The sequence below is a fragment of the Loxodonta africana genome, chromosome 3 (genome assembly GCF_030014295.1).
Source record: "Loxodonta africana isolate mLoxAfr1 chromosome 3, mLoxAfr1.hap2, whole genome shotgun sequence".
In the NCBI taxonomy this organism is placed as follows: Eukaryota; Metazoa; Chordata; class Mammalia; order Proboscidea; family Elephantidae; genus Loxodonta; species Loxodonta africana.
In genome coordinates this window covers 178,822,898-178,967,076 of record NC_087344.1, presented here as the reverse complement: position 1 = coordinate 178,967,076, position 144,179 = coordinate 178,822,898, and the positions used below count along the sequence as shown (strand labels likewise).

The 144,179-nt window shown below is 39.1% G+C and overlaps 2 protein-coding genes across 3 annotated transcripts; one reads left to right on the top strand and one right to left on the bottom strand.

Annotated features, from left to right (window-relative positions):
• Positions 1-37,222: 37,222 nt before the first annotated feature.
• Positions 37,223-66,124, top strand: PALMD (palmdelphin). The gene is made up of 6 exons (XM_064282499.1): positions 37,223-37,551; positions 57,112-57,168; positions 57,305-57,338; positions 57,459-57,572; positions 60,383-61,480; positions 65,563-66,124. The coding sequence occupies exons 1-6, from the start codon at positions 37,483-37,485 to the stop codon at positions 65,604-65,606; spliced, it is 1,416 nt and encodes a 471-aa protein (XP_064138569.1). The 5' UTR covers positions 37,223-37,482; the 3' UTR covers positions 65,607-66,124.
• An 8,535-nt stretch (positions 66,125-74,659) lies between these two features.
• Positions 74,660-136,540, bottom strand: FRRS1 (ferric chelate reductase 1). Of its 2 annotated transcripts, XM_023547410.2 has the most exons (16): positions 136,471-136,540; positions 120,956-121,151; positions 116,661-116,797; positions 115,322-115,416; positions 113,478-113,625; positions 110,933-111,115; positions 102,149-102,247; positions 100,510-100,657; positions 89,443-89,556; positions 87,745-87,860; positions 85,997-86,083; positions 81,611-81,708; positions 81,307-81,365; positions 80,340-80,483; positions 79,200-79,261; positions 74,660-79,122 (listed from the first exon to the last, which is right to left on the bottom strand). In XM_023547410.2, exons 2-16 carry the CDS (start codon positions 121,149-121,151, stop codon positions 79,030-79,032), a joined length of 1,779 nt encoding a protein of 592 aa, XP_023403178.1. In that variant the 5' UTR covers positions 136,471-136,540; the 3' UTR covers positions 74,660-79,029. The 2 variants fall into 2 exon arrangements, with proteins under 2 accessions (XP_023403178.1, XP_064138568.1); XM_064282498.1 differs by lacking the exons at positions 74,660-79,122; positions 79,200-79,261; positions 80,340-80,483 and having other exon boundaries at positions 81,307-81,393.
• Between the last annotated feature and the right edge of the window lie 7,639 nt (positions 136,541-144,179).

Genomic DNA, 144,179 nt, shown 5'->3' with positions numbered 1-144,179 from the left:
AACCTGTACATGGACCAAGAGGCAATCGTTTGAACAGAACAAGGGGATACTGCATGGTTTAAAGTCAGGAAAGGTGTGTATCAGAATTGTATCCTTTTACTATACTTATTCAATCTCTGTGCTGAGCAAATAATCTGAGAAGCTAGTCTGTACGAAGAACAGCGCACGAGGATTGGAAGAAGGCTCATTAACAACCTGAGATATGAGGTTGACAGAAGTGAAGAGGACTTGAACACTTTCTGATAAAAATCAAAGACTACAGCCTTCAGTATGGGTTCACCTCAACATCAAGAAAACAAAAATCCTCACAACTGGACCAATAAGCAACATCATGATAAATGGAAAAAATTTTGAAGTTGTCAAAAATTTCATTTTATTTTGATCCACAATCAATGCCCATGGAAGCAGCAGTCAAGAAATCAAATGACACATTGCATTGGACAAATCTGCTGTAAAAGATCTCTTTCAAGTGTTAAAAAGCAAAGATTTCACTTTGACACTAAGGTGGGCCTGACTCAAGCAATGGTGTTTTCAGTCACCTCGTGTGCCTGCGAAAGCTGAACGATGTATAAGGAAGATCAAAGAACAACTGATACCTTTGAATTATGATGTTGGCAAAGAATGTTGAATATACTATGAACTTCCAGAAGAAGGAACAAATCTGTCTTGGAAGAAGTACAACGTGAATGCTCCTTAGAAGTAAGAATGCCAAGACTTCATCTCAGGTTCTTTGGACATGTTATCAGGAGTGACCAGTCCCTGGAGAAGGACATTATGCTTGATAAAGTAGAGGGTCAACAAAAAAGAGGAAGGCCCTCAAGGAGGTGGATTGACACTGTGGCTGCAACAATGGGCTCATGCATAATAACAATTGTGAGGATCTCACAGGACCAGGCAGTGTTTCATTCTGTTGTACAAAGGGTCTCTGAGTCCAAACCTACTCAACAGCACCCAGCAACAAAGACAGCAATGTATATATGTGCCAAGGAGCCCTGGCGGCACAGTTGTTAAAGCACTCAGCTGCCAACCAAAAGGTTGGTGGTTCGAACCTACCGGCCACTTCACAGGAGACAGATGTGACAGTCTACTTCCATAAAGATTTACAGCCTTGGAAGCCTTATGGAGTAGTTCTACTCTTACCTATAGGGTCGCCATGAGTCGAAATTGACAGCAATGAGTTTGGTTTTGGTTTATATGTGACAATATATGTGTGTGTGTAGATCAGATGGATGGATGGATGGGTGGGTGGGTGGATGGATGGATGGATGGGTGGATGGATGGATGATGCATGGATGGATGGATGGATAGATGGATGGATGGATGGATGATAAATGACGGATAGGTAGGTAGACAGATACATAGATGTAGATATAGATGTTGGTGTAGATACAGATGTAGGTGCAGTTGTAGGTATAGGTGAAGACGGAGATGGAGATATAGATAAAAAAAAATTTTTTTTTTTTTATATAAAGTCTTTGAACACTTCTCCCCTTACATAATAAACTGGAGATTTATAGTCCTATACGTGGATAATTTGATAAGCATATCATTTCATCGGAAACCGTGGTGGTGTAGTGGTTAAGTGCTAGAGCTGCTAACCAAAATGTCGGCAGTTTGAATCCGCCAAGCACGCCTTGGAAACTCTATGGGGCGGTTCTACTCTCTCCTAGAGGTTGCTATGAATCGGAATCGACTCGACAGCAGTGGGTTTGGTTTGGTCTTGTCATTTCATCGTGTGCTAAGGAATCTACATCTGGAAAGATTATTAAGTTTACCTATGATGATTTGGAAAATCAGAAACACTTTGCTTCCCTCTTCTTCCCGCCAGCAACCAGTTGCCGTTGAGTCAACTCCGACTCATAGGGACCTCCTTGTCACATCTGCTGGGGATAACTTAACTGCCCTCTGGCCTTCCCTCTGCCCTGAGTCTGACTTTGATGACCTAGCACTTCTCACACAGTGTTTACTTATCTTCTGTTTACCTCCTCTCTTCTCCACTGAAAAGAGTCCATTGTCTTATTTACCTCTGTCTTTATCACATAGCACAAAGTCAGTTACATGATTAGTAGATGTTTAACCTCTGTGTGATATATGGATAAAAGCATCAATAAATTATCAGAATTTAGATTTCTTGGGCTTGTTTTTAGTAGGGACATTCCTTTACAGTTGCATATTCAACTCCCAAACTGCATTGCTGCGATGGCCAAACTGTTCTTGGAAACTTTTAGGGGAATATAGGTATTTGAGATCTGAATATTAGGACCAGGAATCTCTAAGTTTCAATTTGGAGTCTGGAAGCACTATGGAATCAAGGACTTCTTTATGGGGAGGATCGCTCCTCAGTGATCAATTTTAATTTCTCTGCTTGCATTTCTGATCCCAATACAGATATACAGATATAAGGGTATTTATTTTTGATGCCAACAAAAACTGAGATTCAAGTTCAAGGAGAAAGTAAAAAGAGAATGCAACTATTTCTCAGTACAAGGGGCCCCATGCAACGTTTCTTTGTGGAAATCTGGGATAAAGATTTCCAACTACTCAATGGTTAAGACTTTTAATCAGTTACTCTTTAACCTAAAATCACAAACTTCGGGAGAAAAAAGGAGAAATAGCTTTTCAGAGCAAAAAAAGCAAAGAAGGCCCAAATTTTTCAAATTCAAAAGGCAGCTGAGTACACACAGAAGGCATCTGGATTATTTAAACATGTTTAGCGTGTGCTGTGCACACACTGTGGATGCTATTCAAAATACCTTGGATTTCAAAAACATTTTTTCGGCCAAAACATTTTAAATATTATGTTGAATTGTCTGGTTAAAAATGAAAGTGTCAGGTGAAGGCATTAGAATGGGAAAGGATTTTTGAAAACACCCTAAAAAAAAAAAAAAAAAACAATGCCAAGGAAAGGGCGGGTTCCTTATACTGTTAACAAAGGAAGGAAAATGAATAAGGCAAAATGGCCCTCACCAAATGCTCCTACTCAAAACAAATACATTTGAAGTTCAACCTAGACTGTCCTTTTCATTCTCCGCTCTGGTGCACACTATAAAAGGGCATGAATACCACAAGTTTTGAATGTATGAAAAGTAAATTGATAGCGGAAAATTTATTGTGCTGAGGTGCCCGCTATAGTACCTGGTCTTTGTGAAATGATAATCATAGACTGTTTAGTCTTTTGCTTTTTCCTGGTCTAAAGCTATACCAATACTTTTTATGGTGCTATTTATTTTCACATCCATTTATAAACTGAAGCAGAGGAGCATGGCATATAAGATTCAAAATATGTTAAATATTAATTTCTTATGTGGTTGTGAGAAAGAAAATAAATTATAGAACATTTTCAATTTGCTTGATGGCTTTTTGGGGGGATTATTTTTCTGTGTGTATTTGCCTTTTAAATAGGTTATTTTTTTAGCTGTGGGGTTGTTTGATAGGTTACTAGATAGCTGAGGCTGTGTTCAGAAAGCAGCTGTTAGCTTTATCTCCACAAAATCAAACAATTGGTTTAAATATTCTCTTCCACTAATTGAGCAGTTGTTTGACCTCCAGGAAACTCAGCTTGAAAGAACTATATGGATGTTGGAAGAGTAACTAGCATGCTTAACCACACACAATATTATATTGCTTATAGATTTTTTTGTGTCTTGGTATACCTCTGAAATCCTTTACTTCCAGAGAAAATATAGTCTAATCTCTAAACAGTTTTTTAGAAAAAAAATGGTTATAGATTATGTCCAGTCTTAAAAATCGATTCCACAAATGCTTGAAATATCAAATTTTGCCTATTATGCATAATAAATAGATTATTCTAGGCATGTAATGATATATGTGGTTAAATCCCATGCTATAGTGTCTCATTACAACTCAAGAAAACTGAGATAGGATGGGATGGTACAGTGGAACGAGACAGAGCTCTGGGACCATATTGTCCTAGATTTAAATGTTGGTTTCACCGCTTACTATATGTACAACCCCTTGATATTTTATTTAACCTTTTTGCATGTCAGTTTCCCCATCGGGTGCCTATTAAGCACCTGACACATAGTGGACAACCTGATGGAAGATCATAATAATCTTCCTTCAACAATTATTTATCAAGTGTCCGCTAGGTACCAGACTCTGTTCTTATCATTTGGAATACAGCAGCAAACATTCCAGCCAAAATCCCTTGACCGTGTGGAAGTTGGATTCTAGTGAAAGAAGACAGACAATAAGGAATTAAAAAAAAAAAAAGTGCATTATATAGTGTTATTGAAAGCGGTAAGTGCTATAACAAAAGCAGAGTGGGATGGGGGATTGGTAGCATAAGAGTGGTTTGTGGTTTTATATAGGGCGGTGTAAAAATGGCATGGCGGAGGCATCTGACCTCCTCTAACTTCACAGGGAAGAAGGAGAATCAAGATCAACAGCCCAAAGCTGATTCCTATGAGGCCGAGGCCAGACAGGCCTCCTCTTTCCACCATCTTTACCATCTTTGATGATTATTATCTTTACCAATTCTGACACCAACTGTCCCTCCCATGGCACCCTCTTCTCTGCTGCTGGGTTTGAGAATTCTTTGCAATGGTCACACAGAACTCACAGACAATACCATTATGGGGCTCATTAGGGAAGTAACAGGCAGGTTAAAATTCAGGGTCAGGAACGCTCAGGATACAGTTCTTCAGTCAGGACAACCTCTTCTCAGCTGTGCCTGCAGGCACGCTTCTTTCTGGTCCCTTGGGCTCTACCCCTGCTAGGGCAATCTCTTTTAGCTCTGCTGGTAAGTGCCCAAAGGCATCCCACTCCACCAGTAAGCCTTGGCTGAGGGCGCTCAACTCGAGCTCCAAGAGTTGGCAAACCTAGCTCACAGAGTGCCAGAAGGCACCTTACTCCTCCAGCAAGCCTTCTGACCAAAGGCACTTAGCTTTCTCTCGCTCCATGGGCAGGGAAGTCCAATGTGCTGTCTCCTGCTGGTCTTTCCTCCAGCCTTTTCTCTGCCATCACTTCTCGATGTCTTCAGTGTTTCAGCTCTTCACTCTCTATTTCTCTCTGTCTGTCTCTTAGTCTTTTGGTTTCAGGAGCTCCTCAGCACTGGGATCCCAGGTCCAAAAGAAGCACTCCACTCTTGGCTCTTTTTCCTTCATGGTGGTGAGATCCTCTCTTCCTACCTCTGGATGGCTCATTTTTAAGCCTCGCAGAATGGCAAAACTGACCATTTCTCTTGGTGGGCCACAATTACCTTATTCTTACAGCCCTACTCAATCACTTGGGTGGGAGTTACAAGACCATGGCGAGAAAGGCCACACAAAAGTGATCCATCGTACCATAGGTGGTCAAGGTAGGCCTTATTGAAAAGGTGATATTAAGGCAAAAAAAAAAAAAAAAAGGCAAAGACTTGAAAAAGGTGAGGGAGTAAGCCATATATATATCTGGGAGAAGCGCATTCCAGGCAGAGGGAATATCCTAAGATACCTAAAAGAAGAAGAGAAGTCTAGGCATATCTTAGTCATCTAGTGCTACCATAACAGAAATACCACAAGTGTATGGCTTTAACAAAGAGAAATTTACTGTCTCACAGTGTAGTAGTTTACAAGTCCAAATTCAAGGCGTCAGCTCCAGGGGAAGGCTTTCTCTCTCTGTTGGCTATGGATGAAGTCCTTGTCCTCAATCTTTCCGTGGTCAAAGAGCTTCTCAGGCTCAGGGACCCCTGGTCAAAAGGATATGCTCTGCTCCTGGTGCTGCTTTCTTGGTGGTATATGAGGTCCCCAACTCTCTGCTTGCTTCCCTTTCCTGTTATCTCTTGAGAAACAGAAGGTGGTGCAGGCTACACCTCAGGGAAGCTCCCTTTACCTTGAATCAGGGAGATGACCGGAGTAAGGGTGGTGTTAAAATCCCACCCTAATCCTCTCAACATAAAATTATAATCACAAAAGGGAGGATAACCACACAATACTGGGAATCATGGCCTAACCAAGTTGATACACACATTTTTGGGGGGACATAATTCAATCCATGACAAGGCATCTTGGCACACAAATGGCATTAGGAGACTAAATGAGATCCTTAGGTAGTGAGTAGAGGTAGAGAAGAAAAGGGCACCAACAACTGAGCTCTGGTGCACTCCAGTTTTAAGAGGTTGGCGAGAAGAAAAGGAACCAGCAAAGGCTGAGAAGGAGAAACCAAGAGATAGCAGTAAAACCAAGAGAGTGAGATGTCCTGAAGCCAAGTGAAAAAAGAGGAAGGAGGGATCAACTCTGTCTAATGCTGTGGATAGTTCAAGTAAGATAAGCACCTGCACTGTAGACTTTCTTGAAGCCTACTATATCTCTCCCCACTTACTCTCTCATTCCTTGTGGTGCAGTGGTTAAGAGCTACAGCTGCTAATCAAAATGTCAAATCTACCAGCCACTTCTTGGAAACCCTATGGGGTAGTTCTACTCTGTCCCATAGGGTCACTATGGGTTGGAACCGATTCAATGGCAACAGGTTTGGTTTGGGGTTTTTACTCTGTAAGCCATAGAGCTTCAATTACCTAACAAAGAAATCAGTATATTGTATTCCCAACCCTAAGAATACCTTAGAATGAAAATGGATCAGAAATCTCATAATTTATGTGGTCACTTTACTCATATACCTATTTGCCTCTACCAATATATTATACCAATAGCATTAAATCCCACCTAGGACTCTACTATGAAAGGAAAGGACAAGAAAAATCTCATATGGGTAAGTCAAGGAGAAGAAGATTAGAGATGGGCTGGTTAGCACACGACAAATCTGAAGGCCAGATATTTTTAGTACTTCTTGCAGTGATATAGTGTGACGGGTACTTGTGGCCTCCAGAAATCTGAGAAGTCATAAAGAAACAAACAAACAAAAAACAGAAAGCGAAATCAGAGTCAAAGGGAACTCACTTTTTTTTACGTGGGACCTAGTTTCTAGAAAAGACTTTTCAGGTAGTTGTTGCTATTAGTTGTCATCAAGTCAATTCCAATCCATGGCGATCCCATGCATTGAAGAGTAATGTGTTAAAGCTCCATAGGGTTTTCTTGGCTGTAATCTCAACAGAAGCGTAACATCAGACCTTTTCTTTCGCAGTATTACTAGGTGAGTTTGAACTCCCAACCTTTAGGTTAAGATTCGAGTTTAAACCATTTAGACATCTCTAGAAATATTTACTTCCTGCCTTTGGTTTTCTCCAATTTTCTTCTTGCCGGTATTTCGTTTTGATTGTATCTCTCTGTGGTTTTCTGTCCAAAATCTTTAACTTAAGCTTCTGTGTTGTACCTAATTTGTGACCTATCAACTCCTCATCATTCTCTCCAATTCTCTAGTTCTCCCGATACCTGGGAACACTCGTGTTGCAATTATTTTTAGATTTCTCCCTTATGAATCCCTCCGTTGCCATCGCCCTTGGGTTTTAAAATATTTACATTAGCACTTGAAATAGTCCTACTCCTCTACTTTGTGCACCTTGTGCATCCACTTCTTGGCTTCTGGGTTCAGACCTTCTGAAGGTTAGGAAGTGGCCCCAGGGACTTTATCTTTCACTGAACATAAGCAAATTTTGAGACTCTTTCTACAGGCCCTCGAACTTTATATTTCCTACCTTCCAAAAAGATCACCCTACCTAATTTTCCCTTCTTCCAATCCATTCTGAGAAGAGGTGACAGTTTTATTCTCCTGAAATATGGATTTGTTCTTTTATCTCCCACTAGACAGATAGAAATATACGTGCATACTAACAGCTTGATATTCAGGGAAAGTGGATGAGGAGAAAAAAAAATTTTTTTTTCTCCTCATCCACTTTCCCTGAATATCAAGCTGTTAGTATGCACGTATATTTCTATCTGTCTTTCTATCTAACTTCTCTCAGCTCCAGGCAGGTCTCTCCCTCCCACACTTAGAAATGCTTTTTCTGATTTTAAGTTGCTTTCTCCCTGCAGTAGCTTTCCTGAAACCCAGATAAATCTTCAACTCATGTCGCACTTACTGCTTGTACCACTAGTATTGTTCTCTATGCTCTACCATTCATGGTCTCAATAGTTTAGTAGGTTGCACTTTATGAGAATACAGTGATAGTTTGCTTACTATTCTTTGTCCTCCAATTGTTTCTAGAAGGTGTCTTAACTCTCCATACAGACAATAAATTCATTGTAAGCAGGGACACTGGGAATCACTTACATCCAGTAACACCTAATATAAGGTCAGGGAATTCACGGCAACTTTTAAGTCTTGTCCTTCCCATGCACACTGGTTGGCAAACCACAAAATATTTAGTAAAACTAGTTTAACAAGATCATTAAAAGTAGATAATGCTCTATTGTTTCTCTATTCTACAAAGGCTGGCTTTGGTAATATATATTTAATATCCACTGAACTCTAGTTCACTAGATTATGCTGTTTTGTGGACTCTAATCCTAGATACTTTGTGATTCTCCTTATCTCCAGAGACATAATAAAATTTATAAATCCAGAGGAGACTTCTTTCCTGAATGCCAAATTTATATACCCAGCTGCTTATTTATTCAACATCTCCACTTGGATAACTAATTGGCTTGTCCAAAACTGAGTTCTTAATGCTCATTGTCCCTGCTTAAAAAAAAAAAAAAACTATCCTACTGACTCCCCTATCTCAATTGATGGCAACTTCCAGTTGCTCAAGTCAAAAATCTTAAGAGTCATCCTTGAATCCTCTCTTTCTCTCAAACCCGATATCCAATCTCAGGAAATTCTGTTGATCCTACTTTCAAAACATATCCGGAGTTTGAACAATTTCTACCACCCTCATTGCTACCACCTTGGTCCGACCCACCATCATCTCTTACCTGGATTAATGCCATAGCATCCAACCTAGTCTCCCTGATTCCATTCTTGCCAAATATACTAGGTCACCTCATTCCTCTGCTCAAAACTTCTCAATGGCTTCCCACCCCTTGCAGAGTAAAAGTGAAAGTCCTTACAATTATCTACAAGACCCTATATGAACTGAGACTGGTTACATGTTCAACCATTATCTCCTGTTACCCTTCCCTTCAGTTACCCCTCTCTAACCATACTGGCCTTGTTTCTAAGGTATGATCCACCATGGGGGTTTTCCCTGAGAGGCTCTCCCCACTATTGTCTTTATGGCTAACTCCTACTCTTCCTTCAAGGCCTTGTACAAATGTTCCCTCATCACTGAGAATTCTAAATGGCAATTCTTCACTGCTTAGCAATCCTTATCGCTCTCCCCTGTTCTATTTTCTTTCCACCTCACTTATCACCATGACTGTCATGAGAATATGCCTCACAGTTTTCCAATTACAAGAAAATAATTGGCCAAGGAACCCAGCTGTTGTACTATGAAATCTATCCCTGTGTTTGCACCAAGACTATGCTTCCCAGAAGCTGCTCCCAACCAATGATTAAGTGTGGCAGGAATGTTAAAGCAGGCCCATTCCGGGGAGACGGGACTGCTCTGTAGCTGACTTTCACTCCAGTACTCTCTGTTGGCCTTGCCAAGTCTTCCTTAGACTGCACTGCAGACTAGGCTATTTCCACCCAACTTTCCCTCCCTCTCTCCTTCACTCAAGTCAGACTTGCACCATGATCTGACAGCTCTTTCAGACTTTTACAGCTCCTCTCTTTTCTGATTCCCTCCTCATTTCCTCTCATATAGTCATTTTCCCTAATAAAATCCTGTACGGTTAAGCCATCGTGGCATCTGCTTCCAGAACACCCAGACTAACACAACCATCTTCACACCTACTATATTTCACTTATTTATGTTCATCTTTTATTGCCCACTAAAATATAAGTTCCATGAGAGTAGAAATTCTGTTTATCCGCATATCCCAAACACCTAGCACAGTGCCTGACACATCATAAGTGCTCAATAAATATGTGTAGAATGAATGAATAAGTAATAAATGCTCTTAAAATATTAACAAATATTACTATTATCAACTAAAAAAATGAATAAACATAAGATGATTCCAAATCAGTTGACACAATTTGCTCGCTCGCTCCTAAATTCCCTGATCGTCTTGTTTTATCTAGTCCTCCCCCTACACTAGGAGACCCTTGGGTTTTCCTACAGCAGAAATGAGATTTGGGGTGCAAATTGTTTTTGGGAAAAGATCCAGACTAATAACTGGATGACTGCCCGTCTGTTCTGGGCAGCAAATATGAAATTTTGACTGAGATATTTATCACTACTGCTCTCTTGTCTTGAATTTCAGCCAGGATTTGAAGATAAAATCAAAGTTTTGAAGGTTTGATTTTTTTTTTAAGCTGATTCATCCAATTGTAATCAAACTGAGCCAATTCCCCAATTTTCCAGTCTGTCTAAAAGTCTCGTTTGAGGACATATGAGCAAAGACAAACTGCTTTCAAGTATGATTTCAGACTCATAAAACCAGTGGGTTTCACCATAGGGTGACCGAGTGGGAGTGCAGGATGTTTGGTTGGGTAGCTCCAGATGACGATATATGAAAGCCTTATCTGCTAGGGTTACTCAGTTTCTCCAGAGGAGATTTCTACAGGGCTCTGCCTAAGCATTTTACACCCAGCTCTGAGTGTGCTGAAAGCTGGGTGGATGAGGAGGCTGAAGGTCCAACTGTTGCTGGTGACGACTGGCTTACCCTTCAGCTTGTGCCTCACCATGCCCTGAGTACTTGGGCAAGCCTGGATGAATGGCCATTATAAAAACCTGACTTTTTTTTGCTACTTATTAGCTATGTGGTAAATTACCCCTCTGAGCCTCAGTTTCCTTATTTTTAAAAAGGCATAACAGTGCCTTTCTCTCAGCACCTTGTAAGAAAAATAGCACGTGAAACATTTGCCTGTCAAGATCAGTTAACCAATGTTAGCTATTATTATTACTGATACAAAAATGCAAAGGAAATTAAACCTATGTTCAACCTTTGGGTTGTCCTTTTAACCTCTTCATCTGAATGCTGGTATGAAGGTGCCTGACAGCACCCAAACACCTAATAATGAGGTAGATGGTAATTAGGGTTGGCTAGATCTCAATTTAATTAAAGAAATGATAGAGGAAAGGAAACAAAGTACATGGCAAAGCTTCTCAGCCTCTGCTTTGACCTAAGAGTTTCACTGGGCTTGCCTGCCGTTTTATAAAGGGCGAGAGAATACCCACGTTAAGTGTCAGGCTCACGCGGTTACAGAACGCCTCATCACGCTTTCAGAGGCTCCCTCCTCTGTCTTGCATAACCAGTGAGGTCAAAATCGGCACCTTCCTGCAAGCAGAGGGTGTCATTTCTGAACAAGGTCCAAGAAAGAACTTCATTCCATGGAAATCTAAGTCAAGAAATAACAGAGGGGAGTACTTGACATATAATATAATCCATGCCGAATACTGGTGGTGGGCCAAATTCTTAATATAGTCACGTTAACACCTTTGAGTTCTCCATGACCTACAGACTCCAAAATTTGAAACAAACTGCTAAAAGGAGGAAGGGGAGAAGGGTGGCGGGGGCCAGCCTGAAGTAAATCTATCACCATATTAAGTTCCAAAATAACTCTAGGATTTTTTATTATGATTTTTTTTTTTTAAAGCCAAGGAGAGAAAGAAAGGCAAATAAGTGACTGGGCACTTTGGCCCCAGTCAAGGTGAAGCACTCCGTGTAAGCTCTGGAGCCAAAGTGTGGGTAAAGTAACTTTGTAGGAACACAGCAGACCCACATGTACAGGGTGAGTTGTGTGTCGCTAGCACACAGGCTGATTAAACACTCAGCATGCTGGCTGTCTGTGCCGCTCCGAGAAAATGATGAATTGGGTAAGGAACAGTTAATAATAAAATGTGCCTTGCTAACTGTGCACATTACAACAAAGAGCTGGCAGCTCCTGAAGGAAAAGGGCTTGTGCCGCTGCCGTTCAAACTTGTCAGTCAACTCGTGCCAGCAGCCTCAGCGTCTCCTCCCCAGCACACCCTCATTACATGTGTCTGTCTGGCCTCATCTGTGCATCTGCTCACAGACGCTCCTGACAAGTCGGAATTTCTTCTTTTCTCCCTGGTGGAAAGAAGAACAGATTCCTTCCTGCTTGTCCTCTGTCGCCCCACGCTCCGCTCCCCAAGGAGGCTCCTTGCTTTATGGTAGCTTTGGACTTCCTTCCCCGAGCTGCATGTCCTTGATTTCTAGAATGGAAGAAGCTGAGCTGGTGAAGGAAAGACTCCAGGCCATCACAGTAAGTCTGCATACAGTTACAACTCATTAAGGTGGTTGCTTAGAGGCTCGGCAGACACGTTGCTAGCTTGTCCCTGCTGCTGAGCCCCGGTAAGTGGAAAAACAGAACTGTCAGCCCTCACAGAGGCTTTTCTGCTTCTCTCTTAACCCTTTGTGACCCTCCGGGCTTCTGAGCATTGGGCAAATGCCCTTGATTTTCACAAAGACTGTGCCTACATTTTAAACAGCCATTAAATGCAGTTTGGTTAACTATCATTCACCTTCCATGTATCTCAGAAATGCAGTCTTCTTAAATTTATATTTAATGGACATTAGCTCAAAGATCCCCAACTTGAAATTTTTTTAAACAATCAATGTATTAAAAAGTTAATTTTTTTTTTTTTAAAGAGTAGGAGAGAGAAAGAACCCCGCCCCCCAACCTGAAACTCTTTATTCCATGGTGTGGCCTGTGTAGTTTCTGGTAGTGTGTTCCAGAAAACCGTGTTCCAGAAAACCTAGCAGAGTTAAAAGGAATGTTGGTGTGCTTTGGCAAAGCGTTAAACGAGGGGAAAGTAGGTAAAAGCACGTAACAGATTAATTCTAAGACATCAGTTTCTAGCAGAGTCACAAACTGGATAAGATCCTGGTAAAGGAATGCAGCGCAGGCAATGGATTTGGAAAATATTTTGTTAATACCGGGAAGGAAAGTAGTTACGTTTTTTATGTTTGTTCTGGGAAAGGGTCAAGGCAAGAAATGAATTATCTTCCTGAAATGATCCAGCTCTTTGTGTTTTAATTTCTATAAAAACCCTGCTTTTGGCAGTAACCTGGAAATCTATGGTACAATCATTTATCATTAGCTACAACTTATGATGTAATTTTTTTTTTAAGGAAAAATTCTCTGGAAATTGACACCCCAATTTCTCAGCATTTTCTGCCATTGAAATTACCCATGGTGTGGGGGGGGAATGAGTACTTCAAAAACAATTAATGCTAAATCAGGGTGGGTAGTAGGACTTTTTTTTTTTTTTCCTTTGCTTTTCAAATCTCTGTAACAGAAATAATGCAAATCCCAATTTAGGATTCTTATTAAGTGAATGCAATGCTTCAGTCCCACCCAGAAAGCAGTCGATAAGTTGTAATGTTTTCTTAGCCAGTGTTAAGGAACCAGGGGTCCCCTGATAAACTTGGCATCTTTCAGTAAGACAAAGCTTTTTTAAATGTCTGACTTCTAATTTCATGTTTTCCGTTCTTTAGAAAGCCCTGGTTTGGATTGTTGTTTATTTTGTTTTGTTCTTTTTCTGTTGTTAAAGTCAGCCACAGTTTCAGCTGTCCCGTTTGAAGGGACAGGAACTCAGCTCTGCTCTGTTGTTTTTGGCGTGGGCCTTTTACGTTACAGCTGTCGTCTAAAGGTTACTTCATTTGTCTATGTGAACCGTGTGGGTACAAGCTCCACTTCTTCTAACGCTTCTGTCTCCCAATTAACTAAATGAAATCATACGTCCAGTGATAGACACAAGTAGCCCCTTGTTTGCTCCACGTTTTCATTTTTTGAATCAGGACACACCCTTGTTTAAACCTTATTTCTTCTAACACACCTTATAACTCTTACTGAAGCAGCGCAAAGTGCTTACGGTTATTCAGAAAGGTGAGGAGTTTTCACTGAGCGTTCCAAATATAAAAAAAGCTAGAACAAGGGTCATAATGCCTTAAAAGCAGACAGGAGAGTCAGTAGGTTCCTGAAGATACAGGTGTGGTTTTTTTTGATGATATAACTACTTTTTGGATTTTTCTACTAACACACACATACGCCATTAGAAAGAATTAAGCAAATCTCTCAAGTAAGATCACAAGATAATTCTATCTTAGAAGTAATATACGTGTATAAAGGTTGTGAGGGGAAAAAAAATTGGACAAGGTTATAGGAACAAAGTGTTAACTACCCTAAGCTCTCACCAGCCTAAGGCCAGTCACATTTGTCACCACCTGGAGGAAAAATGGAGCAGTAGTGTGTCCATGGAAACAACACATCCACTCATCTCCCTCCGGGACACTCTGGGAAATGCCAACTTTCCCCACCCCTGCTCTACCCAGGAAGCCACCTCAACTATTCCCTGCCTGTCTGGGAAAAGGCAAACACATAGAAGCCTGAGAGTTTGCAGAGAATATTTCATTTTTAGATGCACTCAACACCTTCATAATTTCTGACCTGGACTAAAACTCGGATACAATTCTCTCATTTGAACTGTTTTCCTCCTATTTTTTTACCCTGGGATCATTTTTTGTATACTTCAAGAACAAAATTATAGGGCAAAATTGCCAGATTTTCAGCACAGAAACTCACGGACTTCATTTTCAAGAAAAAAAAAAACCTGTCATACTCTTAAAAAAACCCCGTTCCCGTCTGGTAGATTCCAACTCATAGCCACCCTATAGGACAGAGTAGAACTGCCCCATAGAGTTTCCAAGGAGCACCTGGTGGAGTCGAACTGCTGACCTTTGGGTTAGCAGCCATAGCTCTTAACCACTCCACCACTAGGGTATTTAATTCCATAGCCAGGGATTGGAGAAACAAACTTTAATATAAAAATTGAAATAGGTCTTCCCTGGCTATAGAATGAAATGATCTTCATTGTTTGTATTTATTCCACTTGGCTTTGAGTGTCTAAAAAGTCATTATTTCTGCTGCAAGGAATTTAGAAAACAAACGTATGTGCCTATTGACAGAGTCAAGTGTCAGTCTTCCTGTTCCTCTAAAAAAAAAAAAAAAAAGAATAAACACAGTAAGTAGATGGAATGTGGCACTTAGGCTCACTAATTGCAAACTAAAAATTACGGTGATGGTGCCATTCATTTCTTAGGTCATTAAATTGAATTTTAAACTAGTCAGAAATCTTCTCAAAGACTTAAAGAGAATAAAGACAAAAAGAAGAACTCGGAAACTATTGTTTAAAAGATGGCACTTAAGTTTGGGTATCCCAATTAGGTTTTCTATTTTACAAAGTTACTTACGCTCCTTCTTCATTGCTTTGTCCGTGTACCAACTCTTCCCTGACTAAATTAACAGTCAAAGTACCCCTGAGTAAGAGAGTTCAGTTTTTAATTATAATTCAAAAACAGGGCTCCTTCAAACTGATCAAATGTTATCTTTCATCTTTTAAAAGTCTCTTGAGGGTCTTTTCAAGTTAATAGATATTTTAATGAATAGCGATTTTTATACAAAAGGAGAGATTAGTTATTTGAAATTCACTTTTAATATTAGGTTCAGTGGTAGAATTCTCGTCTTCCATGTCGGAGACCTGGGTTCGATTCCCGGCTAGTGAACCTCATGCACAGCCACCACCTGTCTATTGACGGAGGCTTGTGTGTTGCTGTGAAGCTGAACAGGTTTCGGCGGGGCTTCCAGATTGACAGACTCAGAAGAAAGCCCTGGCAATCTACTTCTAAAAAATCAGCCAATGAAAACCCTGTGGATTACAACGGTTTGATCCATCCTATTGTGCGTGCCATCACCATGAGTCAGACCCCAACTCGATGGCAGCTAGCAACAACAGTACTTGCAACACCAGTGTCTCCAATATGCTCTGGAAAGAGTAAGGTGAAGGACTGAATATGTCACTGACAGAATTACTCCTACAGATACCTTCTCTGGAAGTAAACATGACCTAACCTGAAGAACAAGTACAAACACATAGGTGAATTCTCTCAGAACTAGAGGGGGAAATTCCCTTGGGATGAGTAATATTCTATACCTCTTGACATCCTCCTCCACAAAGAACACATTGTCTTATTATCTCCGTTCCTACAGTGGCATTAGAAAATACTGTTACTAAATAGTATGAAGATGCTCAGACTGGAAAACTCCTAGATCTTAAACTGGTTAGAGATCATAGACTCACAAAAATAGTCCTGTTTCAGGGCTGAGCTCAGAAGAATTCTGAGAACTAGAATCAATTTGCAGAGAACAGGCCCAGCTGGGGAGAAGAGAAGTGAGAAGAAATCTGACATTTTGCTTATCTTTAACTATCAGAAATGTGTGTTATCAACTCATTTTCTCATCCCTTTATTGCATTAATGGCTATTAAGCATCTACTATGTGTCATTTTTTTTTTATGTGCCAAGTGTTATGTATTTAAATGAAAATAAGTAAAATAAGGGGAATCAAGAGTGAGGTTGGGAGTGGGTTGAATTTTAATAGAGTAGTCAGGGTGAGCCTCATAGAGGGGTTGACATTTGAGCATATACTTGAAGAAAGTGAGCTTCTGTCAAAAGTTAGACAACAGTAATAATCACACGTACCAGCACCTGCCTAGGACTGACTCCATTTTGGAAAAGAGCCATATAAAGTCCTGACGCTGGAATTTGAGCAACTGAGCCAGATTTGCCAGCCAAAGCTGCTCGTGATACAGAAAAATAAGGGGCTCTCACAGTTCCCTAGTTCCACTCCCTATTTCTTTCCACTCCCAAAGAATTTCTTCTTGACTTGTAATATCGATGCTTAGGAGGTGAGAAGCCCTTTACTTAAAGCACAAATCTACCCAATACAGAGACAAATGTTGAAACAATAAGATAAATACACATAGGTTCTATTTACTTCTTTAGCATTTGTTCCCTGTTACTGAGCACTCCATCTCATCTCTCTCCCTTTTTGTCAGTACCTGAGATTCTCTAACAGTTAGTAAGACATTTTATGACCCAAAAGAGGCTACATAATTAGTGGGGCTCAGTGTAAAATGGAAATGTGGGACCCCTTGTTCAAAATTATTCAGAATTTCAAGATGGCGACAGTAGAGGATTAAACCAAGTGCTGGGCACTTCTGAGCATGGTTCTTTGTATACACAGGCCACTCCACCATAAAGCCAGCCTGCCCACATACATATTTTTTATATTCCTTCTACCTGCACTAGTAGAGAGTAAGAATGAGAGCAAGCCAGTTGGGATCTTGACCCAGGGTATACCTTAAACATAAGTTTGGGTCATTGTGTTATTTAGAGTTCTAAGGCCTTCTTAAATAATGGCTAAAAGAATGCATAACGTTCCATTGTTAACCAACATACCTCATGGTGTATGACACAGTTACAGGAACAATTCCAATTTGACATGAGCATCCAAAGACATTCACATAAAGATGGCACATGGAAATGTAGGCATCTTCTGAATAAGAAACCCCCATGCCAGATTATTCAAACAATAAAGTCTCCGCACAATTTTCCACAGTGCTGTACTGAGATTACATGTTTCTTCCAGAGAGGGAGAGGTTCCTTCAAACAAATGTGCTATGCCACGTTTCTTTGCCAAACATAATAGCCCACCCACAAAGGAGACCATGCGATGAGGTATAATAATTTTGATAGCTCATTAAGGAAAATACTTTTTGATAACAGGGGAAGGTTTTTCCAGCATGCTGTGGAATGATAATGCTACTTTGCAAAGCCCTCTACTGACAAGGATCCCTAGGAACTTTCTAAACATTACTGGGTGGTCAGAGGAAGAGCCAATTCTTGGGAAAACTGTGATTGAAATGAATCTGAGTCTTAATGTCTGACTTAAACAACTGCAGCATAGCTCAGTGCTAAAACTGAAACAGGAATTCTACTTCTCATCTCCAGTCTCAAACTACCTAGCCTCTCTTAAAATAAGATAGAAATATTTTAATGACAGCAGTATTATTTTCAGAAGTGATTCCCTGAAAATTCACTGTCCCAAGAAGTTTCTCAGCAGGCACCTTGTAGGATATCTTCTTTCTTATGACACCTTAGGTACAGCAGTTTGAGTGAAATTTGTACTTAGAGTTTTTACATAAAACTCCAGTGACTGAGAGGATTCAGTCAAGCCACTTAAGACATAGAACTGGGTTATCCTCTGAAGCTCCATATGGAAATCAGGACTGACTTCTATCCTAAGCACAGAGTTTTCAACTTGTAACTGCATCAGTGATTGACATAGGGTGAGGCAACCCATTAAAATGAGCTACCACAGCTGCACGAAATGAGTTTATGCTAAGAAACCTAAGATATAAAGAACATCAAAAGAATTCTGAGGGCAATAACAATAATTACAGCACCTTATTTTTACATAACACTTGTGAAGAGGCAAGTCCTTTGAACAAGCCAAGCCGCCATGGTTTTCTCTGTTCCTCTCACTGTTGGCATCTTTAGGCCTCAGAACATTCCCCTCTACTGAGGCCTGATGTTTGTTCACAGGGTTGAGAAGATACAATTAGTCATATAGGCTGCGGTTATAATATAGCTGGAAGAGGAAGTTTTGTCTCCTCAGGTATGGTACTAATGGGCAGAATGCATAGTGGTAAGCTTACAGCCCACCTAAATGAACCTACCTGGCCAGGGGGAGACTAGCAGAAGGTAGGTTTCCATTGTGCCCCTCAGCCATGATGTCAGGACGAGGGGAGGTGTGGAAGAATCTATAGCCACCTGGACAGTTTCCAGAAGCCAGGGGGGATGTGCCATGTAACTATCCCGTTTAAGTCTCCCACCCATGACACAAAGTGGGGTGTGCGTGGGAAGTCATCATCTCTGCCTGGACAGCTTTTGAGCCACAGGGAACTACTCATCTGTTGTCTACTGTCCGCTTTTATTGTAAGTGATAAAAGCCACTTTCCCTGTGCTAACTTGTGTTCAGGCTCTGATCAGAAGGACGGGATAGAAATGGAGCAACCTATAGTACTTACTGGAAATCGACTCGACGGCACTAGGTTTTAGGTATAGTAGTTATTGGTGCCCTTTTTCTAATGGCCTCCTGGCTATCTAGAAATCAGGTATAACCAAATTTGCCATGTTGCACCTCGGATTTGGTGAAGCAAAGCAGGGTCTGACGGTGTTGTATCTCAACACTTTCTTTATCCTTTAAAAAAATTTTTTTTTTTCAAATTTTCCTTTGTCTCATTTATGTAACTAGTCCTCCAGGTATTTTCTTGAGCAGATCTTTCCATCCCATTTTATAGATGGAAAACCTGAGGCCAAAAAAGTTAAGGGATTAGTTAAACGACAGAACTTGAATCTATACTTCTGCTCATCAGATTTCCTGACCATAATATCACAATAAATCCTAAAAATATCAAAACCACAACTCTCGCCCTCACTCAGAACTTGTTCATATTATATAAATTGTTCACATCTTGTAAACAGAGTTTGAAGTGGAGCAAAGAAAAGAATTTATGGAGGTTCTGCTTCATTTCACCACTTTCCAACCCAAACCAGTCCTTCACCGTCTATCAGGGATTGGATTGTGTCCCCGCAAAATATGTTGCAACTTGACCGGGCCATGATTCCCGGTATTGTGTTATTGTGCACCATTTTGTCATCTGATGTGATTTTTCTACGTGTTGTGAATCCTACCTCCGTGATATTAATGAGGCGGGGTTAGAGGCAGTTATGTTGATGAGGCAGAAGTCAATCTACAAGATCAGATTGTATTTTAAGTCAATCTCTTTTGAGATATAAAAGAGAGAAGCGAGCAGAGAGACATGGGGACGTAATTCCGCCAAGAAACAAGAGCCAGGAGAATAGTGCATCCTTTGGACCCAGGGTCCCTGCATTGAGATGCTCCTCTACCGGGGTAGATTGATGACAAGGACCTTCCTTTAGAGCCAACAGAGAAAGAAAGCCTTCCCCGGGAGCTGGCACCCTGAATTTGGACTTCTAGCCTCCTAGACTGTGACAGAATAAATTTCTGTTTGTTAAAGCCATCCACTTGTGGTATTTCTGTTATAGCAGCACTAGATAACTAAGACAACCTCCATAATCTCTTCCCACCTTCCCCAATCAGCCAGGAGTAGAAATGGGAAATAAAAAAATATGGTGCCATTCCAGAAGAGCCTGTTATTGCTTTAAAATGGGTGGGGCATAATCAAAGTCATTTTTCAGAGCATTCAATTTTCCTGCCCTTTGTTACCTCCTCCCATTTACTCTTCCTCAAGCCAGAGCTTCTGAACCGTAAAGGCACCGTTGCAGTTCTTATAATTCCCCAAACACTCAGCTCTACACTAGCTGGAACACACACACACAAACTTCCAGAATGAATGAATGAATGAATGAATAAATACCATCAAGTTGAAAAGCTGGAGAAAGCTACAGATTGTCCGGCTGGCTAATAGATTTTTTTTTCCATTGAGGATAGAGTTGGGTTTACTATCACCCCTTGATTCTTCAGAGACTGTGTGTTTGTGTTTGCTGTTGTTACGGGTTGAATTGGGCCCCCCTCAAAAAAATATGTTGAAGTCCTAACCCCTGGTACCTGTGAATGGAATTTTATTTGGAAATAGGGTCTTTGCAGGTGTAATGAGTTACATTAACAAGAGATCATGTGGGAGCAGAGTAAGCCCTAATCCAATAGGAGTGATGTCCTTATAAGAAAAGACCCAGAGGGAAGCCAGCCATGTAAAGATGGAGGCAGAGATTGATTGGAGTTGTGCTGCCACAAGTCAAGAACACCTGGGCTATATCAGAAGCTAGAAAAGGCAAGGAAGGATCTTCCCTTAGAGACTTCAGAGACAGCACAGCCCTGTTGACACCTTGATTTTTAACTTCTAGCCTCCAGAACTGTGAAAGAATAAATTTCTGTTGTTTTAAGGCACCCAGTTTGTGGCACTTGGTTACAGCAGCTCTAGGCAACTAATATAGTTGTTTATCTTCTTCTTTTCTCCCTATTTGTTAGAACAAACAAGAAAGCACAGACAAAGGAATAAAAGAGTAGAACACAAACTGTGCTCTTTAGATGTCTGGTAGAATTTGTTACCAGATTGGGAAAGAAGAGTAAAATCACGAATAAAATAAGGTTTTGAAAATTTGTGTTTTTCAATTCACCCCATAAATAGTAGTCAAAATCCAGTCCAGTTTCCACAGCTAACATAAAGAATTGGGCTATTTCAAAAAGAGATGTAGAAATAATCATAAAGTTAGGAGAAAACACAGAAATTTCATCATCCACACTCCCATCCAATGCAAGAACCCTCTTTCCACCACACCCAGAAGATGTTTACCCAGCTTCTCCTTGAATACATTCAATACCAGGTAGATTGATTCCTCCTAAGACCATCATCCTATATTCCATTTTTTAAAACTTCTGATTTATAATGTACCAGAATGTAGTTTCCTTTAACTGCTACCCAGTCACCATGCCCATAGCCACTGAAGCCATACCCACATCTTTTTCTGGACTTCAACCATTCTTGATGTCATGGGCTCATTTGAGACACTCTGGAATGTCAGCATCACTCTTAACATTTGGTGCTAAGAGTTGGACAGAACATTCTGGCCAGTATAGAGCCCCTGGGCGCTGTAACATCCCTTGTTTGGAGAATTGTATTTCTATTTCCCTATTTGGGAATCAATAGAGCCTGATGTAAAAAACATCACCTTTGAGTTACAGAAAATGAAGTTCAACACCAGGCCCGCCACTGGACCAGCCATATAATGAAAAAGCTAATAAATTCTCTCATCCTTAGTTTCATTGTCTCTAAAAATGAGGATAATAAGAATTGACTTGAGAATTCAGTAGTCAGATACAAAATGAATAAACAGAAATCAATAGCTTTCTATAAAAAAAGCAACAATTAGTTAGAAAACAAAATTTTAAACTATGCTATTCCTAACAACTACAAAATAGAAATCTGTTAAGGTCTAGAAATAACACTATTAAAAACATGCACAGTATTCGTATGAAGAAAGCTAAAACTTTACTGAGAGACATAATATATTAGACTGAAGAGACACAATATTCCTGAAGGTGAAGTTTGGATACAGAAAAACTGGCATTTACTTTCAAATTTATTGCTAGGTTTAATGAAATTCTGATCAAAATCTCTGAAAAGACATTCTTACTCACTGTTGGAGGGAGCGTGAAATTGTTACAACTTTACTGCAGGACAGTTTGGCAGTTGGTATCAGAAAACTCAAAAACTGTTTTATCCTTTGACCTAGAAATTCATGACGAGGATCTTACCCTAAGGAAAAATAATAGGTGCACAAAAAGTTGAATGTCCTAAGATGTTCATAACAGAGTCCTCTCTAATAGCAAAAAAAGTAAGGTCCAAAATAAGGGATTAGTTGACTAAGTATACCCACTGCTGTTGAGTCTAAGTATAGTACGTATATATGACGGAATAATATGCAGCCATTAAACACTATGGCTTAGAAGACTAATGATGTGGTAGGTATATCATTATGCTCATGCTATATTAAAGAAATAAATCAGATTACCAAGTGTAAAAAAAAATTGCAATTTTATATGAACTAGTGTATAACCAAAAAGAAAGTTTTTTTTCTTTTTTTTTTAGTGTATAACATTTACATCATACAGATAAAAGTCATGTATAGCAATATTGATCTGTGATTATCTCTGAATAATGGTCATTATTATTAAGACAAACTTTTGAAACTCTATCAGTGTGTGTTGTTTTTGTTTGGTTGGTTTGGCTTGGTTTGGTGGAGAGTAGGGAAGGATAAAAAAAAAAAATTTATTCTTTAGGGAAGGATAAAGAATTGCCTGGATTCTCTACTTTGTTTTTATTGGAACTTAACAAAATGATTCCAAAGTCCAACTGGAAAAATAAACTACTACCATTAATCAAGTTATTTTTGATAAGTAATTACTGGATCTCATATGATAAGATATATTAAAACCATGAATGTAGTAGAAAAAGATATTTCAGTACTTCAAAAAAGCACCATAAATAAAATTTTAAGGCCAATGAGTAACAAAGAAAATTAAAAAAAAAAAATTTACAACTAATATGGCAAACAGAAGACTACTATTCCTAATTTAAAGAGCTCTTACAAATCGATTAGTGAATCACTAATAGGCCAACAGAAAAATAGGTATGCATCGCAAACAGCAATTAGAAAAATAACACAAATAGCCAAGAATAATATTTGACCTTATTAATAACTAAAGAAGTACTCTAAAACATCAGTGAAGTACTCTTTTGTCCCATCAAATTGCTAAAGTATTTTTTATTTGTACATAAGTAGTGAGAATGAGGTGATGGTCACTGTTTTGTGGAAATAAAAGTTAAGACAAGTTTCCATTAAAGTGTTTCACCTATCAGCAACACAAGTTTTAAAACATTCACACCCTTTATTGGTAACTAACTACTAGAAATCTATCCTAAGGAAATAATCAGCAAAAAGTGGTCATATATCTACATACAAGGAAGCTCAGCCACACAACTACTTATAATAGCAGATTCAAAACAACCTAAAAGGCAGAAAAAAGGGGAATAGTTAAGCAAATTATGATATACCAAGCAGCTATAAATTTTAACAAAATTTAATTACATAGAAAATGCCTATGACATTAAGCGAAAAGGTAGAACACAGAACTGTGGGTCTGGGCCTCCTTGTGTGGTGTGTGCACGTGTATTTGTCCAGGCATGTATACCTGTGGTTTGAGTGTATTGTAAAAAGATTGGAATGAAATGCACCAAAATGTTGACAGTAGTTATTTTCAAAGTAGTGGGAATCCAGGTGCTTTTTATATTTTTCTACATAGTTGTCTGTTTTTTCCAAAGGTTCTACAATTGACATATCCAGTAAAGCCTCATAACTTACGTTTATCAATAATAAAATTAATCATTATTTGGGGTTTCTCATTCCTATCAGCCAAGATGTTTTGAAAGCTTTATTTAGTCTTCTTTTAGCGCAGTGGTTCACAAGCCCGGCTGATCACCTGAAGTAGTTAAAAAAAAAAAAACTTCCGGACCACCCCCGACACCACCCTTGAAATTCTGATTTAGAAAGTTTACTTAGCATGTTTTTATTTAATCATTTGGTTCAGTTTTAGTTTTCTATATATCTTCTTACACGGCACTTTTTTTTAAACACTAAAACATCTTCAAATAAATATTCCTGTCTTTTCACATTTCCACACATTTCTAAAAGAATAGAGTGAGAAACTTTGTCAAAAAGTTGAAACCAAAACATACCGAATTCTTGTGATCTAGATATTTCATTCTTCAGTTTCTTCATCTACATAATGGGGATAAACATGGTCCTTACTCATAAAGATTTAAGGGAGATTCAATAAGTTGATACATTTTCATGTACTTTGAATGGTTCCTGACACATAAATGTTAATTACTATTACAATCGCCAGAGTCCTGGTAGCGTTGTGCTTAAGAGTTCAGCTGTATTGGCTGAGAGTTCAGCTGCTAACCAAAAGGCTGGCAGTTTGAATCCACCAGCCACTCCTTGGAAACCCAATGGGAGAGTTCTACTCTGTTCTCTAGGGTCGCCATGAGTCGGAATTGACTCCATGGCAATGGGTTTGGTTTTTGGGTTTTATTATAATCATCATAATTATCATATGCAGCCTTGAAAAATTTTGCAAAAATAGTTTTACATGGTTTGTTTTTAATAATCTAATGCTATGCTAGATCACCCTTGTCCAAACACAACACTCTATTTAATAATTCATTCTACAACTTTGCCCGGCATTCACCAATGAGCTCATCAGTCTTTGAATATCCATATTTCACCTTTTTAACCTCTTGAAAAAATTGAAGCATCTGCCACTTTCGGTCTTCTGGCATCCCTTCACTTCACCCAAGAGTCCAAGGAGATGACTTGACAATTTTTTTTGGTCATGTCTATAAATTTTTCTACTCCCTGAAATGAAACCCATCAGAGTCAGAAGACTAGAGCAGCTCTGTCTTCTGTGCTCTATTTCCTCTTACGCTTTAATTTCCCTTTAAGCATATTTGTTTTGCCCTTTCCAGGATCAAGATTATTCCCCTTGATCAAAAATAAGGGAGCAAAATAGGAGTGTAATAGTTCTACTTTATCTCTCCTATGTTGATACTACACTGTGTATCTCAGCAGTGGTTTTATTATTGCCTTCTTATCTTTTTTGCTGTCCACATAAATATACATATATATATTTTTTGTGCACTCAGTGTTTTTCACAGACTTTACATCTTCATGTCATCCTAAATTTTTACCTTATCTATTCTAATACAAATAGGTACCACCCTCTTTTCTTCATTCTTGGTTGTGTGAGATTTTTGGGGAGCTTCCTGTGCTATTAAATTATTTGTTTTATTTATAGTAATTCTCTTCCCTTCTTAACTAAGATAATTTTTAACTGTGTATCCATTTTTCCTTAAATGCCCATGCCCCTGATCTATCCACTTTCCTGAAATGTTTGACCCTAAAGTCAGTGGCCAACGAGTCAATTCCAGCTTATGATGACTCCATACACATGAATAGAACTGTGCTCCATACTTCATTTTCATAAGCAGATCATCAAGCCTTTCTTCTGAGGCACCTCTGGGGAACTTGAACTGCCAACCTTTCTGTTAGAAGCCAAGGGTATTGACCATCTGCACCACCCAGGACTTCAGAATTATATAATTACACTTACCTGATAATTTTATAATTATACTTATTTTTATACTTACTTTTCTCCAAGAATTTTTTAAATTCTTACTATGCCCAGAATTATTTTCTAAAAATGTTGTGGTATCATACTATTTCTTTCAAGGTTATCATTACTTGTACCAGCTCTGTCTTACTAGTATTATACCTACTCCTCACTTACCAACTATCATTATCAGACATTTTGCATTTATGATAACAGTAAAAAAAGTCTACTATTAGACTGTTTTGGACATTAACAACATATGTCTGGCAGTAACAAATGCTGAGGTGTGAGGTAAGAGTAACGCTGGCTGTGATGATTAAGGTTATGTGTCAATTTGGCTGGGCAATGATTCTCAAGACTTGGCAGTTGTATAATGGTGTAATCATCCTCCATTTTGTGATCCGATGTGGTCATCCTCCATTTTCACATAACGCCAATTTTTGCATAATGACCTGGTATTCAGAACCTGACTGTGTCGATAAGTGATAAGTGGGTGTATTTAAATTCAGAATAGCAGCTTCCATCATAGTTCTTTTGAGAACTATAATGAATAAGCAGTAAGGAATGTCAGCAAAACTAGTAAACTTATGGGATACTTTGCTTTTATCAGAATGAACCTGAAAACAAGTATTTGACTGACAGAATTATCTCATCGTTGCTATAACTCACCTCTACCAGTTTTGTCAGTTGATTTAGGAAGACACCATCTATACTCTCTTTTTGGTCAGGTGGCATCTAAAATAGCACTGTAAGATCATGTCTGTGTTTCCTCACTTTTATCCTTGCCTAAATGCTTGATACTATGATTTGCCTTTCTTTTATGGAAATAAGAACCCTGCACTGGGAATTAGAAGATCTGCTTCCTAGTCCTGACTCTTTCACTAAATAGCTGTGCAACCTTAAGCAAGTCACTCAGCCTCTCAAATTTTCAAAATCCTTACATTTAGATTTAGACCATCTGATCACTAAATTTCTTACACCACTGAGATATCATGATGCAGTAATTTTCTTCACATCATTCTGGCCTTTTGCTCCTTGTAAACAATCTGTTTATGTGAAATAATGCGTTCCCACAATTTGTCTTCTATTGCTCCTTTCAGTTATATATCCTGATTCACCAATTTCTATTATCTAATAATACCAGATTGAATCCAAAATAAACTTCCATGCAGGTTCCTTTCCTCCTCACCTTTAAATGTAGGTGCTTCTCAAAGAATGTATCCTTAGCCCTCTTTTTCTTTTCACTAAAATGTCTCCCATGATACTCTCACATAGTCTCTTGGCCTCACCTATCTCTTCCAAACCCCTACATCTTTATCTATATCTCTAACCCCTTTTCTGATCTCTCTCCATCTGATATTCCAGCTGCCTACCAAAAACATCTCAAAGTTGATGTGAATTCATCGTCCTCCCTCCCAAACTATTTCTTCTTTCTCCTGAATTTTCTGTTTCTGGTAGTGATTCTGCTGTCCTCTCAATTACCTAGACATTAAAGCCTACTACTCCCATTTGATCTTTTTCTCTCCCTGACATCCATATGGCATTGGTTGCCCAGTCCTTCCAACTTGATCTTCATGGTATCGCAGACACTCATGTCCTCTGTTCCTCCTCCTTGTTCAGGATCTCATAGACTTTTGTGTGAGCTGTTGCAATAGCCTAACTGACTATTCCCTAAGGTATCCCCCTTTAGTATCTATTATAAAATGAGACTACACTGAAGTTCTCAAGACATGGTTTTGACTATACCATTCCCATCTCTCTGAAAACCTTTCACTGCTCCCTATTTCAGTACATAAATAAATCACAAGCTCCTTGACCTGGCATTCAATATTCTATAGCATCTGCCCTCATCCTGTTAGTCTTATTTTATCTCCCACTACTCCCTGCACAGCAACTTAAATCCCAGGCTTTGCTGTTCCAAATAATGTCTCAGTTTTCTACTTCGAAACCTTTGCTCACATTGAGCCCTTGACTTGAATGTTCTTTCTCCTCCAATACCCAACTACTCCCCCAGCCACTATCCAACATAGTCTACTCCATGCTATATCAAAGCCTTTCCTAATCATATCAGCTAGAACTAACCTTTCCCTGCCTCCTCTCAACTCCCATAGAATATTACCTGTGCCTCACTAATAACATACATCACTTTATTACTTAGACTATAGTTACTTGCATGTATGATATTCTTTCCTTATGAGAGTTAAGCTCCTTTTGGAAACCATCTATTTCAGAGTAATTTTAAAACATTGTACAGTTCATAACATCATCTTAAACATAACGATTGTACTTAAGTACCTAAGTATTAGATAAGTTAATAGTTACTTAACCCAGGATCAATCCTGCCTTCTCACAGAATTGGGTACATTAGAATATCAGCTAATTGTTAATCAGGAATATCTCTAAAGTACTCACATTCCTAAGCATTGTGCTTTCTTTTATCAAGTACATGGTTGTGGTAATATCACTGGATCATTGTTGTTGTTAGGTACCGTCGAGTCAGTTCCAACTCATAGCCACCCTATGTACAACAGAATAAAACACTGCCCAGTCCTGTGCCATCCTCACAATTGTTATGCTTGAGCCCATTGTTGCAGCCCGTTGGATCATAGATGGTCTAAATAACTTCATAATTATACACAGAATGAATAAATGAAGTTGCAAAATAATGAAGAGGTAGTCTTTTGCAGAACTGGAGTTTGTGAGTGTCAGCTGCTAAAACAGGCTTAGTCACACAGCTAAAAACTTAGGTGATTGTTTATGCTTCGGTGAAGATGCAAACAGCAATATGAGTTACTCACAATGGTTAACATTACTACATATCTAATGTGCCTGTTTACAACAGTTGTCCATAGAGGTGCTCAAGTTCCTGGGGAAATTTGGGGAAGCAGAAGGCATTTCATATCTATTTGTTCCATAATAATTTGGGAAGGAATTAGCTGACTATGACAACCTTTGTTACACTGGTAATGGAGCTAAAAATACAATTTAAGGTAGACTTACAGTTTATTCCACCATATTGAAACTAAGTTTTTGCCATATTATTCTTCAGTAACTCTTACAGATCCCTATGAAATGTGGCACACAGGTAATAATTTGCTGTTGATGAATATCTTAGGAGGAAAAAGTTCTCCTATCATAAAATAGGATTGCACCTATAACATTATAAAATTGCTTTCTTATGTGCCGAGACTGATATGAGAGAGATATCACATTAGTGACAAAACACTGGTATAACTTAGCAACTCTTACATAGGACTGGTGTTGTCAAAACACTTCAAGCGCCCTGCTTTACCCACAGCTTTCATTACCTTATTAGTACTAGCCCCAAGATGAAACCAGCCTACACTGGCAGTCAGCAGGGGTGGGGAGGCACTGCCGAGAGTTCAGCAATCACTGTCACACATACATGACATGCTCTTTCCTACAGGCCATCCAGGGAGAGATGTGGATAGTTACAGCGCCAGCATCCAAGGTACCAGAAATGTTCTCCCTTGTAATGAGAGGCCCCACTCCTGCTGCTGGTGTCCCACCACTGCCTCCAGGCCACAATACTTTTGAAGAAGAGGACAATGAGGGAAATGCTGACTAGCTTCACCAAGTTCCTGCTTAGGAAAACACCATAGTGAATTGGTTAAGTGTGTGGAAGCTGAACTCAAACTGCCTGGGTTCAAACCCTGGTTCTGCCACTTATTATCCCTGAGAGCCTGGATGAGTTAATTTGCCTAACCTTCTGTTTCACCTCTTACAAAATGAAAATTATTAAAGTATCTCTTTGTTATTGTGATTATCATGTGAAATGGTACATGTAAAATCCTTACCAAAATATTGGCACAATAATTTAAATTACTACTAGGATTAGCTCAATAACAGCCTCTAGGTACTGTGGAGAATTGGCTCACAGAGGTTTTCATAGTGGTTGTTCCTAGTGACCACATGTCATCCAGAGGAAAGAAGTGATCCTGAAGACACACAATTGCTGCCTTGTTTGCTTATTTGTTTGTTCTTTCAAAAGAGCTGCCTTGGCATTTAAAAAGTAGTACTAACTTAACATATTCTTCTTATCCACAAAAAGAAATACTAGATAAAGTTGGAGAGTAACATGTTGTTTTTCTTTTAGTAGATGTACCTGAACTTAAACACCTACCTTAAAAAAAAAAAAAAAAAAGAAGAGAGAATTCTCTTCAAAGCAGCCACATCGGGAAGCCATGCACTTATTTCAATAATGCTGCCAAATATTTTTGGAACTCTTCCTTCTAAATTACCTCCCGAGCCTGTTTCAAATTCTTTTGGATGCCTTCATTGGCAACAAATTTTTATCTTTTGGGAGTTTTCAATTTTGGTAGCAGATTTAAAACCAACTCGTATGAATAAGATGGAGGATTGTGATAAATAATGTCACCTCTGGTCAAAAATAAAGAAATAAGAGCCTTTTTGCATGGCTTGTAATATTCCAGGGATGGAATCCCTGAAGTGTTTCAAACCAATGGAAGCATTGTCAGGATTAGTGTGTTTCTTTCTGTGTAATTAATAGGTTATGTGTTTATTTGTTTTTAATAAATAAATAGAATAGAATACTGTGTCAAGCACTCTTCTGGGTACTTCTACATACAGTTGCTCATTTAATGCTTATATCTTAATAGATACCCAAAAACCAGACCAAACCTGTTGCCATCCAGTCGATTCTGACTCACAGCGACCCAACAGGACAAGAGTAGAACTGCCCCATAAGGTTTCCAAGGAGTGGCTGGTGGATTTGAACTGCTGACCTTTTAGTTAGCAGCCAAGCTTTTAACCACTGTGCCACCAGGGCTCCATTTTAATAGGTACTATTATTACCCCCATTTTATGATGTAATTGAGGCACAAAGAAATATTTCTCTATGTTTGTTTGTTTTCCCTTTGCTAAAAACCTTCTTAGTGTTAACGCGCATTAGCAGAACCATTTCTCTGAATCTTACTGTCATGGATTGAATTATGCCCTCCCCCGCAAATAAAAGTGTGTGTATCAACTTGGTTAGGCTATAATTCCCAGGATTGTCTGGTTGTCCTCCATTTTGTGATTGTAATTTTATGTTAAGAGGATTAGGGTGGAATTGTAACACCACCCTTACTCAGGCCACCTCCCTGATGCAATGTAAGGGAGTTTCCCTGGGGTATGTCCTGTACCACCTTTTATCTCTCAAGAGATACAAGGAAAGGGAAGCAAGCAGAGAGTTGGGGACCGCATACCACCAAGAAAACAGCACCAGGAGCAGAGCGCATCCTCTGCACCAGGGGTCCCTGCGCCTGAGAAGCTCCTCGGCAAGAGGAAGATTGATGATGAGGAATCTTCCTCCAGAGCTGACAGAGAGAAAGCCTTCCCCTGGAGCTGATGCCCTGAATTTGGACTTGTAACCTACTAGACTGTGAGAAAATAAATTTCTCTTTGTTAAAGCCATCTACTTGTGGTATTTCTATTATAGCAGCACTAATTGACTAAGACACTTACCACACCAAGTAATACAAGAGAAAATAGTCCCATCTTCTACCTTCCTACTTTTCTAATGATCCGTACGCTATCCTGTTTTTCCACACAAATAGGCCTTTCACCCAGCAGTTTCTTTAGCCTTGTGCCAGAACGGTTTCTCTCCTTGTAAGGTTTCCTCATGCCTCTTTCAAAACTCCCTCCTAAAATTCACTATTTCCATTGCATTACTCAGTAGCTTAATCTCACTTGACTAATGGGGAGGGAAAAAGCCAGAGCAGGGAAAAGAAAGACATTAAAATACTTTTAAATCTCTTCAAAAACCGTTTTGTGTGTGTGTGTGTATATATATATATATATATATATATATATATCTCCCCTCCCCCCATCAGCAAAATGCTTCAAATGTCTTACTTCGCTCTCCTTTGCTTTGAAATTTAAGTTTCCAAAGCTGCTCCATACCAATGCCAAGAGCATATCACTGGCCAGCCATTCAGATAATAACAACCTAAGGGAAACATATTTAAGCAAATTGAAAAAAATGAATTATGCTGGAATTTTTTTTTTTATTGCAGGATAAAAGAAAAATACAAGAAGAAATCTCACAGAAGCGTCTGAAAATAGAGGAAGAAAAATTAAAGCACCAGCATTTGAAGGTAATTTATGGTTTTAATTTCATTTCAAATATCCAAAATGGCGTTCAAATTTTAATAGTAAAGATGTCTTAGGAAGGAAAAAATTTCAACATAGTTCTCCTAACACCTTAACCACTACACCACCAGGGTTTCCTTTAATAACCATAGGGGAGGCCAACAAGCTAGTAATATTTGCATGAGATTGATAACTTCCAGCAAACATGTGGAAAATTAAAAACAAGGTGCCTTCTTTATTACCGAATTTCCTTATTTTCTTGGGTAACCTTGAGAATTCCGCCTTCAGAATCTGGCCCTGAATACAGTCTTGCTTCACTTCCCAAGGGAGTGGATCCAGCTAAGAAGTCCCTTTTGAAATCAATGAAAGGCCTGCCATCCCCTAAAACCCAGAACCCATCCCCTAGGGGGTACAAAACAGACAAATGTCTGGCCTGGTCAAGGAGGCTGGTATTTAAAACTCAATGCAATGAATCCAGCGTTGTCTAAGTATGGTAGAGTTTTTGTTTTGTTGTGTTTTGACTGCACATGAGGTCATAGCCAGAAATAAACCTCCATTTTTAAAACCAGACTTTACATCTTTCTGTGGGTGTGGACATTTTGTAATTAAAGCATATTGGCTTTCAACACTTTATTACGTAGCTTAGTCACAGGATGCGACCAAATGACAAACAGGAGCTCCTTGTGAACAAGCCCAAGCAGGAAACCGTACTGCATCTGACAAGGCTGCTATCAATTGATTTAATAAATCTCAATGAAGCAATGTGGCACACCTGTGGGGTCTACAAATTTAAGTTTGACTTACCGAATTCAGAGAAATCCAAACCTCTGATGGGGTCAAGTAACTACCTCTGAAAAGAAACATAATTTAAGATTCCAATTGGCCTCAGTTCTCTGGACTCTGTTTCTCTTTTTTTGCTCCTATATAAGTTGACGTTTCAGGTATTTGATGGATAGCTTCAAAGCATGTAGTTACCTGCTATCCTTATGGTATAAGTCACATTGAATTTACATGAGTAGTGAACATAGTGAAGAAATGCAGTATGTTCTTCCAGAAAGTCCATGAAATGAAAACAAATTTGCCAAGTGATTGCAGTGCAATTCAGATAAAGTCAAATCTACAATGATTTTGAGATAAGCCATTTCTAACCCCAAAACTAGCCCTTGTTCACTTACTTTTTCAGTTTCCCTCTCTCTCTCTCTCTGTGTCTATCTCTAATGCACACACACATACACACACACACGCACACTGAACTAATCACTTCGGAGTAAACTGATAGCTCTCTAGTGTTCAGCAATTGCTTTCCTTGAAGAATGGGTGGTCAAGTAACAGTAGAGCTCACAGCAGCAGAAAAGTTTAGATATCTCCTCAGTTCATTTTAGGAAATAAACTTCACATAGGAAAAAATCTGACTCACTGAAAGGTCCATTTCTGAAATGGTGCCTCAGTTCAATACATCCCCCAAAAAAAAGTCCAGAAAGTAATACATGATCTTCCCTGAGGGTCTGTATTCTGGATCCCAGGAGACCTCTTCTGATTCAATCCAATCAAAACATGTGCCATGCTCTGGGCTGCTCTACACAGTTGTACAGATTGTGTACTTAGCAGTTATCTCTTTAGTTTAATAGAAGTCTCTGTTGAAGTGTGATTTAAGCTGAGCCTTAAATGATAAGAAAAATTTGTATAGGTATACAAATGATAAGAAAAATTTGTATAGGTTTACATCAGCCTAAACCAAAAAACCAACCAAACCTGTTGCTGTTGGTCAACTTTGACTCACAGCAACCCTATAGGACAGGGGAGAATTGCCCATAGGGGTTCCAAGGAGTGCCGGGTGGATTCGAACTGCCAACCTTTTGGTTAGCCGCGGTAGCTCTTAACCACTACACTGTGAGGGTTTCCATACATCAGCCTAGTATATAATAAACATTTACTGAGCACCTATTATGTACAAGGTACAGGAGAAAGATGTTGTAGTCTGCTTCCACAAAGATTACAGCTTTGGAAAATTTATGGGGCAGTTCTACTCTGGCTTAAAGGTCACTATGAGTCGGCAGCGACTCATCAGCAGTGGGTTTGGTTTATTGGTTTTATGTACAAGGCACAAAGCTGAACATTAAGTATACAAAATAAATAAAATTTAGCCTTTGTCCATAAAATGCTAACTGACACATAAAGTTAAAATGACGTTTGTAGGGTGATGAATGCTATACCCAAGGCATAAACTGCAAAGGGAACAGAGAGGAAAAGGTGTCTGTTGGGAGGAGAGGTAAACGAGAAAGAGGTGTGACATTTGAGCATTGAAAGATGAACAGGAAATTTCCAAGTGCAGGAGGAGAGAAAAGGCATCCCATAGGGTGGGAATAACATGGGGTAGAAAGTAGCCTGGGAGCACTTGGAGAGAGGAGGGGCTGTGCAAGACCAGGCTGTGGGGAAGTGACTGTATTCGTGGGACAGTAGTACAGAGGTCCGGTGGGGGAGACCAGCTGCAAAATCAAATTCCAGGCTAGCTCATACTTGAGAAAGGCGGAGATTCAAATAGGAAAGGCCCAGGACCCAGCCTCCTCTGGGAGATGAGGCCAGGCCTTCATTAGCCTGGGTTTACAGATCAGGTAACACCAACCCAAACCCTGGAGGGAGGGACTAGGACACGTGAAAACAGTCCTGTGTTGGGGCTGGTATGGCGTCCCTGGGTGGTGCAAACGGTTAAGTGCTCAACTACCAGGCCAAAGATTGGCAGTTCCAACCCACCCGCAGGTGCCTCTGAAGACAGACCTGGCGATCTGCTTCCCAAAGGTCACAGCCTCAAAAACCCTGTGGAGCAGTTCTACTCTGCACACGTGTGGTGACCAAGAGTCGGAACTGACTCCACAGCAACTAAAGAAATTTTTAACGGTTTCATATATTTCTAGTGGAACACTGCAAAAAGTTTCCTGGGACATTGTGAAAATTAACATGTGCACGTCCCATAACCTACTGCCTGATATTCTTTAGATCCTGAACCTGACAGTCATACTGATGATATGCTGAAAAGGGAGTTTCCAGGGACATTGTTAGCATTCTAACATTCAAACAATTCTGACGTCTGTGCTTTATGAATCTTCTCCTCTAGTAACATGACCACAATCTAATGCCACCAGGAAACACAAACATACGCTCAATCTAGATTTTTTTTTTCTGGAAGTGCATTTAATTCACGGTAAGAAAACTAATCCTAAATAGATTCCTATGGCAACTGCTGTGTAGACTGAATTATAGAAGTGCTTCAGGTAAGCCTTTCCCTAAAAAATGGCCAAAAGATCTTTTATCACCTGTCTGTCATTTATATTTTTATTTAGTTTATAGGGCTTTTGATTCTGTACTTTATTGTTGTAAAACAACTTTTACTGTATTAGGCTCGCATACTAAAAGCACAAGTTTAAACTGTGACATAATAGCAAAATAAATGTGTTTTGAGCACCACAGTATGGAATTGGACTGTACCATTTTGACTGCACATCCAAACTGTGTATTTTATATTTAACTGAGAATCCTCAAGGGGAGGAATCCATTCATGAAGTATCGTTGTGTGCTGTCAAGTAGATTTCAACTCATAGCGACCCTATGTGACAGAGGAGAACTGCCCCATAGTCTTTCCTAGCAAGTAATCTTTACGGGAACAGATCACCAGGTCTTTCTCCCACAGAGCTGCTGGGTGTGTTCGAACCACCCACCCGTAGGTTTGCCGAGTGCTTAACCATTGTGCCACCAGGGCTCCTTCGTGAACTATTAACGGAGTTTCATTAAGACTAAAATTACTCTTATTCCTAATCAGACAGAGAACCAAGAATGTAGCCCCACATTAGCCTAATCAGGTCACAGGAATCGTTGTCTGCCTTCTGTAACTAAGCATCATAAGACTGTCCATCTGAGTGTTCCTCATAATGACGTGGGTATAACTGGCTGAAATTACCCTTGTAGGTCGTTTGTAAGGACTGTAAGTTAGTTTGATATGTGTCATCTGTCTTCTTTGCTATGTGTTAACTATCTTCAAATTTCATCAAATAAAAATAAATTTATGGTAAATTCTTAAAATGCTGATTTACTCAGATTTCCGTGGCATTTTTGAACCAAGGAACTAAATCTTGACCTTTATTAATGATATTTACTGGGTCTATGGGAAAACATTTTTGCAAACAGCTAACGACTATAATTAAAGTTTAAGATACCACTGGGGAAAGAATGTCTGGCTACAAGACTGGAATCCCACGAACTGCATTTGTGGTGTGCGTTGTCCACACGCAGCTGCTTGAGACTGCAAAATGATGAACACAAGCTTGACGATCCTTTCACAGTTCATAGTGGTTTAAGTAAGGCTACAGAGGGATGAGGTTGATATTCACTTAATTCCTTGGTTTTCAAACCATGCTCTGTGCATCCCTAGGTTTCCAGGTCCCCTCACTGCTTCAACTAGAGCATTCAGGTTTTATCTGTTTTACAAATTATAGTTCCACATATTATTATTTGTAATCAGTGTAATATTGGCTTTTGAAAACTACTGCCTTAGTTAAAATAATCATCCTTTAGTAATTATCTAGCACAGCAACCTCGATTAATTTCTTTTTATCCAAAGATAAAAATATTCTAGTAGTATTAATTCTAGTATCCTTTAAAAAAAAAGGCAGAAAGTTCTTCTTTCTTGCCCTCCCTTCAATTGTAGCAGAAGAGAAAAGAAGCCCTAGAGAATATAGAAAATTTCCCATTCTTCTTTCTTCCCCATGTTTGACATGGTGAATCCTCAGTAAATAGTTATTAAACAAATAATTAACAGAGATATATTTGATACATAGTGGCAGCACTTTAAAAAAAAGAGAAACTCAAAATCTTTGAAACTTATGTAACTGTATTTCTGATAGCTTCTACTTGAGATATGGAATGGGTGTTAGTAAAGCGCCTCCAAAATTTATCGGCACCTCACAAGAAAGGCCTGGCAATCTACTTCTGACAAATGAGCTTTTGAAAATCCTTTGGAGCCCATGACATACAGGAGGTTGCCATGAATCACGGCAACTGAATAGCAACTTTTTTTCTTTCTTTCTTTCTTTCACTTGCTTTAAATCTTCTTAGGTTCAAGTCGAGGGATTTAGTTTTTTCATGCAAACTCAAAGGGATTTTTTTTTTCTATGCAATGAAACCTAAGTCTTTTTGTTGTTAAAGTTAACAAAAACTCAACTCACCTGTATTTAGACATATCAGCGAATTTCACAGATTATGTTATTGGAACAGGTAGGGAGCTGAGCTTGTAGGATATCTAAGACCAGAAGAAAGGCGCCCCAGGAGAAAGACTAACTTTGAATTAGTTTAGAATATGATAGAAACTTCTTTTTTTTGTCTACCATTTCAATCAACCCCACAAAAGTTTTTTGGAGCAGCCACTATATGCTTTTCACTGTGTTGAGGGCACAAGACATACACACACCAATCGGACAAATACCAGTAGAGACATCACATGAAGAGGTCTCAGTATGGCTGCTCCAAGCACACAGTGCTACAAGATTCTGAAGTAAAAGAGCTCTCAGAGGGTGAAGGTGAGGGGGTGGAGGGTCTGCAGAGAGGAGGGTCTGAACTAGACCTTGAAGGATAAATCAAAAATCAAATTTCTAAAATTTTTATTATTTCAAACCAGACTAAAACTAAGAATTTAAATACAGATAGTAGCTTCAGAAGGAGGCCAAGAAGAGTGAAAAGAAAAAGGAAAATATCATAAGACCTGAAAGTGGTAACAGATTTTTGCAAACTGTTGGCTGGTATAAGAACACATCTTTATGTTTCCTGATATCAGAAAAAGGCCTTGAGGGAGAAATGGCTTCTGGATGGAATCAGCAGCGGAAAAGAACAGGAAGAGATGAAGAAGCAAAACCAACAAGACCAGCACCAGATCCAGGTTCTAGAACAAAGTATCCTCAGGTATGGCCCTCGCTGAGATACCCCCCAGCTACCTTTATCTTGGCTTTATTCAATGTTGCATATATAAGAGCTATTCTCATTTCTAGGGACACAATCAGACCTTCCATTTGATGTCTCATAAAAACCAACTAAGAAAACACACCAGGAGGCAACAACAGAAATTTTACTAGAAACGTCACCTGAGCATAGCAACTTAAGGTTTATTTTTTAAGTGTGTAGTGGTGACTTGCCCATACCTTTTTGAGCCTATTTCTTCATCTACACAATGGTATAACAATACCTATCAGATTCTAAAATGTATGTGTTAAGCTGGCATATGGTAGCTAATCACGAATATTACTCCTTCTTCACAGCCCTGGCCCCACTCTCACCTCAGGACAAGTGACAGTTCTAAGGGTGGGTTTACATTGTACCTCCATTACACCTCTCCCGGGCACTTCCCAGTCACAAGCATGATATTTTGGAAGACAGAGCGGTATAGGAATATTTCACTCACGTTTCCCGTCTTCTGTTTCACTGACTATTTGGCCACCTGTGTTGACTTCATTTCTAGACGCCTTTTCCTGCCCAGCGTGCACAATCAGTACCAAAGCCACAAAAACCAAACCTGTTGTGGTTAATTCCGACTCATAGCCATCCTGTGGGACAGAGTAGAGCTGCCCCATAGAGTTTCCAAGGAGCGCCTGGTAGACTCGAACCGCCTACCTTTTGTTAGTAACCATAGCTCTTAATCACTACACCACCAGGATCCGTACAGTGTCAGGCAACTTCTGGTATAACAGATGAAGTTTTTTTTATTGCCTCAGCTTAAAATGAGGTATGAAAGAACTGTGGAAAGCAAAATATGAAGTGGATTACTAGTTTTATCACAAAACATAGAAACATGAAAAAAACCTATGAGAAAGGACAGAATCATTTTCTTACCAATACATGGGAAGAAAATGGAATTTCTTGTAGCATAATAATGACAATAATTTAGAGCCTAAACATCTTTGAAACGTGGGTACTTTTCAAAACCTCCCTCACTGCAAATTTGTTATTTTTAGTGAAGATTATAGGAAAGACCTGGAAGATAAAAAACATTCGGTAGCTGAGTGGCCACATTTTGTCCATATTCATACATTATACAAACAGAATTAGGGCTAAGATTGACAATATGGAAAAAAGCTTCATTTTCGACTGATTTCCTCTTTACTTTCTTAATTGCATGCACTTATATATTTAATTTTATAAAATCATCGACCAGTCATCCTTTTTTAATTCAATAATTTTGAAATTTATAATTTAAAATGTTACATGTATAGACACTTCAGTTGTTTGCTCAGAAATATAAATTGCTTCTGAATGGATAGATAACAAATGCTTAAGAAAAAAACAATTCAATAAATCAACTCTAAACATACAGCTTGGAAAACTTGATTCTTTTTAAGGCATCCCTATTGAAAGCTTTTTACCAACAGTCCTTCTAAGCTGATGATGATGACTTACCTCATTCCTCAGCACAGAAACCGTACCTCTGAAGGAGTCCTGAATTTAATCCCTGTAAGCCCTTCGCACTGCACAGACCCCTCCTTGCTTTCCCTGGATGCCTCCTCCTTAGAGTCTTCCCACACACTGAACACCTTCAACTTGCTTGACACCTGATGGTAATTGAAGCAGCTACATAATAAAATCAAACTCTGTTAACAAGTTTGGGCAGAATTCTGAGTAATCCCAGAACTTTTAGTAGGGCTCTACCGATTGCTTTTACTTCTTGCCTGGATGCTCTGAGAAACACATGAACTTCTGGCAGTATTAGTAGTGGCTTACTTGGGAACCCCTGTCTGACTAAAAACAGAAAAAGAAGCAAAAAAAAAAAAAAAAGAGGAGGAAGAGGGAAAGAAAGAAGACAGGGAGGGAGAGGATGAAAAGGTATTTAATAAAAAAAAAAATTTAATAAATCATATTAAATGCCAGGTACTTCATATATATTGTTCATTTAATCTTCACAACCCTGTCAGTAGGTATTACTATATTCACTTTTTCCAGAGAGATAAGGAAGTCACACAGTTAAGTGGCAGACCAGGGATTAACTCATTTTACTACCCTATATTACCTATGGAGCCCTGCCAACACAGTGGTTAAGCGTTTGGCTGCTAACCAAAAGGTCAGTGGTTCGAATCTACCAGCTGCTCCTTGGAAACCCTATGGAGCAGTTCTACCCTGTCCTATAGCATTGCTATAAGTTGGAATTGACTCGATGGCAATGTTACCTATGGATGCCGTGGTAGTTCAGTGGTAAAATTCTCACCTGTCATGCCAGGTCTGCAGCCACCACCCCTCCCTTAGCCTGTTGTGCATTGGGCCAACTAGGGCCAACTTCATAGTAGCCAACAACAACATGTTACCTATGAAATTATAGCACAAGCAACCTCTGTGAGCCAAAAAAAAAAAGTATTATCTCTTATAGGAAGTCTTTGAAGTATATTCTGTCCCTTGGCTCTCCTTTCTCTCCAGTGCTACCACGCTCAGCATCTTATTCCATGGCCCTCTATTCTCTTTGTTAAATTGCCAATCACATGTTCTTATTATTACCCAATTTCTGACACCTCACGGCAACTTTATCTTAGATCTTCAGGATGCCATTAACCCAATACTCTTAACACCAAATGGCTTTGTTGTTGTTTGTTGCCGTCAAGTCAGTTCCGACTAATGGTGACCCCATCTGTGCAGAGTAGAGCTGCTCCATGGGGTTTCCAAGGCTGTAATCTTTTGGAAGCAAATCGCCAGGTCTAGCTTTCGAAGTGCCTCTGGGTGGATTTGAACCACCAACCTTTCGGCTAGTAGCAGAGCACTTAACCATTTTTGCCACCCAGGGACTCCTAAATGATTTTAGTCCCTAAATATAAATAACAATAATAGTTGGTTTGTTTTTAAATGGCCTTGTACAGTTTTTAAAGCACTTTCACCTACATTAAATAATTTGATACAGCAAGCCTAGAAGGAAAGCATTGGCACCTCTATTTCATTAAAAATGGGCTCAAAGAGGCTAAGGAGCTTACCTAAGGTCACAGTAAAAGGTAGACTTGGGTCTCAAAGTAAGTCAGGGCCAGCGCTCTCCTGCTGTAAAATCTGAAGAGATCTAGAGGTGAAAAAGCCCTGGAAATGGTAAACACCTAGCACATATAAGTATATTCTTTAATGATCAGCAAACCACTTTGTTTAAGGAATGGTCCTTTAAAAAGTGTATTTGCAAAGAATTAGTAAAGAATTTGCATCATTGTGGCCCACAGAGGCATGTTTATCTGGTTAAAAATGTTCAGGGAACAGAACGTTCTGCAAGCAACATACAAAGACCAAAAAAAACAAAAATACCTGTGCCTTGTGTGGGTGAAGCAGCCTCCGCTACTGCCCAGCATTATAGAAATCACATTGCCAAAGCAGCTTTACCTGCTATGTGAACGTTTTCTTCTCAGATGTTTTGAAAGCTGTTAAATAAACAGGTGCACGTTTGTATATTCACTCTTGCTCCCAGACAACTACCCACAGTGCTTAAGAAGCTTTTATTACCAGTTTTTTTTTAAGTAAGTACAGTTTCCTGTTGGCTTTGGACGGCAATACAGCCAACTGATGGAGCGTAACTAGGCAGAGGCAATCTTCCTTCCAGAAGGAGGAAAAGTAACCCAAACCCTGAATGCGATTTATCGCTTGACTTAGGTGCCTGCTCCAGGGTGACATTCACCCTTGTCAGGCCTCTCAGCTAGAGGATAAGATTTTAATGGGAACATCAAAATCACAATGTTGCTATCACCTCAGAGCCTGTAGCAGGGCCAGACTTTGCCCGTAAAGTTTTCATTTCTTCTACTTTCATGGATTTGTGAGATGAACTGAAAAAGCATGACTTTTGGCACACAAATCCCTGCTCTGCCAACTAACTAGTGCATAAGCTTGACCACGTTTTTTCATCTTTTTGAGCCCCGGTTTCCTTGCCAGGAATAATGACAATTATAGCTACTTCCCAGGATTTCTGTGAATAAAACAACTTCCAAAGTGCCTGAGACATGGTAGATGTTAAAAAAATACTCTTCTTTATTAAGAGTCAAAAATAATTTTTAAAAAGCCCCTGCCTGGAGCTTAATTCGGGGATTTTTGTTTTTTTGCCAAGATCTCTCACTTCTTTACGCTAGTACAGGAAAATCTTTTTCTTTGAATAAACTGAGATTATCATCCAACTAAAATTCTTTCCATCTGGAAATAATTGATGAATTTTCTTTTTGGCTTGGTTAGAATGCTAATAGCAGTTGCTATCAAGTCGATGCCAACTCATGGCAACCCCATGTGTGTCAGAGTAGGGCTGTGCTCCACGGGGTTTTCAATGACTGATTTTTCAGACATAGATTGCCAGGCCTTTCTTCTGGGGTGCATCAGAGTGTACCCAAAACTTCAACCTTTGAGTTAGCAGCGGAGCACATTTAACCATTTGCACCCAGGGAAGGCTAATAACAGGGGTTAATTTTTACAGAACGTTTTCTATGCACCAAACCCTGTGCTAAGCCTTTTATATATTATTATTTCAGTGAATCCTCACAACTGCCCTATTAGGTAGGTAACATTTAACAGATGAGAAAAGTGATGCCTACAAAGGCTAACTTGCCCCAGGTCATGCAGCTAAAAAATGGCAAAGCCAGCGTTTAAAACCTAATTAAAAGTCCTAATCATAAAAATAATATCGTGCTTCAGATTCTGCAGGAAAATTTCACAAAAGCTAAATCCTGTAAACTCTACCCTTTTATAGCATTTTTTAAATTTCCAACCCATGCCCCCATTCTCAGGGGACATCACTTCGTATAGGCGCCATTCACGGGAATTTTTAACGTATTAAAAACACTAAGAGAGTCGCTTGACTCACAACTAGCCTTTAAGCAGGTCTGTTTATTCATCCTCTCATCTTTTCTTCCAAACAGAGGCAAGATTTTAGAAAATAAGTGGGTTTCCATGGTTTCTGTCCCTGAGTCACATTCGCAGCTCTGGAGCAATATTACTGAGCATTTTGCCTGGTGCCCTGATTAATACCTTAAGAGGGAATGTTCCCACGAGGAAAGCTGTATTGAAAAGCTCCTTCTGAATCACTTCGCTTAAACAGTGTTTCAATTTGCCTCCCAAATGAGCCCTTCTCTTACTGTGACCACTGAACCGCTGGCTCCCCCTGACAGAAGGCACAGGTGCCATTCCAGCACCACCCTCTCAGTGCAAACATCCCCAAGCATGAATTTACAGGTTGGCTTAGAAATCCTGTCCTGACGCTTTTGTCGCTTTTCTCCACCAAGTAGCACACAGCCCAAATGATTCCCCCACACCCCAAGAAGTATCTGAAGGAGTTGTGCTCCTGATGGCTTGCCGTTCACAGCCTGGGTTCCTCTTTACTCTCTAGCTGCCCCCAGCTTCTCAACCACCTCCCTCTGCCAAATTGCCTTGCATCAAACTCCCCTCCAGACACTTTCTGCTCCTTGAATTGTGTCCAAAGACCTCTGACTTTAATCAGAGCACAGAGAGCGCCTGACAGAAATGTCATAAGCATAAAATGTGAAAGGTTAACTGCCAAGGAAAATGATGCAAACATACCGCATTCCCTTTGAGAAGGATAATCTACTTATGATTAAATGTTCTCTCGTAAGGATTTTTTTTTAATATTCAAAGTACCCAGTGACTCTCTGCCTTGCTTTTAATGACCTGTCATTTGTCCCCAGTTAGAAACTGCCTTCCGCATATGGTACTAACAGGCAAAGGGGCATGCAAAGCCTTGGCTCTCTACGTGACTGCAAGTCATGACTTTGGGAGAAAGATGTGGCAGCCTGCTTCAATAAAGATTACGGCCTTGGAAACCCTATGGGGCAGTTCTGCTCTGTCCTGTAGGGTCGTTATGAGGCGGAATCGACACGACGGCAGTGGATTTCGGGCAGGTCGTGAGAAAGCCGAGGAGTGAGATGTTTCAAGATGCTGTAGCCACATCCCACATGTTGTTAGCTGCTGCCCAGTTGGCCCCGACTCATAGTGATACCATACACAGTGGAACAGAACACTGCTGGTCCTATGCCATCCCCATGATCAGCTGAGGATTGGACCATTGTGATCCGCAGTGTTTTAATCGGCTGATTTTCAGAAGTAGGTCACCAGGTCTTTCTTCCTAGTCTGTCTTAGTCTGGAAGCTCTGCTGAAACCTGTTCAGCATCATAGCAACACACGAGCCTCCACTGAGGGATAGGTGGTGGCTGCACAGGAGCACCAGCCGGGAATCAAACCAGGTCTCCTGCATGAAAGGTGAAAGCGCTACCAGTGAACCGCCATTGTCCCCCGCATCCCACATAGCTTAAGAAAAATTCTTCCACAAATGTAAATGGAATACTTAGTGCCCTAGAAAATGCATTCTGCCCAATATCACATGAAGCAACAATCTACTCAGCTAACTCAAAAGGTAGAAGGCAAGATTCCGTTTCAAAAGGCAACCCAAAGCATTGATGTAGAAATATAAAGGTTAAATGTTTTTTGTTGCCGGTTATGGTTTATCAAAGCTTAGCTCATTATGATTTCTCTCTGAGTTTAACTCCTAGGCAATATCCTTATCTACTTGTGCAGGCCAGTTGTGCCATAGAGAAACTAATATCTCATCAAACACAGGCGAGGCATGCTGCGTGAAAAACCCCACTCCAAGTGCTTCTGCCTTCTTGCTCTCACCCAACCAGCCATATCTAACGTCGCATTTCAGGGAGATAAGCAAACTGCTCTCTTGCTCTCTTGTGACAACATAAGAGGGAGAAGAAAAAAAAAAAAAAAAGGGCCAGAAAAAAAAAAAAAGCCATCAGTTGTTTCTCCTGGTTAAATTTACTGTTGCCTAGAAACACTCAATAAATTATTCTGAGGCAATTACGTGAGTCAATATCATTCCAAGCATGTTTTTCACTCTCCAGAGTTGACTAATTGGTTTACCAGATTTGCAATAGTTCATCTGTTATTGTTTTTAATTTCCCAGATATTCTGATATTTTTAAATGTTGGAGCTTCTTTTTCTTAATATAACACAAAGAGATAAGTAAATCAAACTTCCAGCAAAAAAGGGAAGAAATATATCCTACCAAAAAAAAAAAACAAAAACGAAGGCCTCTATACAATGCTTAGCACACTGTAGGAGCACAAGGAGTACCTGTGAATAATAGCTTAATAAACGAATGGATGAAAAAATGAAGGATGGATGGATGGATGGATGGACTTGAAAATAACAATAAATTTAAAAAGAAGGAAAAGCACCTAGCTGTCCATGAATCAAGGGCAACATTAAGCGGCCGTGGTGAACCTAGTGCTGGCGTTGCTTCTGGTAGGCTCAACGGTAGATTAGAATAACTCTGAGGGCCCCCTGCTTCAATCCAGTAGTAACAGCCACCTCTTATGAAGCACATATTATGTACTAAGCATTATTCTGAGTATGACAAAGCTCAGAGAGAAATCTAATTACCCTCATTTTGCACGTAAGTGCTCTAAACACCGAAGGGCTGTAAATCCAATAACAGACAGGCCATGAGTCAACATAGGTCTTTCTGACACCAGACACTTTTCATTATGCCTCACTGTGGTTCTTCTTGATTCATTTCAGTGAACATTTATTGAGAACCTGCTGCATGTAAGTCTTTGATCTTCTAGAGGAAATTCCAGATTCATAAGGTCCCCAAACGAAATTTTATTTGTATTTGCCCCTCTTTATGTCCTTTAACTCTTCAAAGTGCTTTTACATTAATTCTTGCGTTCAAAATGATATTCAGTATCTTGAAACACAAACTTAAGACCATAAGCAGCGATGTCTCGGAACTTTGCCTGTGTTGACTTGTAAAGAAAGGAATAAAGGAGCAACTGAACAATCCAGAAAGTAAGCCATATTCAGTGATCTGTCCCTGAGGTCTTGATCTCAAAGAAAGCATTCTCAAGGGCAGAGATTTACAGAATGAAAGAAAGGGTCTATGCTGCTTTAGGGCCTAGAAGTCCCCACCCGCCATGGAATTCCCCTCTGATTAACTTTACTAACTCAGAAAACTTCCTCACCACCCCTGGCGATGCATCCTTTGTCTGCCATAAGACAAATGTCACTGAGTTCCTTTAGACCACCCAAGGTTCAGTGGTCCTTGTTGTTCTCCTGTGTATATAAAGGTGGGGATTTATATTTATTGCCCTTCAAATAATTGAGTCCTGTTCTTGGTATCACATATGAACAATTAATACTAGAAGCAAAGCAAAAATGAAGTGAATAGAAAATATAGTGGCTGCTATATAACTGCCAGGGATAAATGTTAAGGGTTACAAGGCACAAAGCCAGTCATTTCTGAAAGGAGTCAGTGGCTGTATACATCATTAAATATCTTTTGTAATTTTAGTCCATAGTTACAAGTAGTTTATTCACTAGAAATTTTTTTCTCTGCCACTTATTTTTTAAAGCAAAAAACTTCCTGATGGGTAAACACATGGTCAGCTAACTTGCCATGTCTTGGTTACAATGATATTGGAAGGTCACTTGGGAAACTCATGTCACTTTGGTAGAGGTCATATTGAATTATTATTAAAATTATTTAACTCTTATTAAATGTTTGGTATGTATGACAAGTTTCTCTATAGGCCCTAATTGAAAATCACACACCCAGCTTCTGTCCTGCCAGAGCATTTGAGAAGACTGTCACTGACCAATTCCCCAAACTCCCACCAACTTGCAGGGTACATTCCTTTGAATTCATTTGGAAATACCATCTGTACCTTGCCCATGACAGGGGATGCTTCTCTGGAAATCAGTCTGGTTTCTTATTTTTCATGTCAGATGAAACCCTTAATTTACAAAACTTTATTCTGATTAAGAAAGGTGGCTTTTCTGCTAAAGCTTCCTCTTCTAATATTAGCTGCTAGCATGGCAGTTTCGAATCATGATAGTATCATCCACGCATAAGACAGTTATTAATATTTACCCAGGTATATTAGGAGATGAGATTCACCCATACAAAAGCTGTTCTCATGTAACTATAAATTATTCAGTTTTTCTAAACATCTGCTTTGTTCCCAATTGTCACAGCAGATTAACACTTGTTTCAGTGTCTCTGTTGGACTGGCTCTCTGCTGTTAGCTATCTTGAGGCTGCTGTTTTGCACTGCTTGTCCTATTCTTAAACGCTCAGGTTTAGAGGCAACAGATCTGGCTCAGGGCAAACGTAGTGTTTGCTGTATGCCAAATGCCCTTTGAATCTCTGGCATGCTTACCCATGGCATGTGATTGTTTGCACTGGTCGGTTCACTCTTCCTTGTTATACGCATGCCCTTTGATAAGGACTGATTCTAAGGCATTTCTTGCTTCTACCTATATGTCTGTGCGTAGATGTATTCTTCATCTTTTTTGATATACTTTTTCAGTTTGGTGAGTAAAACATGCCTGACGTATAAAAGCCGTATGGAGCACTGGTGGCATGGTGGTTAAGAGCTTGTCTGCTAACCAAAAGGTCAGCAGTTCAAATCCACCACTGCTCCTTGGAAACCCTATGGGGCCTGACATATAGTAGGTACTTAATAAGTTTTGTTAAATGTTTAATGAAATTTATCAAGCCTCAACTTTAAAAAATAAAACAAATTGAATCAGCTTGCCCTCACTGGACTGCATACTCTCAATTGTACAGAGAAAGAATAGCTTGGCATTAACATTGAACAAATTATCTGTAAAGATAAATTATCTTTAACCTCTGATCCATTAGCAATAATTTATCCACTTATTATATACGACTAACACATTGCAGTCAAGATTACTTGCCTAACGTTATCCATTATGTGTATTCAATAGTATCTATTGTGCTTCCAGAGAAATTAGTTTAAATGAGTTATAGTTAAGAATGCCTCGTGGCGCAGTAGTTAAGCACTTGGCTCCTAATGATAGGTTGACAGTTGGAACCCACCAGCCACTCCACAGGAGAAAGATATGGCAGTCTGCTTCAGTAAAGATTAACCCAGTGCCGTCAAGTCGATTCTGACTCATAGTCATAGCAGCCTTGGAAATCCTCTGGGGCAGCTCTACTCTGATAGAGTCAGAATCAAAAATAAAAAAGACCTTTCCTTTTTCTTTTCAAATGCTAGCCATTCATTAGGTAGTAAATGTTAACGCAAACCGTGCCAGATTTGATATATAATTTAGAAACATATAAATTCTTTAAGCACTAAAAGCAAAGACATTTTTGTTTTGTTTTTACTAGTCAACTGCTTAGAATGCAAGCTAAAAACTGAAAAACCAAACTGGTTGCCATCAAGTTGATTCCAACTCATAGTGATCCTACAGGGCAGATTAGAACTGCTTGCTCTAAAATCATTGATATTAAAGTTGAAGATCTAATCCCTAAATGGACCTGGTAGATTTTCTTTTCTACGAGGGTTTTTACAGATGGCCCTCCTAGCAGACTGAAGAAAAGAAACCAAACCAAAACCAAACCCAGGGCCATCGAGTTGATTCCGACTCATAGTGACCCTATAGGACAGAGTAGAACTGCCCAATAGAGTTTCCAAGGAGCGCCTGGCAGATTTGAACTGCTGACCCTTTGGTCAGCAGCTATAACACTTAACCACTATGCTACTAAGGTTTCCAAAGAAAAGAAAGGGGTAACTAAACTTCCTTTGTCAAGGAACGTCTCTACATCAAGCCCTGTGTTAAGTGCTTACAAACATTATCTCATTTATCTCCTGAAGGCAACCCTTTGTGAATACTTTTATGATCCCCAAATGAGAAAACTGAAGCTTGGAGAGGTTAAATAATTAAGCCAGAATTCTTTACTTTGATATGGGCTCACTTTCTCATTCCACGTCTAGACCTGGGGGGAAAAAGTCTTTTCTTTCCCTAACCAAATGGACCCTATCTTAGTTATAACAAAAATACCAAAGGACAGAAATTTAGGAGGCTAAAAGTCTAAATTCAGTACACCATCTCTAGGGGAAGGCTCCCTCTGTCCGCTCTGTGGAAAACCCTTTACTCAGCTTCTGTAACTTCAGCATTTCTTGGTTCCTTGGTGATTTCCATGTGGCATCTATCTTTCCTTCTCCATTTGGGCTTGCTTCTTTCTGTGTGGGAAACCCTGGTGGTTTAGTGGTTAAGAACTACAGCTGCTAACCAAAAGGTCAGCAGTTTGAATCCTCCAGGCGCTCCTTGGAAACTCAATGGGGCAGTTCTACTCTGTCCTGTAGGGTCGCTGTGAGTTGGAATCGACTCAACGATGATGGTTTTTTTTTTTTTTTTCCATTCCATCTGTGTCTAATCTGCTGTTTTTATCTCTCCGAAAGTTATTAGGTTTAAGACAATGCTATGACCTCATTAACATAATGAAGAAAACCCTATTCCCAAATGGGATTACATTCACAGGTATTAAACCCATTGCCATCAAGACCATTCCAATTTATAGTGACCCTATAGGACACAGTAGTGCTGCCCCGTAGGGTTTTCAAGGATTTTCTTTTTTATAGAAGCAGACTGTCACGTCTTTCTCCCACAGAGCAACTAGTGGGTTCGAACTGCTGACTTTTCGGTTAGCAGCCAAGCACTTAACCACTGCCCCACCAGAGCTCCTGTATTCACAGGTATAGGGTTAGGATTCCAATATTTATTTGGGAGTAGGGGGCACAATTCAATCCATAATAGATGCTCACCAAAAAACCCACCAGTTGCCTCCTGTTCTCCCAAAATTCAGTGGGAAAGAAAGGGGAGAATATCTAGACCAAGAGGAGAGTCAAGGGTTTAATTGCTCACCACTCTAGGCAGAATTCAACACATGTTGGTAGCAAAGATGTTCTGAGAGCCTGTGAGTCCCAAAAGAAACTGGATCCTTCTTTGTCTATTTTGGGAGGGTCTAGCACTTCCATCTATTGGTCTCAGAGATATATCAGTAATGGCACACCTAAGTCTAAGTTCTACTGACTCAGGCTACCTGGGAGAAAAGGCCATTGGGTCCTCTCTTTGGGTGTAATCCTAGCTTTTTTCTTTCTTTTTTTAAATTGTGGTGAAAATAAACACACCAAAACATTTGCCAATTCAACAGTTTCTACAAGTAAAATCCAGTGATGAAAGTTGAGTTACAAAGATACAAGTAAGTCGTCAGTCTTTTCAAAGTATGTAGCTAAAAGACAGTCATAAACTTGATTTCAAACATAGCATTAGTGATTACATTCAAACTGAAGCATTATAGTCAAGTTGCATTAGCCTGTTTTATATTTAGAACCTAAAGCTTCAATTCCTTTGAGTGTGAGTCTAGTGTCCAAGCAAAGAAAGTCTTCCTATAAAGTAGCATTAGCTTGGGAAGCCCCAGTTTCTTTGAAGGAGACACTTAGGGACTCCTACCAAGGACCAAAGTCATACAGCCAAAAATAATAATAATAAATTCTGGACTTGAATCCTGATCAGACTGACTGATCCACTGAACATAAAAACTTCAGGACAATAAAGTAACCGGTTAATGCCTCAGCTGCTAACTGAAAGGTTGGAGGTTCAAGCCTACCGAGAGGCTCTCGAAAGAAAGGTGTGGTGATCTCCTTCCAAAAAATCAGCCATCGAAAACCCTATGTAGCACAGTTCTACTCTGACACACATGGAGTCACCATGAGTCAGAGTTGAATCCATGGAGACTGATTTTCAACCCTATAGGATAAACTAGAACTGCCCCATAGGGTTTCCAAGGTGGATTCGAACTGCCAACCTTTTGGTTACCAGCTGTAGCTCTTAACCACTGTGCCATCAGGGTTCGTTATGAAGATTAGGATAGAAATATTACCTGTATATGTCATGAGTCAGCATGTTTACATGTGTGGACTCTAGCTCGGATTTTAATCTTCACTGTCTTTATTATCACAGCAAAGAAAGAAGTCTTTTTTTTTTAGAATATTGACCAAAATGAGTGTTATTTCTAAGTTCATAAGAATTGGTTTTTAAAAGCTTTATTCCCACAGTGACTGATTGGAAAGGAGGTACGCGCTCAGGCTTTGTAGGCAGAGAACTGACTTCAAATTCTGTCCTCCCTCAGGCTGCTTGTGAGGCTCTCAGCCACTTGTCCTTCTAGGTGCCCAGTTTTCTCAGATGTCAAATGGAACAGAACTCGTGGGGGTTGTTGAGAGCACTAATGAGAGCAGTGCCTGGTACAGTGTAAATGTTCAATACATGTTACATGTTGTATTATAATTGCCACCAAGTGAAGTGCTGAAATGTAAATGTTAGAATTTTTTTCCCTCCTGAGTTTCAGTAGGTTTGCCTCCTCATGGCAAACTCCTTCAGATGCTTAGCCTTTGTTAAGGTCACCAAAAACCGAAAGTGATAAATGGACCCTTAGCAGCAGCAGAATTGCCTTCTGAAATAACCTCTTCTTGGTACAGCCAACATTTTTTGCTGTCCTTTTTTCTAAGACAAAAAATAGCATGTTGAAATTGGATTTGGGACATTATCTTGTGATGATTAAGGGAGGTTATTACTAGAACAGTGCGTGCAATGCAAGCAACCTACTTTCACCCAGGAACCTCTTGAAAACAACCCTCTTTTCCTCCAACAAATAGGCAAAGAGAAGAAAGATTCCAATAATGGATGGCATTACAAGTCCTTTTTCATGTACTCTGCTTATCTAAATTGGCACATGATGCCTGCCTACCATCTCTCAAAAATTGTACGAGGCACTAACTCACCCATCGGGCCCCACCTAACAGCCCGGGAGGCACCAAGAAGGATACTTCTCTTTCTCTGCTTCCTGTTTCTTGCCAAACTGAATCAGCATTTCTAGGGGCTCAATTCCTACTCTGAAAGGTAATACCTTCTAAAGATGGGGATGGCAGCACTTACGGAAATTCTAACCCACTGGCCAAGAGATAAGCAGGTGAAGGTTAAAGGGTTCTTTACCAGCAGCCTTCCAAAATCTTTCAGTGTAAAAAAAATTTTTTTTTACTTAGATATACACACACACACACACACATATATAATATACACACACATATATATGTGTATGTATGCATGTGTGTTATGTATATATGTGGATTTATATATATACATACCTGGGTGGTACTATATATACATACATACATAAACACACATACACATATATAAACACATGTATGTATATTTCCATGATACTTTGCTATACTTGGAAACACTGGTGGCATAGTGGTTAAGAGCTACAGCTGCTAACCAAAAGGTCAGCAGTTTGAATCCACCAGGTGCTCCTTGGAAACTCTATGGGGGCAGTTCTACTCTGTCCTATACTTGCTAAATTTTTCTCTCCCCTCAAGATTACCTTTGGAAAGGAATTGGATATGAGTCCCTCCTTTAAGTCCTGAATTTTTGAGTTTTAAATCAGGATTGCATTGCTCCTTAAGTATTAATGTTTACTGAAACAAGAACAAAATGTGTATAGGTAGATAGAATCATAAAGAGAGAGAGACAAAGAGATGCTTGGAAAGCAAGTGAACCAAAAATGATAATTTTAAATCAAGATAGAGATGATCAACCTCTATGCAACAAATAATAAGCTTGGATTCTCTATCATGGATAAATAGAAGAGAAAAATTGATTGGATGGATAGGGAACAATGAGGGAAAAGTAAAAATATCAGACAGATGCTTATGAACAAATCCCTTGTAAAGCGTTTATCAAGCACCAATGCTATACCAGCCATCGTTTGAGGTGTTCGGGGTTTCTCAACCTCACCACTACTGACATTTTGGAACAGATAATTCTTTTGTAGGAGTTATTCTGTGCATTGTAGGATGTTTAGCAGCATCCTGGCCTCTACCTACTAGATACCAGTGGCATCCCCCAAGTTGTGCCAACCAAAAATGTCTGCAGACACTGCCAAATGTCCCCCAAGGAACAAAATCACCCCTAGTTGAGAACACTAATTAGATATACAATGATAGTTCCTGACCATCAGTTGCAATTTTTGTTTCATGGTCATTAAGAACAGTCAGTTCTCAAAAACTTTGTGCATTATCTACTGTGGAGGTTGTCAGACCTTCTCTCCTTATGTTGCTGGGGTACCACAATGGCTTCCCCTCTGAGTTCTGACAAAGTAAATGGGTAGGTAGAATCTGGTTCTTTACTCTCGTTACTGTTTTCTGGGTCTCTCATCACTCCCACTGGCATTCTGATTTTTTAGAAAGCATTGTTTTGAGTAATGTGTCTGTAAGATTTATCTCTTAATGATATTTATATTGTCCATAAATGATATACAGAAGTATCAAATCAACATATAAAAAAACAAGAAATTGAGCTTTACATTGAAGTGGAAATTTTAAGGACGGGTCTACATCAGTAAGCACCTCCTGTCAAAGGTTTGTGATTCTAAGTAATTAGCACCAAGATGTTCCCTTATTATCCTGTTTAACCGACAGTTGGCGGTAACTAAGTGATAGAGAACAGGAGGGGGTGTTTGTTTATGTTTGCTTTTCACAGACATGTCAGGATGTGTCATTTGACTGTAGCCTCAAATTAATGCAACTTTGAATCAGTGACTTGAAAACCTTCAAAAGAATTCATTAGCAGATACCTTGGTGAGGTTAGCAGGTTTTCAACCTCGTATTCTTACTAAGTTATTCTAAAGACATTTATGAGAATCGTTATAGGGTTACATTATCCATGGCCTTCTCTACAGAGGGACAACTACAAATGCCAGTGTATCTCATAATTCCCTGGGCTGTCACCGTACAGGTAGGCAAAGAGCTCTACCCTTGTGCACATGGAATTGAAAAAGGTTGTGTCAGGAGGAAACCAGCATTTGTTGAGTGCTCCCACTTTCCTTTATTCCTTAATAAAACCCTATGAAATAGTTACCAATGACCAGACCACTAAATGTTGAATTGGCCCAAGATTCATCCTTGGCATCTTTATCTTCCTCCTTTACTCTCTAGGTAATCTCACTCACTCCCATGTCTATAAATATTGTTGAGCTACCATTAAGTCGGCTCTGATTCATGGAAACCTTATGTGTAACAGAACAAAACATAGCCCAGTCCTGTGCCATCTTCATGATTATTGGTATGTTTGAGTCCGCTATTGAGGCTATTGTGTCAATGCATCTCATTGAGGGTTTCCCTTGTTTCTGTGATGTCCTTTTCTAGTGATTGGTTTTACCTGTGCCCAAGGTAAGTGAAGGTCTTGCCATCCTTGCTTCTAAGGAACATTCTGGTTGTATTTCTCCTAAGACTGGTTTGTTTATTCTTTTGGTGTTCGTGATATATTCAATATTCTTTCCCAACACCTCGGTTTAGATGCATCAGTTCTTCTCCTGTCTTCCTTGAGGCTATAAGTACCAAATCCCAAATTTATATCTCCAAACCCAGACTTCTCTGAATTTCAGACTTTTATATCCAACTGCCTTTTCCATATCACCATTCGACCGTATCAAGTTTAACACATCCCCTTCCAACTTTCTTCTCTCTCCCAGATTTCTGTTCAGCCAATTGCACTTCTTTTTTTCCAATGATTCAGGCCACAAATTTAGGAATCATTCTTGAAATACCACTTTCTCGCACACTCCACAAGTAAAACATCAACAAATTCTGGGAGCTCATCCTTTGAAATATTTCTAGAACTCAGACACTTCTTACTCTTCCTCTGGCAACCACCCTGTATTAAGCTATCTTCATCTCTCACCTAAATTATTACAACTGTCTTTCATGTTTGCCCCGTCTGGTCTGTTCACAACATAGGAGCCAACGTAACTCAAATTTCAAGTCACAGCACACTATTTCTCTGTTCAAAACTCCCAGTGACTTCCCAAAGGCCTTTCAATGCACAAGTCCTGTGTGATCTGGCTCCCTGCCCCCCTTCTGACTTCATTCCTCAACACCTAACTCCTTACTTCCTCTGGCTAGTGACAGGGGTCTCCTTAGTTTCCTCAAACATGCTGTTACTTCAAGCTTTAAAGTTACTTCAAACTTTAAAGTTACTCTTCCCTTTCTCTGAAACATACCCTGCCAAAAACCCACATTTGTCACTCCCTCATTTCCTTCACGTATCTCTTCAAATGACAGTTAAGGAGAGAGGTCTTCCCTGGCCACAGTATGTAAAATGGTATCCCCTCCCCAGGCATTCTCTATCCCTCCTGCTTTCATACTCCTTATCTTGCTTTTTTCATAGAAAGTATTTTTCTTCATAAATAAATATGAATACATCCTGTACATATAGATATGCAGGTATATGAATAGAATATATAGGGATATATCTTTGTATATCAGTGCAGGGCTTGGCAAACTATGGGCCACAGACCAAATCAAGTCTCCAGTCTTGAATGGTTTTTCTATTTTTAAGGAATTGTGAAAACAAACATTACCAAAAAAAAAAAAGAAGAAGAAGAAGAAGATGAATACCTGACAGAGACTGTATGTGACCCACAAAATCATAAGTAAATATTTACTATCTGGCCCTTTACAGAACAAGTTTGTCAACCCCTGTATTAGTGTATTGTCTGTGTGTTCCCACTAGAATGTAAATTCCTTGAGGGCCAGAACCTTATTTTGTTCACTGTCATATACTCACAGCACATAGAACAGTGCCTGCTACAAAGTAAATGCAAAATAAATATTTTTTAAATGAATCAATGAATGGAGACAAGGGTGCTTAGTGAGATCTGCTGACTTGTCTAAGGTCACATAGGAAAGTTGCAGACCAACCAGGATTCAAACCCAAGTCCACTCAATTCCACAGCTGAATCCTAAGGTCTAGTAGTTGCTTGCAGCAATGATTTGAATCTCCTTGTTTTCTACCAAAGAGCCCCTATTGTAGACTGTCTCTAACATGCATATCAGGTTAAGGACCATGTGGGACAGGAGATAAAAGGAGAAAGAGTCAGCATTGTATCATAATAGCATTTTACACCTGATATCAGTCATATTCAACATGCTTTCATAGAAATCATCTCTTAGCTTCACCAGATTTCTCTATGAGTAGATAAGGCAGGTACTATTATTCTCATTGCACATGTTATAAAACTCAGTTTCAAAGAGGTTAAGGGACTTGGTTCTCACAAGTAGTGAGTAACAGAAACAGAATAGAATCCATATGTATTACTTTTAGTCCAGGACTTTCCAGTCTACCAAACTGGATCAACATATATTCCCACAACCCTGCTGATGGAAAAATGTGTTATCATGGCCATAGGAGGAACTTTAATACAACAGCAGTCACTACCCAGCAACTTCTAAGAAACCAGGCGTACTACACTTTACTTGGAGTTCCATGGTATGCCAGAGAACCTCCTCAGCTAAAGCCACCACCTACCAATGGCAGGGGCAACAGCAAAGTTCGAACTCTGATACTGAAGCAATGAATAGGAAAATAGTCCGGGATACCATAAGTTAGGGTTTTATCGGTGCAAAGTGTGACCATACCACAGAATTCTTGAGCTACCAGGCCCATGACCATCTTTAACAAGGAAGCCAAGGAAACTGACGATTATCTTAGCCTGACACTAATATCCACAGCTGTCATCTACTGGACCAGCTGTTGTATCTAATCAGCCATCTTTTGATGGCTCTCGGGCAGCTGATTTTAGAGCTTAGAGTATCTGACTGAGAAACTACGTGTGTTTCGTGGCTGCCAAGGTCAGCTTTACACACTGTGTGAATACCAGTGGCTGTCTTTATACAGAGTGAAGGTCACGATGCTGCCTCCTGGAGTTAACTTAAACCTGGCATGCAGCCGTACACTGGTGAAGATACCAGCTCAGAATGTTTATGACAGTCCAATTTGAAATGTCTGTTTCTCTGTCCCTGTTAGTTCCCTGGCACTTTGTCAGGCCATGTGTGCCAGTTCTTTTGCCAGAAAATGTCATCTCTATAAACAGTAGCAGTTGGAGCTACTGTACTAGGTCATGTCCATTTCTCCATCTTTATACCCCACTCAAGATACTATGGCACAAATGCCAGGAAACTGTGAGATTAACACAAATCAAAGTCTCATTTTCTTGTTAGGACATACAGGGTTTTAGGTGCTAAGTAGCTACAGTTATTAAATCAAGTTTAATAATTATAATGTTTTCTCCAAATAATTTGTATGGAGACTTGGGTTAAAAAAAAAAAAGTGGAGTAAACTACATAAAAACGACATACATACCATTCTTGTTGGTTCAACTTTAAATGTCAGATTCTATATAAAAGAAATTGGTCCACTTCCTTCAAAAGTAACATCGGTCATCGTAATTTAGCAAATGGAGCAAGGGTCAAATACTTCACCTAAAAATTTTCTTTGTCATAAACAATTTAAAAACTTGAAAATGTTAAGTCAAAGTCATGAATAAGGTACCTTCTATTACTAAGCGGATGATTGGCGGTGTATTACATGTTCTTAGAGGTTTTCTGTCTACTTACATGCAATATTCCAAGGTAAGTTTACGTATGGGGAAGATATATATGCAAATCCTGAATTTCTACTGTCTTAAGCAATAAAAAGTGTGTATTTTGTTGTCAGGCTTGAGAAAGAGATCCAAGGTCTTGAAAAGGCTGAACTGCAAATCTCAACCAATGAGGAGGCAATTTTAAAGAAATTAAAATCAGTTGAGAGGACAACAGAAGACATAATAAGGGTAAGCACTGACTAATATGGGAAGTATGATTCCCTCCCAACACGAGTCCACAAATTGTATATAATCCCATAAAGTATATCCACATTTATGTTATTTTTTAAATGTGTTAATTATAGAGAATTATTTTTTCTTATAGTCTGTGAAGGTGGAAAAAGAAGAAACATCAGGAGGTATGTTTTTGAACAGCCTATTTTATGCCTAATCAACATATTTTTGATAAGCCCGCTGAAATGTTTCCCACTATTGTAAATATATTCTAAATGTATTTTGAACTAACATTAATTTTACAGAGTCAATTGAAGACATCTATGCCAATATCCCTGACCTTCCAAAATCCTACATACCTTCCAGATTAAGGAAGGAAAGAAATGAAAGAATAGAAGACGAGGAACAAAATAGAAAAGGTATGAGAAATCTGTGTTCAACGGCAAATTCTCAATTTCAAATTTTACAATTTGCTGTGATATGCTATGCTTCCAGCTTAAGCAATGATCCCAGTTTACAAAGTTTCACGAGGTATATGAATCACTTGTATGGTTAGGGATGATAGAGTTACGGTATTTATACCATGCTTTTTATTTCCCAGCAAACTAGGTAGGAAGAAGGAGATAAAGGCCTGATGGAGCTCTTAAAAGGTCCTCTGCTCAAAGCTATTTCTCTCAACACATTCCATCTAGTAGATAATCTTTAAGATCCTCTTTGAAAATGAAACTATCCACCTTGGGAGGGTTAGGCATTATTCCACCTCCCCTCCCTCCCCTACTCCCTCTGCCAAGTGGGGGTGATTTTCAGTAAACTAATACTTCAGTGCCTCTGGAAAAACAAAGGTTTGTATTGGGCCAGAGAAGGGATCTCTGAATTTAGAGTGGAAGGAGAAGTCACTCTGTACCTGGAGGTAACAGTCATTTGTTCATTCCACAAATACTTCGTGAGCACCTACCACGGGCCAAGCACAGTCTAGAACTAAGAATATAATAGTGAATAAAACAGAAAAATCTCTGCCCTCATGCAAATGTTAGGAAGTGAAAATGCTACAAAGAAGAATAAAGTAGCTAAGTTTGTCAATTTTTTTTTTTCTCATGCAGTAACAAATGGAAAAGGCAAGGAAATAGATTCACTCCTAGATCCTCCAGAGAGAATGTAACCCTGCTGACAGGGTCCTGATTTTAGGACTTCTGATCCCCATGATTGTGAAATAATAAATTCAAGTTATTTTAACCCCCCAACACACATACAAAAAAAAAAAAAAGAAGAAGAAGAAAGCAGAGAAGGGCTATACAAACCAGTCCAGGGAGACTGAGATCACCCACTTTTGTCACTAAATTGTGTGATGGATAACAAATTCAACTCTACACTCAACCTGCATCCTGTGGAAATCTCAGTTTCTCTTTCCTGTACAATTCAGATCCCAGCTTCCCACATAGCTCTTCCCTCTCTCATCCCCATTTACCCAGGGCTAGATCAGCGGATACCAGCCTCAAACTTGCGAGTCCATGTGACTCCCTTCACTTTAGACCAGTCCCAAACCTGGGGTGTTCTCTAGCCACTCAGGGTACGAGGCACAAGCTCAGAAGTCCTCATGTCCACTTCAGGCCAGCCAGCTCCCCCTGCTCCTTTGGTTCACTGGAATGACTCATGGAATTTCAGAGAGGCCATACTTACTACAGCTTTATTACAAATAAAAATGATACAAACAGACACATAGGCTGAGGTCTGAGAGGGGTCACAGCATGAAGTTTCCATATCCCAAGAGGATACGCGATCCTTTCCTGTGCGTAGTCACCAATCAAGAAGCTCCATCTGAGTCCTAGGGCTCAGGCCCTTATCTAACCTCACCACATGACCATGATAGATTATATCATGCCTTGCGAAGCTTAATCAGTGTTGGGCTCCCAGCTGGTCCCTTTTTCGCTGGTCAGTTCCCCACTCATTAGCCTAAGGTGTTGATTCAGCTCTCAGGAACCAAGACCAAAGGCCAAGGGGCTTTCTGTAACATGATTCCACACCTCACAAGGGATATAGGGAGAGTGTGGATGAGAGGTGTTATAGTTTTAGTTGGGTGGCCAGGGAAGGCCAAGATTCATCAACCACCTAAAGATGAGGAAGTAAATGCTTATCCTCTGGGCTATAGAAGAGGTATGCCATGCAATGTGGGTTTGAAAAGGGAGGTGGGAGGTCACAACAAAAAGAAGCACTGGCCACATTGTAATTTTCACCAGAATCCTGGTAGTTTACTATGCCACTTAAAATTCCAGCTATAGGGATAATGCATGGGTCATGAAGCTGTCTCGGCTTCCTCCAAATCAACCAGTTCTCTCCAGTACAATTGTTTCAGCACAGCTGATATTGCTCTAATTTTAGCCGTTCCTCTGCTTGAAGGGAAACCCTGGTGGCGTAGTGGTTAAGTGCTACCACTGCTAAACAAGAGGTCGGCAGTTCGAATCTGCCAGGTGCTCCTTGGAAACTCTACCGGGCAGTTCTACTCTGTCCTATAGGGTCACTATGAGCCGGTATCAACTCGACGGCACTGGGGTTTTTGGGTTTATTTTTTTACTTGAAGATGGGAGTGAAAAATGAACAGAAAAAAAGACAAAAGGAGGAGCATGTGATTCTAGCCTTCTCCCCCCTCCCCTTCAATACGTCTACATTTAAATTACCTTCCTGTTGTGAAAACTTTAGAGTACTCTTCTATAATTTGAACAGGGTGCTGACCTGTGAAGCAAGGATGTAGCTTGGTAAAATAGACTTTGCCAGGCATTTTACCTACTGTTTTTTTTTTTTTTTAATGCATAGTGTGACATATTCTTCCTAACGGAAAAGGAGACCTGACGACCTGACTCCTCCCACTGAGTAACACAAAGGAGTGTAAACCTGTCTTGCTGGATTTATTATTTGGAAAGAGGATATCTTTTGATTCCCCCAATGATAATCCTTACTCTTTGGAACCATCAGCTTCTCTTCTCCAGTCTTTTCCATTTTTCAGTAATTTCCTACACCTTTAAAAAAAAAAAAATTTTTTTTTTTTTTACATAAAAGCCCATGTCACTATAATGTTGGTCATTATATAACTAATGAATAAAATCAGCATTTTTTTTAAAAAGACAATGTCTTACATAAAAGAACATCAAAGGGTATACTTAATATAAAAATAAACACTATGATAGCAGGGTGATTTATAAAAGTTAAATCAAAGATCAAATTTGTTTCTCAACAGCTTTGTATGCCATGGAAATTAAAGTTGAAAAAGACTTGAAGACTGGAGAAAGTACAGTCCTGTCTTCAATACCTCTCCCATCAGATGACTTTAAAGGTACAGGAATAAAAGTCTATGACGACGGGCAGAAGTCAGTATATGCAGTGAGCTCTAACCACAGCACGGCATACAACGGCACTGATGACCTGGCACCCATTGAGGTAGAGGAACTTTTAAGACAAGCCTCAGAGAGAAACTCTAAATTCCCAACAGAGTATCATGAGCCCGTATATGCTAACCCGTTCTGCAGGCCTACAACTCCACAGAGAGAAAAGGTAACCCCTGGACCAAGCTTTCAAGAAAGGATGAAAATTAAAGCTAATGGACTGGGCAATAATGTAGATGAATCCATACACAATATGGACAATGGACTTTCAGAGGAAAGAGGCAACAACTTCAATCATATCGGCCCCATTCGCCCAATACCTCATCCTCGATCAACAAGTCAACAGGAAGGGGAGAGATCCCACACTGCACAAAAGAAGCTGATGGCTCCTTGGGAAGAATCAAATGTCCTACAGGACAAATACGCATCCTCTCCAAAGGCAAGGCTGAGCCCTAGTGAAACAAGACTTGAGAAGTCAGTACCCCAGGCTTCTTCACCTACTTACCAGGAGGACGAGGAAGATGTTAGATATAATATTGTCCATTCTCTGCCTCCTGACGTGGGTGATGCGGAACCAGTGACAATGATTTTCATGGGGTATCAGGAGGCAGAAGACAATGAAGAAGAAAAGAAACTTCTGACAGGGTATGACGGGATCATCCATGCTGAACTGGTTGTAATTGATGATGAGGAGGAAGAGGGTGAAGGAGAAGCTGAGAAACCATCTTACCATCCCATAGGTCCCTGCAGTCAAGTTTACCAGCCTGCCAAACCAACGCCACTTCCCAGAAAGAGAGCAGAAGTTAGTCCCCATGAAAACACAAACCATAAATCTCCCCACAAAAATTCCATATCCCTGAAGGAACAAGAAGAAAGCTTAGGCAGCCCTGCCCACCATTCTCAGCTTGATGTTCAGATCGCTGGAGATGGGACTGAGGACCCATCCTTAACAGGTAATAAAAATAATAAAAATGACAAGGCATGCCACTGCTGTGTGGTCATGTGACAATCTTTTTTACTAATATACACTCAGATTTTGTTGTTTGTGCTGATCTTAATTATCACCGTAAGTAAAGTGATCGTCACTTCAAAGAGTAAAGAAACTGAAAATAAATTGTTGCCTTATTTGGCTATGACATTAATATACCTTAGAAACTTGAAATCCTTCTTCTGTCATGGTCTCGTAGACTGTACGTGAATGTGTTTGGATCAGTAATATTGGATTATCAATATCATATCTTTTTCCTACTAGAATCTAATGCCAACTACTTGTTTGTGCCTCGCTGTGATTTAAACTTCCTACATAAGTTAACAAATTGCCTTAATTTTGCAAGACACAAATATTATTTTCTGAATGATTTTATCTACCTTGCTATACCTTGTTTCTCTATACTTTTATAGTTTTATTAACTTTATTTCCTTAATTTTTCTACATTTTAAAATAGAATGTCAGTTTACTTTGCATTATCTACAACATTTAACTTTGCATAGTCTTTCCCAGGTTAGGAAATTAATTTTTTTCTATTTTCTATCTGTTCGCATTATCATTCTTTATAGTTTTATAACTGAAACACTGAAAGGAAAATAACTTTAACTTTTTTTTTTTTTTTTTTACAAAAGTGGTAGCTCATCAATTTTAGATTCCTTGGTATCACTTGGGTTATTTTATTCTACTTATCATTTATAAAGAATGAATAAGGACCTGACACAATCAATTACAGTAACTGTACTTATCTTGGCTAAAGATGTAAAGTAAATTACCCAGACATACATGTTCTGGAGGTTTGAAAGGATAGTAATTTTCAATGTCTCTAATGAAAGAATTCTCATTAAAAAGCAATAAGCATTAAATCCTAATCACTCCAGCAAGCAGAACTGCTTATTCGATAGAAGTCTGGTAGTGCCTGCACGCTTCAAGGAGGTGTCTTCCTTTGCTACCGATAAACCCACCATTGGGTTGCCAATAATACAAGAAAGGAGACTGTATTATATATATTTTTAACTAGTTTAATTAGGCATACTCAATTACAAATTTAATCATCTGAAGACTATCTAGTCTCTTGGCAAGTATGCATTTATAGTATCTTCTTAAATCAGAGTTGAGTGATATGTCCCCACAATGGAAACATGCAAAGAGTGAAAGGTCCTTTCCATTTCGAGAATGAGCTTTGTTGGCTGGTCAACTTTGTATCTTAAATTTATTTTAAAAACAACACAGAAGACTTAGAAAACAGGAATACACTGTTTATGGTCAAGAGCAGTCACAGAGCAGTTACATTACCCGCTATAAAACCTCCCTTCTTTGAATTTGGATGTTAGCCACCTCCTTCTGAACACCCTTATTTCTTCTCCCCTAACCATGTCAACACGTTTACCCACGGAAAAAGACAGGAAGTGACTAATGTTTCCAGACAACACTACCCTAATCATTCCACTGAACTAAAATAATGGAAACAGGAAAACCTAATCCAGACAAAGTAACAATACAAAGCTGTGTGCTATCGATCAAAGCATCTTGCAAACAGAATGCTCCAAATTCCTTGCCTTCCATCATGATACTATTTTACATTCCTGTTTCCCAATTCAGCACAAAGCTGAGATTAAAACAATAATAACAACTGGGTTTTAAAAATAAGTAAGTCGTGTTGACATATACCATCTGGGTCCATATAGCTACCTATGTACCTCGATTTCATAAGCACCAGCTATGCTGAGCTTCCTGTGCCTCCCAAAATGCTTATGAAAATTTACCATTTCAGTTCAATTCTTTTGTCTACGGTATAAGTCCCCTGTTAAACATAAATACTACTGTAGGCATAATAGTGAAGAATTATTAGTCTCTTATCCCTTAGTGTAGTTGTGGTTATCAAAGCCTTACCTAAAAGCTATTTCTAATATGGAAAACAGCATGAAGGGGAAAGCCCAGTGGAAAAAAAGGGGGAGCCTGGAAATCCTAAAGACGTGATTTTTCAGTTAAAACTTTGAACAGGCTAACACATAACAGGAAAATTTAGACAAAGTTATGTCCATCTGCCTATGTAAACATAATGTGGTCTTGTTCTAAGGCACAGCTCAATACCAGACATGTGCACCATTGAGTGACCTCAACAACTTCTTACTGTGAACTAGCTGCTGGCCCCACCAACTACACAGCTGGCTTTGTTTGGCTGCCATCCTCAAACTATTTTTGTACACCTTCCTTTTTTTTTTTTTTTTTTTCCTTTTGGTTCTGTTCTCTTCCCTTAGAGATGTCAGGATGAAGAGGTGGAGAACCTCACCCCTGGGAGATTTACATCCTATTGGTGTCAAAATTCCCAACCTGTGGCAGCCATTAGGAGCCAAAGGATACTGGGAGCAAGGAGGAAGGCTCTCTCACCAAGTTCAAGCAGCAAAAACTATATGTCTGAACTGCTATGGAGAGAGGAGGCAGGGATCACAGAGGAGCAGGGAGGAGAGATTAAAAAGGAGACCTGGATGACCCTAGTTTTTTAGCTGCGACACTCAGAGGTCTACCCATTGCTAACGTTCTCTGGCCCCATACATCTACCCAGAACCCACACCAAGTACTTACAGTAGGTCTGAAGGAAGGAATAGGAGACTTAACAATCCAGAACTGTGTTTTCCCTTAAGAAGTGAAACAGTGAATTACTAGACTGCCCAGTCTTGAGGATGCTCAAATATAGAATGATGCCTTCATGAACTTCACTGAATGACCACGGCACCCAGGATGTGCCTAATTTACTGATCCTCAAGGTGAGGAGTAATTGTAGGAAAGAGGACTTTGCCCTTTCCTTAAAAAAGAACTTTAAAAAAAGTTCCTTAAAATGGACTTTTCTCCTGCTCTCTTTTTTGGTATAGGCAAGGTAGAGGTCCCTGAAATCCAAGAGTAGGAGCTTTATAAAGCCTTGCTGTCTGCCCTCAACTCACCTGCTGCTTTGGATCTAGAGCCCTCTCCTCGGGTTTCCCATCCACCATCACCCAGGAATACAGACTTTCTCCTAGAGATAGGAGAAAATTATGCCAGCCAATCCTAAATTCGAGGGACTATTCTTGGTCCTGCCCTTAGAAATAATCATTCATCTTATAGAACCAAGGGAAATAATGCTTCTTGGATTCACTTCAATGAAAATAGAATGACAATAAAAATGATCATTGTCCTGTCCAGTCTTGGATCCCATTCAATGATATTTGTTCCTTCTCATACTTGTGAAAAAGAGCTTAGAGATAAGGTCGTTTCCTTTGTTAACAATGAGTATACGGCTGAGAAATAAGAGTACATGCCTTCCCATTTTTTTTTTTTAATTAAACCAGACTGTGCAATCAGTTTCTTAGCTGTTTCTTGGGCCATATTACGCATGAAGGCAGTGATCAGTGCCGATACCAGAACGCCAGAGAACTGTTATAACTTAGAAATCTACATTTTAAAAAATGCTTTCTATATCCAATATATCATTAGCAATGGAATATGCTCAAAAGAGACATATATTATCATTTGAGAGCATATCTATTCATATCTTGACAAAGATATTTCGTGATAACTCCCAGTATAAATTGCTTCATTCATAAATTTATTTTGGTCATTCTACATCCAAGGATGGAGTCCTCTGGAATAACCAAGTTTGATAAGCTAAAAGATGAACGAGCCATCAAAAAAGTTTAAGTGCCAATGTCTTTTTTCTTTCTTTCTTTCTTTTTTTAGTAACACTTAACTCAGCAATATGCAAAAGACACCATCATTAACCTATAGGAACATAAGCTACTGTGCCAATCCTATATTTACCCAACTAATGTTGTGTTTGCTCTACTAATTTTTCTAATCTTTATAGAAATAGGTTCCTTCTAGTTTTGAACCTGCTCTACCCTAAGTTAACCATAGCTTATTATTTCTACTGTCTCTTTGTGCTACTAAAACAATGCTCACATTGTTGGATTAAAATCATCTGAGGTATGTTCCAACATTTCCTGCATTCTATGAAATGGTCATTTAGAATGACAAGGCTTTTTTAATAACTCTTTTTTTTTCTTTAATTTGCAGCTTTAAGGATGAGAATGGCAAAGCTGGGGAAAAAAGTCATCTGAGAAGGGTACCATCTATGTAAACACCCTTTGGAGAAGAAATTAAGAGAAGTTTGCAAATTTCTCTTCTGGATATTTTTCTTTCTTTTTCTTGAAATCCCCAAACTTATGGCATATACCCATATTAAGTCATGTGAATAATTAGTAGTTATTATTTGTGAAAATTTCTGAAAAAGCTGGGAGTGACAAATGTTTGACTTTTCCAGTTACTTGACATGATTCAATGGGGGAAAAACAAAAACCAGCATATTTTTATTGTATTGATACCAAAGCATTTCTAATAAGAGCTTGTTAAAATTAAGAATAAAGTTATTTAAAATAGCCTAACTATATTGTATTAACTGGCATTGTAACTTTGCTAATACAAATGTTGAAGCCATTGCACCTGTTTGCAAAAATATTCATCTTCAACTCCAACAAGCAAGCATGTCATCCCAAATCATTAAGACAACTACATCCTCTTGCCGAGGACCGATTGAATTGGCTTGGTAGAAACCACAAACCTTCGCACACCCAGAGGTGCATGCAGTAGTTATCCTCACGTTTTGGGACTAGATGTGGATTATCTTGACAGTGATTTTCCAGAGGATAACTGGCATATTCAGTCTGGAATTATCCTCCTTTTTATCACTGACCTCATTGTGGTCCCCATGGTACAATGACTGATTATGACCTAAAGACCTTATGTCAACTTCCCATATTCTCAAAGAGCACAAACCTGTTTATCTAATGTTTGACCAATTCATGTGAACAAGCTAGAATAGCCATCCTAATATTAAAACTAATGTCTACAGTATATCAATCCTAAGTTATTATTCCTATGTGCCAGTGTAATAAATAGCATAATTTTAACACTCTCTTTTAAGAATTCTAAGGACCTGTTTGATAAATTCAATTCCATTTAATTTAATAAACATTTATTGAGTATCTACTGTAGTCCCTGCACTGCGCTAACCATTAGACACATGAGCATGAATGAGTTACAGTTTTGGGTCTTGTGAAGTTTACCTTTTAGCAGGGGAAAGAAATACATATACAATATACCATAATATTAAAGGTGTTCAATTGCTATGGGAACGTAATGAAATGCTCTGCCTTAGAAGATCAATGAAAGCTTCAAGAGTAGATGATGTTTGGGTTGAATATTGGAAGAGAAATAGGAATTGGCCAGGAAGAAAAGGTAGAAGTCTGGGGTAGAAGCCTGTGCTGAGGGCCAAGCGTGGGCATAGTGTGGATATGTGAAAACGTATCTCTCTCGCTCTCGCATTTTCTCTCATCCCTCCAACACTTCTTTGCCCAATGGTTCAATCTTTATCTACTCTGGTGTGGGGAACTGGTTCTGACTCATTCATGCAAATCTTCATTGTTTTATACCTGCCTCTGTTTGTTTGATTTGTTTTTGTTTTTTTTTTACTAAAGACCAAGGATATGACACCTCTGTTCTCTTGTCTTCAGTTGACAGCATCTTTGAACTATGGTAATAGCTTCCTCTCTCCTGGCCCAGCTGGTTAAGTCAGGGTGAAATTTGACCATGCTGAGAGCAGTCTGTTTACCCATGATATGGTGCTATTGATATTACTAATAAGAGTACAAAGACAATTCCCTCAATATTGAAACTATTAATTTGAACTATATTACATTAACAATATTCAAATTTTTTGACCTCCAATAGCATCAGTGTTTATAAGGATGTATGCCAGTAAAAAAAAAAAGACTGTCCTGAAGACTATGCTAACATCAGTGTTTGCTGTTTTATGACCTGATGCTCATATTGCTTTGTCTTTTCCTTGGCCGTACAAATGCAGAATCTCGAGTCCAGCTCATTCCATGGTCAGACAACACTCAGCACTTCCTCACATCTCCTCTCATCTTCCCTTCCCCCTTCATTTCCTTTGTATAAGATGTTGCACTTGTGTATACTTTTGTCCACTACTGGACAGTAAACTCCTTTAAAGGCAAAGACTGCCTTATTCATCTGTACACTAACCCAAGAGACTTTCTTACTATCCAGCACAAAATAGATTTTTAATCAGTGTCTAATTCAATGACAAACACAGTGAAAACTGCGAGAGCTGGAGCTTGACAGGACTGCCTTGTTTTTATGGGTCTTGCAAGTTTTCCGCCTTTGACAGGTGCAGTCAGCATTTCTCTATTGCTCTCTATTTAGCAGAAAATATTTGAATTTTCCTTCTCTGACAGGCTTCCACCTTACACAGGCTCTGGCTTTCACAAGTTCTAATGTAGTACCAAATGACTGCATCCCGCAAACGTACGGCTTTCTTCATCTAGGATATCAACACTGATAGTTGAGGAAATTAGAGCAGTTTTTTAGTGACTTAAGGGTTAAAAGTACTCTTTGGGGATTGGAAATACTCTGAAGAGTCATGGCTTTACCTACCAGAAAGAAAAAAAAAAACAAAACAGCTACCATCAAGTTGATTCTAACTCACGAAGACCCCATGTGTGTCAGAGTAGAACTGTTTCATAGGGTTTTCAATGGCTGATTTTTCAGAAGTAGATTGCCAGGCCTTTCTTCTGAGGCACCTCAGGGTGGTCAAACCTCCAACCTTTTGGTTAGCATTAACTGTTCAGACCACCGGCCAGAAGCTTCCCCTTGAAAAATAAATAAGTAAAAAGAAAAGAACACCCTGGCTAACTGTGGGTGGCAGCTTATTTATATAATATAGCAGAGACCTCCTTTAGTCAATTCTCTGAGACTTAAAAATTTTCTCCTGATTTAACATACACAGCCAGTCATAGAAACCATGGTATGTTTATTTATTACCTTCTAGTAACCTTCTTAAGCACTCAGATATGAGATATGGCTAAACTGTGGTATCTTTTGATCTTCTGCCCTCACGCCCCTTGAATTTACAGACTCCTAAGATCAAATAAATAAATAAATAAGATCAGGTTAGGAAAAAAAAAAATTTTTTTTTTTTTTTTCCTAAGATCAGGTTTGGAAGCTGCAGTGGGATTGTGAATTGGTATTTTCCACTTATACAAATTCAGTGCTACCGCAGCTAGCGGCCCATCTATCTCATCTCAAAAAATACTGTGGTCCATTTGACATTGCCATGATCTGGCCTTGCTTTCTGTTGCAGAATTACGTTCACCTTCCTATTACAGAGTGACACGACCTGGCTTCTACTACGCCAAAACCTCTCACCCCATTGACAATAGAAATCCCAGTTCAGTGGCAGAGTCTCCCACTCTCAGCCCTGGCCTACAGAAGACAGCCATCGCTGGGCTCCTGAGAGATGTAAATTCCGCCCCCTCACCAGTACGTCCTTCCATTGCTTTAGTGCAGGGAGTGTCCTCTAAACCTAGGTGATCTGGTCTCTGTTCTCATTAATAAATCGTTGTAACATCCCCACTTTCTTGAGACTTCCAACCCCTTTCTTAATACTCTGCTAAGGTAGTTTCAACATCTCCCCTAATTCATTATAGGCCCTTGTTGTGTCAAGTTTAAGTTCTTTGCAAAGAGTGGCTGTTCTCCTGTAGGGGGAGAGGGCTGTTGCTGCTAGCCCAGAATGTTCTGGGAAACCTGGAGGTTCAAATTTCTGTGGTATAGTCACTCAATTGTCCCTGTCCCAGGTCCAGGGGTCCCCCTCCTGACTTTAGCAAAAGTGACCTAACAAACTTGCACATTCCTTTGTAACTCTGGACACGCTCGTGGCCTAGTGGTTAAGTGCTATGGCTGCTAACCAAAAGGTCAGCAGTTTGAGTCCACCAGGAGCTCCTTGGAAACTCTGTGGAGCAGTTCTACTCTCCCCTATAGGGTCGCTATGAGTCAGAATTGACTTGACGGCAACAGATTTTGTTTTTGTTTTATTTCTGTCATCCTTATGTTTAAAACATAGGTCTTAATTTCATCACAGTCTGCCCTCTGGCTGCAGGATATGCGGGTCTCTTTAAACATTGCCATGGCACCTATCTGGCTTTCCATCATGCCCTAAGTTGATATTTGGCTGACCCGAGCCGAATTATGTGTCTTCAAGTCTTCTAAGGCAATAAAAAGTAGCCAACTTCAAAATCCCAACAATACCATTGCCACATGTCAGTCACTCCTGCATATCCTAACTGAACCTTATCTTAATCCACTATGAGTGACAGTCTTAGTAATTGTGATACTTCAACCTGCTAATAGTTATCACTATCCACTTACCTCACAGCTCTCAGGTGGACAATCCTGTTCTAGAACCCCATCCTGAGGGTCTCTACTTTCTACAGCCACTCCTGCTTCAAATGAGGAGCGAGCCTGAAATTAGGACTTGGGCTCAAGTGGTTTAAGACGTGATCCCAGAAGCAGGAAGAAAGGAACAGGAAAGGAATAAAAGTCAATATAAACAAACAGTGCCTAATTAAAGTTGATGCTCTAGAAAAAAACAAGGGTTCAATTCACCAAAAACCAAAACCAAACTTGCTGTCGTTGAGTTGGTTCCAACTCATAGCGACCCTATTGGACAGAGTAGAACTGCCACATAGGGTTTCCAAGGAGCACCTGGTGGATCCGAACTGCCAACCTTTTGGTTAGCAGCCAAACTCTTAACTGCTACGCCCCAGGGTTTCCTCAATTCTGCCAGAATCTCTAGAGTACAGAATGCTGCTCAAAATTGTTGGTTTGTGGGGGAGGATTGTTGTTGTTATTAGTTGCAGTTGAATTGGCCCCAATTCATGGCAACCCTATGCATAACAGAACAAAACGTTGCCCAGTTGTACACTGTCTCCATAATCTGTATGTTTGTGTATTTTGAGTACCTTCTAACCTGGGGGGCTCATCTTCCAGCACTCTATCGGGCAATATTTTGTGATCCATAGGGTTTTCACTGACTGATTTTTGGGTGTAGATTTCCAGGCCTTTCTTCCTAGTCTTAGTCTGGAAGCTCCTCTGAAACCTGTCTACCATGGGTACCACTGCTATTTGAAATGCCAGTGGCACAGCTTCCAGCATCATAGCAACATGTAAGCCACCACAGTATGACAAAGTGACAGACAGATGGTGGAAGGAGAGGATACTGGAGCATTTATTCACCAGCTCTTGTCCCTCATTAGTTGAAGGTCGCCCCTGGGGCGTTAACTCCCCCGCACTTCCAGGCTGCATTTGCCCAAGGTTCATATAGGCTTCACTAGCTTTGAAGAAGGTCTAGAGTAGAAAAAACATGCTTCTGGTGGGACAATGTCAGTAAAGTCTGAACTTTCTCAGGACTGCAGCTTATGGCTCTGCAGAAGTGGACTGAGGGAATATGACAAGGCACCAATAATGTCTGCCACATCAGTGGTGTAACCGTAGGGTGAAAAACTTGTTTGAGCATGTTTCATTATCTGTAAAATGAGAGAAGTGCCATACGCCTCACACAGCTGAGGATTTAAATTGACAGTGAACACAAAGTATTTAGTGTACCTACTGCCCATCATCGAGTTTGGTTGAGATGTCAGGCACTAAGGTGGACGCTACTGCAGCCTTTATCATTTCTTACTTGATGTTCTGTGCTTTCAACACTTAAGATGGGCATTTTGAGCTAATTTTGTGTATGGTATAAAGTAAGAGGTAAGGGCTATTTGTTTTTCATAGGTATTCAGTTACTCCAGCTGTATGTGGTAGAAGATGATTTTCCACACTAAATTACCTTGACATCTTAGTTGAAAATCAGTTCACCTTATAAGTGTGTGTTTCTCTCTGGATTTTTTATTTTGTTCCATTTATCCATATGTCTCCCATTATCTCATATCACACTTTTTTTTAGTGCGTATTACTGTAGCTTCTTAATACTTGTCCTTTTTTAGAAATAGATTTTATTTTCAAGAACAGTTTTAGATTTACAGAGAAACTGAGAAGACAGTAGAGTTTCCCTGTACCCTGCATCCAGTTTCCCCTATTATTTACATCTTCAAGGTATGGTACATTTGTCACAATTAATGAACCAATAACCCAAACCCATTGTCAAGTTGATTCTGACTCATAACGACCCTATCCGACAGAGTAGAACTGCCCCATAGGGTTTCCGGTGCAGTAGTCTTTACAGAAGCAGATTGCCACATCTTTCTTCCGTGGAGCTGATAGTAGGTTCAAACCACAGACCTTTCACTTAGCAGCTGTGCCACAGGGCTCCTTAATGAACCAATAGTGATACATTATTATTAACTAAAATCAACAGTTTATTCAGATTTCCTTAGTTTTTGCCTAATATCCATTTTCTGTTCTAGGATCCCATCCAGGTTACATTTAGTTGTCATGTCTCCTTAGACTCTTCTTCACTGCAACAGTTTCTCACACTTTCCTTGCTTTTGATGGCCTTGGCAATTTTGAGACTGGTCCTCACAATTTTTTGTGGAATGCTCCTCTATTGAAATTTGTATGATTTTTTCTCATGATTATACTGCGCTTACGGGTTTGGGGGAGCAAGACTACAGAGGTAAAGTACCATTTTCATCACATGATATCAAGGGTACATAGTAGCAACATGATTTGACTGCTGATGTTGGCCTTGATCACCTGGCTGAGGGCTCATTTGTCAAGTTTCTCCACAATAAAGTTATTCTTTTTTCCCCCTTTCTATGTTGAACTTTTTGGAATGTTCAGCCCACATTTAAGAGGTAGACAGTTATGAGGCTGCTTATGTACAACCAAACACCTCATGAGATTTGGTTCCTTGAAGGTTTAGGGTCATGGTTTCATGGGACATACCAGTTAATTGGCCTAATAATGTGCCTCTATGAACAACTTTTTTTTTTTTTTTATGAACAACTACCTTCTTTACCATGAGACCAGAAGAAATGGATGGTACCCAGCTACCGTTATTGAACATTCTGATCAAAGATTCCATAGAAGCATCCTGATCAAACGAGGGATAATACAGAATTTCAAATTCTCATGAACTGTAGACTTTCTGAAGCCATGGAGGGTGGATAGATCCCTGAAACTATTGTTCTGAGATAATCTTTAAACCTTAAACCAACAATATCCTGACGTCCTCTTAAAACTTAACAATTTGTTTAGCTTAACTAGTAAAGAATGTCTGCCTTGAACATTATGCTCTTTTAGGAATTATCTATACGAAATCAAATCAACAACAACTCAAAAGATTAGATAGGAACCTAAGGAGACAGTGAGTTTACATTAATGAGGGAAGAACAACTCAGGAGAGAATTGTTGTGCAACTTGAACAATGTCATCAATTGTACATGTAGGAACTGTTGAGTTGGTGTATGTTTTGCTGTGTATATTCACAGCAATAAATAAAATTTAGGAAAAATGAAAAATAGGGAGTTATGTTGCCCCTATTTGGGGGTATCTGTGTAAATTATTTGGCTTTCTTCTGCACAGGAGATCGATTGATTAATTATTTAACCCAGTGTGGACTCGTGGATGTTTGATTTGTATTTGAGTTGTAACCCACCATAATTTTTTCATTGCTCAAATCATTCCAGCTTTGGTCACTGGCAGCTCAGTTGATGCCCTTGATCCTTTGATATATCCCTATCAAAATTGTCTTTCCCTCTTCCATACTTTGTCACTATACAATGCTACAGACTCATCTATATCCTGCCCCAGTCCTTAAATCAGTCATTTCTGCAAGGAGAAACCAACCTCTGGGTGCTAAATATGCTTGTTGCTACTTTGTGTTCTTTTTAAAAATAGTTTTGGTCATTTAAAATATTTTGTCTTTCCATAGGAATTTTAAAAACAATTTGTCAGTCCCATCAAATGAGCCTGCTAGAATTTTGATTGGGATTTAGTTGAATTTATAGATGAATATGGAAAGAATTTCTATTTTAATAATATTAAGTTTGACAATCCCTGGACATATCCATACCCATCTATTTATCGAAGTCAACTCTAACTTCCTTCAGCGTAATGGATTGAATCGTGTCCCCCCAAAATATGTGTCAACTTGGTTAGGCCCTGTGTGGTTGTCCTCCATTTTTGTGATTTTCCTATGTTATAAATCATAATCTCTGCCTGTGGTTAAAGAGGATTAGGGTGGGATGTAACACCCTGGCTCAGGCCACATCTCTGATCCAAAGTAAAGGAGCTTCCCTGGGGTGTGGCCTGCACCACCTTTTATCTTACAAGAGATAAAAGGAAAGAGACACAAGCAGAGAGTAGGGAACCTCATACCACCAAAAAAGCAGAGCCAGGAGCAGAGCGTGTCCTTTGGACCTGAGGTTCCTGCGCTGAGATACTCCCAGACCAAGTGAAGACTGATGACAAAGACCTTTCTCCAGAGCTAACAGAGAGAGAAAGCCTTTCCCTGGAGCTGGCGCCCTGAATTCGGACTTCTAGCCTACTGGACTGTGAGGCAATAAATTTCTCTCTGTTAAAGCCATCCACTTGTGGTATTTCTGTTACAGCAGCGCTAGATGACCAAGACACTCAGCAATACTTTGTGGTGTTTAATGTACAGATCTTGCACACCTTTCATTAAACATATTCCTAAATATTTAACAATCTGTGTATTTTTAAAATTTCTTTTGGTAGGAGTCATCGTTACATCAAACTAAATGTCTTTATATCTTCAGCAATGTTGCCAACAGCGATGAGTAAAATCATAAGTTTTCTTCTTAAAAAAGGAATCCTCCATAAAGATAAGCATGTTTTTCAAAAAACAAACAAAAAGAAATGAATTCTAGAAAAGTATGGCTAGCGTTAACACTCATAACTGAAGCCATTTTGATTTTTATTATTTTGTGGTCTTTGGAATTCAATCTGAAGGGCATGGGTAGCCTCTAGTAGAAGTTATCAAATAAATGAATCAAATCTATTTTAGTACTTCTTTGGTTTTTATCAGGATTTTAAAACTCCTCCAGATTGTGTCTTGTTGTTCCAGTGTTGGTTTGGCTCTAATGTGTGTTAAATGGTACACACACTCAACCCTCCACATCCTGCCCCCCTCCAGGATGCGGGGGAAAAAGGAAGGTGCAGCAGATGCCAACTAGGTGCACACGTCACTTTTGGCTGACATTCTATTTATTGCGTACACTGGTGAAAAGAAAAAACGGAAAAAAAAAAAAAAAAGAACAAAGGTCTTTGTTCAAGATAATCCTAAGGAATATTAAAACAAAACGATGACTACAACTACTAAGTAAATTTAACAGAGTTGTAGGATGCAAAGTCAATATAGAAAGATCAATTTTATCTTTATATACTAACAATGAAAAATTGGAAAATAAGATAAAACACCAACTCCAATTTTAACGGCATCAATATATGCTGATGACACAACCTTGCTTGCTGAAAACGAAGAGGATCTGAACACTTAACTGATGAAGATCAAAGACTACAAGCTTCAGTATGGGTTACACCTTAACATAAAGAAAACAAAAAATCTTCACAACTGGACGAATAAGGACCATTATAAGAAACGAGGAAGTATTGAAGTCGTCAAGCATTTTATTTTACTTAGATCTTCAATCAGTGCCCATGGAAGCAGCAGTCAAGAAATCAGATGATGCATTGCATTGAGCAAATCTGCTGCAAAAGACCTTTTTAAAGTGTTAAAAAGCAAAGATGTCACTCTCAGGAGTAAGGTGCACCTGACCCAAGCCATGGTATTTTCAATTGTCTCATATGTATGCGAAAGCTGGACAATGAAAAAGGAAGACCAAAGAAGAATTGATGTCTTTAAATTATGGAGTTAAATAAGAATATTGAATATACCATGGATTGCCAGAAGAACAAACAAATCTGTCTTGGAAGTACAGCCAGAATGCTCTTTACAAATGAAGATGAGTGAAGATGCTGAGGCTGCTTACGTACAACTAAACACCTTATGGGACTTGGTTTCTTGGTCTGGAGGTTTAGGGTCGTGGTTTCATGGCTATCCCAGTTAATTGGCCTAATATCTTGTTTAGTGTTTCTGTTCTATATCCTAGATCATTATATAGTGCCTGGGGTCTTAAAAGCTTGCAAGCAGCCATCCAAAGCACCACAATTGGTCTCTATTCCCCTGGAGCAACAGATGAAGGAGAATCAGGAATACGAGGAGGAAATGGAATATGTGGCTAATTGCCTCCATGAACAACTGCCTCCTTTGCCATGAGACCAGAAGAACTGGTTGGTGCCTGGCTATGAGTCAGAACCAACTCAATGGCAACAGACTTGTTTTTTTTTTTTTTTGGGCTACCACTACTGAATGTTTGATCAAAGATTCTATAGAAGGATCCTGATCAAAAGGAGTAAAATTGCAGAACAGAATTTCAAATTCTCATGGACTCCTGGCTTTCTGGAGTTACGGAGGCTGGATGAACTCTCAAAACTATTGTCCTGAGAAAATCTTTAAACCTTAAACCAAAAATATTTCCCGGAGTCTTTTTTGTTTGTTTTTTAAATTGTGCTTTAGGTGAAAGTTTACAGCTCAAATTAATTTCTCATACAAAAATGTATACACATATTGTTTTGTGACATTAGTTGCAATCTCCACAATGTGACAGCACACTCCCCCTTTCCACCCCAGGTTCCCTGTGTCCATTCAACCAGTTCCTGTCCCCTCCTGCCTTCTCATCCTGCCTCCAGACAGGGGTCGTCCATTTGGTCTTGTGTATCTGATTTAACTACGAAGCGCACTCCTCACGTGCATTATTTTGTTTTATAGTCCTGCTGATTTTTGTCTGAAGAGTGGGCTTCAGTTCTGGGTTAACAAAGCATCCAGGGGCCATGGTTTCAGGGGTTCCTCCAGTCTCTTTCAGACCATTAAATCTGGTTTCTTTACATGATTTGAGTTCTGCTCCACGCTTTTCTCCTGCTCCGTCAGGGATTCTCTGTTGTGTTTCCTGTCAGGGCAGTCATTGGTGGTAGCAAGGCACCATCTAGTTCTTCTGGTCTCAGGCTGGTAGAGTCTCTGGTTTATGTGGCCCTTTGGTCTCTTAGGCTAATGTTTTCCTTGTGTCTTTGGTGTTCTTCATTCTCCTTTGCTCCAAGTGGGTTGGGACCAACGGGTGCATCTTAGATGGCTGCTCGCCACTCACCAAAGTGGGGTGCTGAACAATTTTCTTAATAAACTTTATTATGCCATTTGACTTAGATGTCCCCTGAAACTATGGTCCCTAAGCCCCAAACCCAGCTGCTTTGTCCCTCGAAGTGTTTGGATGTGTGCAGGAAACTTCTTAGCTTTTGCTTTGGTCCAGTTGTGTTGACTTCTCCTGTATTGCATGTTGTCTTTCCTTCACCAAAGAGGATCCTTGTCTATTATCTAGTTAGCGAATTTCCCTCCCCACCCCTCCCCACCCTTATAACCATCAAAGAATACTTTCCCCTGAAGTCTTAAACCAAACAATAGCTTAGCTTAACTAGCAAAGAATGTCTGCCTTGAGTATTGTTCTTTCAAGAACTATCTATATGGGTTCAAACTGACAATAGATAGATTAGATAGGAAACTTAGGGAGCAGTGAGTTTATGGTAGTGGAGGAGGAACAATTCAGAAAAGAAGGGTGAGGATGGTTGCATAACTTAAAGAATGTAATCAGTGTCAATGAATTGTACAGGTAGAAATTGTTGAATTGGTATGGGATCTGCTGTGTATATTCTCAAAAACAAAATAAAATTAATTATAAAAAAAGAGTGCCAACAGATGAATAAGTGAAAAAGAAGAAGTTAAAATATCTTAGGCTTAGCACTGGAAGTCCAGGAAGTTCACATATTTTGAAAACCAAACACACCAAGGCTCATCTTTCGCTTAACAGAATTTTTCCTTGTCAGGCATAGAATATAATTTATTAAGAGAAATGTATTAACCTTTAAGATGCTTTCTATAAGGAACTGGAAGAAAATAGTTTAGTGTTTAGTATTTGCTATACTAGGTGTTTTTTCAATAAAGACAATCAAATGGAAAACTTAGACAGTAAGGAAAAAACCCTGGCACTTATAAAACATGAACACAGAAAGTTCACATCTAAATCCTAAACTTCTTATGATAAAGACCTACAGAAGGAATAAATACAAAAATTGCATATCATTTTATGCAGTAAAATATGTAGGATACATAGCTGAGACTATTATTTATACCAGATAGAAATTAGGTCCTTGGACCACACAGAAACTATAACATAACCAGGAATAACAATTAAGGAATAGGCAAGTATGACTCCCTAAACTTTTTTATTTTAAGAATGCCTGGGTTTGCTGCTTCCTTTGCCTAGTATAGTTATATTCATTTGTGACAGGGTCAGAAGAATATAAATGAAAATATTAAACAATTGTTATAAATAATTATGGTTAGACAACAAACAAACGATAAAAATGAAACCAGAAAAGAACAACTCTGGTCCCTAATTTGAGTTTCTACCCTGTAACTCTGACCCAAAAAATAAAATCATGTAGAAATTTTTTAAATGAAGACAAAGAAGAGTTGGTGGAATTTAAGGGAATTTAAGAGAAACACCATGATGTTATTTAAGTACTAAAAATAAATCACAAGGAAACAGGAACACAGCAGTTACTTCGGTATCATAGCGCCACCCATTGGCTAGAAATCCTCATAGCAAATACAAGACCTAACCATAAACAATTGGAGTAGAAAGGAAAACAACACTGATCACTCTGATTCCTTAGGACATCAGGAACAGCTGACAAAGCAGAATCACCCATTTTACTTTATTTCGGTAAGGAAAAAGAGTAACTGTTAGATATGTTTACATGGGTGAGTTTTATTAATTTTGAAATGCAAGTCTACAACCTCCGTATGCTACAGGATTTAAATCTTATACTCAAGGCAATTAATATATGATATGTCATTTCAGGTCCCTAAATGAATATATATAAAAGGATTTCTAAGCAGAAGAAGAATACTTGCATTTCATTCCTAAGAAATAAATTATAATATTTATAATATATTTAAAATGTGAATGAACTCACAATGGTGTCTGCCCCACCTCCATTTTTACCAGAGAAGTAACAACATACACAGAGCAAATGACGTGTCTAAAACACTGGACTGAAAAACATGGTTTTTTGTAAAGTCCTAAAAAGGGCCATTTAGATAAACTAATTTAAAAAAAAGTGTTTTCTTTAATGTACCACAGCACCTTTGCAGTCTTAATACTGCAAAAAAAAAAAGAATCTCCTTTTCATCCTGATGACAGATTTAGTTTTCTGTTTTCTCAATGGGTCTTATTTATTTTCTGAAATGCTAACATTCTTAAAAACGTGGCAGAGAAAGTATTTGAGAGCAACTTCTCGTCAAGAACAGCCCTCCCTTTAAGACCCAGAATTACACAGAAAGGCTTGACATCCTTTTATAATCCACGGAAATCTGTTGAATGCTGATCTCTACAGGCCAGGCTTCAGAATGCTTCCATAAACATGACCCTCACCTTCCAAGTTAGAATTCAAGAATATGCTCGAGGCAGTCGGCGCAAGCTTCAAGTTTCTTTAGCTGGATGATAATTATCACCTGGTCTGCAAAACAAATCCATGTTCTTGATGTGCTTATAGCTGGTTGATTGCAGATAAGAATATCACGAGAAAAGTCACATTTCCCCAGATGTAAATTGCTAACACCGCCTTTTTAAATGTATGACCCTGAAAAAAAAATTGACACATGAAAGAAACTACCACCATTGAGGCCTGTGTCATTAAGCAAGAAAAGAGGGACTTACTTCGGCTTCAGCAGCAGTAAATGACTGAAGGATCTGAATTCTAGTATCATCCAATATTTCAACTGTCAAGAACAACATAAGTTTATGAAGGTCAGTGGTATGCAGGTAAACTAACTCTTTTCCCTCCCACTCCCCTTCCCCCCAAAAAACTTAATTTGTAACATTTGCCAATTTCCAGGGTGTAAATTCTCCCACTACGGCCACTTCCAAGCTTCCTGAATATTTATGGCTCTCACAAATTCAGATAGCACACACTCGTCAAGGGAAATATGCTCTCTTTTTCTAGTCAATAAACACCGCATCAAAATCCTTGCATTCCAAATTTTCAGTATAGAAATATTTTGAACAGCAAGCTATAATTCATTGGTCATCAAAAGCTCCAAGTCTGTTGCCCGATCAAAAACCAAAAAGGGCAGGACAGGTATTTCCTACCAAGCCAGCCAGAATCCTGGGTTCACATGTATACTAGGCCACAAAGAGCTTTTGTATTTAGAAGAACACTTTCATCTACCATTTTGGAGACTGAAAACCAAATAGGACCCAGAGGACACTTAGCCTAGAATCCAAGCTAGTGAGGTCATCCACTCTCTATTAATCGCCCTACTCCTCATGAGGCTGTTGGTATCCTGACCCTTCTTGATACTAAGACCAAAACTGGCCCTGCTCTTAAAGAGTATAGGCAAGGTAGGTCCTTCCAATCTATCTATGTATATGGCAACCTGAGTAACAGTCCACAGTAAGTTTGCCAAATAGGTGAAATATGCCTGCAGCTCTGCCCTAGGCTGATTTGGGGTACCTCCTCTTCTCCCATCTTAGGGTTCCCTCAGCTCCAAGCATTCAGGATTCTCAGTGTGTCCTACCACCAACTCAGACTAGCATGCAAAAAAGAAGTACTTACAAAGAAGCCTTCTACCCTAATACCTTTTCCTTATATTTTACTCACAAATTCTAATACGAATGAATGTAAAGAATAAAGGCAGAAACTTTCTACAATTTCTACCACTGGCTGAGTAATCACAACAGAGATTTTTAGTGAGCTACCATGTAATATTCAACCATGTGTATCAGGAAATTATTTAATTAAATTTCAATATGTATAGAAATGGGATTCTACATAACATGGCTTTTTGAACAGGTTACCTTTCCGAGTGAGTCGGTAAGCGTGTATCTCCAGAACAATCTCTGTTCCAACATGCCAGGCTACAAATCCAATCATCGCATAGGTTTTCCAGGGTTTCGGAAGATTCAGCCCTGGTAAATCCATTCCAAGGAACATTGCTGCCACTAAGTTTAAAAATATATATATATATATTTAAATATAGTCCTACCAACAGAGAAGAGTGTGTGTATGTGTGTGTGTGTGTGTATTATATCAAGAAAACATATTAAAGGAGCTCATTAAATGAATAAGATTCATATTTAAGACCAAGAGGTTTAGTCTTTTTTTAATTATAAGACTATTTTATCGGGTAAGATGGGAAATTATAATTGTGACCAACCAATTGCTAAAAGAGAGGTACCCAGCCTTCCTAAAAATTTTTAATTCTGCAATGGAGGAAGAGAGAAAAGTATAGGAACCATTGTTGCTCATACCACCACCCCCCTTTCCAAGAAGAATCCCCACAGACTACAGAAATGTTAAGGTAGGAGCTGCCTGCTTTAGTGTTTATTACATATGGCATCAAAAGGTACTGGTAATCACGCTTGACTTTTGAGAACCACCGAATCCTGGAAGGCACAAGCCACGTGGATATGATGATGGACTTGGACCTGACGGCCCGCCTCAGTCCAACTAGCAAACAGTTTGCAATTTGAGCTACTCAAATGCTGGGCCATCAGCATACCTTATTCTTCTGGAAAAGTCAAATGCTAAGAAGTCTTAAGAAGAGAGTTTTAAAGACATTTAAAAAACCTTAAACCTAAAACTGAAATAATGACTTAAATAGTTACCTCCAGAAATTACTTTCTGGATTTCAGTGTTTAAGGCTGATTTCTCCTCAACAACCAATTATTCCAATTATTAATGGATCTAAAAATCATTTAAACCAAATTACAATGTATAATATAAACATCCAGCAACTATACAAGTGGCATTGCAATGACTTACCCGCTATTATTCTAGCAGCTGTTCCTATGCTCCAATGAGTCCAGTTAAACATTTGTCTTCTACCAAAATAAAGAACCAGTCAGTATCCTTAAAAGTAACAGAATTACAATTAACTCCCAAGAGAATAAAAAGCAGTATTTCCCTTACTGCCTATGAATTATATATCTGAAATACATCTTAAAGTTATTTCAAAGAAAATAAAATTTGTTACTGAATTTTACAAATTTTTCCACTACTTGAAAATAGAGTTTGCCAACTAATGATATCCACATCAAGAACATTTATAAATAAAAGCTATACATACCTTGGGTCGTGTATAGGTGGCCTGAAGGCTGCCAGAAGAGGCTGAAGAACTGCTAAAGTCATCACCATACAACCAAGGTATGGGTGATAACCTGCATGCTAAACAAAATTACATCATTTTATGGTCTCACTCTTTCCCAACAATTTAAGTCCTCGAGTGAAAAATAATACATGCACACAATTTTTAATGTTTTTTTCATGGCTTTAAATATTTAATAATAATAGACACCAATCACTGAGAGTCTACTTTGTTTCAGGCACATACTTTACATGCATTATCACTAACCCTCGTTACAATGCTTGATGGTTGGTTATCAACATCCTAATTTTACAAATGGGAGAACTGAGGTTCAGCGGCCAAAGAGTGTGTTTAAGGCCACAAAGTATGTAAGTGGCATGGTGGAATCCATGTACACAATGCCGCCACTCCCCCACCAGGATGTCAGAAGACCACCAACACCAGGACAGCCACTTGTAGCCCAACTAAGACTAACTGGTATCCACAACTGGAGAGCAATCATCCCAGTATGTTGTAACTATTAGTTTAGATCTCTTTGCTTCCCTGAGCTGTAGGTTCTCTATGGTTCCTTGTAACCCCAGTGTTTAACAACAAAGTCTTATTCACTCAAGAAACATTTACTGATTAAGTGAATAACCTCTATAGCGACTGTATTAAAATCTTATCTCCCCTGTTCAGAATGAAGGTCTAACCCAAGAAAAGACACCAACATGGTATCTCAACAGTTTCTGCTATACTTCTCTCTTATTTTGTACACCGGCTCAAAACAGTGGACAGTTGGATCAGGGCACTTTGTACAAGGATTTTACCTAAGAACTTATGGGGAGGACTAAGAAGACATTCTATCCTGTAACATGTTTAGATGGAGAAATAGTATGCCACGATCTGTTGTCACTGACTTCCATGGTCGGTGAGACCCAAGATCTGTGACCTAGAACAGGAATACAGTGGTTTCTGAGACATGGGAGTAAGCCTGCTGTTATGGATTGAATTGTGTCTCCCTAAAATATGTGTCAATATGGCTAGGCCATTGTCATGGTCTGAATTGTGTCCCCCAAAAATATCTGTCACCTTGGCTAGTCCATTATTCCCAGTATTGTGTGATTGTCCATCATTTTGTCATCTGATGTGTTACAAATCTTACCTCTATGATGTTAATGAGATGGGATTAGTGGCAGTTATATTAATGAGGCAGGACTCAATCCACAGGATTAGGTTGTGTTTTAAACCAATCTCTTTTCAGATAAAAAGAGAGAAGCAAGCACTGAGACAGGGTGACCTTATACCACCCAGAAAGTAGTGCCAAGAGCAGAGTGTGTTTTTTGGACCCCAGTCCCTGCGCAGAGAAGCTCTTGGGCTGGAGGAAGATTGATGACAAGGACCTTCCTCCAGAGCTGACAGGTAGAGAAAGCCTTTCTCTGGGCCTGACACCCTGAGCTCAGACTTGCTAGCTTACTAGACTGTGAGAGAATAAATTTGTTTGTTAAAGCCATCCACTTGTGGTGTTTCTGTTATAGCAGCACTAGATAACCCAGACAGCCATAATTCCCAGTATTGTGTGATTGTTCACCATTTTGTTATATGGTGTGATTTTCCTATGCGTTATAAATCCTGCCTTATGATGTTAATGAGGCAGGATTAGAGACAGTATGTTAACAAGGCAGGACTCAATCTACAAAATTAGGTTGTGTCTTAAATCAATCTCTTTTGAGATATAAAAGAGAGAAGCAAGCAGAGAGACATGAGGACCTCATACCAAGAAACAACAGTCAGGAGAATAGCGCGTCCTTTGGACTCAAGGTCCCTGTGTTGAGAAGCTCCTTGACCAGGTGAAGATTGATGAAAAGGACCTTCCCCCCAACAGCCAATGGAGAGAGAAAGCCTTCCCCTAGAGCTGGCACCCTGAATTTGGACTTCTAGCCTCCTGGACTTCCAGAAAATAAATTTCTGTTTGTTAAAGCCATCCACTTGTGGTATTTCTGTTACAGCAGCACTAGATAACTAAGATTCCTGTGCAAATAGGAACTAAAGGCTGACAAAACAGCACCGTAAAAGCACCTTCAAACCATAGACTCAGTTATACACAGGTAAGATTATAACCTCTGGAAATGGAAAGTGCCTCTATCTAGTAAAAAGCAATAATGGAAACAAAAACAAAACTCATATCTGTGCTTAGTATGTGCTAGGAACTATTCTAAGTGCTTTAAGTTTATTAACTCTAAATCCTCATGAAAGCCTATAAGGTAGATATTATGTTATCCCCATTTTAGAGATGAGTAAACTGAGGGGCAGAGAAGCTAAGTAACTTGCGCAAGGTGTCCCAGGTAATAAGTGATGATGTCAGGATTTGAACCCAAGTCGTCCGGTCCTTGAGTTACGCTTTAGCCTTTATACTTTTCTATTCATAAATTGCAAAGGCTTGTTGGTAAACTACAAAGTTTACAAGACAAGAATTACTCTTGTCCCAAATACCTGACTGTGGTTCCAATGTCTTGATTAGAAAATTTTCATAATTTCCTTTTAAAAAAAAATAGGCTGACCAACATATAAACTGCCTAAAAAGCAGGAGGGAGGTGTCCTAGTAATATCCGTGATTCAAGATTCATCCATCTTAGCCCTTACAGCACCAGCTCAACCTCCGAAATATTTTGATATCAAATTCCGACTGGCTATAAAATTGGAAGAGTGCAATGGAAGCACAGGTCCTGACCTTAGGTACCTCACTTATTCTTGAAAACCTTAATCATTCATTCAATAAATATTTACTGAGTGCATTTACTGAGTGCCTGCTATGTTCTGGGTGCTCAGGATACATCACTGAACGTACCAATAAATATCCCAGCTCTCAAGGAGGTTACATGCTAGTGTGGAAAAACTAAATAAAAAAACAATAAATAAGTAAACTATATGACATAATATTACATAAAGAGTGTTATGAGGGGAAAAAAAGGGTAGGGCAGGACTCACTGGGAAGATGTGAGTACAGACTTGAAGAAGGTGGGGAGGTGGAGGAAGCATGTGCCCAGGTGGAAGGAAGACTCTTTACAAAGACAGGGAAGCAGGAGTCCGGCATGTCTGCAGGCCAGCACGGAGGCCAGTGTGGAGTGAGATAGACTAGAGGGCGTGCAGGAACAGGTGAGCTCGGAGACGTAACTGGGAGCCAAATCATCTGGTCATTGGAAGGGCCACGGCTTTTACTTTGAGTGAAATAGAGAGACATCTGAGAAACCAGTTTAGAGCACAGAAATGATGTGATTTGATTTACATTTTTTAAAAAATCAGTCTGCCTCCTTTGTTGAAAATAGATTGTAGATGGGCAAGGATTTACAGAAGGAGACCAGTTAGGTGGCTACTGCTATAGCCCTAGTGAAAAATGAAGCTGGCTCAAATCTAGGTGGTTGCATCAGTGGCAGTGAGAAGTGTCAGATCTGGGTATATTTCAAATGTAGAGCCAACAGGATTTCCTGATGGATTGAATATAAGGTGTGTCTGAGAAGGGAATTGAAGATAATCCCAACATTTGGCCTAAAGATGGAGCTGCTAATAGTTAATACCGGGTTGGCAGCAGGTGGAGCAGGACTGGAAGGAAAGATCAGGAATTCCACAAATACGTTAAATTTGAGACGTCTAATAGATGTGCAAATAGAGATCCTGAGAGGACAGCCAGGTGTGTGAGTCTGAAGCCAGGGGAGAGAGATGAGCTAACGATAAACATGTGAAAGTCAGCCTCAGTTTCTTCATTTGTGACATGGGACTATTATTGATACTTCATTTGAGACTTCAGTTTGATAACACATCTAAAGCAATTAGCACAGCCAGTCACATAGCAGGAATGTAACTAACATGTAATACTCAAAGTACTAGGTGAGGAAACTATTTGCATTGTTCATGTTCCTTAGACATCACATTTTGAATTTTCGCCACTCTACAAGAGAAAAGGAGGGGTCTGGGTGATGCAAATAGTTAAGCCGTTGACTACTAGCAAAAAGATTGGAGGTTCGAATCTACCTAGAGGTGCCTCAGAAGACCTTCTGAATGGTCACAGCCTTGAAAACCCTATGGAGCAGTTCTACTCTGCACACATGGGGTCACCATGAGTTGAAATCAACTTGACAACTAGCAACACTGTAGGAGAAAAACTAACTAAAGCTATATTGCCGGCATAACATTTCGATGCAGCCTGAAAATACACTTCATTACCAAGTACTCTACGCTGACATTTTCACCTCCCCCCCGGCCCTCTCTATTCCTGAGCCCCAACCCTGTGAAACAGTCACCAGAGAATTCAAAAACGAAAGAAGAAAACAGCAATCTGCTTTTATATAAAATGGATTTATGGAAAAAGATCCTATTTTAGGATAGACTTACCCGACTCCAGCCTCCTCTGTACATAAAAGGCAGAACAAACGCAACACAGGTGAGGGCAGATGTAGTGATCATGAGCATTCGATGTACCTGCAAAGGTGAGACGACAAAGAGGGAAGAAGAGTTAAGTCTGCGATAGAAAGGAATTGGTGTTACTATAGAGCAAGATCCTGGGGTAAGACTGGCTGAGGTATGCATTCAACTGGCATCTAATCTCAGTTGGTGGTCAGTCAAAAAAAAAAAAAAAACCTAAGTATACCACTGAAGTTCAGAGAAAACTCTAAGTTGCCATTCCCATCATTCAAAAGCATTTGTCAAGACTTCACCTACACAGAGCAGCAGGAATGGGTATTTCACACACTGAGCTTGCTTACTTGGCCAGGTACTTCATTTCCTTCCAGAAACACTGATTAAGCTCCAGCATGAGGCACAGTGCTATATCAGGTACAGAGACAACAAGGAAACAGAAAATATTGTCTACTAAGGAGTTTGGGATATAATTGAGTAGACAAGAGAAACATATATGAAATAACTAAAAACAGTAATTAGTTAAAAATAGTCATTAAAGCAAGAGAGGCACATTGAGGTGCAGACTGAAATTCCTCAAAAATTACACATGCAAAGGTTAAGTGTACTGATTTTAAGTAGTGTAATTCATTGTCCAAATCAAGAGAATAGGGAGAAAAGAGGCACTGCCAATTGGTTATGCCAAGAATACTGGTGCAAATGCTATTCCAGGGAAAAGTAGGATACATAGTCACCCTATACATACATAATAGTTTTAAATGCAGGTGAGGATTTGAATTGGTGAAGAGGAGACACAACAGTCTTCCAGTTGGGAATATCCACATGAGCAGATAGAGGGAGAGAGCGCAGAGGCAGGTCACAGTAGGGAGAACAAATAAAACAGATTGGCCCTAACAACCAAGAGAGGGAAATGAGATTAGATACAAGAAACCTTAAAAGCTACAAATTTACATGAATTTATGAAGTGCTATGGATACCTTTAAAGTCAATACTGTTCCAATAAGCAGTAATTTTTTCTATAAACAGGTATGTATATTCTAATTCAACATACATTCGTTGATCTTCCACCATATGTGCGAGTATCTGTACTCCATGACACATGGAAGATGAGGGTCATTTTGTTCTGAAAGGCCCTTCCTTACTCATGTTCGTGTTTCTATGAGGAGACTGCCTACCCAGCTCACAGGAAGGGGCGACATGAAAAGAACACTTCCAGTTTCTTTTCCCACCTACAAAGGAGACAAATAATCTTCCTTGGTGAGCTAGGGATAGTCCAACATTCAGTGACCATCAACCAAAGGGTGGGTCTCCGCTTTGAAATTCAGCAAGCACCCACCATGTCTTTATCCTGCTCTCCTGCCTTCCGGAACCCATTTGTACTCAGAGCCGGGGGTGAATGCTCTCCCAGCATCTCCCCCTGCAAGTAGACTTCATATATGACAGAATCTTTTGGGTTCCAAAGTTGTATTACAAAGAGACACACATGGCCCGCACACACTCTCCAATCCAGCTTGATCCTTCATGAAGTTGTCCCTATTTTGGCCTCCATCAAATATATTGTGTCTTTTCTCAACTGGTTAGGAAACCAGCGAGAAAAGAAGAAGAAATAATTAGGATTCCAAACCTACAAGTGTAACTACATAAAGAATGCATACTTCATGTTTCCATGCTTGCAGTGTTCAAATAATACGGAAATTGCATCAAACTTTTTCTCAAATACCTACCTGAAACCAAGCTGCTTCACCAAAGAAGAAAGTTTTTGACCAAACAGGTTTGAAGAACCGGGCAATCAGTACACCTATGCTAGCGGTAGTCATCCATGCCACAAACATTAAGGCACCTACAGGTAAGAATATATACAGAGTAATGAAGCTCTTTTGTCAATGATCAGGCCCAAATTATCAGAAAACATAAAACGTCAGGAAAATTCACTCATCTGACGTAAGTATAATCTAAAAAGATCTTGTATGTTACAGTTTTTACCACCACTACTATTATTTCTAATAGCTAAGACTTTCATAGCTCTACTATGTGTCAAGCACCGTCTCTAAGTATTTTATGTATATTAATCCCTATAAAGTAGTTACAATTATTATTTTTACTGCGTGGGCAACCTAAGACAGAAAAGATAAGTAATTTGCTCAAGGTTACAAAGTCAGGACTTGAACCCAGTCTGGCTTTAGCAATCGTGCTCTTAACCATTTTGCTAATACAGCAGGTTTGCAGTTACTTCAGAATCTTTTCATATTTCATTCCAAAGACAATGGAAAAAAAATAGGTACATTATTTCTGAATCCCCTAACTGCCAAACTAGAATTACAACACAAGGAGCTGTTAGCTGCTGTCGAGTAAGTCCCTGACTCATGGAGACCCTACGCACAATAGGATCAAATCCTTGTGACCAGGGTTTTCATTGGCTATTTTTGGAAGTAGATCACCTGTCCTTTCTTCCTAGTGTGTCTTAGTCTGGAAGTTCTACTGAAATCTGTTCAGCATCAGAGCAACATGTAAGCTTCCCCTGATAGACAAGTGGTGGCTACGCTTGAGGAGCAGTGGTTGGGAATTGAACCCAGATCTCCCGCTTGGAAGGCAAGAATTCTACCACTGAACTGCCTCCAACAACATAAGTAGAAGCAAATTAACAGTAATGTTATTTTCAAGCTTAACTTTGATGGCATTTTATTAAAATTCTAAGAGTAGATAACTGTGGAGAATATAAAGAAAACATACAAAACAAGTAAAGTTCCCACAAAATACAAATAATTTACAATAATATAGTATATATCACATTATTCCACTACTTTCAAATCTTTTTAACAATAAGCTGGGATAGTTTTCAAATGAACTTAACTGTCAATCTGTAGAACCTGACCAGAGCAGATCAGAGACTTGTTTTTTAAGCTACCACTTTTCCAACTCAATTCCATTCATCTTTTAGTATGTCCTTGTATATTCTCAAATACTGGTATCTTCATCAGTTCTTCAATAATAAAACTATATCCTTGAAACCAAACTACTTTTACAATTAGACAGTCAAAATCACAGACCACTGTCTTTTGTTAACATCTGTTTTAATAAATGGCATAATTAAGACATCCTAATAAGTTAAATTAATTAACCCAGTTATACTCAACCCTGCTGCATGTTAGAATCTACCTAGGGCACTTTTAAAAAATTACAGATGTCTTAAAATCTCCACTGGAGCCAGGGTTAAAATCGCTTAACTAGTTCTACCTTCCATTCTTAATAAAAAGTCGAAGACATTAAGATAGTCAGAGCTCCCTGCAAATTTTAATGCTTAAGCATATAAGATTTATGAACATCTGCTAAATTATACCCACCACCATTCCTAATCCCACCAGCATTGAGTCATCAGGTAAATTTATGCCAAAGAGTGAGTAATAATACCACATGTAACTTGCCATGAACCTTCAGAAGGAGCAAAGAATGGGATCCTCCTATGTTCTTTGGGTAATCCACCACATTGTATTTTTCATATGTAATCAAAGGTTGCTGGGCATGTTTATAAATTCGACCTGAAAGTGAAAAGAAGAAGAAGAATTTCTTCAGGAGAGAAGGAATTGAGAGGAGCTGCACAGCAAAGAAGCAAAATTTTTAAAGTGATAAAAAAATTAATAAATATCAAGAGAGATGTTGTTCATATACAAAGACAACGTAAATACCTATACGAGAGCTCATGACCTTTCTGAAAAAAAATTAAATAATTTCACCAAACAAGAAATGAATCAAAATAAGCACTAAGAATGGAGAAGTTGTGATATAAGTACTAGTATTGGGCAAGAGACCAATTAAGCAATGTTATGTCAAAATAGTTACTGTTTGTTGATAAGGTCATGAAACACTGAAAATTTCAAATATGATTCTTAAAAGAAAATACATATAAAAAGTTTTTTAACGATAATAACTACCACCTATATCTAGAATCCTATATTAAACCAACAGAAATTTGGTCTGGGGATGGGGTCTGGGTGGAGGACACTGAGCTTTTGGCAAATCAGACCACAGGATAAAAGGAAATACCACAGGCAATGTTAGGAATAAAAAGGGTAATATAACTGCTGATATAGAAGACAGTCTTTAAAATTATATGAAAATGCTCTACACAATTTTAAGTCAGTCAAAAAAAATTCAAAATCTAAATGAAATAATTTCTGAAAATATATCAAATTATAAAAATTTATCAAAGAAGAACAGTAACCCTGGAGAGCAATAACAATGAAAGAAAAAGTTCTAAAGTAGTCAAATATTTCTACTCCTAAAGGCTCAGACTGTTGGGTGAGTTCTGCCACACAATTAAAAAAAAAAAACCTATTAAAATTCTTATTTTATTTAAACTCTTCTAAAGTTCATTCTATGAGATTAGCATAATGGTGGAACCAAAACTAGTTATGTGTATGTGCACATATGTACACAGGCACACACACATACAGTCCCACAACCATTAACCAAAATTATTTATGGATATAGATGAAAAAGCTTAAATATTTAAAATTCAAAAAATCCAATCAGCTGTGTATTAAAAATAAAGCATGACCAAGCAAGATTTATCCCAGGTATGAGAATTGTCCACCACTCAGAAATTATAAAAATAATTACAAAATATCATCTCAATAGTTGCCTATAGCAGATCTCTCTCTGTGTGTTCATGTGTGCCTTCTCTGACAGACACCAACTCACTTTAAATACCCTTTCTGCTACCAACTACAAATGCAGTACTTTTTCCTCTAATCCTAACCTCCCAAGCTAGGTCAGCTCTCACAAGGCAAAGGGCACAGTCCTCCAGACTGTCTAAGTCTACCCAAAACTTTAGACACAGCCACAAGCTTGGGAGTCCCCATAACACCATCACTTCTGACCTGCTGACTATGAATTTCAGGTTTCCCACTACCCCCTTAAGATGTCAGCCATAAGCTCCAGGGGCCCCTCCCTTCTGACCTGCTAACTACAAATTCAGGGATTCCCATTATCCCCTGGGGCTTGAAAATTCACTAGAACAACTCACAAAACTCAGGAAAGTACTATACTTATGATTACAATTTTATTTATAGCAAAAAGGATACAAATGAAGAGACACATAGGGTAAGGTCTGAGAGGGTTTGTAAGGTAGGGTTCATGTCCCAAAGGATGTGCTACCCTTCCTCATGTACTGATGTCTATCACCAACCAGGAAGCCCAGGAAGATTCAGTGTTCACAGCTTTTACTGGAGTCTCACTACAGAAGATTGATTACATCATTGCCCATGTGATTTAACTTAATCTCCAGCCCCTTTCCCTTGAAGAACTGATATTACGTGGTTGGTCTTTCTGGCACGGCCAACCCCCACCCAACATGAGTACACATATTAGTATAAATACTCAGGTGTAGTCTGGAGCTCTCACAGACAATAAAGACTCCGACCACTGGTAAAACTCCAAGGTTTTAGACGTTATCTCTCAAGAACAAAAAACAAAGATCAAATTCTTTGGGTAAAGTCAATTATAAACCCCACACTATCCAAAAGATAGTTGATGAAATTTAACACACCTGCATAACGAACTCTTAATGTTAGGAACAGAAGGACATTTCCTCAAAACAATAAAGGATATCCACCCGGAAAAATACAGCAAACGTAACACTTAACACTGAATATCAAATGTATTCCCATCAAAATAAGGAACAATACAAGAATACCTGTTATATTACCACTGCCATTCCACATTTTCCTGGGAGAACTACACAATGCAATGAGACAAGAAAGAGAAATGAGTACTATTAGCCTATGCTGATTTGTACCAGATACGACATTTATCTAGAAAATTCAAGATAATCATCTGGAAAATTAGGTAGTTAAATCCAAGTAAACATGCAAAAATCAGTTGCTTTTCTATACACCACCACCAAGAAAAAAGTAAGAAACACAACCTATTGACAATAGTTTGTTTTAAAAAACTATAAAATACCCAAGAACAAAGTAACAAAAATATATAAGCCCTATATGAACATATAATAGGAGCCCTTGGGGTGCAATGGTTAAGCATTTGACTGCTAACCAAAAGGTCAGTGGTTCAAATCTACCAGCAGTTACACGTGAGAAAAGACCTGGTGGCCTGCTCCTGTAAAGATTACAGTTTAGGAAACTCTATGGGGTGGTTCTACTCTGTCATATAGAGTTGCTATGAGTTAGAATCGACTTGACAGCACATAACAATGACAACAATGTGAACATATGGAGAAACCCATAATATTTCACTGAAAGAAAGACACACACATACACACAGAGGATGTGAATAAATAGAATATCCCAATATGTTCCTGGACAGACAGACTCATTATTGCAAAGATGTCAATGATCCCTCAAATTAATCTAAAATTTCAATGCAATTCCAATCAAAACCCCAATGGAATTTTAATGGAATGTGACAAACTATTTCTCTATTTATCTAGAAGAACACATACACAACAAACAGCCAAGAATTCCTGAAAAGGAAGGTCTGTGGGGGAAACATGTTCCATCAAACCTCACAACCTGTTATAAAACTATAATAGTTTCAACTATTACAGAAATAGACAAGTAGATCCACGGAAACAGAATAGAAAGAGTTGGATTTACTGATAGATTTTGAGTATAAAATAAAGAGGCTTTTGAAGCAGTGGAGAAAAAAACGGACCATTTAAAACATGGTGGTAGGATACTTGGTTATTCATATGGTAAATATTATTATACCATGGCTGGTTATAACAGAGAAGATCAGAAATAAAGCATGAAACCAGAGGAGTTTTATAAAGAAAGAAACAGAGAGTTTCAAGAAAAAAAAAGAGATCATAAACTGTCAAGAGCTACAAAAATGTCAAAAAAGAAACTATTGAAAATGACAAGAAAGACACTGATGAGCCTAAAATACTGCATTTGTAGAGTGGTGGTAATGAAGAACAGTCTGCATTCCCAAGGAGCCTGAGAGACAAGCTGGAAGAAAATTGTTTTTAAACTCTTGACTGTGGAGCCATGGACTAAGCATGAACTTCACCTTCATTAAAGCAGAAAAAAAAAAAAAACAGAAGCCCGGTAAAATTCTGGAGTTTCATTATATGGCTCCACTATAATTTTTGAAGTTCTCATCTAAATTAAGGGAGGTTGAGTCCGTGTTTAGCACAAGGCTCCATGGTATTATTTGACCTATGATATTCCTGAATTGTTAAAATAATAGGTCTTGCGATAACAGGGTCTCTAAATTGGTAGAATTTCTAATTGTAAATTACTTAGTCACCTAAGTGAGTTCTATCAATTTAAACGCTAAACATTTCACATGACAATGTCAGCATTCTGAGGGAAAAACAACGGTTATAAAAGGTTTAAAATAGACAGGTATGCAGTAAGGAATTACTTTACAAAAAAAAAAAAAAAAGGCCTTTGTTCTTGGTTCCTGAGAGATAATCCTTGGAATTTCCTTAGTAACTAAAGTGCCTTTATTATCTAAAACCTCCAGGCCACACCTAAGGATGTGTGCTAATAAGTAGAGGATGGTCAGAACAGAAAGACCACCTAGTAGCCTAGTATCAACCAACTTCAAGAGGCATGATTTACTCTATCATGCATATGCAACGAGGCCTCAATCATAACTGTGTACTGAAGCCAATAAAAACCCTGAACCTGGAGGCTCCAAGAGCTTCCTGGTTGGCAAAGGGAGGGTGATATGCCATCTTTGGAATATGGAAGCTCCACAATGGGAACTCTCCCAGACCTCGCCTATGCATCTCTTCCTTATTATGATCCTGATTTGTATTCTTTTGCTACAATAAATGTGTAATCACTAGTACAGTGAAACCTGTGAGAGCTGGAACATGACAGGACTGCCTTGTTTTTCCAGGTATCCCAAGTTGTCCACCTTTGACAGGGTGCAGTCTTACCACTTTTGTATCACTCCTTTTAGTAGAAAATATTTGAGTTTTCCTTCTCTGATAGTTTGCACCTTACAGAGGTTCCGGCTTTCAAAGATTTTATTGTACTTTCTGTGAGTTCTACAAGTCATTCCAGTGAATTATTCAACCCAAAGGAGTAGCGGGAGCCAGCAGGTGAAAGTGAGGGAGCCCAGGGAAGACCCTCAAGCTTGCAGCTGGCATCCTGAAGGAGTAGCAGGAGAAAAAATTTGCAGCCAGAAGGTCAGAAGGGTATTGTGTGTATTCCCAGGTGTGCAGCTGGCATGTATTTGGCAATCTGAAGGACAATGTCCTTTTAGCTTGTGAGCTCTGATCTAGTTCCAGGTGGCTACGGGCAGACATAAGGGAATGTTACATGGGCAGCTAGCATCAGAGATGACTCAGAAGTGGGAAAGCAGGGATTTGGTTAATCTTCACATTCTGGGGATCGGATTTACGTTGATTCTTATTCATGAAATAGGTATTTAAGACATTACTGAAATTGAGTATATTTACATTTCTATAGCTTACAGAGATTATATGATTGTTTTGAAAAATGCAACATTTTAAGCAGAGTCCAACTTGTAAACGGTCCACATATATGTGATTAGATAATAGAGAGATGATGATTTATGCGGTAACTTTCCTTTATTTCCCAATAAGAAGGAATTTGAAAGTGGAGTGTCTGCAACTGTATTCTGCAGGTTTGTTTTTATTTTGCTTTGTAGCCCACCAGATTAAAATTCTACAAATTCCCCCCAATGTATTTTTTGGTTAGTAAACATGTACAGTAAAATCTGTGAAAATCAGAACTTGGTGGAAGCCTGTCAGAGAAAGAAAGCTCAAACACCTTCCACTAAATCGACGGGGACAGGAAAGTGGTGACTGCACTCTGTCAAAGGTGGAAAACTTGCGAGACCCAGAAAAACAAAGCAGTCCCATCATGTTCCAGCTCTCACAGGTTTCACTGAACTACTGTATCGTTGTATATTGTAAAATATATTACAAGTTTTTTAAATGAGATAAAGTAAATCTGAAAAGAAAGTTCTAATATTTACCCCCGTAACCTTCAGTGTCTGCCTAGTTGGGAGAACGCTGTCCTAACGTGGTGAGTTACCAAACTACAGTGCACAGAACGTGGGGACCTGTAAACTATGCAGATTCCAAGCACAGCAACAGAGGTTCAGTGAGTCTGAGATGGAGCTCGGAATCCACATTTTTAGCATTCACTCCTGATGGCTGTGAGCAGGGTGTCTGTGTACCATACTTTGAGAAGCACTGCAAAAGGCAAGGTAGAGAGCCTCCCTGCCATGTCCTCCGCACAAAAACACCAGCAGGGGGCAGAGTGCTGTTGTTGTTGTTGTTAGGTGCCGTTGAGTCGGTTCCGACTCATAGCGACCCTATACACAACAGAACGAAACACTGCTCGGTCCTGCGCCATCCTTACAATCATTGTTATGCTTGAGCTCACTGTTGCAGCCACTGTGCCAATCCACCTCGTTGAGGATCTTCCACTTTTACGCTGAACCTGTACTCTGCCAAGCATGATGGCCTTCTCCAGGGACTGATCCTTCCTGACAACACTGCCAAAGTATGTAAGACACAGTCTCGCCATCCTTGCTTCTAAGGAGCACCCTGGCCGCACTTCTTCCAAGACAGATTTGTTTGTTCTTTTAGCAGTTCATGGTATATTCAATATTCTTCACCAACACCACAATTCAAAGGCATCAACTCTTCTTCGGTCTTCCTTGTTCATTGTCCAGCTTTCACATGCATATGATGTGATTGAAAATACCATGGCTTGGGTCAGGCACACCTTAGTCTTCAGGGTGACATTTTTGCTCTTCAACACCTTGAAGAGGTCCTCTGCAGCAGATTTGCCCAATGCAATGCGTCTTTTGATTTCTTGACTGCTGCTTCCATGGCTGTTGATTGTGGATCCAAGTAAAATGAAATCCTTGACAACTTCAATCTTTTCTCTGTTTATCATGACATTGCTCAGTGGTCCAGTTGTGAGGATTTTTCTTTTCTTTATGTTGAGGTGTAATCCATACTGAAGGCTGTGGTCTTTGATCTTCATTAGTAAGTGCTTCAAGTCCACTTCATTTTCAGCAAGCAAGGTTGTGTCATCTGCATAACGCAGGTTGTTAATGAGTCTTCCTCCAATCCTGATGCCCTGTTCTTCTTCATATAGTCCAGCTTCTCGTATTATTTGTTCAGCATACAGATTAAATAGGTATGGTGAAAGAATACAACCCTGACGCACACCTTTCCTGACTTTAAGCCAGTCAGTATCCCCTTGTTCTGTCTGAACAACTGCCTCTTGATCTATGTCAAGGTTCCTCATGAGCACAATTAAGTGTTCTGGAATTCCCATTCTTCGCAGTGTTATCCATACTTTGTTATGATCCACATGGTTGAATGCCTTTGCATAGTCAATAAAACACAGGTAAACATCCTTCTGGTATTCTCTGCTTTCAGCCAGGATCCATCTGACATCAGCAATGATATCCCTGGTTCCACGTCCTCTTCTGAAACCAGCCTGAATTTCTGGCAGTCCCCTGTCCATATACTGCTGCAGCCATTTTTGAATGATCTTCAGCAGAATTTTGCTTGCGTGTGATATTGATATTGTTCTATAATTTCCACATTCAGTTGGATCACCTTTCTTGGGAATAGATATAAATATGAATCTCTTTCAGTCAATTGGCCAGGAAGCTGTCTTCCATATTCTTGGCATAGACGAGTGAGCACCTCCAGCGCTGCATCTGTTTGTTGAAACATCTCAATTGATATTCCATCAATTCCTGGAGCCTTGTTTTTCGCAGCTTGGACTTCTTCCTTCAGTACCATCGGTTCCTGATCATATGCTACCTCTTGAAATGGTTGAATATCGACTAATTCTTTTTGGTATAATGACTCTGTGTATTCCTTCCATCTTCTTCGGATGCTTCCTGCATCATTTATTATTTTCCCCATGGAATCCTTCACTATTGCAACTTGAGGCTTGAATTTTTTTCTTCAATTCTTTCAGCTTGAGAAACGCTGAGAGTGTTCTTCCCTTTTGGTTTTCCATCTCCAGCTCTTTGCACATGTCATTTTAATACTTTATTTTTTCTTCTCGAGAGGCCCTTTGAAATCTTCTGTTCAGTTCTTTTACTTCATCAATTCTTCCTTTTGCTTTAGCTGCTCGACGCTCAAGAGCAAGTTTCAGAGTCTCCTCTGACATCCATCTTGGTCTTTTCTTTCTTTCCCATCTTTTCAGTGACCTCTTGCTTTCTTCATGGATGATGTCCTTGATGTTATTCCACAACTCGTCTGGTCTTCGGTCACTAGTGTTCAGTGCGTCAAATCTATTCTTCAGATGGTCTCTAAATTCAGGTGGGATATACTCAAGGTCATATTTTGGCTCTCGTGGATTTGCTTTGATTTTCTTCAGTTTCAGTTTGAACTTGCATATGAGCAATTGATGGTCTGTTCCACAGTCAGCCCCTGGCCTTGTTCTGACTGATACTGAGCTTTTCCATCGTCTCTTTCCACAGATGTAGTCAATTTGATTTTTGTGTGTTCCATCTGGCGAGGTCCATGTGTATAGTCGCTGTTTATGTTGGTGAAAGAAGTCATTTGCAATGAAGAAGTTGTTGGTCTTGCAAAATTGTATCATTCGATGTCTGGCATTGTTTCTATCACCAAGGCCATATTTTCCAACTACTGATCCTTCTTGTTTCCAACTTTCACATTCAAATCGCCAGTAATTATCAATGCATCTTGATTGCATGTTTGATCAATTTCAGACTGTAGCAGCTGATAAAAATCTTCTATTTCTTCATCTTTGGCCCTAGTGGTTGGTGTGTAAATTTGAATAATAGTCATATTAACTGGTCTTCCTTGTAGGCGCATGGATATTATCCTATCACTGACAGCGCTGTACTTCAGAATAGATTTTGAAACGTTCTTTGTGATGATGAACGCAACACCATTCCTCTTCGAGTTGTCATTCCCAGCATAGTAGACTATATGATTGTCCAGTTAAAAATGGGCAAAGTAGGGGGCATAAAATAATGCTCTGCTTTTCACACATTTTGTTGTTGTTGTGTGACGTCAAGTCAATTCCAGCTCAGAGGGGAACTGCCCCATAGGACCTCTCAGGCTGTAATCTTAACCGGAGCCGACTGCCAGTTCTTTTCTCCTGTGGAATCACAGGTACGTTTGAATCACTGATCTTTTCACTTGCAGCTGTGAGCTTAACTATGGTGCCACTAGGACTCTGTTTCCTTTTTTTTCCCACATGTATTACCCACAAAAGGGCACCCTGGTGGGGGATCCATTTTTATTTTTAGATCTTTTCCCCATTAAAAATTAATTTTCTGGGGGGTGACCGAGCTGCCATTAATGGCGATGGTTATACAACATGATGAATGTAATTAATATCATTGAAGTATACATGTAAAGAATGTTGAAATGGCAAAATGGTATATATATGTATATATACACACACAATAAAAAAATTAATTTCCTGGGTTTTGCATATACTAAAATATTGAATAATACTCAGGCTCTGAGGTCAATCAGTTTGTGTCCAAATTCCAAATCTACCATTTACTTGTCTGGGCAAATTAACCTCTCTCTAAGTCTCAGTTTCTTCATTGATAGAACAGGGAGAATAGTATGCATCTAATTTGGTTTCGGATTCTCTGGGTGGCGCTCAAACACTAGCCGAAAGTTTGATGGTTTCAACCCACCCAGAGGTGCCTCAGAAGGCAGGCCTGGCTATCTACTTCCAAAAAGTCACAGCTTTGAAAACCCTATGGAGCAGTTCTCTGCACACATGGGGTCACCACGAGTCAGAATCGATTCAACAACAACCAACAACAACAACAATTATATTTTTATGAAGATAACAGTGAAAGATCTACCTAAATGCTTAGCTGGTGATTGGCACTCAGTAAGCACTGATTAATTTCTATCCATTATCACCCCTTAACCTTGAAATTATTTTCAAGCCCTATTTTCTGTTGCCGGTGCAAATTAAGAACACATGATTTGCTAAGGTAACTACACAATCACCTACAACTAATCTACAAATGTTCCTGAGTTTTCTCTAATACTGAGTAGATATTTTATCCTGTTTCAAAACTTTCTGAGGCTCCACTTTACCTACAGTATAAAATCTAAACCACAGGATAGAATATTCAAAGCTTTTCACAACCTTGTCTGCACCACATTTCCTGCTATTCCTCTTCCCTTACCCTATCCCATGACCTTACAGGCCCCTCGCCATTATCAAATTAGGTTATATTCTCAAAATTTTGAGCAGTATAGTCTCCAGAGAGATAAGTCACTAAATACTACACTGTCATTTTCTACAGATATTCAAAACATCATTAGCCAAAACCTTACAGCCTAATTATTCCTATTAATATGTGTTGTAATTACCACTAGGGTAGACTCATAAAACTACTGTAGGTTGTACTTGGCATCAAGTCCATGTAGAAGGATATGGGATAGGAAACACAGCATGTCAGCAGGGCAGAGTGAGAACATATTAATGCTCTCATTTGGCAGCACATTTTCAGACTGAGGCATTCTTCTTCAATGAGAGGTCTTGTAGTAGTTTAATCAGATACCCAGGAGGTATTCTCTCTACCCTCTCCTCACCTCCCAGGAAGCAGCTCAGGTCTAAGGAGATGAGACTCATATCAAGCAGGCTGCCCCACAGAAAATAGTATCTCTTACAACAATCCTAAAAGCATCATTTCTAGGGGCCATTGAAGGGACATTCCCCAAGTTACTGCATTCAGGAGAGCCCAAAGATATGACTTCCTACCAGGCAATTACAGATCTTCTAGTCCAAATGCAGTTTGCCAATCAGGGGTGTACGGTAATGTTATACAGCTATATGCATCCCCTCCTAATGGAATCAGCTTTGCTCTTTCCCAGAGCATGCTGGGGATGAATTTGGGATGGACTCAGGCTAAGGTATAACGCTGGAAGTGGCATGACTGGGCCAGCGGCCAAGGCCGAGGAAGGCCTTTGCAACAGGAAGGAAAATATCTGGGCCTAGATGTGAAGTCCCTGGGAACACTGACTGCCCAAGGACATGGGAGAAAAACAGTGAGCCTCCGCCCCAGCTGGAACGATATATAAGCTTGTGTCCCTGGCTAGGTGGTTGTGGAGTACTACTCTGGTCCAGTTGCCGCCCTGTAAGTAAGCTTCCTGGATAAACCATATGTCATGATCGCTGGTTCTGGAGTCTTTCTTTGGTCTCTTGGAGATGAGGCTGGCCTTGGGTTCAGGTGCAGCTGTGTTGTCACTCAACAGGGGTCATAATTATTATAATGTTGCCTTATAACATAGTTGACACTTTACCTTTATCTAGTTCCCTGGGAAATAGAGCTAAAAAGTTAACCAAAAGTCAAATTTTCAAGTAAAATGGAAAAGGGTCTTAATAACTCTTTATCCACAAGTGTGTATTTTAAAAATAAGCAATTACAGTGGATCTCTCCAAAAGAAGGGAGGGAGGAAGGGGGAGAGAATAAAAATTTGAAAAGATGGTTTTTACCAATATACTTACCATCATCAGCTGCACCATCTGCTATAAATATGTAGTAGCTTGTGTTTAGATCAAATCTATTCTTAAAATCAGGAAGGGTAATGTTTCTTCTGAAAGAACACTGCATAACACCATCCACCAACCTCCAAGCCATATCCTCAAGAGAACCCTACAAACACACACAATGAGTCTTCTCAGCACTTTCCAAAGATTTGCTAAAAATAAGATATGTTCAAAATCCTAACTTGTTCAATTTCCTTTCTCTAAGATTGTGTGCAGGTTTTATCTGTAGTTCCATTATTTTTTCACTTGCTCTTTGAAGAGTACAAGATACATGTTCTCCCGGTTTATTTGTCTTTCTCCTACTTGGCAAGAAAATTATTTTTACTTTGAATCAGAATCCCGCAATTCCTTTACCCAGGTTAGAAACTTTGGCAGAAGCATTAACTCCATCTTGCCACTAGCTAAGTTATTGAAGAAATAACTTAGCAAGTAATACCCTAAAAAAAAAAAACACCAAACTCACTGTGCCACCAGGGTGTCCTTAGTAGTACCCTAGTGGCCAAAAATCCAACATGCAACTGGGTAGAAGTTCCAGCTCAGCTGTGTGGGTCAACCCCACCGAAGAGCTATACAGAGAATATAACATGTCATTAAGTAACAGGTACTTCCGGGTCAGAACTCATTTGCTTGTTAATTGCCAAGTGAAAAAGATATTTCTCTACCAAAAATAGGCTACCTTTGGTATGGATGCCAACAAGGGCACTTAAGATGACTACCCAAGGTACTGAACTAGACTTTACCATATATGGTCCTCTGTCTCTCTAATCAAGAAATTTTTTCTGTCACTACCATAAGCCTTTTCTTAAAAAGCGTGTCTGTAAGCTTCAGAAAAGGGGTTGATGCCTTGCCCACCTTAGCAAATGCTGTGGATTGAATTGTGTCCGCCCCCCTCCCCCCCGCCCCAAAATACATGCTGTAAATGCTAACCTCTAAGTCTGTGGTTATAATTCCATTTGGGAATGGGTTGTCTTTGTTATGTTAATGAGGCAGCATTAGTGTAGGATGTATCTTGAGTCACTCTCTTTTTGAGATATAGAAAAAATTAAATGAGCAAGCTAGGAAGCAGAGATGGGGGAAGACACATGCCAAACTACACGGAGACTGCCCTGGAGCAGAAGCTCAGAAGAGACAAGGACCTTCCTCCAGAGTCAAGAGAGAAAGCCTTCTCCTAGAGCCAGCACCCTGAATTCTGACTTCTAGCCTCCTAAACTGTGAAAAAATAAACTTCTGTTTGTTAAAGCCATCCACTTGTGCTATTTCTATTATAACAGCACTATACAACTAAGACAGCCAACAATAAAATACTCTTGTATAAGATATAACAAAAAGGATTTAAATGACACAAGCAAGAATTCATATTTTCCTGCAAAAGAAACTTGTCTTCCTTCTGAAGAGAAGAAAAGTTTCTCCCGAGCCATTTATGAGAAAAAAATCATAAATTATTATGAAAGAGGAATCCTGCTGCCAGGTCTGTACTCGGGCTCTGCTGCTAACTGTGGTGGTTTGAGGCTATCTTGCAACAGAGCCAAGCTGATGTCAGCCACAAAGCCAGAAGATGGGCCAGCGGAAAGGAGATCTCCAAAATGTTGACGCCTACCCCAGAGTCCATCACAGGGTGACTTCGTCCAGTCAAACCAGAAGCCTGTATGTGCACAGTCTGATCGTCGTGAATGCACAGATACGCGTCATCATCACCCTGAAAGATATTTGTAAATTAGAAAGTTTAAAGGACTTTCAACATTTTTCTGGTCCTTAAAAAAAAAACCCTAATAAAGTCAAATATTATCTGGCGCTTTTTAAAAATAATGTCCTGGCTCAATCTTAGATGGCACTATAAATTCTAGAGAACTGGCTATGTAATTTATTAAATCAAAATTATTTGATTTTAATATAAAAAGCAATACAATTTCAGTTGTAAAAAAATGCATTAAAATAGACATAAACATAAAACCCAAACAAACCAAATCTATTGCCATCAAGTCAATTCCAACTCATAGCAACCCTGCAGGACAGATTAGAACTGCCCCATAGGGTTTCCAACGTTGTAATCTTTACGGAAGCAGACTGCCACATCTTTCTCCCGTGAAGTGGCTGGTGGACTCAAACTGCCAACCTTTCAGTTAGCAGCCGATGACTTAACCACTACACCACCAGAGCACCTACATATGCCCAACCAAAAACCCATCATCAACTGAACGCCACTATTAATGCTTTGGTGTATATCCAGGTCGACTTGTTATTCATATGTATTTTTTTTCCTCCTGAAATGGAAAAATATACAATTTTGCTACCTTTTTTTCACTTAACTTACCATGAACATTGTTTCAGATATCTGTGAATAAATATCTACGTCCTACATATTTTAATGACTATGAATACACTGCATTGTATTGAATATTTTTTGGTAACTTTTAAGATGGAAGACACTATCAACAAACATTACTGTAAATCATACACACAGAATAGATTTAATATTGCAAAATTGAGAGCAAAATGTCTGAGTGCAAGAGGTTCTTGTTGTTGGTGGTCTCATTCTCATCTATCAGTCTCCAATATTCCTTTGCTCTAAAAGCTAGATAATATTATTTAAAGTGATTATCAGAGGGCAGACTACATCTTCAAAGTGCGTTTAGGTGATGATACAAATGAGTAATCTAGATTTTCAGTTACTGTCTATAATTCTGGTTCTTTCACTTATTCTAAATTGTTCTCCATAGACTATACAACAGCTAAACAAAACGATCTTTTATGCACTCAAGCCACTGAACTCCTTAAACAAGATTCACATCCAGTTATAATAAATTTCGCTATAAATACCAATAGGAAATTCTAACATGTTTCTGTATGTTCAGAATCAAATTTATTTAAGACAGTTCCACTTTTGAGAACTCTAAAGGGCATAATCTTAGCAAAGGAATTATTCACTGTTACACAGCTTATATTCAAGTCAGAATAGCCCAACTCAAGATAAGAAATTTAGATTAGCCATAATTTAAACCAGGAGCTGACAAACTATGGCCCATTGCGAAAACTACTGAACAATATCATTAATATCACACAAAAGTAAAATTTTGGTGGCAATCATCCAAAAGCCACTGCAGCAATACATCAACAGGGAACTGCCAGAAATTCAAGCCAGATTCAGAAGAGGAGGTGGAATCAGGGATATCACTGCTGATGTCAGATGGATCCTGGCTGAAAGCTGAGAATACCAGAAAGATGTTTACCTGTGTTTTATTGACTATGCAAGGGCATTCGACCGTGTGGATCATAACAAATTATGGATAACACTGTGAAGAATGGGAATTCCAGAACACTTAATTATCCTCGTGAGGAACCAGTACATAGATCAAGAGGCAGCCCTTCAAACAAACAAGGGGATACTGTGTGGTTTAAAGTCAGAAAAGGTGTGCATCAAGGTTGTATCCTTTCACCATACTTATTCAATCTGTATGCTGAGCAAATAATCTGAGAAGCTGGACTATATGAAGAAGAACAGGGCATCGGGATTGGAAGAAGACTCATTAACAGCCTGCTATATCCAGATGGGAAACCTTGGTGGCGTAGTTGTTAAGTGCTATGGCTCCTAACCAAAAGGTCGGCAGTTCGCATCCATCAGGAGCTCCTTAGAAACTCTATGGGGCAGTTCTACTCGGTCCTATAGGGTCACTATGAGTCGGAATTGACTCGACGGCAACAGGTTTGTTTTTTTTTTTGTTTTTTTAAATATCCAGATGACTTAACCTTGCTTGCTGAAAGTGAAGAGAACTTAAAACACTTACTGATAAAGATCAAAGACTACAGCCTTCAGTATGGATTACACCTCAACACAAACAAAACAAAAATCTTCATAACTGGACCAATAAGCCACATCATGATAAATGGAGAAAAGACTGAAGTTGTCAACAATTTCATTTAGCTTGGGCCCATGGAAGCAGCAGTCAAGAAATCAGAATGACATATTGCATTGGGCAAATCTGATGCAAAAGACCTCTTTTAAGTGTTAAAAAACAAAGATGTCACTTTACGGACTCAGATGCACATGACCTGAGCCATGGTGTTTTCAATCACCTCATATACATGTGAAAGCCAAACAATGAAGAAGGAAGACCAAAGAAGAATCGGTGCCTTGGAATTGTGTTGGTGAAGAATACTGAATGTATCGTGGACTGCCAGAAGAACGAACAAATCGGTCTTGGAAGAAGTACAGCCAGAACGTTCATTAGAAGCAAGTATGGTGAGACTTCGTCTCACATACTCTGGACATGTCAGGAGGAACCAGTCCCTGGAGAAGTACACCACGTTTCATAAAATAGAGGGTCAGCGAAAAAGAGGAAGACCCTCAACAGGATGGATTGACACGGTGGCTACAACAATGGGCTCAAGCATAACAATTGTAAGGATGGTTCAGGACTGGGCAGCATTTCATTCTGTTGTACATAGGGTAGTTACGAGTTAGAACTGACTCGACAGCACCTAACAACAACAATAACATGGAGCTGAGATTGAGATGAAGCTTTTACAAGCTAAGGAACTGCCAGAACCAAAGACACAGAAATGTAAAGGATATGAACATTTTAGGAAACAGGTAGTTCAGTTAACTAAAACATATACAGGGTATAGAGAGAGCTTTAAGGCTGGAAATTCCAACAGCTTTTCCCAAGACTTTGAAGAGTTTTGAAAACCGTGCTAAGGAAACGGAACATTTGTCTATAGCTACTGAAGTTTCCCCTAAGGTTTCTGAAGACAGGATTAAGGCAAATTCTTTAGTGGCCTGGGAAGAGAGCTCCAGTGACTGTGAGAAGGATGAAATAAAGAGGATATCATGAAGGCTGGAAGACTAATGAGGAGGTTGCTGCAGCAGTCCAGGAAGGAGCCAATAAAGGGAAGAGATAAGAAATCAAAGAAGTGCATTAAAGATAGAATCAAGGCCCCCGAACACCTTTTTAACTCAGAACTGAAGTTACTCCTGAGGTTCACTGTTGAGCCAAAAATCAAACAGGCCCAAAAAACAAACAATAATACGTGTAGGTCAACCATGTATATGAGACTAAATGGGCACGGACGCCCAGGGGCAAGGACGAGAAGACAAGACGGGACAGGAACGTTGGACGAATGGGGAACCCAAGGTCAAGAAGGGGAGAGAGTTGATACATCAAAGGGTTAACAACCAATGTCACAAAACGATATGTGTATTAATTACTTAATGAGCACCTAATTTGTTCTGTAAACCTTCATCTAAAGCACAATAAAAAAAAAAGTGCAGTTGATCCTCAGTATTCATGGATTCCGTATTTGTGAATTCACCTGCTTGCTAAAACTACCTGTACCCCAAAATCAATACTCAGAGTGCAATCGTTGTTATTTGCGGACACGCACAAAGAGACAAAAAAATTCAGTTGCCCAATGCACAAGTTCCCAGCTGAGGTCAAACAAAGCAATCATCTGTCTTCTGATTACAGCTCTCATACTGTATACAAGTGACCCTTTCTTGGTCTATCTAGTGCCATGTTTTTTGAAGTTTTGTACTTTTTGTAGATGATCTTGCTGTTTAAAATGGCCCCAAACTTAGTACTAAAGGCATAAGAAAGAATGATGGTAATGGACTATGACACAATGGATAAAAGGAATCCATTAGTACACAGTGTGACTCCAAAAGGGAAGGAGGGGTGCAGAGAAAAGAAAGCTCTTCTTTTAAAAATAACGCCAGCTAATAAATTAGAAAATCATCACTTTACAACCACGAATATAATAACGGATTCAGGTGAAGATCATCAATAAACAATACAATCTTCTGATAAAAGATTATTGGGGACAGAATATTCATACAGCCTCAAAGTATCACCCAACAGATTACTTATTACAAAGAGAAAAATTGCTTTCACAATGGAGAAATCTGACAAACACCAGTGATCAAACCTAGTATCACCAACAATGGAACGATTCGACATTGTGCACCTTTTGATGCGACACAGTGAGAAGGAAACACTCCTTAAGTAGTATTTGTGGCAGAAAATCTTATCCTGAATCTATTGTACAAATCGTGGGCATTCAACAAAACAATTGGCCTATGAAAAACAATCAAGAAAAAAGGTAGGGTAACTGTCTACATTAAAGGAGACCAAAGAGATATGACAAATAAATGCAACAAGTGATAACTGACTAGATCATGGATCAGAATTTTAAACAGTAACAGCTACAAAGGACTTTACTGGGACAATTTGGGAAACCAGACTATGGAGTGAATATTCCGTATAATTATTATATCTATCATTTTTAAATTTTCTCACTGTGATAGAGATATTGTAGTAACAGTAAGAGAATGCCCTTGTTCTTAGGAGACAAACCAAAAAACCCCAGTGCCATCCAGTCAATTCCGACTCATAGCAACCCTATAGGACAGAGTAGAACTGCCCCATAGAGTTTCCAAGGAGCGCCTGGAGGATTCAAACTGCTGACCCTTTGGTTAGCAGCTGTAGCTCTTAACCACTATGCCACCAGGGTTTCCTCTTAGGAGACACGTGATGAAAAATTTAGGGATGAAATGTGGTATCTACAACCTACTTTCAAATAATTCAGAGAAAAAATATGTGTGTATACACACCACAAATATCAATTGATATGTATATATACATATACAGAGAGAGAGGTAAAGTGGCAAATCTAGACGAAGGGCTTACAGATGTTCACTGTACTATTCTATCAACTTCTACGTAGATTTGAAGCTTTCTAAAAGAAAAATTTGAGGGTAGGTGGGAGGGAGAAGGACCTGAGAGGTAAAAAAAAAGGGAGGAATCTAAGTCACAAAAGTGGAGGCAGACAATGTCGGAGAAGATGGCAGCAGCAATAAGTGAGCTATTCTATAAATTGCCTAAACAGTACCTGACAAGACACAAGAAATCAATAAAGGTAGCTGCCCTTTTATTATAGTGGTTAATCACCAAGAAGGGGAACATACACACACACACACAAAATTTAAGAGAAAAAACAATAGATTCAGTGTTATACATGTCATTTGTGTTATCCAGAACCTAAGAGAAGTCAGGACTGGTCTCAGACCCAGACCAGACCCACTGCCATTGAGTCGATTCCAATTCATAGCCACCCTGTCGGAAAGAGGAGAACTGCCCCATAGAGTTTCCAAGGAGCACCTGGTGAATTCAAACTGCTGACCTCTTGGTTAGCAGCCGTAGCTCTTAACTATGCCACCAGGGTTTCCATGTATCCTACAATTCAGGCACTGAGAGATTATGAACAGAGCAAAATGATACAGGGCAGGGGAAGGAGGAGAATGGAAACTAACACACAATTAACTTCTACACTTAAAATACTTTCTATCATTTAATACCTGAGATAGGGAATTTGAAAGCCAGTTGAAATTCAGATATTAGCGAATCAGTGTTATCAAAAATATGGAAAATTATACTTTTCAATCCGTTTTAGTGCCGAAGTCTAATACTAAAACAGTTGCTATCATTACTTTACAAATCAAATTGATAAAAGGCATAATTCAGGTAATCTGGTCAGTATTCATAACATCAGATAGCTTCAATACTTAAATCAAGAAATAGCAGGTCATAAAAATACCCTACCAAATTTAAAAACAACAACCCAAAATAGAAATAATCACTTTAATAATACATTTTAAGGATGATTCATTTCCCTCCATTTAAGCAAACAGGTGTACAGATGATTTTAATCCTTAAATAGGATTGCTCTGTAAATCAACTGCACCTGCATAATTAAGTCTCTTATAAACATTTTTGATGAATACTAGACTAGAAACAGATAGAGTTTTTTTATTTTTAATTTATTTATTGTGCTTTAGGTGAAAGTTTACAAATCAAGTCAGTCTCTCATACAAAAAGTTATACACACCCTGCTGTGTACCCCTAGCTGCTCTCCTCTTAATGAGACAGCACACTCCTTCTCTCCACCCTGTATTCCCCGTGTCCATTCAGTCAGCTCCTGTCCCCCTCTGCCTTCTCATCTCCCCACCAGACAGCAATTGGCCGCATATTCTCAAATGTCTACTTGACCCAAGAAGCTCACTCCTCACCAGCATCGTTGTCTATCTTATAAAAAAAAATAGTCCAGGCCAATCCCTGTCTGTAGAGTTGGTTTCGGGAATGGTTCCAATCCTGTGCTATCAAAGGGTCCAGGGACCATGACTGTTAGGGTTTGCCTGGTCTCAGTCAGACACAGACAGGGTTTTTAAGCGAGATAAATATTTTCTGGAAATTAGAGGTAAGTGCTTTTGTGCCACCCTATGCCTACAACTTAGACCAGAAATAACTGGTCTACCTGTGGACTACTCATCACTACACTCAATGCGATACTAGTGCCTTTACCTCTTGCTTACAGATTTTATGTGACCAGTAAAAGGAAATTTGTGACTAGATCACGTATCTAAATGAGCGGTGTATCTCAGAGACTGACTGTATCTATACACGTTTTCCATCAACGGCACCATTGTTAAAACTTTGTCGGACTCATTTTCCAAATTTCCTTCGTAGCCGGTTTCACCACATTCACACACTAAGCACTACCACCACCTTTCCTTATGGCCTTATAGTCAGTCATCTTTCATTTTTAACCAAAAAATAACATTACTCCGCCTGATTATCCACCTTATGTACCGAACTTGACTCATTTCTGCCAGCTCTGAAAACACCCAAAAGAATGTGCTATTAGGTCTGAAAGCAACTGCAAAAGACAGGTGGGGAAAATGCTTTGAGCAACTGTAGGATCATTTGAGCAAGTGTAAAATTTCTCATAGAAGCAATTTTCAAGGGGAAAGATCCATACTTACTTATGTGTTATTTTTAAAAACACAACATATCTTGTACCTTATAAAGATATATCCTGCTTTTAATAAAATAGGATAGCAAGTGTGTTCTGTAACAACAACAAAATATGTAGATCATAGACACATACTGAAAAATCATCCCTCTAAACAAAGTCACGCCTGGCTTCCTGTAACACTAGAAACCAGTGTGCCAGAACTAGTACGATCAGAGCGCATTTTTAGGGAAAGCATCAGTTCCTTAGGAAGGAGCCTTTCCTTTTTGAAATATGATGAGGTCCCTGGGTGATGCAAATGGTTAAGTGCTCAACTGCTAGCGGAAAAGTTGGAGGTTCAAACCCTTTCAGAGGCACCTCAGAAGACAGGCCTAGCGATCGGCTTCCAAAAGGTCACAGCCTTGAAAGTCCTACGGAGCAGTTCTACTCTGCACATACAAGGTCATCATGAGTAGGAATCGACTTGACAGCAACTAACAACAAAGAAGTGGTATTGGGTTTAAATTGTGACAGGAAGGAAACATTTGAGAAATGACTTCTTGCCCTCTGTTAATACGGAAACAAGGGACTTTATCCATTTGTGGTCATCCCGCCACAATACATCCCACTGCCAACTCTGCTTGAACAGGACTTGCACATGTCCTGTCCACAATACTCTTCTTCCTTCGCCTGCAAAATCAGGGTGTTTATGCAGCACTCTGCTCTTCCACACCACAGCACAAGGCTGCCACCTACAGAGTCATTTAATCCATTCGGCACCACCAGGGACAGCTAGGATTAGGGGCTTTCTGTAGATCTCACAAAGGAGTCTCCGGCAAGTGATACATTTTTTTCTGGACACACAAGGTTTAGTTCTGTTTGAGAAATGTATAGATGACTACCAAAATGAGGATACCAAGAGCAGCAACATAAGGTTTTGTTGCTGACCACCTGAGTAAGCAAAATTGGTTTAAAAAGCATTACAAACAACATGGGATTTTATGCAGAGCAAGTTGTTCATTGCACTTCCTGCTTTATCACAAAGATGTGTGTGTGTGGAGGTCCCTGGGTGGTACACTTTGCACTCAACGGCTAACCTAAAAGTTAGTGGTTTGAATGTACCTGGTGGTGCCATGGAAGAAAGACCTGGCAATCAACTTCCATAAAAATTACTATCAAGAAAACTCTATGGAGCAGTTCTACTTTGTAACACATGGGGTCTCCATGAGTCAGAATCAACTCAACAGCAATGGGTTTGGGCTTTTTTTTTTTGCTGTATATCGATATCTATAGATACATACATATACAAACACACCTATATGTAGATAGAGAGATAGATAGGAAAACCCACTGGAAATAAAATTATTTTTCTTAAGTTTCCTTAGGGAAGCCTGTTCTTAAATGTATATAATTGCTCAACTGTTAAAATCATAAAGCACTCAAAACTGTTTAACTCAGAATCTGCTCTAAGTTTCTCCAGCCTTTCCCTTCTTAACCTATGATAGCTTGCCTCTGGAACAAAGAGCTAATCTAGCATTAATTAGAACTCACTCCAGTGGTTCTCCTTTCACTACCACTTATGTAGTTAAGAGATACAAACCATCCATCGATCATGAGACAGTGCGAAGGATAAATAGCCTTTACTGGGACCGCTCATTTCAACCATCACCGATTGGCCATCTCGCGCGAAGGACAAAAAGACGCAGGCACGTTCCTTCTCTGGGTCACAGTTCAAAGGACTCCTGATACAGAATTTCTTGTTCCCGCAGGCTGAAGCACTAAACTAGAAAAATTATGGGGGAGAAAAAAATCTTAATTATCAAGCAAGCAGTTCATTGTCCAATGATAGAAGAACTCCTACCCTGAAGTCTGGGTTTTAACAAAAATACCTTTCCAGAAAGATTCCAATAAAGGGGCAAAAGACAACCCAAATTAGAAATGATCAGAACAGTAATTAGGCTGTGAACTTTTAACCTTCATTAATTTTAATGAATTTGGAAAGCACAATGCTAGTTTGACTGCAGTTGTGCGAGAGTATTAACGTCCCCTTTGATACCCAAAGTATTTTGGAATAATTCTGTTTTGAAGCAAAGTTTCTGATAAATTTTTTTTAAAACTCCTTAGGGACAATACACGTTGGCAGTCTTTGGTTTTCAGAGATGGAATATTAAAAAGCAAACAAACAAGCAAATTCTTGGCAAGTTTTTATAGAGTATTTAGATTCAGGACTCTGCTTCTAGAGTTCAGGTTCAAATTTGATACTAATATAATAAAAATGGCTCCCCCAATATATACCACCATTCCAAATAATAACAACTTGGGGAGAAAACAAGCAATAATCTACAGTGATTTAATACAGAGCTTCTGAGAATGGCAAATAGGAAGAATTCTTTGACAGAGCAAATGAGCAATGACCTAGTTAGAATGGACTACGACAATACATTTCAGAAGAGGGCTGAATATTAATCTTTATCTAATTAGATTTAATGGGAATTTAAAGAGAAATCATAGTTGGGTGGAAAGAACAAGCCACTAGGAACTTGGGTTTTGATCCCTGCTGTCCTCAGAGTTTACTCTGTCACTTTTTTCAAAGGACTTATTCTCTCAGGGCCCCTTTACCTTCAGCTGTATATACAACAGGAGAACTAAACAAAATAGACCCTGAGGTCTCTTCTGGCTCTAAAAATGTTAGAATCCTATGACTGTGAATAAACTACCCTATAATTAGGGACTATAAACTTGGCTGCAGAGACATAACACAAACTCCAACAAGAGCTAATGCCTTTTATGTGAATATATGGAAAGACAGGAAACCTGGTGGCATAGGGGTTAAGAGCTGTGGCTGCTAACCAAAAGACTGGCAGTTTGAATCCACTGGGTGCTCCTTGGAAACCCTACGGGGCAGTTCTATGCTGTACTATAGGGTCGCTATGAGTCGACTCAATGGCAGTGGGTTTGGTTTTTGGTGGTTTATGGAAAGAAAAAAGTACTATCAACAGATTACTACTAGGAAATTTGGGTCCAATCTGGATGTTTATTCCCCTAAAGCAGCTTTCAAATAAATAAGCATTAAGACTAAGCTGCAGACTAGTACAAATAATCTAATTGTGTGGTCAAGCAAAAAATGCAACATTCGTAGTGATGTCATCAAGCAGAAAGGCCACCAACTACAAGATAGAGAAGGAAAACAAAGTAAGACATTCAACAGGGACATGGTGTTTTACTTAGTCCTCTCTATGTAAACAGAGGTGCAGAAAAGGGCAAGAAAGGGAAGAGAAGAAACTAATAATTTACTCAGTATCTATTAAGTATAAGGCACAGTTAGAGAGCTTAGACTCATCATTTTGTTTAATTCTCACAGTGATACAATGTAAAAGCTAAATATTATTTCTCATTTTATAAGTGAAGAAACTGAGATGTTAAGAATTTAAGTAGTTTGTCCAGAGTCAAACAGAAAGTGGACAAGTCAGGATTCAGGTCCAAGTTCTTTCTTTCTACTATAATAATTTCTTTCAAGACATTTTTCACTATAACCACTTTTGAATTAAGAAGTCTAATTTATCAGAATTACCTTCAGTAAAACCCTTCTTCCTAATGTTTCCAGTATGCATTACCCTTTCAAAAGTATGTTTATTCCATAGTAATTCTTTTGAATTGAAGGCCTAAACGAAATTCTAGTTGATAAACTTGCAAGACATTCTCTATGGTCCAGCACATCAAATTCTCCAGTACTCACTGGTCTTAATGAAATAAGATCTAACCATCTCAAGATTCTCCTCCAAATCTTGTCTAAACTTAGCTTAAGTTGCCTCTCCATGTTTGATACTTGATTGTGTTTGAAAAAGAAGTTCATTGCTTCATCAGATTTATTTTCAAGTAAAAACACATTCACTGCTAGGATAGATGCCATGTAAATCTAATAACTACGCCTTGAACAAGCAGGATCTTGCATTTCCTTTATTCTAACCTAGAAGTCACAACACTGCAATGAAGGCTTCCAGATTCCCTAGAGAAAACCCCAAAACTTGCTACCACAAGCCAGTAAGGCTGCTTCTCTAAGCACTTCCCCTAAACATTCAACCACAATTTCCAATGAAGCTGTTATCTCAGATTGCATTTGGTGAAACCATAAAAATGTTACTTACGGGTTTGGTTAAATGCGAGTCTGGTGGTAACGTTGACAAAGGTACTATCGTAGTTTTAGGTGTCGTAAAGGGTAGTGCGTTTGGTTGTGAAATTACAGGACCAGGAATCTTCACCCAGTAGATTTTATACTTCTCAACAACTGTGGCTCTGAAATATAGTACCAGTGAAATTAGATAGAACTCTGATTGTGGCCTATCACAGTCAAATAAAAATGTCTAAAGCAAAAAAAAAAGAATAAACTAGAGACAGACAACTTAATGGCACTGCTAAGGAGCCCTCGTGACACAGTGGTTAAGTGCTCGGCTGCTAACCGAAAAGCCAGTGGTTCGAACCCACCAGCTACTCTACAGGAGAAAGATGTGGCAGTCTGCTTCTGTAAAAGATTACTGCCTTAGAAACCCGATGGGCCAGTTCTACTCTGTGCTATAGGGTCGCTATGAGTCAGCAACAATTCGACGGCAACAGGTTTGGTTTGTTTTTTTAAATAGTACCACTAACTGTAGTCTGAGGCAAATCTCTAATTAATGTCTTCCCCTTCATTACTAGATGAATCTTTTTTGAGCATTTCTCTCTCTTTCTTCCTCTCCCCCCACCGCACCATGTTCTATCTTTTTCTTCTGTTACTAATCTGTTCCTTGGGCATATTCACACCATGAACACCAGATCCAGGGGTGAAACTGCACAGCTTTCTACTCCCTGACATATAAGGAACATACTACTACTCATTTCACAGAGGGCAATTTAAATTATTCCGGCAGGCAGCTACATCAAGGTCCTGTACAGAAGCTACATAAGCAACCACCAGCAATTACCGGGTTGCATTCCTTTTTCACATTTCATATTACACATAGGCGCAAAGCGGCACTACTGTGTGCTGGGGAACCACGCACAAAGTCAGGCAGAAAATAGCGACGTGTAAGGATAGCAATTCTCCCCTTAAAATACATAAGCCTATAACATCCCTCAGGAATAATTATACGGCTTTACAACATCCCACTTCTCCTTGCAGGCAGGAGTAAGGGAGAAGTACTGTTTTCATTCCACTGAGTTTCAAAATTCTGAGGAGCATGAAGGCTCTTGTTCATCTGACATTCTAATCTGCAAGTTGTAACAGTGCAAAAAAGTCAGCCAAATTTTAGGACTATTTTATTCATATTCTCATACTAATGTGGGAACAAATATTTTTTAAAAAAGTATTAGTCTGTACTGTACATTGATGGCTCTTATTAGTGGGATGGCAGTGCAACACCTCATTCATTCACTCAACAAAGGTGTTCAAGTGCCTATCAGGGGCCAGGTCCTCTGCTGATCACGGGCCAGGTTCTCTGCTCGGTGACAGGTCTATACTGATGAAAGCCAAACAAGCAAACAGACAAACTCTTGGAGCAGTTATTGTTCTTGTTAGCTGCTGTGGAGTCAGCCTCCGTTCATGGTGACCCTGTGCCAGAGGCCTAGGGAAGGTAACCAGCGCCCAGGGGCAATCTCTAAAGTGTGCCCTTCCCTGGTTACAAGATGAATAGACATTGATGGCTGCGATGTGTCACAGAAACTCCCCCACTCTTGTCTGGATGCCTCAGTCAAGTACCTTTCATATTTGTGGCACCCTGGAATGTCATTTATTTCATACCTCTTTCTGGTGCCCCCTTGGACTTGTGCCCAGGGCAAATGCTGTTACTCCCTCTGCGCCCCACCTCACTACACCTCTGCCCGGTGCCCAATGCAGTGGTGTTATTACTACACCAAACCTCTTCTATCTGTGTGAATATCCAACAGCTGTAAAAATGATATAGACCATTATTACTCCAGTTATGCTAGTCACAGAGTTGTAAACTCTTCTACTCACAGAAACTGTATATGGTTCGGGGCATTGCTCGGAGCATTCCAGTAGACTTCTATATCATTTTTTTTGGATGGGTTTCTATGACTCACAGCTGACCCCTGGAAAAAAAATGGAAAAGAATTACCATTCAGTCACACAATAGTTCAACATGGCTGAAACTGCTATCATTTTGAAAAGTATTTTATCATTGCATGAGCTTAGCATTCTGGTGAAGGTTGTTTTATTTAGAACAAGGACTTGGTTATTCAATAAATACATGTTGACTGGTTTACAACAGATTAGTAGCTGGCTCTGTGGGAAAACTGGAGTCAGCAGAAATTAAGAACTAAAGAAAATAATGAACATTGGGAGTATTAATACTATATACAGTCTGCTCAATATTTCATTTTCTATTATAAATTTATAATCCTTCCAAGAATTGATACAAATGGAATGGAGGAGATTTGCCAAAAAAACTCCTTGCCTCCAATATGTAGCATTGTTTATAGTAGTCCCCTTTCCCTTGAGTAATCTTTTCTCCCTTTCCTTCATTCACCTGGCAAACTCCTACTCATTCTTAAGGCTTAGCTTAGAGATAATTCTCCAAGAAGCTCTCTTTCTCAATTTACTGCAGCCTGGGCGTGCCCCCCAACACCGCCCCCCCCCCCCGCCCCGGGCTAAGATCCACACTCACCTGTAACCTTTTAGCCTAAGTTATCACACTGTTCTACTTATGTATCTGTCCTATCAGGCTATGAGTTCCTCAAGGAACAAGAGTAAGTCTTGTTCATCACCAGATCTCTTACACTCAGGACAGTTCCTGAATTAAGAAATGTTTCTTAAATGAATGAATAAGTGGCAAAAATTAGGCCTCTATTCCACTCTAGAACTTGCTATCATCAATATTTGTTGTTTTTGCTGTTAGCTGCTGTCAAGTTACCTCTCGACTCATGGTGATCCCACGCACATGAAACAAAATGTTTCCCAGTCATCCCCAGGGTCGAGAGCAGATCAGATCATGTGATCCACAGGATTTTCATTGGCTGATTTTCAGAAGTAAATCGTCACATCTTTCTTCCTAATCATCAATATTAGCACCTTCAAATATCAATATAAAAAGAGACTCAACATGATATAAAGCAACAAAAGCTATAAACTCTTCAAAATACTGCCCAACCTTTTTTAAGATGCTGATGCATAAAAACATTTCAAGAGTAGGGAACAGTAGGAAAAGTTGGATCATTGTGAATCTATTTTGATACCTGTGATACCTGGGTAATGTCATAGTTTACCTTGCAAGCACCACCCTGTAGTGAAAAGGCCCAAAGAAAGTAACAGAAACCAGTTTCAGACTAAAGCAAACCTGTATGTCTTCACAGGTGAGAATCTGCGACAAACTACTGTTGATCAATGTGAAGGAGCCAATAAGTGGACTACTCAGATCCTCAGCATCACGAGCTTCTAAGAGAAAGCCTTTAAATGGTGGCCCTGACAAAGTCACTGAAAAACAGACAGAAAGATGGGGTAAAAGGTTTAGCAACATCCCAGAAAGGAAACCGTTTAGCGGAGGCACACCCAGTTAATCACAACTATGTCAAATTAAGAAGTTAATACTTTTAACACTATTGTAATCTGAGATCAAATCTGTCCAAATAACAATAAGCATAGATACCCGTTGCCGTCGAGTTGATTCCGACTCATAGCGACCCCATAGGACAGAGTAGAACTGCCTCACAGAGTTTCCAAGGAACGCCTGGTGGATCTGAACTCCCGACATTTGGGCCAGCAGTTGTAGCTCTTAACCACTATGCCACCAGGGTTTCCTGAGCATAGATAGAATATTCTTAAAGTTATATAACCAAAAAAAAATCAAACTCGTTGCCGTCAAATTGATTTCAACTCATGGCAATCCTATAGGACAGAGCAGAACTGCCCCATAGGGTTTCCAAGGAGCGGCGGGTGGATATGAACTGCCAACATTTTGGTTAAGAGGCGAGCTCTTAACCACTATACCACCAGGGCTCCAATATAGCTCCGAGAAAATATTTAAGGCTCTAATTAAAATAACACTCAGTTGTTCTTACTTGTATTTTCTATGGGGATGTTTTTCATTGTTCTTTATTCGTTACACATCCCTAACATTCTTTCTGTTGAAATTGAATAGGATTTTATTATCAAGCAAATTTTACTTACATCTAATTCTTTGAAATGTAGCAAACTACATACAGTACATAAAAATTTTATATATATAAAACATATATGTGTGTGTGTGTGTGTGTGTGTATATATATATACACATATATATACACTAATAAGTGTATTCCTTGGCTGCAGCAGTATGTTGACAGGGAACTGCCAGAAATTCAGGCCCGTTTCAGAAGAGGACGTGGAACCAGGGATATCACTGCTGATGTCAGATGGATCCTGGCTGAAAGCAGAGAGTACCAAAAGGATGTTTACCTGTGTTTTATTGACTATGCAAAGGCATTTGACTGTGTGGATCATAACCAATTATGGATAACATTGCAAGGAATGGGAATTCCGGAACACTTAATTGTGCTCATGAGGAGCCTCTACAGAGATCAAGAGGCAGTTGTTTGGACAGAACAAGGGGATACTGTTTGGTTTAAAGTCAGGAAAGGTGTGTGTCAGGGTTGTATTCTTTCACCATACCTATTCAATCTGTATGCTGAGCAAATAATCTGAGAAGCTGGACTATATGAAGAAGAGCGGGGCATCAGGATTGGAGGAAGACTCATTAACAACCTGCATTATGCAGATGACACAACCTTGCTTGCTGAAAGTGAAGAGGACTTGAAGCACTTACTAATGAACATCAAAGACCACAGCCTTCAGTATGGATTGCACCTCAACATAAAGAAAACAAAAATCCTTACAATTGGACCAAAGAGCAACATCATGATAAACAGAGAAAAGACTGAAGTTGTCAAGGATTTCATTTTACTTGGATCTACAATCAACAGCCACGGAAGCAGCAGTCAAGAAATCAAAAGACGCATTGCATTAAGTAAATCTGCTGCAAAGGACCTCTTCAAAGTGCTGAAGAGCAAAGATGTCACCTTGAAGACTAAAGTGCACCTGACCCAAGCCATGGTATTTTCAATTGCATCATATGCGTGTGAAAGCTGGACAATGAATAAGGAAGACCAAAGAAGAATTGACGCCTTTGAATTGTGGTGTTGGCGAAGAATATTGAATATACCATGGACTGCCAAAAGAACGAACAAATCTGTCTAGGAAGAAGCACAACCAGAATGCTCCTTAGAAGCAAGGATGGCGAGACTGTGTCTTACATACTTTGGACATGTTGTCAGGAGAGATCAGTCCCTGGAGAAGGACATCATGCTTGGCAAAGTACAGGGTCAGCGGTAAAGAGGAAGACCCTCAAAAAGGTGTACTGACACAGTGGCTGCGACAATGAGCTCAAGCATAACGATTGTAAGGATGGCTCAGGACCGGGCAGTGTTTTGTTCTGTTGTGCATGGGGTCGCTATGAGTCAGAACCGACTCGGCAGCACCTAACAACAACAAATTTTTAAAGGTCAGTCGTTATATTATTAAACACAATTTCTAATAAATCTTTATAATGAGCCCTCAGATAATGCCCTTTAATAGTGCAGAACAGGCAAAATAAGATTTTTAAACAATCGGTACACCTAGTCAAATATGGCCAAGGAATAAAGTATAATGCCATAATTCTGTTGTTGCTGTGTGCCATCGGGTGGATCCGACTCATAGAGACCCTACAGGACAGAGTACAACTTTCCCATAGGGTTTCCTAGGCTATAATCTTTATGGGAGCAGATCACCAAGTCTTTTCTCCTGTGGAACCAATGGTAATTAGCAGCCCTTTGGTTAGCAACCAAGCGCTTAACCATTGCACCACCAGGGCTCCTTTTGTTTATAATCCCACTTATTTAGTGCCAACCAAAACCTAGCAGCTATGGCAGTGTCACCATCCATTTTAGCACATTCTCAGGTCGACTCTGCAAGACAGGCACTGTTATCCAATTTACAAAAGAGAAAAGCAAGGCTCAGGTTTTACCTTAGTGTGTGGTGGTCTGATTCCATGCCCACATTTTCCCCATTAGACCAAACTTCTTTCTCAATTATGAGTCACTATAAATGCTACCATTCCCTAAAGTAAATTAAATGAGAGAATAAACGAAATAAAGGTAAAATGGCATAATTATACTGTACATGCCATTTTCAACCTGAAGGATCCAGACACGTTAATGGGGAATGTGCCAACTTATGTGGAGATGCTTGGTCATTTACAGATAGCTAAAACATTATATAATATAGGAAACCGATACTAACGTCAAAGATAAATGTGACTCTTCTATCAGCTCTAAACTATTTATTAGAAAAAAATAAAGAAAGAATACAGGAAGGAGACTGTACATATCTGTATCCTACCCCAGCTCTGAATGTATAAAGGTCGGTAGGTCTCTTACCCTTTTTGGTCCTCATGTTTCCACATCTATGAAATGGGAAAGTGGGACTAAATGACAATAAGATCATTTCCAGCTCTAAAACTCTATGACTGAAAAGTACGTGCTGAAATGAAAGAGAAAGCACTTCTAGCAAATTTTCAGGAAAACAATAGCTAGAAGAAAACAATATAGACAAATAATGTCCAGCTTAACAGCTTTTCTAGGCTCACAAGGAAAATATACATCAGCTTATTTCTCGGAGATCACAACTAGAATCAAGTATACATATGCAAAACTACTCCAGGAGAGAAAAGAGAAAAATCATCCTATAGACAAAGAAGTTCTAAACTACGTTGCATGGGACACTGACTCCGAGAAATGTTAACACTCATTCCACAGGAAAAAAAGGTAGTGATGATCAGGGGACAGTCCATGGGACCAAGATAATTTAGAAAATGCTGGATGAAAGTAAATACTTGTTTCTCTACTGCAAACCCCTTAGGGCCTTTAATATCCTACTGTGCAATATAAAACTCTAAAAGGAAGATATAACACAAAAAGCATTCCAAATTTATTTTTCCAAACACCCTTTTTGTTACAAGGTACCTATTAATAATGTGCATTCCTAGAGTTGCAGGAAATACAGTTTGTAAAATACTATTATAGGTATGGAAACCCTGGTGGCTTAGTGGTTAATTGCTACAGCTGCTAACCAAGAGGTCGGCAGTTCAAATCTGCCAGGTGCTCCTTGGAAACTCTATGGGGCAGTTCTGGTCTGTCCTATAGGGTCGGTAAGAGTCGAAGTCGACTTGACGGCAGTGGGTTCGGTTTTTGGTTTCATTATATTAACAGCCAACCTATATTGTGCTGTAAGAATCAGGGAAACATAAGAGATTACATTCTATCAAGAAGGAAACAAGAGTTTATTATATCTTAAACCTTATTTTCCTCTTCTATTGTTAATAGTACTGTTAATAAATATATAAAAATAATGATAAAAACATTTTGAAACATTCTGAACAGGAAATAGACACTCAACTGTACTAGTTGAAGACAAAAATAGAAAGAACAAGATGGCGGTATCTTATAAAAACAGGTAAACAGATTTAAATGAAATAGTCCATGTATAATAATAATAAAGATTCAACAAACAGCAAAAGAGTGAGACTCAACATGTCACTAGTTAGTTCCAGCACAGTACCTTTGAGCTGATCTCCTGGTCTGAATGTTTTCTGATTCACCGAAATGTGGTGAACAGGATGAGACTGTGGACTGTGACCATGTTCCGGGATCATTCCATGACATGACTTTCCTACTTTTCCATTGGGATAATTAGCCACAGAACTAATGTGCAACAGATGTATGAAGACACCAGCGATAAATCCAAGAACTGCCATCTCAAAAAGAGGATTAAAAGCATATTATTTTCCCATGTAATTAAAAGAAAACGCTTTCATACCACAGGACAGTCAGTTTTCAGCCAGCCACATGCTCAAAATACCTAATAAAAAGAATGTGATATGTGAAATCTGACCTACGTTTGAAACTCAGCTCTACCATTTACCAACTATGACACCTTGGGCAAATCACTTAGGCCTCCATTTCCTGAAAAATGAAGAAACTAAGAACTTTCTTTCAAAGTTATTTTAATAAAATGAAAATATGGCCCAAAGTCTGATAAGGAAGATGATAAATGTTAGTTTTCATTAGTTTCATTGGGAAAGTACAAACTAGCCCATAAAAGCAAAAGGTTTCACTCCACTTCATCCTAGAAAGCTTAAAGAACAAATAAATGTTTCTTCTGAAACCATGTATCTGACGAGAATCTAATAAACAAAATATGTATAAAACTTTGACAAGTTAACAACAAAAAGTCAATAACTGAATCGTAAATTGGACAAAGGATGTAAATAGACATTTCACCGAAAAAGGACATTCAAATGATCACCAAACTTACAAAAAGATGCTCAACATCACTAGCCATCAGGGAGATTTAAATCAAAACCACAATGAGATTCCATTTCACTCCCACTAGGATGGCTAAGATAAAAAAATAAAATAAACAGAAAATAACAAATGTACCAAGGATGTGGGGAAATGGAACCCTTATCCATTGCTGCCAGGAATGCAAAATGGTAAAGCCCTTGTGGAAAACAGTATGGTGGTTCCTCAAAAAACTAAAAAGAGAACCAACATATGACCCAGCAATTCCACTCCTAGGTATGTACCCAAAACACTTGAAAGCAGAGACTCAGACATACCCGTATACCAATGTTCACTGCAGCACTATTCACAATAGGCAAAAGGTGTGAACAACCTAAATGCCTCTCAACAGATGAACGGATAAACAAAATGTGGTATGGTATATATGTATATATACACAGTGGAATACTACTCAGCCAGTAGAAGAAATGAAGTCTTAATACATGCTACAATATAGGTGGATCTTGAAGACATTATGCTGAGTGAAATAAGTCAATCACAAAAGGGCAATTATTGTATGATCTCACTTATACAAAAACACAAGAAAAGCCAAATATATAGACACCAAAATTTATTAGTGGTTACCAGGGACAGGAAGAGGGCAAAGGGGGGGATTAACAGTGATAGAAAAATTGCATTGATTAATGGTAGGGCTGCACTAATTGTTATCAATAAGTTGTACACCTATAAAAAGTTGAACTGCCAAAGTTGTGTGATAGATATATTTACAACTACAACCAAAAAAAAAAAAAACAGCTACTAAGGCTGCTTATGTACAGTGAAAAATCTCATGAGATTTGGCTCCTTGGTTCGGATCATGGTTTCATGGAACATCCCAGTTAATTAGGGTCATGGTTTCATGGAACATCCCAGTTAATTGGCCGAATAACATATTTAGTGCTCTGTTCTACCTCCAAGTTCATTGCACAGTGCCTGGGGTTTTAAAAGCTTGCAAGCAGCTACCCAAGTCATCACAATTGGTCTCTATTCACCTGGACCAACAGAGAAAGAAGGAGAATCGGGAGTGGAGGGAGGATATGGAACGTGTGGCTAATTGCCTCCATGAACAACTTCCTCCTTTGCCATAAGACGAGAAGAACTGGATGGGGCCCAGCTACCGCTGCTGAACATCTTGATCAAAAATTCTATAGAAGTATCCTGATCAAACAGGGGATAATACAGAACAGAATTTCATATACTCATGGACTCTAGGCTCTGGAGTCATGGGGCTGGATGAACCACTGAAACTACTGCCCTGAGATAATCTTTAAACCTTAAACCAAAAATATCCCTTAAGTCTTCTTAAAACCAAACAATAGGTTAGCTTAACTAGTTAAATATGTCTGGTGTGAGCCTTATGCTCTTTTAAGAACTATCTATATGGAATCAAAGTGACCGCAGCAACTTGTAAGACTAGATGGGAACATTAGGGGGCAGTGAGTTTACGTTAATAGGGGCAGGACGATTCAAAAGGAGAGTGAGAATAGCTGCATAAGTTGAAGAATGTAATCAATGTCACTGAATTGTCCATGTAGAAATGGTTGAATTGGTGTATATTTTGCTGTATACATTCTCAACAACAGCAACAAAAATAAAGATTTAAAAAAAAAAGATCCAGGGACAAAAATACAAAAACAAACAAAAAAACGTTGTTTCTGGATTTAAATATCATCACCTGAACAAATCTCTGATGTGACTTCTCCCAACTTCTCATTAAACTAATCATGAGGCCAGGGCAATTTAATTTGCGATACTGAAAACCAAGTATAACAAGCAGGGAAGTGTTTCTATTACCTACAGCCCAGATACTTCTGAATTAAGAAGCAGAATTCTTGCCCCACTCAATCTTCTTCCTCCCACCCAGTGTATCTGCCTTTTACCATGGGCCCACCCAGCTTATCTGCCTTTTACCATCTGCCCGCTAGAAAACCAGCTACTTGACATTAGCTTCACTTCCTTCATGCAGATATTTCGAGTCTGCAAACCATACGGGGCGGGGGGGTGGGGGGGGGGAGAAAAGAAACATCACACATCAGTGGTTAAGAGAAGAAGCATTCAGTATATGCAGCTGAAAAAAAACATGTTATTTAAAGTAAAAAAATTGATATACGTAACTTCACAGAACATGTTAAATACCATTTGATAAAGATGTAAATGAAAAAAGAAAATCAAACCATTCAATAATAAAGAAAACATAAGCGAATGTTTCTCAAACACTGAATAGAGAAATACTTTCTAAATATGGTAACAATACAAAAATCACCAAAAAAAGACTGGTAAGTTTAACTACATAAAAATTTTACTTTTCTGTATGTATCTTTGAAAAAAAAAAACTACAATATTGTTTTTAAATACTTTCACCCCACAGACACAGGCATGAACAGTCAAGCTACAAAATTAGACCCATAAATGACTAATAAACATATGAGGAAGAAATAAACAACTCAATTTAAAATAGTATTTTCACTTAATGAATAGGCAACTGTTGTTAAAATATTACACAACACAGATGAGGATCCAGTAAAAAAGCACTCTCAACACCCGGCCTGGTTAAACTGGTATAACTTGTCTGACCAGCAATTGGCAGTACCTTTATCAAGAAGATGGAAACCCTGGTGGCGCAGTGGTTAAGTGCTACGGCTGCTAACCAAGAGGTCAGCAGTTCGAATCCGCCAGGTGCTCCTTGGAAACTCTACGGGGCAGTTCTTGTCTGTTCTATAGGGTCACTATGAGTCAGCAGTGGGTTTGGGTTTTTATCAAGAAGATACTTTAAAAAGCTCAAAAACTTTGACCAAGTGATTCCATTTCTAGGAATCAGTATTAAGGAAATACTATAAAATGCATAAAAATATTTACGCACAAATATATTGACTGCAGCATTACTTATAATTGCAAAAACTCAGAAACAATACTCAGTTTCTGATAGACCCAAACCAAAACCCACTGCTGTCGAGTCCATTCCGACTCATAGCGACCCTATAGGACAGAGTAGAACTGCCCCACAGAGTTTCCAAGGAGCGCCTGGCAGATCTGAACTGCCAGTCGTTGCACTTAACCACTCCACCACCAGGGTTTCCATTTCTGATAGAGAACCGTTAAATTGTGGCATATCCATGTGATGAATTATATAAGGCATGCTCAAGAGTTTTTAGATCTATGACAACTGTGCGTGTGTGTGTTTAAGGGAGTGAAAGAGGGAGAGAGAAAATGAACATGACAGACGGGGTAAAGTGAACTAGCAAACACTGGAAGAAAATACACTCAAGTACGGCCAGTGTTAACAGTGATCATTCCTGAGTATTCATTAGGATGTTGTTGTTCTTGTTAGGTGCCGTCGAGTCAGTTCTGACTCACATCAAACTTATGTACAACAGAATGAAACGCTACCCGGTCCTGCGTCAAATCCTCACAATTGGTGTTATGCTTGAGCCCATTGTTGCAGCCGCTGTGTCAATCCATCTCGTTGAAGGTCTTCTTTTTTCATTGACCTCTACTTTACCAAGCATGATGTCCTTCTCCAGGACTGGTCCCTCCTGATAACATGTCCAAAGTATGTGAGACAAAGTCTCGCCATCCTTGCTTCTAATGAGCATGCTGGCTGTACTTCTTCCAAGTCAGATTTGTTCGTTCTTCTGGCAGTCCAGGATACATGCAATATTCTTCGCCAACACCATAATTTAAAGGCATCAGTTCTTCTGTAGTCTTCCTTATTTATTGTCCAGCTTTCACATGCATACGAGGCAACCGAAAACACTATGGCTTGGGTCAGGCATACCTTAGTCCTCAAAGCGACATCTTTGCTTTTTTAACACTTTAAAGGGGTCATTTGCAGCAGATTTGCCCAATGCAATACGTGGTTTGATTTCTTGATGCTGCTTCCATAGGCATTGATTGTGGATCTAAGTAAAATAAAATCCTTGACAACTTTAGTCTTTCCTCTGATAATCATCCTATTGTTTATTGGTCCAGTGTTGAGAATTTTTGTTAATTAGGATAATGGGCAGCTTTTTAAAAAATGTATATTCTTTACACATAAGTGCTGTAGACATACCATAATTTAATGATTCCCTCATTATTATTCAGAAACCCTGGTGGTGTAGTGGTTAAGAGCTACGGCTGCTAACCAAAAGGTCAGCAGTTCGAATCCACCAGGTGCGAGCTGGAAACCCTATGGGGCAGTTCCACTCTGTCCTATAGGGTCACTATGAGGCAGAATTGACTCGACGGCAATGGACAAGGGGTTTATTATTATTCAGTATTGTTTCTGATTTTTGAATAAACACAGACATATCCATAATGGGGGGCAGGAAGGAGAGAGGAAGCTAATGGGGCCAACAAAATTTGGAGAGTCTAGGTGAAGGGACGTAAGCATTCTTTGTACTTTGCAATTTTCCTGTAAGACTAAAATTACTTCAAAATAAAATGTTTTTTAAATCCCCCACTTATTAAAAAATTAAAACCTATTTCACAGGGGTCTTTTGATGATAAAACGAAACAACATAGTTTATAGTGCTATAAGGATGCTACACTTTTTCCATGTATTCCTTCCAACCTCTAGGCAAAATCCTTTATTTCTCAAGGTAGTACTGTCTTTAGACCCAAACAAAAGGAGTCTTTACAGGGTCCCACTCTAGCCACACTCTCCTTAGGTCATGAGGATGTGTCTACCCAGAGCCTATGCTTCTAGACCATACTTCAGTTACGCATGCACAGATTTCCCTGACCAATCACTTGAACCAACACCCCCACCCCACCCGACACAACCCTGTCTGAAGGGCAGAGGCCTTATTAGACCACAATCTTTCAGTATACAACTCTGAGCAATATGAGAATTTTCCATTCAAATCTGGCTTCTAGATCATTTTGTTAGACCAGAACTGCTTTTAGAACCAGGCAAGTTACATTGGAGATGCTCAAGGTCATAATTTTAACCATGTGATCTTGGCCAGGTTATTATGAAGATTAAATGCAGTAATTGCCACACACCTGAAGGGTGACTGAGTGGGAAGAGTTAGCTCAGTTTAACAAATATTTATTTGGCTCTGACTTCCTGCCAGATGAAAGTGGAAACAAGACTTAATTTCTAGTCTTTGCTATACACTAAGCAGCTAAATAATGTCAATCAAATCATTTAACCCAAGTCTCAGTGTCTTCGTTTGCAAAATATAGCAAGTAAACCAGAAAAACTCAAAACTACCTTCAACTTTAAAATTTCATTATTTTAGGAATGCAATGTAGAGAAGATACTGGGAATTACTAACGCAAGATGCATAAGACAGGGAAGAGAAGTGACTAAGACACAACCACTTCTCTTTCATTAGGAAAATATCACAAACAAGGTCAGAGAGGGAAGTAAATAATGGCAATGTCTTTGCCCTTTGTCAAATGATAACTATTCAAGATGAAGTTTCATTTTCATTACAATGGCTAATGGTGGTATTCCAGTAAATAATTTAAGGAGCAGCCTTTTTTCAAACTAAGACATTAAATCATTAGTCAACCTATATCAATAGATGGCATTATTGTAGTTAGTTGCCTAGTGAAGTCAGCTCCAACTCATGGCAACTCCATGTACAACAAAATGAAACATTGCCTGGTCCTGAGCCATCTTCACAATTATTCATATACTCAATTGTTGTGGCCACTGTATATTTTGAGTGCCTTCCAACCTAGGAGGCTGTGATGGTTAAGGCTGTGTGTCAACTTGGCTGGGCCATGATTCTCATGATTTTGGCAGTCATACAATGTTGTGATCGCCTCCCTGTTGAGATCTGATATGTAATCATCCCATGATGGGGTCCGCTGTGAGTAGCCAATCCGTTGAAAGGGAATTTCCTTGGGTGTGTTGCCTGCATCCAAATATAAGTGGACGTTCTGGCTTTTGTCTGCTCCGGATCCTGCAGTTGGCTCCTGCTCATCTGACCTCTGGTTTTGGGGACTTGAGCTAGCAGCTTACCTGCCGAACTAGGGTTTGCCAGCCCCTGGCAGCTACGTGAATCAAGAGAAGCTTCTATCCTGATTGAGGGATTTGGGACATTCCAGTCTCTACAATTTCCTTGATATAAATCTCTCTCTATATATACTTGTATGTTTTACTGGTTTTGCTCTCTAGAGAACCCAGCCTAAGACAGAGGCTCACCTTCCAGCATTATGTCAGACAATATTCTGGTGTGATCCATAGGTTTTAAGAAACAGATCGTCAGACTTTCTTCCTAGTCTGTTTTAATTTGCAAGCTCCGCTGAAACCTGTCCATCATGGGCAACCCTGTTGGTATTTGAAATGCCAGTGACATAGCTTCCAGCATCAAAGCAACATGCAAGCCACCACGGTAAGACAAACTGACAGATGAGTGGTGGATAAACTGCATAGCAATCATATAAGGAGTTATTCATGGAAAAGTTAAAGCTAAAATTACGGAATGTGGATCATGAGCTACTATATTATGAGGTCATCCTTCAAGCATAGGAAAAACTCCCAGCAATTATGTAGTGTCATTTTTAAAAAGCTTTAAATATTCACATTTCACTGTGTATACAATATAAAGAATAAAATCAAAGATATTATAATTTGTACTTTGTCATACCAGGACAAAGGTAACCTGTTAGCTTGAAAGACTAAAGGAGAGGTTATCCTGATTCTTTAACTGAAATATTCCCAAACCTGTTGAGATTTATAGTTTTCTTCTTGTCTCAAAGAAAGTCACTTAGTAAAAAAGGTATAATGACTGCTTACACCATGTTTGATATATACCTTGGATAAAGACAAAATTTCAAAACAAGTGCATCCTTTATTAATTATCAAATTTTGGTACTTAAGTTAGTAATGTAGTTATCATTTTGATTGTGGACCACAACAGGCAAGTGATATTAACCAAGACGATATATTTATTACAGCAGAGTAAAATTCAGATAAGATGAGAAGAATATTAAGTTGTAAGAAAATCATTAGAAAAAGGAGAATGTATTAACCAAGGAATTTTTAAAAAAATAGACTGGTCATTAAAAGGCTTTTTAATTGTTTAAAGTGACTCTGAGAACATTGGAATAAGAAAAAACATCAGATAATTAAGCTAGCAAATAACTAATCAAATCTAGTTGTATTGCATTCAAGCTCTCACTCTCATTGTTGGTCATTTATTTTAAATTAAGGCATCAAAGGAGCTCAAAAGTTAACATGCACACAAAGATTGTGGGAAATCAGCTAACCAACACCCATCCTAGATCATCCAAGGGTGTTGAATGTTAGCACATACAGTCTTAATTGACCTGTTGGTATGGGGTAACAGTGTTTCTTAATTATGAGGAAAAAGCTGCAAAAAAAAAGTGAAAACTTAACCAATATCTAAATAAGTTGGAAGATGACATTTTTGTTGTTACATCTTCTCCTCACTTATTGACTATCCCATTATCAGACATTTTGCATTTATGGCAACAGTAAAAAAATCCACAATTCAACTATTTTGTGCATTAACGACATACATCCGGCAGTATTGAACACCAAGGTGCGAGGTGAGAGTAACACAGGCTGTGATGGTTAAGGTTACGTGTTAACTTGGCTGGGCCAGGATTCCCAGTGGTTTGGCAGTTATATAATGACGTATTTGGCAGTTACATAAGATGAAGTCGTCCCCCATTTTGTGACCTGATGTGGTCATCCTCCGTTTTCACATAATGCCAATTTCACATAATGACCTAGTCTTTGGAACCTAACCATGTCAATAAGTGAGGAAAGGGTGTATATGCAACCAAAAAGTTTACTTTTCTTTTTAACACAATCTGAGTAAGAAGTATTTTTATATTATGGTCTAACAAACATTTCATGAAACAATATTTATACTTACTACATGTGATAAAGTCATAAATTTTCTATTCCTTCGTCACAACTACTTCTTACTGAATATTGTTGTCATTCTATTAATTTCATTTTCTTGATTCATTTTATTTTATTCCTACAATTACAATGGTATTACATTCTTTTATTTTGTTATAAATATAAAGTATTTCAATTAATATATGAGTTAAACATGGTTTTAATTCTAGGCGTTTTACCTTGAATTAGAAATTAATTTTGGGACACAGCTAAGCACTTCATCTAGAATCTGGGGCAAACCTGGCAGGCTTTGCACTATGATCAAAAACCTAGAGAGACTGGAGTTAGAGGTGGAAATAGGGGTTCGCCTATAGAATTAGGAGTGTCAGAGTTAGGAGGAATAGAGTTTTTGGAAAGATAGGTAGAACTAAAAAAGGATAAGAAGATAAAGTAAGAAAACTTATGACTGAGGAGAAGAAATATATGGAAAGCTATGAAATTTCTCTGACCAAAAAAAAAAAAAATGAAAAGAATTATAATTTTACTATATAGGAGAGGAGGAATCAATGCAACAGGTTTTTTTTTTGTTTTTTTTTTTTTAATACAGGAGAGAACAGAGACATGAGAGGACAAAAGAAGAAAAAAAAACTAACATTTGGGGAGAATAGGGCATTTAAAAGAAAAAAAAAATTTAGGTACATCTAATTAATCCTTAGGGTTGCTTTGAGTCGGAATTGACTTGATGGCAATAGGTTTTTGGGGTAATTAATCCTTACAACAAGCATTATCTTCATTTTAGCAACAAGGAAACTGAGGCTAGGAAATATCTATAAGTCATGTGTACCTTTAGGATTAGAACCTAAATCTAATTCTAAAGTCCGTGTTCTTTCTCCTGTATATCACTGTTCTCACCTTGTAGAGATAAGGATGTGGAAACTCAACATGTCCAGCAAGGACCCAAATTTTACTATAAACAATGTGAGTGGGGAATTCTGGGCAAAGGTAGAAATCTAAATTAGCCTACCTAATTCAGAGAACACGAAGACTACTCTGTACGAGTCTGAGTAGCAATGTAAAAATTTCTTTCGTAAAACTTAAGCTCCAGAGAGAATGGATGTAAAAACAACTAATTCAATGCCTAAAAACAGTAAGCTATCAATAAACGGTAATAGTTACTATTTATTATCACCATTAACTTTCTATATCACCAGTATGTGCTCATTTCTTCTGAACACCACTGCAGTTAGACAACTAAGATTTTCACATAGTTCTTGCATCTGTCCTATATTTAGTTTGTTCAAGTCTTAGTAAATATTTCAGAAAATTTGCTCCTCTTATTTTCAGTAATTTAACTTTACCTTCACAGAAACCTTCCACATCGAGAATTAAACTGACTTTGAGGTTGAATCTCAAATTATAGGCTAATTGAAACACAGGTCAAGTATTTCCACTTAGACAAAAATGTTTCAGACTCCATTTTCACAGCAGGAAGCACAGTGGAAAACTATTTTTTTTGACTAACAAAGGGAGTTATGACATTTTTAGAGAAGGCTCTAAAATACAAAACCAAAAAAAAAAAAAAACCAAACCCAGTGCCGTCGACTTGATTCCAACTCATAGCGACCCTATAATACAAAGAGCATAAAAAGCGGCACATTGAATACCAACTTGAGATCTCTCATATCTACAAATCAGTAGATGGTTGAAGCCTTTTGAAAAAGATTTTAGTGTTTCAGTGCAAGCAAGAGAAAGGTAGAGAAAACCACTCAACAGAAAAAGTAATTTGGAACTCTATAATCTAACTCTGGTTCCCTTAATCACAGCATCGCAGGCAAGTAATTTTTCTATTCATTCATTCTCTGGAACAACGATGAGAGGAAAATATTGCTTTACACATTAGAGAGCCATCATCTGGATCATTTCCCATAGCCCTCACAATAACCAGGTCCTCAAAGCAAAATGATGTGCTAAGTGGAAATGGCCCTTTCTCTAAAGACATAAAACTAATAAATAAAACAAAAGCAAATGCCATTAGTTTATAATTAAAATGATGTAGCTATCTATTGAATGTCTACTCTACTTCAGGTATCACAGTAGGTGCTTTATATGTATGACCTGTAAGGCTTGGAAGAAACACACAAACATTTTTTACTAGTAAAGAGATTGAGGCTCACAGAGGTCAAAAAAACTGCCGAAGATGACACAAGTATAGAACACATGAAAATTGCATTCCATTTTAGCAATTTAGAAGTATAGGAGAAAATAATAAAAGAGCTAACAATTACTAGAGGTTTACAATGGACCAGGCATCATGTCAAGAACATGGCGCAGTCAATCATCACAACCACCCAATGACGGCGAAACTATTGCCCAAACACGTAAAGAGGGCACTGATTAAGATACTTGGCAAAATCACAGCAAATTCCTGGCAGAACATACTAGGCTTAACCACTAAACTATCCTTACGCTCAGACCCTTAAGGCTGACACAGTAAGTAAATAAGGCATTATGCAGGAAAGGGGATTTAGAATGAGCATGATTTTTTTTTTATGATTTGAACAGGAGTGATATGAGAACCAGAGGTAGAAAGAAAAAAAGAATGGATTCTAGAAGACAGTTCTAACTAGCACCAAGGTCAAATATTATAGTCATGTAAGAAATATTTTAATTAAGTCTAGTTCCTCTTTTTGCCCCTTGAATGAAGATAATCATTCCCAGGACTTTTTCCCCTGGCCCATTCTCTTTTTTTTTTAAATTTTAACTCCTGGTCTTAGTTATTACCTCCAGAATAATATTTCCCAAATCTTTCAATTGCCCCACCCCACATCTTCACAATGTTCTGACTCAAATTTCCAACTCTATATAGATTTGTTTTGATGATAATAAGCTTGATTTGTCTGAAATGAAATTTACTATCTTTTCCTCCAGACTAGTTCTTACCCCTGACTTTCCTAATCCTGATGGTGGTTCACTTACCATATTTCTATCAGCAAAATTTGAATACTAAATTCTCTATATTTGACTCTAAACACTCTTTTAGCCCCCAACTTCCAATCAAGCCCTGCAGATTCTGCCTCCACCCCACCACACCTCCACCCGCCACACCTCCACCCCGCCACACCTCCACCCGCCACACCTCCACCCCGCCACACCTCCACCCCGCCACACCTCCACCCGCCACACCTCCACCCGCCACACCTCCACCCCGCCACACCTCCACCCATGTCTTTTGCATCTTTCTTCTCCTTTCTAATTGCTCTATTACATGTCTTCAACTTTCCATTCCACCACCACCTCCAAGCACAAGGCCTTCACTACCTGTCACTCAGATTAGTGAAGCATTCTCATAATTGTTCTATTTCTGTATTACCATTCTAATCTGACCTACACAACAAAACAGGATCATTTTCCTAAAGCACAATTTTCGTCATACCACTCCTCCTCAAAAACCTTCAACGGCTTCCCAGGAATTACCAAATTAAGGACAAAAGCATTAGGCATTTAATGTTTTGTACTATTCAACTCAATCTACATCTCCAGGCTGCTTAACCAAGAGGCTGGCAGTTTGAATCCACCAGGCGCTCCTTGGAAACCCTATGGGGCAGTTCTGCTCTGTCCTATAGGGTCGCTAGGAGTCGGAATCCACGGCACACAGTAACAACATTTCAAGAATTTTTTTCCCTGTGCTCTAGAGACAATGTACCATTTGCTCTTCTTGGAATAAGCACCACTCTTTCTTTTATTCATGTTCTGCCTTCTAACTGGGAGTTCCATTTTCCATCTATTAAATTCCTACCTGTATAAAAATAGACGTATGTTAAATTGAAAGAAAAATACAAAAATCTCTGTATATTATGCTTAAACTATGTAAAAAAAAAAAAAAAAAAGATGCACTGCCTATCCTTTCATTTTAAAAAAATGCAAGAAATTAATAATGAAGAGTGTAAAGTATCAACATTTTTGGAGGAAATTTGATAGTATTCTACTAAACTAAAATATGCTTAACCTCTGACCTAGAAATCTCCCTTGTAGACATTTATCCTACAGAAAAACCCACACAATTACACAAGGATTACTTGGAAGAGCAAAAACTGAAGACAGCCTAAATTGGTTACAAAAATAAACTATGGTAAATCCCGGAAATAAACGATGGTAAATCCAAACTATAAAAAAAAATAGTATACTGCATATCATTTAAAAAGAATGAAATAGAGTAGACAACGACAATGATAACAGCTAATACTTACTGAGTGCTTTCTTCATATCAGGCATTGTTTTATGTGCTTTGCAACTATGAACTAATTTCACAAAAATGGTACAACATGTATCTGCATGTACTTAAGTAGAAGCAAGCTCCTACCACACTGAGGCACGAAAACGGACTGCAAAACAATATGTAGTGTAACAAAATGTATATTACTAAGAAAGGAAAGAAAAAAGGAAAAACCTACATGCCATGCTTTTAACCATTCTCAACAGTGGTTAGCCCTTAGGAGGGTATTTGTTTTTAGGCTGTGAAGGACAGTGAACTTTCTCCCTTTAATCTGACAGTATTGTGTATTTTTTAAAGGCATCTAGTGTTTTATAATTTTTTTAAAATACCGTAGCATATGTATATGTAAAGACTTTAAAAAAATACATTAAATAACCATAATTGTGTCACAACATTAAGATTTTTTTTGTTATTTCTATTTTCAAATATTCTGTTACTTTTCCCATTGCCCTGCTTTTTGGGTTTTTTTTTGTTTTTGTTTTTTTGTTCTTCTTTTAGTAAATAATACTTCTGCCTCTCTTTCAAGGTCCATTTAAAGTAACAACAACTAGTGTGTCCTATGATACAGTGACAAGTATGGACTTTGAATTCACATAGACCTGGGTTTGAATTTGCCAGCACCACCACCTAGTAACCCTGGGTAAATTATTTAACCTCCCTGAGCCTTAGTTTTCTCGTTGTAAAATAGAGACAATACCATTAATATCAAGGACTTTTCTGTGAGGATTAAATAAAATAGCATCCATTTAATCCTAGATGTTAATCTAGCACAGTGACCACCATAAACGAGGTCTTCCATAAAAACTGCCTTCCTTCCTTCCTTGGAGCCTTTCCTTATTCCCCTAGCCTGATGTAATTGCTCTCTTCTTGGGACCTCCCATTGACTTTGTTTTTGCTAATAGAATTTATCACATTTTCTGCCACAAGTAGTGATTTGTCTTATGGCAAACTCCTAGACATTAGCAAAGGTGTCCTACTCACTGGTCTCTTTTCACATTGACAGGCAGACAACCTTGAAAACAGCACTAGCTTTTGAAAATGTGATTTTTAATTCAACTTCAAGAGAATCTCACATAACGGCTTTATCGTTTTTAGCTGCCAGCGACTCAGCCCGACTCATGGCAACCTTCCAACAGAAGGAATGGCTGCCCACAATTGGTTGGTGATCAGACCACTGTGATTTATAAGGTTTTTGTTGGCTGGTTTTTGGAAGTAGATTGCCAGGCCTTTCTTCCTAGTCTGTCTTAGTCTGGAAGCTCCACTGAAACCTGGTCAGCATCATAGCAACATGCAAGCCTCCACTGACAAAAGGATGGTGGCTGCTAATGAGGTACACTGGCCTGGAATCAAACCTGGGTCTTCTGCATGAGAGGCAAGAATTCTACCTACCACTGAACCACAAATACCACCTTCTGTTGGCTTACTAAATGACTTAGTAGACTTCATTCCTTTGAACAAAGCTTTAAAAAGTCTGGCTCATCATAGAAACAATGGTTATTGCCACCAGAAGATCAGTAGTTGCCAGGGGCTCAAGGGGAGCAGAGAGGGATGAACAGGTCTCCACAGGCCATTTTTAAAGCAGTGAAACTATCCTGTATGATATTGTAATGGTGAACGCATGGCATTAAGCATTTGTCAAAACCCATAGATCGTACAACACAAATTTTGAACCCTAATGTAAACTATGGACTTTAGTTAATAAAAATGCATCGATACTGGTTCATCAATTGTTACAAATGTACCCAGAAACGCAAGATGTTAATAATAGCAGAAACAGTATGCAGGGGAGAGACAGAACTCTGCATTTTCTGTTCAACTTTTCTAAAACCTAAAACTGCTTTAAACAATAAAGTGTATTTTTTAAAAGTCTAGATCATTATTTTCAATAAACCCACAGACTAAATTTCAGCCTTCCACCTCTGTACTATCCAAGTACAAGACTAGAATCTTTCCACTTTTCTTTTAATTGAAAAGAAAAATACATATGCATATCTAAACGGAAATGTAAGCTCTGTAAATATAATGCATCTGATAATACATTTACAAACGGAAAAAGCTCCTTTGCCCCTGGACAGCATACCAAAATGCAAAAACAAAACAAACAAACAAAAAAATCCTAAGGGCAGAGGTAACATTTTGACACACCAGAGCCTTTCCAAATTCTAAAGGTACACCAGAGCTGCAGAGAAAAAAAAAGGCTAACATCTCTAGGTAAAAAAGACACTTTAAAAACAAAGTAAGGTTCTCAGTAACCTTCATATAATTATACCATCAGACTTAAAAAAAAGTAATTCCCACACTTAAAAAAAAAATTTTTTTTTTCATGAAAAGAAAAAAACACTCATGCAGGAATGAAGTCGATGTTTTTCAGGCTCCGAAAACACATCTTTGCTTATTATCAGCCTTTCCTTGGGATTAAAGCTTGTTAGTCAAAGTCACGGGGCATAATTATTAAGTGGACTCTATAGTGAACACTCATTAGCTCAATACTAACTCGAGAACATAATTTGTTACTAAAGCGTCGGTCCTGTGTCGCCGACTGTCCCGGTTAGCACAGCCACCTACTCTCAGCTCTGGCGCCTAGCTGGATTCAATATTAAAGCGCTTTGCAAAGAGTTTTGACATAAAGAGAACAGAAGGAGACACTTACCTTGAGAAGCAAAGGCAGCCCAGCCAACTTCCGATTTTCTTACAACTTGTATCACATTTCAGCAGCTGGGTGGAGCCCGTTTACCCAGTAGTCACAAGGGAAACTATCCCAAACTAAGCTGCAAAACTTGATTTGCAACATCGATATTAGTTCTAAAACTCCTTTGCTGAGAATTAAGGGTGCTCTTTTACGCAAAGGGACACTTTTTGCCAACTAGTTATTGTTGCACAGAGAAAATCGTGTTTTTAACTGCAAGATTATTAGAAAAAGAGTCTGTATTTTTTATATAATGTTAAGTAAAGACAAACGAAACAGCCTAATTGGTCTAGGCAGAGTTGTCACTTTTAGCAAATTAAAATATTGGGTGCTGGGTAAATTTGAATTTCTGATAAACACTGAATCATTTCTTAGTGATGCATTTCATCTGGCAATCCTATCTAGGAAATAATAGTAATCAGCCAACTTTTTCAATTTACTACAAAAGGTGTGAAAAGATCAGATTGCTTAGAGCTGAAACCCTTGAAGGTGTGGAGGATGTAATGCAAAAGAGTTCTTTTATTTTGCGAAATTTAGGAGTTTTGTAAGCCTTTAATCTTTGTTTCTTACAATTGTTTTGCAAAAGAAAAATTTCAAGGCCAGGAAAAAACAATGCATCTGAAAATATCAGGAGCTCCCTGCAGGCAGTGACTAAGGCACACAGACTGGAAAACAGAATATGACACCCAGGCCTTAACTACTGATCTCTGGTTGGCATCCTCACAGTAGGATTTAAAAAAAAAAAAAAAATTTTTTTTTTTTGAAGAGAGGTCTTATTAGAATAAAGATGACCCAGAGCTAAATGGGCTCACCAACCCAGAGGCAAGGAGAGAAGGCAGGAGGGGACAGGAAAGCCGATAGTGGGGAACCCACGGTCAAGAAGGGGAGAGTGTTGACAAACATTGTGGAGTTCACAATCAATGTTACAAAACAATACGTGTATTAATTGTTTAATAAGAAACTATTTTACTCTGTAAACTTTCATCTAAAGCACAATAAAAATTAATAAAATAGTCAATATTCTATACTTAAAAAAAATTTGTTTTTAATCTGAAAATTCTTTTTAGGACAGAGATCTTGTTCAGTCCGTTGCACCTAGAGGTAACAATACTAATGTTGTTGCTGTGTGCCGTTAGTCAATTCTGACTCACAGTGACCCTATATGACAGAGTAGAACTGCCCCATAGCGTTTTCTAGGCTGAAATCCTAACTGGAGCACATCGCCAGGTTTTTTTCTCCTGGGGAGTGGCTAGTAAGTTTGAACCACTGTCCTTTCGGTTAGCAGCCACGTGCTTAACCATTGCATCATCACTGCTGTCTGTAATGATAAAATCAACTCACAGCAACCCCTATAGGACAGAGTAGAACTGCCCAGCAGGGTTTCCAAGGCCGAAAGCCGTTATGGAAGCAGACTACCACATTTTTCTCCCAAAGAGCGGGCTGGTGGGTTTGAACCGCTGACCTTTCAGTTAGCAGCTGAGCACTTAACTACTGTGCCACCACAGCAGCACTTACTGAGCACTTACGTGTTCCAGGAACTGTTTTAAGAGATTTGAATGTATTAACTTAATCCTCACTACTAGTCTGTGAAGGAGAGGCTAATAGTATTCCGAGTTTACACAGAAACAACTGTAACCAGTAGAGTGTACTCAATATTTGTTAACTAAAGCAATTTGCTAAAAGCCACTAATATATTTAAGGGGGGAAATTAAACAAAGCCTGCATATATAATTACAAGATATTGATTCGTATTTATCTTTTTCATCTTATAGATAAAGTAAAATATTTCACAATTTTAATAACAAGATTATTCTACTGCTATAGCAAAAAAAATTATATTAAGTAAAAAAACTGTAAGTCCAAATTTGAAGTGCAGTGTGGTGTGGTGAAAGGAAACCAGGTTTCAAGTCCCAGCTCTGCCACTTTTTGACCTTGGGCAACTCACTTTGTCTTCTTTTTTATTGTCTTTATCTCACTTTCTTTTTCTGTGATAAAAAAAATGAAAAGAAGTTGCATCTTGCATATCTCACTGGGTTATCTAAGGGTCAAATAAAGTAAGATGAATGTGCTGCATATTTATTAAGGATTTTTACATTAGGACAATAAGTTGGAGACACAGAGGAAGTAAAGAAAAGTGTAAGGAGAAAAAAAATAAAGACGCTTGGACTGGGAGATCAGGAAATCAGGGATTGATGGAAGCAACAGAGACAGGCAGGAAATGAAGAAAAAGAAAGCAGATAGGAGGGGAGTGAGGTTGGGGAGACCATGTGGAGAGAGGAGGTGGTGGAAATAGCTCATGGAGATCAGAAGGCTAGAGAACTTACTTGAGGAAAGAGGTAGGAGAAGGGGAAAAATGGGAAGAACTGAAGAGAGACACGGGAAAATGGATCAGGGAATGAGGAAAACGTGGAAAATTGCTAGATTTCATGGTGGTAACAATGCCAGATATTTAACTGGACTCTGGTCTTCAGGGGCACAGTCCTTTGAAAGGTTTTACCACTTTTTGGTGACCTGTTTCTCTGAGTATGTAAAATGTAGTCAAAGGTGAGACGCTTCTGCTTCAAAGTCCTTTTTCAGCCTCACCACAATTAAACACGTCCGCATTATAATATAAATACTTGGCAAAAAATTTGAACAGACTGTGGTTGTAATAATTATCATTGAGTGTCCACAATGAAGAGTCTATTGCTGTCAGGATTTTACAGGTGGCATAATACTTAAGTGCACAGAAAGTTTAGACTCGCTCCTTGAGTTTGAAAACATTCTCTTGGCTCTGTCATCTTGGTCATTTTATTTCCACATCCTATATCAAAAGATTTTTGTGAGGATTGATAAGTATTTATTAAATGGTAGTTAAAAACTATGATGCTGGAAGTTATGCCACTGGAATTTCAAATACTAGCAGGGTCACTCATGGAGGACAAGTTTCAGTAGAGCTCCCAGACTAAGACAGACTAGGAAGAAAGACCCAACTATGTACTTCTAAAAATTAGCCAATGAAAATCTTATGAATCCCAATAGAATATTGATCCTATAGTGCTGGAAGATGAGCTGCCGATGTCAGAAAGCACTACACAATAGCCACAAAAATTGATGTAAATATTCCAACAATCATGAAAATGGTTAGGATTGAGCAAAGTTTAGTTCTGCTTTATACAAGGTCACTATGAGTCAGAGCTGACTTGACGGCAACTAACCACTTGGTGGAGGCTTTGTAAAAGTGCTCCAAAGTTTAGGAAATTGTCTCAAATCATCCATGGACTTCTGATCAAATTCTGTGCATTAAATCGGCTTTTTGCTCTCTGATAAAACAATGCCATTATCAGCAGTAGATTAGTGGTAGCAGCCATTTTCTTCATATTTTTCTTACTCTCCAGTTCAAGATCATTCTTCACATTATTTTCTTCTAAGCAAGCCCAATCCTTAAATTACTCAACGTAATGTGACTTCCCTATGATGACTAAATCTGTCTGCCATATCACCCCATTCCTAGCCAGAACTATCTCTAGGTCCTCAAAAAGTAATTAACATTATACTTAAACCCAGTTTTGACTCATCCAGAATCCACAAAAAAAAAAAAATGTATTTTTTTTTTCTCACCATAAAGCCACTTGAGATGACTGTCTTAGGCTGGGTTCTATAAAGAAGCAAAACCAGTAAAGAGTATAAATATATAGAGAGAGAGATTTATATCAAGGAAATTGCTCACATGGTTGTAGAGGTTGTAACGTCCCAAGTCTGTGGGTCTGGAAAGAGGCTTCCCCTGATTCATGTAGCCACAGGGGCTGGCCAACACAAGATTCGCAGGCTGGAGAGCAGGACTACTGCTCACAGGCTGTGAAGACCAACAAATTCCAAGATCAGCAGGCAAGACCGCAGGTGAGCTACCAGCTGAAGTCCCAAGAACCAGAGATCAGACAAACAGGAGCCAGCCGCAGGATCCAGAACAAGCAAAAGCCCCTGAGCCCTGCCTGAACATCCAACCACACTCGATGCAGGCCATACGCCCAAGGAAATTCCCCTTCAACTGATTGGGGGTGATCACGTATCAAATCTCAACAGAGAAGTGATTGCAACGTTACACGACGGCCAAAACACTGAGAATCACGGCCCAGCCAAGCTGACGCATAATCTTAACTATCGCAATGATTTAAAGTCATAAAAATCTATTCCAATCTAAATACAGAGAGGATAGGACACTGGTGGGAGAGGACATTGCCTCGTATGAATTTTTTTTTCCAGTGAGATAATTGTTTCTGTCTTGGAAGAAGTACAGCCAGAATGCTCATTAGAAGCAAGGATGGCAAGACTTCATCTCACGCACTTTGGACATGTTATCAGGAGGGACCAGTCCCTGGAGAAGGACATTGTGCTTGGTAAAGTAGAGGGTCAACAAAAGAGGAAGACCCTCAAGGAGATGAATTGACACATCAGCTACAACAATGGACTCAAACATAGCAATGGTTGTGAGGATGGCACAGGACCAGGCAGTGTTTTGTTCTGTTGTACATAGGGTTGCTATGAATTGGAACCGACTCAACAGCACCTAACAACAGCAACATTTTTTGTTGTGACAGCCTGTCCTGCTCACTGCAGTATGTATAAGCATTCCTGGCCCTAACTATTAAATACCAGTAGCGCTTCTCTCCCCAGTCATTGTGATAATTAAAAAAAAAATTACCACCACACATTTCCGGCATTGTAGCAGGGTACAGAAACAATGCCTCAAGTTGAAATCTGCTGTGTAAGGCTGTGATTAGATGAATGACTCGGTGTCCTAACGGAATAAAGCGTTTTTCTTTTGAAGAAAATAAATAGTGAGAGGAGGAAGACTAGAGTACTATCTCTTACTAGTAAAGAACAGCACTGCCTCTTCAGATAAATTCAAGGGAAGTTTGGCTTTAAGTGAACGTGAAAAGACTGGGGAATGTGGTGAAAAGAGGATAAGATCATCCTGGCCAAATCACTTACCCTCTCTGTATGTTACCTCAAGGGTACAAATGAGGGGCTAAAAGCAGAACCGTATATTCTCTAAGGTCTCCTGACAAATTCTGAATGCAGGTTTCTGGTGGCCAAGAAGAAATGGATAATGGGCTAGAGTAACACCATATTTCAGATGAGAGGTCACTTAAGAAAAAGAAAGATCACAGTCATTCAACAACTATTTTTTTGCACATGACTGTGTGGTAGGCACTCTGCTAGCCACGAAACCTTACTTGTACAGAGTGGCTCTACACCTACTTCATTATACTGAGATTTTTTAGATGATAGACGGAGACACAGATATAAGTTACTTGTTAAATCCATATGTCTGTAGACATGCAGGTCTCATTGCTTTCCAAACATCTTACCTGAGCATTGCTTTCTGTCCAGTATTCAGTATTGAATGTTTTATTCAGATGAGTTCATTTTGTCCTTCCAGAAGCATGTCTACTCTCACAGCTTCGACGGTCACCTTGATGTTAATGAATACCTGATATATAATTATAAGAGTCCCAAGGTGGCTCAAATGGTTAATCTACTTCACTGCTAACTGAAAAGTTAGAGGTTCGAGTCCACCCAGAGGTGCCTTGGAAGAAAGGTCTGGCCATTTTACTTCCAAAAAATCAGTCACTGAAAACATTATGGAGCACAGTACTATTCTGACACACATGGGGTCACCATGAGTCAGAGCTGACTCGACAGGCAACTGGTTTTTTGGTATATAATTACAACTCTCACATTTTAGATAATAATAAATTCAGGCCCTATTTTCCTAACTACTCAAGGCAACTGAACATCTCATCATTTAAAAAGTAAACACCACATTTTCTCCTCTGTCAACTCCTGTAGTAGGCTGAATAATGGTCCCCCCAAAAATATTCATGTCCTAAACCCTGGAATTTGTGAATGCTTATCTTATATGGTCTCTTAGTCACCTAGTGCTGCTATAACAGAAATACCACAATTGGATGGCTTTAACAAAGAGAAATTTATTCTCTCACAGTAAAGTAGGCTAAAAGTCCAAATTCAGGGTGTCAGCTCCAGGGGAAGCCTTTCTCTCTCTGTCGGCTCTGGAGGAAGGTCCTTGTCCTCAATCTTCCCATGGTCAAGGAGCTTCTCAGGTGCAGGGACCCCATGTCCAAAGGATGAGCTCTGCTCCTGGTGCTGCTTTCTTGGTGGTATGAGACCCCCAACTCTCTGCTTGCTTCCCTTTTACCTCTTGAGAGGTAAAAGGTGGTGCAGGCCACACCCCAGGGAAATTCCCTTTACCTTGGATCAGGGAGCTGAACCGAGTAAGGGTGGTGTTACAATCCTACCCTAATCCTCTCAACATGAAATTACAATCACAAAATGGAGCACAACCACACAATACTGGGAATCATGGCCTAAGCAAGTGATACACACGTTTTGGGGGAGAACATAATTCAATCCATGACGTATGGTAAAAAAAAAAAAAAGGACTTTATGGAACTGGGAAAATTATCCTGGATTATAATTTAATCTCACACACACACACACACAAAAAACATTGCTATCGAGTGGATTCCCACTCATAGTGACCCTGTAGGACAGAGTAGAACTGCCCCATAGGGTTTCCAAAGAGTGGCTGGTGGGTTTGAACTGCCAACCTTTTGGTTAGCAGTTGAACTCTTAACCACTGTGCCACCAGGGTTCCAATGCAATCATAATCTTCCTTATAAGAGACAGGTAAAGGGAGATTATACACAAAAGTAGAAGAAAAGGCAGTGTGACCCCAGAGGCAAAGAATGAAGTGATGCAACTACAAGCCAAGGAATGCCAATAGCCACCACAATCAGTGGCTTCTACTATTTCACATCAAGTAGGTTAAACTACATTCAAGTTTCTACTATACCTGTTGTTATGGATTGAATTGTGTCTCCCCAGAATGTGTGTCAACTTGGCTAGGCCGTGATTCCCAGCATTATATGATTGTCCACCATTTTGTCATCTGATGTGATTTTCCTACGTGTTGTAAATCCTACCTCTGTGATGTTAATGAGGCAGGATTAGAGGCAGTTATGTTGATGAGCAGGACTCAACCTACAAGATTAGGTTGTGTCTTAAATCAATCTCTTTTGAGATACAAAAAAAAAAGAAGCGAGCAGAGAGACAGAGAAACAAGAGCCAGGAGAATAGCGCATCCTTTAGACCTGGAGTCCCTGCACTGAGAAGCTCCTTAATCAGGGAAGATTGATGACAAGGACCTTCCCCCAGAGCCGACAGAGAGAGAAAGCCTTCCTTTGAGCTGGTACCCTGAATTCGGACTTCTAGCCTCCTAAAGTGGGAGAGAATAAATTTCTCTTTGTCAAAGCCATCCACTCGTAACATTTCTCTTATAGCAGCACTAGATAGCTAAGATACCTGTTGTTAAATTTACAAGAACAAAAAGAAGAAACTAAAAAAAAAAAATCAAGGAAGGAAGAAAATAGCATTGAGAGCTATTCAGTATTAACCTGTTGTTGTTGTTGTTAGGTGGCGTCGAGTTGGCTCTGACTCATAGCGACCCTGTGCACAACAGAACGAAACACTGCCTGGTCCTGCGCCATCCTTACAATCGTTGTTATGCTTGACCTCATTGTTGCAGCCACTGTGTCAACCCACCTCATTGAGGGTCTTCCTCTTTTCCGCTGACCCTGTACTCTGCCAAGCATGATGTCCTTCTCCAAGGA

Coding starts and splice junctions, on each gene's coding strand:
- PALMD (XM_064282499.1), top strand. CDS start 37,483: ATGGCTTCTGGATGGAATCAGCAGCGGAAAAGAACAGGAAGAGATGAA. Junction 37,552..57,111: donor AAGCAAAACCAACAAGACCA/GCACCAGATCCA, acceptor TCAACCAATGAG/GAGGCAATTTTAAAGAAATT. Junction 57,573..60,382: donor CGAGGAACAAAATAGAAAAG/GTATGAGAAATC, acceptor GTTTCTCAACAG/CTTTGTATGCCATGGAAATT.
- FRRS1 (XM_023547410.2), bottom strand. CDS start 121,151: ATGGCAGTTCTTGGATTTATCGCTGGTGTCTTCATACATCTGTTGCAC. Junction 115,417..116,660: donor TCACCTGTGAAGACATACAG/GTTTGCTTTAGT, acceptor TTTTTTTTCCAG/GGGTCAGCTGTGAGTCATAG. Junction 79,123..79,199: donor TTACTGCTGCTGAAGCCGAA/GTAAGTCCCTCT, acceptor TTTTTTTTTCAG/GGTCATACATTTAAAAAGGC.